Below are 143,015 nucleotides of genomic sequence, written 5' to 3'. Positions count from 1 at the left end.
ACAAATAGATGAGTTATTTCCTTTAATAATTTCAGAGTTAGATTTAGGCTAGTTTTAGATCTACGCTAATTAGGTGAAGTGCTCGTGAAAGAACAGGCCAATGCCCTAACGGCCTGGTCTGTTCCGGCCGGCAGCTATAGATTTGCAGGGCTCATTTGTGAGTTAACTAATTAAGACAGGTGGTTAGTAGTTCTTTTCTAGGTGATCGGCTTTCGCGGTAGGCAGAATTTTTTGTTGAGCATGTGGTTGCAAGTGGGTTTTTTTTTCTAGCATTTTGTGGTAGTAATATTAGAGTGCTGCTAAGATGGTCAAGCAACTGAAGGTTAAGTGCAAAGTATATGAGGCGTCGGTGAATTTGCAACAAAAAAAAACGCGGTTCGAATCTGTAGAGGAGGCCGAAGGCGCGGATTTTATGTGCAAATGTTGCGTATTAAGTGCACGCCTGGACAGGGCTGACGAAGCGAACACCTGCCTAGCGCTACGTATAGATGCCCTAGAAAAAGAGCTGCGGGTAGAGAGGACAGAGAAGCCCAAACTCCAAGAGCAGCTTAGTGAATTTTTTGACGCAAAAATGGCTGGCTACGCCATGCGAAGTCACAATAGCGGACATACCAGCGCCAGCCACGTGGATGGGGCCTGCATTGGCGTGGGCAGCGATAAGGAAGTAGGTCAGGCAGGTTCAGACAGGAACAGCTACGCACACGTGGCAGCTAGGAAGTCTAGAGGTGGAGAGGAGGGGAAAAAGCTAACCCCAAGGAATGAGGTCACAGTCAATGATAAGAGGCAGCATTATCCGGAAGTTAGGAGGGAGGAAGGGAATACCTTAGAGCTTATCGGTGGTGACTCTATTACGAGTAGGTGCAAACGAACTATAATGGAGCGTGTAAAGGGTGATAAGCGGGTAGCAGTCCGGCATTCCCATGCAGAACAATGCACGCAGAAATGAGAGATACAAAAAGCGAACTTTCTAAGAATGTTGCAAAGCGCAATTTGACAGCGGCGGGGCTAAATAATGTCCTGAATGGAGAAGCCGCAAAAGTAGTGGAAAAGTTAGCGGAGGGAGTTAACGATTTAAGGGCGATAGCACAGCAAGTCCAGATCGTAGTGTGCACAGTGCCGGAGGTGCAAGGACGGAACGTAGAAATTGCCAAGGGCGTTGTCGCTGTTAATCGAGACATAAGGAAGTTAAGCCATGAGAAAGGCTTTGAAGTGGCAGACATAAACAGGGAAGTGCATAGAGCAGGCTTTGGCGGAGGCTTTAAACGAGATGGCATCCACTTTAATGGAAGGCTAGGAGCCGAGTTCAGCTGGCGCCTAGCAGGCAGGGCAGTAGCTTTTTAAGGAGGTCCACTGCGGCTCAGGGCGTAGGGGTAGGTAGTAGCAAAATAGAAAGTGTAACAATGGCGGCTGACGCAATAAAATGACCACTAGGAGGTCCAGGAAGAAAACTACAACAAATAATAAACCTAACATCAGGATAAGGTACATAAACATGCAAGGCGGTAGAAAGAAAGGGAAGTGGTCAGAAATAGAACAGTAGTTAAATGACGAAGAAGTAGGCGTATGCGCGCTATGCGAGACACATCTCAGGGATCTAGAAGGCCCACCGTTTATTGATGGCTACATCTGGGAAGGGAGCAACAGAACAAAAACGCAGAGGAAGGGAGAAGGAGTAGGTATGCTGATACATCAAGGAAGAAATAGGCAAAGAATGAAGTCAACTTGCAACTAACCTCTCTGGATATCAGGTACAACTGCCGCTAAAAGGGCATGGCTAGGAGTAGTTTAATTAGGGACAGGGGACGAATGCATGCAAGAGAACAAGGATCCAGTTAAATGTCTGAATGACAATATAAAGCAGTTTAGAGAAGGCGCCGATATTATTCTGCTGGGTGACATGAACGGCCACATCGAGGATCTGGGTGGATATAGATATTGTAACGGGAAGCTGATGCTAGACTTTTGTGAGTGACACAACCTAGTTATTGTAAATAGAGAAAATAAGTGTGAGGGACAAATCACGTGAGAATCCCGTAACAGGCAAACGACCATTGACTACGGCTTTATGTCGCAGGGGATGTATAGCAAGCTCGCAATAATGGAAATACACGAAGAGGGGAAGTACAGCCTCGGAAGTGATCATAAGCGTATTAGTCTACAGTTGGGAGCCCTGCTCAAAAGAGAAATGAAGGGGAGTCAAAAAGAGTGTGGAAAATTAAATGACGAACAAATAGCGCCAATAGCGGCCGGCATGGAGGAAGCAATAGAGAAACATTCCATGGAAAAGTAGGATTATAATGACTTAGAAGTACTCATTAGTAAAAAAATAAAATAAGTAAAAGGAGTAAACCGCTGGAGAGGAAAGAGGAAGCCACGAAGTTGGTGGAATAAGGAAATTAGAGAGGTCATCAAACAACGACGGTTGGCATCACGGGAACACAGAGAAGCAAAGAGGGTGCAGTTATCTGTAGAGGAAATAGGCCAAAAATGGGAATCTTATCGACAAAAGAAACAACAAGTGCAGGTCCTCGTCCAGACTAAAATGAAGCAGTCCTCTGATCGCTGGCTGGCGGAAGTTCGCAATGCAACTAAAGAGGGGTCAAGAAAATTCTGGAGTCATATAAGCTGGCTGGGAAAAGCGAATCACGAAAAGCAGGAACAGATTCACGATGCCGAGGGAAAACGTTGAGAAAGAGATGACGCTGTGAACTACATTGCGTCAGTTATAGCTGAGTCATTTAGGAAAGACGATACAGTAATCGCCCCAAATGAGGGAGCAACACAGGATAGCACAATAGAAAACAGTTTGGAACTGATCAATCTTCACTGGAAAAAGGCGCAACCAAATATTCCAAAATGCACGTCTGCAGGGATAGAAGAAATTCTAATCAAGGTAATTAATGAACTTGGCCCAAGCGGCAAGGAAACGCCGATAAAAGCATTGGAGGCTATCAAAACAAATAAGCGAATTCCGCACAGCTGGAAACACAGTAAGAAGAATTTGATTTATAAAAGGGAAGGCGGTAAGACGAACATAAAATCCTTCCGACCGATTACGATAACATCAGTTATATACAGGCTGGCGATGCAGGTGGTGAAATTAAAGATGCAGTCATGGGTACAAAGTAATAGAATACTCGGAGAACTTCAGAACGGGTTCAGAAGTGGTAGGCGCTTAGATGATAGCCTGTTCGTGCTTACCGAGTGCATAGAAATAGCTAAGGCGGAAAGCAGACCTCTGTATTTGACCTTCCTGGACATAAGCGGTGCATATGACAACGTGAACAGTGAACTCCTGTGGAAGGAAGAACTGTGTCCCTGCTAAAGTGGCTGCACATCGCTCTTCAGAAAAACCTCGCCATTCACGTAAATACGTGCCCTATTTGAAGACGACTGCATCCTCGCCTTCTGAAGAAGCTCCGGACGTCCTCCCACCGTCTGAGGCCTCCTGGGAACCATGCATGAGTGCCGCTGAGCTGGGCGCTGACGCTAGGCTCAGTGCCTCAGCTGCCACGCTGGCGCAGATAGCTCTGCCGGCGTCTCTCGTGGCAGCACCTGCCACGCAGTCGACACCTGATCAGCGGCGCCAGGTCCAGCTTTGTGCTCCCGGCTCATGCATGCGGTTCATGCTGATGCACCCTCCTGCCTTCTCGAAATGCCGTAATGCTCGTGAGTGACCTGCCACCAGGGCAAATGGCCATACACTCTACACCACCGGATGGACCTCGAACCGCACAGTATGATGAACCGGGCATTCCAATGGACCTATCAGCACCTCTACCCGTGCAGAAGTGTCCTCGTGCAACTCACAAGCGTCCCTCAAACGACAGCCAACCGATTCCATCTTCGGCAAGTCATGGCTGCCAAGGTAAGCGCACTTGTCTTACGATCGAGAACTCGGTGAAGCCTGCACCCGGATCGTCTTCTTACAAAGTGTCTATTAAATCACTGGCCAACAAAAGCCTCAAGGATATACCGAACAAGATTTTACAAGCTAACTTGGACGCGTGCCTCGGAACCAAAGGTTTTCGGAGCTTCACAGCCAGGACAAAGTCCAACACCATTGCAGTGTGGCTTCCGACTCTGACTGCCGTAGAACGGCTGCAAACGCTCACCAGTATTTCACTGACAAACGAAATATCAGTGCCAGTACAAGTGTATTTAGTTGAAGGCTCCTACTTCCAGCGCTGCGTCGTCTACAACGTCGATATCACTGAGGATAAAACTGCACTCCAGCGTGAGCTGTACTGTCCCACGCACGGTGTCATTAAGGCCCAACGCATGGAAAAGGGGCGCTCCTGCATAGTCACCTTGCAAGGCCCTCTGACACTACCAGCCCATCTGTACTATTATGGCTGTATTTTACGGCTTCGGCCATATAAACCGAGTGCTGTATATTGCTATAACAGTGCTGTATATTGCTGCTTCCGTACTGGATATATGCGCAAATCCTGCCCCTTCACTGCTGCCGGTGAAAGTACATCGGAAGGGAAAGTGGCTTATCGATGCGGCCGATGTAAATCCGACGACCACGAAATACCATCTCCAAGCTGTCCGACCAAACAAAAGGCAGCACAACAGGCTCGTCGTCGAATGACTAAGCATTGGCCAATACAAGACAGTATAACTTCATTGCAAACATCCAATCGGTTTGCAGCTCTCCAGTGGGATGACGACGAGTTGCCGGAGCTCCCCTCGCATGATCCTTCAGCTCAGGAGCCTTCTAACGGTACTGCGCGAAAAGAACGCCTCCGAAAACAGCAAACAAAGCAGCGCAGTGTGCCTGAACTACCGCAGGACGATATGGCCGCAGTCGACGAACAAATCGAACGTCTTTTAGCGGAGGTCGCCAAGCTCCGGCAACACCGTGAACTGCTCGCTCGACGTAGACGGGCAGCGGAATCATCCGCCACATCTATCAATGGCGCAGCAACATCGCCTTCCTGTCGCCCACCAGTGTCATCTCCTGCCGTCTCTTACCAGATTACCGCAATGCCACTGGACAACTCTGCGACTTCTTTGCTCCGGTTTATGGTCAACCAGTTGTCCAACCTGACATCCGTGATTCTACAGCGCTTGGGCTAGTAACTAGAAATGGCAAGTTCCAGTCGTGCTGGTGTGCTGCAGTGGAACTGCAGAGGCATTTCCACGAAGGTGGGAGAGCTCAAGACCCGACTACAAATTCGCAAGCTCCAGGTATAGAACATGTTGCTACAGGAAACAAACGCCTTGCCATCGATTCCAGGCCTCAGTGCCTACATGTCTCCTTCAATGGTAGACCGTCGTGTACAAACTGCTGCTCCCCCGGGAAAGGCGGCGGTGTATGTGGACTCACGTTTTCCGCATGTACGCCTTGCTCTCGAAAACTGGTGCACGTCGTATCAAGAGGTAGTGGCAGTGGTGGTGGTGGTGAAAAACTTTATAAAGTAGAGCAAGCCTTAATTGCTACATCCTAGTGATGGGATTGCTCTTGGATGCGTGCCGTGACCGGAAGGTGATGCTTCTCAGCGACTTCCAATGCCCAGTCCACTAGCTGCCATTGGTCAGCCAGGTCAGAACTGGACACCGCAGCCTCCCATCGCTCGAGGTCTGTGAGTTGCCAATCGGCTGGTGGAAGGAGCTCAGAGCAAGAATAAAGAATGTGTGCAAAATCCGCTTTCGGAACGCCGCAGAGGATGCATACTGGCGTGAACAGTCCCGGTTAAACTAGGGCTAAGTGGGCAGGGGAGAGGAAGGCGCGGGATTGTAGCTGTCGCCACGTCGCCTGCTGCAATTTAGTGAGAGACTTGTGCGGAGGGGGATACGTTAGCCGTTGCTCACGGTAGTGTAGAGTGATCTCGTGATACGCGACCATTCGATCTCGAGCGTCTCTCCGGGCGTCGGCGGCTCCTGCTCGGCTGACGAAACCTCGAGCTAAAGAATGAGCCGCCTCGTTATCTGGGTGGCCGGCGTGGGCCGGGACCCAGAGAAGCTGAATAGGTCGGGTAGGGGCGGGAGACCGGCTTAGAAGCCGGAAAGCGGGTTCGGAGATGGGGCCTTTCGCAAAGTTACGGACCGCGGTCTTTGAGTCGCTGAAAATGTGGGTCGCCGATGTAGTAGCGATGGCTAAGGCTACGGCTGCCTCCTCCGCTTCCGCAGGAGTGGAGGCAATGACAGTGCCTGCCGTAATAGGGGTGTGCGAATTGGACACTACTGCCAGGGCAAAGGCGGAAGAGGAGGTGTAAGAGGCTGCGTCGACGTAGACGCTCTCCGGCTGTGCGCCATAGTGTTTGTGTAGGGCTGCAGCCCGAGCAGCACGAAGAGCCGCGTGATGCTCGGGATGCATGTTCTTGGGGAGGGGGTGAATGGTGATGAGGTCCCGTGTGCGGTGCGGGATGGAGAAGGTGTGGGTGTAATAGCCAGGGGGGTGCAGGCCAATGGCGTCAAGAATGTGACGGCCGGCTAGGGTGGAGGAGAGCCGATCAAGTTGGGCAGACCGATGGGCCTCGGTGAGCTCGGCGAGGGTGTTGTGCACGCCCATCTTGAGAAGGCGTTTATTCGACGTGTGCGGGGGAGGTTGAGGGCCGTCTTGTACGCCTGACAGATGAGGCAGTTGACTTTGTTCTCCTCTACTCGGGAGAGGAAGAGATAGGGCAGGGAGTATACTACCCGGCTAAGGACGAAATCCTGGATCAGGCGGCGGAGGTCGTGTTCCCGCTCGGTGTTTGTTAGCGATTCGTCTGATGAGGCGAACGGTTTGTTGAACGGTAGCAGTGAGCTTGGTGATTGTGGAAGTGTTCTTGCCATTGTTCTGGAGAACCATTCCCAGGATGCGAACTTTGTCTACCTCTGGTATGCGGGTGGCATCAATGGTGACATCGATGCCAGGTGGGGGAATTTTGTCCAGTCTTCCCCGAGGAGGGCGAAGGACCAGAAGTTCCGATTTTGTAGGAGAGCATGCAAGGCCGACCTGATGGGCATAGGAGGTCACCACATCTGCCCCCGCTTGTAGTGTCTCTTCAATGGTGCCGACATTACCCGTGGAGGTACACAGGGTTATGTCGTCGGCATATAAAGAGTGCGAGAGGGCGGGAATGGCTGAAAGAGCCTTTGCCATGGGGATGAGAGTTATATTAAATAGAAGCGGGGAGAGTACCGATCCCTGAGGGGTACCTCGGCTACCGAGGGTGTAAACAGGGGAGGAGAGTGAGCCAAATGTGATTTCAGCTGTGCGGTGGCGGAGGAAGGCTGAGATGTACTGATGGGTACGAGTGCCGACGTGTAGGGACGACAGGGCGTCCAAGATGGCCGAATGATGTACATTGTCGAATGCCTGTTTTAGATCCAGGGCCAGGACCACGCGCGTGCGCCTCGTGTTTCGGGGGTGGAGGACGTCTCCTGAGAGCTGAAGCATGATATCTTGGGTGGAGAGGTGGGGACGGAAACCAACCATCGTTGGGGGGAAGAGGAGGTTGTCGTCCATGTGTTCCTGGAGGCGACCAAGGACGACGTGCTCAAAGAGCTTGCCGATGCAAGATGTAAGGGAAATGGGACGGAGATTCCTTATCTCAAGAGGCTTTCCTGGCTTGGGGATGAAAGTTATGCGGGCATGAGTCCACTGCGAAGGGAGGGTTCCCGTTCACCAGCAGTGATTGAACTAGTCTGCAGCAGCCTCCACGGACTGGCCGTCGAGATTGCGGAGCGCCTTGTTGGTGACTCTGTCAGCGCCGGGGGCGGTCGGGGTCCGAAATTTGTGCATGGCCGCCCGAACCTCCGACGGAGAGATGTCCGCGTCGAGTTCCGGGTTGGGGTCTCCCGTGTACGGAGGGAGGGGGGTGGGAGGGGTGGTGGTGAGATATTGATCTTTGAGGGCTTGGAGGAGTGCACCGTCTGAGAGGGGGAGCTGGTGCAAGATGCGTGTGACATGCTTGCGTTGTGTGGCCTTCGTATGACCCGGGTCCAGGAGATATCTGAGGAGGGACCAGGAGTCTTTGAGGCCTAAATTGCCACTCATGCGATCGCAGACCTGTCCCCATTGTTGATGGGTCAGATCGCGTGCATGTGTTTCAATCTCGCGTACGAGATGAGCGATATGGCGTTTGAGGGGCCGATTGTGCTTTTGATTGAGCCAGCGCCTTTGCAGGCTGGCATGTGCTTCCCACATGTGGAGGAGCCGGCTGTCAGCAGCCGACGTGTCCTCAGGTTCGGGAATGGTGGAGGTAGCGCGGGCGACATCGCGGTTGAGACTGGCGGTCCATTCGGAGAGGTCCGTGATGGTGTTCGGGGTTAGGCGCCGAAGTTGGCGGAATTTTTCCCAATCCACCACCTGTGTCCCTCGTCGTTTTGGCGAGATAATGGAAGAGATATTGACCTCTGTGGAAATGATATAATGGTCGCTGCCAAAGGAGTGTGTCGTGTGTATCCATCGGCTGTCGCGAATGTGTTTGCTAATTGTGAGGTCCGGGCTGGTGTTGTGCTGAACACTGGAACCAATACGGGTGGGGATCGTGGTGTCATTGAAAAGGAAGAGGCCTTCGTCCTGAATGAATGCCCACAGGGAGGTGCCTTTGCGACAGTTCTTGCGGTACCCCCAACTGATGTGATTGGCGTTAAAGGCGCCCACTACCAACAGGGAGTTGTTCGAACAGATCAAGAGCGTCTTGCGGAAAGCGGCAAGAAGAGGGGCAGGAGGACCTTTTGGGGGCTATAGAGATTGAGGGTGATGAAGAGGCTAAGTGACTTGCGTGTGGGAGAGAGAAGCTCCAGCAGGAGACCGTCTATGTCGTCTACCTCTAATGGGTGCTCTATCGCAGTGAGATTGCGATGTACGAGCGTAGCGACCATGGTCTGTGGCTGGGTAGAAGGTTCGTATGCGGTGTAGTTTCGGAGCTTGACTGACGTCAGAGTTTCCTGAAGCGCAATGACCGCGGGGGCGTCGCAGCTAGAGAGGGTTTGTAAGTAAAGCTGCAGGTTATCACGCTTTGAGCGAAAACCCCTGCAGTTTCACCGGCACACCTTAATGCGTTGGGGTGTCGCAGCCATGTTGGGCATTGACGGAGAGAGCGGAAGATGCAGGGGGTGGCGTATGACCTCTTGGGAGAGGCTCGTGAATCTTAGTTTGGAATTGCGCGACATTGGCCTCCAGATTTCTCTGGCAGGTTTCGAGCGCCGCCACGCGGTCAGAAATGTTCTTTATCCACGTTTGAGTTTCGGAGCTGAACGTGTTTAGCGTCGCCATCATGCGTTTCTCAAAATCTTGCATGAAAGACGTCACCTGGTGTACAAGGTTGTCAGTGACTGATTGGGAGGGAGAATTGGCGTCATCGGCGGACTTGCGTTTAGCGGGGAGCCCACGTGCCGTTGACGTGGCGCGCGAGGAGGAGGCGGAGAGGGAAGAGACGGAGGAGGAACGGGGCACGTTTGGATGTGTCGGGGTTTGCACCACTGGGGGCAATGTCGGTGGGGAGTTTCACGCCTTAAAAGGTTTTGCAGTTGCTCTTTTATAGCAGCAATTTTGCGACTCTGGGAGGACAATTGTGCTTTTAGCTCCGTGTTTTCCTTCTCGAGCGAGGAAGACTGCGGCCCCCAGCTCACCTGTTTCGAAGAGTCTTGGACCCTTTGGCCTGGAAGTGGTGGGAAGGACACGGAACGGCTGCGAGTGCAACCAGTTCTTGGGCGGGAGGTGGAGCGTTGGCGGCTTCGCGACGCCCTGGGAATTTTGGGTGACGAAGACGGTGGGGGACTCGCCGGGGGCGTTGTCCTTAGAGTGGAGACCGGCGTGCTGTTGCCGGAGCGTTCGAAGCGTACTATGCACTTGAGCGTCCCTGTGAAGTGCGTTCCATTACACAGGATACATTTGGGAGTGCAATCCGGCGTTTCTTTGATGGGATGAGACGCACCGCATCGAGGACAAAGGTCGGTGCACTCATTCGGACACACATCAGCACGATGGCCTGGCTTGCGGCAGTTGAAACATGCTTCAACTTTCGCCTTGAAGGGATGACACGTGTAGAGGGTGCCGTAGAAGACGAGCTGTCTTGGAACTTCCGTGGTGTCAATAAAGGTGACCAAGATGGACTTGGTGCGGCCTAGCTGGCAGGCGTCGGTGATCGTGAACTGGCGGCTGGGGTTCAGCCCCACGAGGTCGGAGAAAATATCTTCTTGAGTCTGGTTATATACCGCGTTGTAGAGTATCCCTTTGACGGCGTTACGGGGGCCGCGACGTATGTCTTCATCGGATACTGTTGGTCGTGGAGCATGAGTTCTTGAAGTTGGACGTATCGTTTCATTCGGGCTTCCGAAGGCGTACTCACGGTGAACGAGTTATTGTAAGGGTTGATTCGGAGCTTGTCCTGGCTCCGCGCTTGCGCGTGGTCGATCTCTGCACCAGTGCAGAGAAGCTGGAGAAGCGCTCCGCCGTTCACGGGCCACAGGTCGAGACCACCGCCCGGGCGGAACACAATCTCGAGGTATGAAGCTGGTAGACGAGGAAGTGGAGCGTGCTTCTTGATTTTCGGTGGAGTAGACTTGCCTTGCGGCGGTTGAGCGGGCTTGCCTGGACCTGCCCGGGAACTGGAAGCTGGTGACGCGTCATTGGACGATGGCGGCTTCATGGTGGGGTAGAGCTTGTTGTGGGCCCGGACGGCGCGGGACCACCGTGGATCATTTTCGAATTCTTCTGGGGAAATCGCTTCGCCATCGACGCGGTACTCCATCTGTGACGATGTAGACCCGGAGACGAACAGGGCGATGAGCAGCCGGGGGCTTTAGGCCTAACCGGTGACGGCGTTCCACGCCTGGCGCAACAGGAAAATCTTCCAAAATCGGTTCCAATGAGCGAAAAGGGCCGAAAAATGGTGCGTAGAGGTGCACAACACCTTCCCTGACTGTGTCCGATGGAAAGCAGGCCCCTTCAGGTCGATATTCCGCCACCACGAGCAAACGTTGACGGAGCCCATGTGATGCACGGCCTCATGCCTCAGAGAGCGGGATTTGAACCCCTTAGTGGCAGTGGCTGCGAAACTTAAGAAGGGAACCGTTGTGGTCGTTTTATTTTACGTTAGACAAGCCGGTGGTGCTTCCTCCCGTATTAATCTTGGCTGGTTAACAAGTGTCCGTCGGCAGTATCCCGGGTTTCCGATTTTAGCCGGAGGCGACTTTAATGCCCCTCATCAGGATTGGGGGTACCCCACTTCAAGCCCTCGTGGCAGGCGTGTGCGGGACGCCTTTACGGAGGCCCAATTTGTGCTGCTCAACCATCCTGGGACGCCAACACGGCCAATGCGTCAAACTCGCAGTGCTTCCTATGCTCCAGACTTGACGTGGTGGTCGGGTCCGGGTACTCCCTCCTGGCACATGGAGCCAGACTGCTGGGGAAGTGATCATCACCCTATGATCATCGGTCTTCACACCTCACATTTCCGTCCTTTACGCTACAAATGTTCTGTGAGCAACTGGGACAGTTTTCGCTCCTGTATGGACAATCTCTCCTCAGATTCTTCGCCAATCCTTGTTGAATGCATACAAACAGCGCTCAACAGTGTTACAACTACCAACTGGACTGATGTTGGTCAACCGGCACCAGACCTCGGCCTTATTAACTTGTCGGCGGCACGCCATCAACCCGAGCTGGCTGCTACGCGAGACCCTACTTCGTCGCAGGAACGTACGCGGATCCACTATCTTACAGTTAAGGCACGCAAATATGAACGCGACCTCTCTCGGCGACAGTGGCATACGTGGCGCGAACAATTTTCTGCAAAATCCTCGAATGCCTCTCTCTGGCGAAAATTCCGTACAATGGAACGCGGTCGCCGTTCGACTGACGCCGCGGCAACCGCGTGCTTCGCGGCTAACTTGTCACCAGATGATTTCGCCAAAGACGCAGCGCGAAAGTTTTTCCCAAAATACGATGCTGTGCCTTCTTCATCCGCTAGTTTAAATATGGCAGGTAACCCTGCGCATGTATATCAAAGGCCGTCTGATGTCGACGTAGATGGAATTGCGTGTCCCTTCTCTATGCCTGAGTTGCTGGCTGCTATAGATGATGCGAAACGGAAAAGAGCGCCCGGCCCGGATAATTTACAGCACGAGGTGTACAAGAACCTCAGTGGCTGCACTCCCGCAACTACTTGACAGCATAAACAAAGTATGGTTGGATGGCGTAGTGCCCGAGAGCTGGAAATCCGCTGTCGTGATTCCTATACCGAAACCAGGAAAGCCTCCGACGGACTTTGCCAACTTGCGACCTATGTCCTTAACTCCTACGCTGTGCAAGCTGGCGGAGAAAATGCTAGCCACACAATTGTCATGGTGGCTAGAGCAACACGGGTTTTTATCACCCAGCACAAATCGGCTTTCGTTCATATATTGATACAGAGGACGGGTTGGCTGCCTTAGCATCTGCAGTTTTGTCATCTACCAGCAGCCGCAATATGCGCCCTGTTTTAGCAATGGACGTTGAAAAGGCATATGACAACATCAGTCATGCAGCCATTCTGAACTCCATTGACATGATTCATCTCCCTCTGAGAGTGCGTAGTTTTGTCCAATCATTTTTGGAAGGCAGAAAATTTACAGTGAGCCTCAGCGGCGAAGCGGTCGGATCATTTGTTCCTCTCTGCGGCGTGCCCCAGGGATCAGTATTGTCGCCGAAGTTATTTAATATTGCTTTCATCCCGCTTTCTTGGCGCTTACATAACATTCGTGACAAAATTTCTTCAGTACGCTAACGACATCACGGTGTGGAGTACTCACCAAGATCTCCGTACTCAGCAGGCTGCCCTTCAATCTCCCTTGGATGTTACCAGTAATTACGCATCATCCATCAGACTTCAGCTATCGGTGCATAAAACAACATACACGTCAGTCGCCAACCACTGGGGATGCCGTAAACTTGCTGCAAGTCCAATCCGTCTTTGTCTATCAGGCACCCCACTACAGGAAAGTCCGAGTGTAAAAATGCCTGGCTTAATGATTCACCAATCATGATCAGCTACTGCATGGCTTTGTAAGGCAAAAATGCAAGCTATTGACACTTTGGGTTTGATTAGAAAAATTGCCCCTAAAACTGGTGGCGCAGGCTCGTACGTTGCACGGCAGTTGGTGAGGGCAGTTCTCCAGCCACGTATTGTTTATCAAGCCCAGTTTCAACATCTTACAAGAACCCAATGGAATCGCCTTGAAGCCGTGAACCGAGAGGCTATGAGGACCATTACGTGCCTTCCACGCATCACACCGGTCATAGCTTTACAAGAGAATGCGCAGCTCAATACCATTGATGAGCTGGTGCAGCAGCGCCGTGAAGCGCGCTGCCTTAAGGACAGTCTATCGCACTCCACGCATGCACTGAGGACTTATGCAACGGCACACTCTATTCTTCAGCCGCCAACGGCAGTTCTTCCCCCATGGAAGTTTGTACAGCTCAACGACAACAAGCCAACAGATAATCGCCTGCCAACATCTGCTAATTCGGCATCGTTGCTTCGCCAGAAATTTGAGGAACAAGATGCTTGCCTGCCTGATGGATCCATTGTTGTCCACGTAGACGCAAGCATACAAGACTGCAAAGTAACAACAGCTCTCTACTGCCCGTGCAGACCTGCCCGGAATCAAATCTCTTGGTTTACGCTTACAGAACCCCCTTCGTCCTTTTGTGCTGAGCTCGTTGCAGTTCAAGAAGCACTCTGCTCCGTGACCGACATAACTATGCTTCCTGCGGCCCGCGTTGTCATCCGCACTGACGCCCTTCAAGTTGTACGCTTGCTACGACGTGTTAGCCGCTGTCCAACGATATGTCAGGACATCCACCATCTCGCGGAACGCACCCCGCAGCCAGTACGTATTGAGTGGGTCCCACGGGATCTGCTGACCTATCAAAGCCAGGCAGATTTAGCGACCCGCCATGCGAATACAAACTCATCACCGCCTCGGCTCCTTCATTTGGACAATTTTACCCTCCTTTCATCAAGAAAGGTGCAGCCCTTACGCCACGTACAGCAATCTTGACACTCGCATCCATGCCGGTGCTAGACCGCACGCCGACAAGCACGCCCGCAAGCACGGACACTCAGTACACCGCGATAGAGCTCAGCTCACCCGGGCACACACATGGCCTCACTATTCTTAACATATACAGCAATCCCAAAGATAAAGGCAGAGTTATTCCGGGCATTCTCGGCTCCTTTCGTTCTTCAAAGCTGCTTGTGGTGGCCGATTTTAATGCCCGTCACACGCACTGGGAATACACCTCGGATACCCCCAAAGGTAAACTCATTTCTACCGCAATGGCTGATCACAACCTTAGCCTGATAACAAACCCCACCGTACTCACTCGCATTGGCACAAGTGTCACCCGCGACACCACACCTGATCTCACATGGGCCACACCAAACATAATCGTTAAATCTCACACGGTGCTCCAAGACAGCCTTGGGAGTGACCACTTTCCAGTCTCCACTACTATTGCTTACTATTCCAAGATTTTCAGCCCTCGTTCACAGCTCCTCACTGACTGGGATAAATTGCACTCATACTTGGCAGCTGATTCTACCGAACCCCGTACTGTCACCGACTGGACAGACCGTCTGGTGGAGGCTATCCAGGCGAACAGCAAACGCATTAAAAACACTCCTGCGGCACCGCAGGTTGATCCGCATCTGGCTCATCTATGGGAGGCCCGACAGGGACTTTTCAAGCGCTGGCGTCACCGGCGACACAATCGTAAATTCAGACCCCGCATAGCCGCTCTCGCTCGTGAGGCAGAAGAATACGCGACCACCTTAGCCCGCGCAAACTGCGCAACCTTTTGTAACGACCTCAAGGGTACATTAAGCACTAAACGCACGTGGTTCCTCCTACGCGCTCTCTTAGATCAAAAAACCACTAAATATGAGACACAAACAAGCACACAACGTCTAATACAACTAGAGCTTCAAAAGGGCACAGACGTAATTGACCAACTACGGGACACTTATATACCCCCATCCCTTCAGTCAGCAGATCCACCCAATCTACCTCCACCTAAGCAGGAAGTTGATGCCGACATTACCTTAACCGAAGTCCGCCGAGCACTCTGTAGTATTCACCGCTCTACGGCGCAGGGGCCGGATGGCATAACGTACAAGGCACTACTCAATCTGAACGATGTCTCGCTTCAGCAACTCACGGAGCTCTTTAATAACCACTGGCACGCTGGGACGCTCCCGTCAGCCTGGACCCACGCCAGAATGCGATTTATACCCAAACCGTCCAAACCCCTCCCCCTTCAAAATTTGCGCCCCATCTCCTTAACGAGCTGTGTCGGCAAGCTCTTCGAGTATGTCATTCTCAATCGTCTGTAACCGTTCCTAGAAACAGCAGGCTTCCTCTTCAACGTTCAATATGGCGTCCGTCCAAACATCTCGGCGCAAGACGCACTTCTCGCCCTCAGTCTCTCTTTTACACTAAGCGCCGTACAGCAGCTACGCGAGCCATACTGGCCCTGGATATTCATAATGCTTTCGACACTATAAGCCGTGACCATATCCTGACGACATTAGCCACCACCGGCTGTGGCACCCGCATATGGCAATATGTTCGGGCCTTTCTTCAGGGACGCACGGCAAAACTCTATCTTGGGGATGTCGCCTCCCAGCCTTTCCCCCTGCCTAACCGTGGAACCCCACAAGGGGCGGTCCTATCACCTTTATTCTTTAACATTGCCCTAGCGCCACTGGCAAAGACCCTTGCTGCTATCCCAGGGCTCCACACGGCCATATACGCAGATCATATAACCCTCTGGACAACGGGAGGATCCATTGGAACAGCCAGGATATCCTGCAATCTGTCACCACTCAATTAGCAAACACAGGTTTCCGTTGCTCTCCAAATAAATCGGAACTCTTGCAGCTGAAACCCCTGCCCAGTGACCCCCCCCCCCCCCCCCATTGAACTGCATATGTACCGGAATCCAGTGCCCATTGTGTCTCAGGTGAAGATTCTCGGCCTTCTCATTAACAACACACTCGATGATACCCCCACCCTTCAGCTCTTGGAAAGGCAGACCAAACAGGTGGCTGCAGTAATCAAGCGGGTGGCAGCACGCAATCATGGGCTGTCTGAACGCGAGACCCTCAATATGACAAATGCATTAATCATCAGCCGCATTACATACCACCTCCCATACCACATACTCACTCTGCGCCAAACACAACAGGCAGACATCCTAATACGCTCGGCTGTCATCTCCGCCCTACGTCTTCCACGGACGGTTAGCACGAAACGCCTCCTGGCCACTGGACCCACAATACCGTGATCGAATTAATAGAGGCTCAACGCACCAACCAATTAGTCCGCCTGAGTCGCAGGGAAACAGGACAATGCCTACTGCGACAGCTCCGTCTCAATCCACTCATTCCAACCCCAACAAGTCCTACACCTTACATGATTTCTCTGCGCATGCAGGACCACATATATCAGAAGCCCCTACCGCGCAATATGAGCGCTAGCCTCCATCAGAGTAGGCGGCAGGCTCGAGTGAGCTTTTACACCAAAACATACAGCAACCGCTCCGATATACTTCATGTCGACGTGGCAGAAAATTCTAAAGTAGGATTCTTCACGACAGTCGCAGCCTATGAAGACGGCACTGTGGGGGCCGCCGCCACTATCCGAACGAATTCACCTGCAGAGGCGGAAGGAGCCGCCATCGCACTTGCGCTGGCCCACTCCACGATTGACAAAAACATAACTGAAAGTTGCACAAATTCCCAGGCCGCATACCGCCGCTACCTAAAAGGCGTGGCGACGCCGGACACACCGTATTCTTGCCACAGCCACCTCTCTCGACAGAACGGTTACTCTGTCGTGGATCCTTGGGAATGCCTCGATCCCGGGTAATGAGCGCGTTCATGCGCTTGCCCGAGAACTCTCCTCGCGGACCCCGGACGATCAGGCACCAAACCCTACGTAAGAGTCCCCATCGGTCCTTTATACATATCATCAAATCACCACATTCTACAAACTCAGCCGCATGACATTACCATAACCCCAAAGTACTTTGTCGCCCTTATCCAGAGCGACATGGCGACAATTACAGACGGGCTGCTTTATTTCACCCTACCGTCTCTGATGCTTTCACCCCACCTTTCCTCCTCATTGTAACGCCTGTGGCATGCCCAGATCTACCCCTTTCCACTACCTTTGGGAATATCCTTCCCCACAGGCAGTACACCCATCCCCAATCCCACTTATTCATCCTGGGAGGCTGCTTTACGGACCGCTCAGCCCGCCAGCCAGAAAAGGCTGGTGGATCGGGCCATATGCGAGGCACAAGCCCGTGGACTCCTGGACCTGTAGGAGACCACCATGGAAGATTTTTTTCTTTACTTTTTTTCTAATAAAAGTTGTTTCCACCCATCTACCCATCAAGAAAGGATCTCCTCCGGCGCCGAACACGTGCTCTCATCCCTCCGTGTGCGGTAACCCTCCCTCGCGGTCTCACCCGTGCAGAGGAGGTTGCACTTAGGAGGATCCGGGTCGGGGTTGCTCTCACACCAGCAATCACTCGGAAGTGGCCTCAGTACCGAGAATTTGTTTCCTCGGCCAGGGTGTCCGATATGTAAACACGAGGGCATTGAGGCCGACATTCATCACTTACTGTGGCACTACCCAGCTCTCAAGCCTACAAGTATCCGGCACCAGATGGTAGAGGGTCTTTCACCAAGCAACCCTGTTTCATACATTGCCTGGACGCAGGGACCGTACCATCGTTCTCTACTGGACTTCATCAAATCAGCTAACCTTTTCCATTCGTTTAATCTCTACTTCATAATTCATGACACCTTCACCCATCATTGATGCCCTGGGACATAAAAAAACCCTGTGGGACATATTAAAAGATGAAGGTATCGGTCATGAGGTAACTGATTTTCTACAGGAAATATATCGAGAAAATAAAGTTGACATAAAATGGGAAGGAATTAAGAGTACGACAACTGTCGAGGTACACAAAGGATTAAGGCAAGGTTGTCCTCTGTCATCGCTGCTGATCATGCTTTATATTGTAAGCATGGGAAGAAGGCTACAAAGAAGCAATCTAGGTTATAATCAGTCGTACAGATCAGGCAGAAATGTTTTTGAGCAACGACTACCTGGTTTTAATGTATGCGGACGATATTGTACTGTTAGCTGATAGCCAGGAAGATTTTCAAACTCTGGTTAATTGCTGTTTAGATGACGGAGACAGTCTAGGTTTCAGTTTTAGCGCAGCTAAGTCCGGTGTAATGATTTTCAATGATGCAACTGATCAGGAGCTTACAATACAAGGCCATGATATACCCCGAGTGACCGAATACAAATATCTCGGGGTATGGGTAAACGAAGGGCAGATGTACACGGAAAAGCACGAGCAGTCTCTCATAGCAAAAGGGCGAAGAGATGCCGGAATAATGAAACATAGGGCATCGTGGGGGTACAACAGGTATGCAGTACTGAGAGGTATTTGGAAAGGAATAATGGTGCCGGGGCTTACTTTTGGCAATGCGGCTCTGTGCTTAAGGGCAGAAATTCAGTCGAGATTAAAAGTAAATCAGAGAGCTGTTAGAAGATTGGCACTAGGTGCCCACGGGAAAACCACAAATGAGGCAGCACAGGGGGATATGGGCTGGGCATCGTTCGAAGCACGGGACGCTCAGAGTAAAATACTATACAAAGAACGCCTGAGGAAATTGGACGATAACAGGTGGGCTGCTAAGGTATTTAAATACCTACACAGAAAGAGCGTTGACTAACAATGGCGGAAAAGAAGTAGGAGGCTAACCAGTAAGTATGCCAGATACGAGGCCGGAGAAAGAGCATTAAACGAGAGGTTAAAAACGCGGAAGTTGAAAATTGGATAAATTCAATGGAAAAGAAGCATGGTGTAGAACTATATCGATACTGGAAACAGCGATGTCAGTGCACGTTAAAGATCCCCAGGTGGTCGAAATTATTCCGGAGCCCTCCACTACGGGACCTCATTCTTCCTTTCTTCTTTCACTCCCTCCTTTATCCCTTCCCTTACGGCGCGGTTCAGGTGTCCAACGATATATGAGACAGATACTGCGCCATTTCCTTTCCCCAAAAACCAATTATTATTATTATTATAGATTAGGAAGGAAACGTTTTATGATAACTCAAGAGGCAGTGCCCTACTGTTTGAAATTAGGTCAGAATGTCTTAGAACACGCAGCTATAAAAAATTACTGTGGATTAGCTCATTTAATCTAGGATATACAAAGCGAAAGATGTCGGCGTTCACTGTGTTCTTTGGCGTAGGTGTTGATAATGCTCTGGACGACGATGGCTTTGAGGAAAGGAAGGGCGCATAACTGGCGCCCTAGATATGCGGACTCCTCATTCGTGCTTTGATACATGTGGCGGTGGTGAGAGAGAGAGAGATGTGGCCTGAATGCATTAGCGCGGACAGCGTTGTAGCTGGCATGCGCGGCACTGCAGCAATAGCTAGGCCGCAGCGTTCATTTGGTGATCAATATCTCGCGACCAACGATGAACTGCTTGACACCTGCCAGGGTCGCAGAGAGGGCGTCCTGCCTATCCAGTAAAGCAGGCTTTTGCAGTTAGACACCAACGCCACACAAATGAAAGCGAAATTGTGGTCTTCACTGACCCACGGAGCCGGTTGTGCGCCTTTCTTTTCGTGAAAATGAACGGCCTTTGAAAAGTTGTCAACGCCAATGAACTCTATGAACACCGTCGGCTCACTTGTTTTGTTTGGTATTGGAGGAAAGAAAATGGCACAGTAACCGTCTCACAATCTCGGTGGACACCCGAACCGCGCCGTAGAGGAAGGAATAAAGGAGGGAGGGAAAGAAGAAAGAGAAAATTGAAAGTTGGATTTTGAGGAAAGGCGCGGCGCTGCACAGCGGTGGAACACCTCGGGCTCGGTGCTACCAGTGGCGCATGCGCAGTATAGTGACTAGGGAGCGGGAGAGAAAGAAATATCCGCAGCGAGGCGCGCGTTGTGACGTCACCTGCCTCCTCGGAGCGCCGCCACGGCCTGCCTCCTCGGAGCACCGCCACGGCAAAATCACAAGGTCGCGGGCAGTAACGCTTTAAAAGAAATTTAACCAAGAAGATGGCACATGTGCTGTGTGTGGTAAATCGGAAAAAATAGAACACCTCATACTAAAATGCGATGGTATCCATACCGATGTCGATGCTGGCACAGTCACTCTTCCCGAGGCCCTATGGTTTAGAGATAACAATAGTAATGTAAATAACTCTGCGGTGGAAATTAGCAAAAAGCGATTGGAAGATTGGTGGCTCAACAGCAGAGTGGTGACATAAGGTTAAAAGTGTAGAAAGACGTATTTAAAGAAAATGGCGAATTTTAATAACTTACAACACAGTTAAACAAAAATAAATTAAAAAACCTGAGCATGGTGGCAATTGCCATCACCCCGCTTTAAAGGGGACGCTGCTACCTTCCATCCATCCATCGGTTGGTTTTCGGTGAAAGGAAATGGCGCAGTATCTGTCTCACTTATCGGCGGACACCTGAGCCGAGCCTAAGAGAAGGGAAAAGGAAAGGGAAGGATATTGCACTAGCTTCCCCAACTCTGAACTTTATTGTGCTGCACGTTGTCCCCCATGTTGTACCAGCAATATGGGATAAATTTAAGAAAGAACATGTGCAAATGAACCTTCACCAGACGGCCCCCTTATGCAGTGACCACTTTACTGAATAATGCTTCGATCGAGCCGGAGCGAGGGCTCGGCTACTATCTGGCGAGGTGCCGACGGTGTTTTCGTTCACGTATCAGCGCCTCCGAAAAGTATATTACTGCTGCACAACGTAGTGCGTCGAGTGTTTTATCGTATTGTGCCAAATTATGCCTCGATTGGCATTTATTCGCGGTACATTTAAGCAGTAGGTATCTGGTCCACAATTCCTCACGCGCTGTGCGCTTCGATAAAGGCACGAGCTGCAGCATTCGCCTTTAATTCTTGTCAGTCGTTTTTCTCGCGATGAGCACCGCTAATTATGCTAATGGCTATCCCGAAAATTGTTTCGCGAGCTTTTTGTAGGGCCCGGGTTCGAACCCGACCGCGGCGGCTGCGTTTTTATGGAGGAAAAACACTAAAGCGCCCGGGTGCTGTGCGATGTCAGTGCACGTTAAAGATCCTCAGATGGTCGAAATTATTCCGGAGCCCTCCACTACGGCACCTCTCTCTTCCTTTCTTCTTTCACTCCCTCCTTTACCCTTCCCTTACGGCGCGGTTCAGGTGTCCAGCGATATATGAGACAGATACTGCGCCATTTCCTTTCCCCCAAAAACCAATTAATATTATTTTTGTAGGGGAGCTGTACAAACGTGGCTGTGCTATGTGGATAGACAAAAAACCCGCCTGGAATGTGAATTATGTCCTAAAGCGATAAACATCACCCGCCATCGATGGGAAGAGACATCCGCTGCCTGCAACACGAAACTGAAACTACAGCAGCTGTATATAACGAGCGGAGGCTCTTCGGTTTTAAGATGACCGTAGCCTCATCGCCATTACATTATAGTGCTCCAAATTTATGGTCGGAACACAAGAACAAGACACGAACGTAGTGTATTATGTACGTACCCCTTTGCCGCTGCAGGGTGAACCTTGCATGTCTGTTTTTTTCGCTTTCTCCGATATTGCACGCTTCTCCAAACGATGCTCACATTTTCCGCGTTCGGCTTGCCTACCAGTTTGATATAAAAGCAGATATTACACGATAAAAACGCAAAAAACTACCAACGAAAGGACGAAAAACGCGACTTTTTGCATTCAAATACACAGCCGACACACACACACACATTCCACAATAGGCCGTCCAAATAGCGGGTGGCTTCACTCGCGGTCCTCTCGGGAGGCAGGAGTGTGGCATGCAGCCACCCAATGGAGATCAGTGGGAAAAACCACCTGAGATTTTCTCTCCAAGATAGACGACCCGTATGCCGAGTTTCGTCGATTCCGATACCGCCCTTTTCAGCCACACGCGATTGGTCAAAACGGCGGAACAGGATGCCATTTCGATTGCGACTGTAAGCAGCGGCAGGACGTCACTGTCACTCCGTTCAATGGCGGCAGCCAGACACCCAAGAGCACTGTTGCTCTTTGCTGCTGACAGAAAAATTCAGCCACTTTTTTAGTTGCGCATGAGATGGCACATTGAAAAAGTTACCAATAGCTGCTTCATTCACCCAGTGGAGTTCAGTTTCTTTAATGGATGCTCCAATGGATGATCCAGCGTGTAGAGGCATCCCTTGTGTTCAATAGACGAGAAAAATATATGAAAATCGAAAATTAGTTTTTAGGTAAGGAAATGGCGCAGTAATTTTCTCAATATCGGTGGGCACCCCAACAGCTCCGCAAGGTAAGGGAGGAAGGTGGGCGTGAAAGAAGAAAGGAAGGAAGAGGTGCCGTAGTGGAGGTCTCCGGAATAATTTCGACCACTTGGGAAAAAAAGAAATATTTCCGATACTGTTTTTTTCAGATGCGCTATTTCAGATATTTCACATCGATTGTCCGGACCCCGTAGAGTATCTGTTACGGGTCCAATTGGGCTTATTTTTGGAAATGTGGCGGAGAGTTTGAAGGATGCTTCACTCCCGCCACCGGTTGGCCCGGTATTGCACTGCCTCCGGTATCGGCCTTGTCTTTAGCGCGTCTTTACTATCCTGTCTTTCTATCCCATCTTTCAACTCTCCTACTATCTGCACGTTGTAGCAATTGTGGCTCGGCTTGAGCCAGTGGGCAGGCCTGTGCACTTTTCTTTCTTTTTGGCAACAACTTCTCTCTCTCTCTCAGATGCGCTATTTCAGATATTTCACATACGCTAAGGCGCCCGTGTGCTGTGCGATGTCAGCGCACGTTAAAGATCCCCAGGTGGTCGAAATTATTCCGGAGTCATCCACTACAGCACCTCTCTCTTCTTTTCTTCCTTCTCTCCCTCATTTATTCCTTCCTTACGGCGTGGTTCAGGTGTCCCCTGACATATGTGACAGATACTGTGCCATTTCCATTCCCCAAATATCAACTAATTTTATTATTATTATTATTATTATTATTATTATTATTATTATTATTATTATTATTATTATTATTATTATTATTATTATTATTATTATTATTATTATTATTATTATTATTATTATTATTATTATTATTATTATTATTATAGATAATCTTTTCTGCATCATAAAGGCCCGAGGTGTACTTAAAAAAGAAAATATTTAAGCAACTACGCACGGCTCGCTACCGTGCTGAACCTGCAATTCACCTTGACGACTTGCTATTCGCAACATCGCTAAAGGTAAGTTTCTGCTGTAATAAGACCAATGGGCAGACGGTAATTTAAGTTTTTCATTCCTTTTCAGCAGGACTGCAAGAACCGCGAGATGCCGCTGTTAGAATTTTCATGTTTTTTAGTAAATAAATAAAAGGGATGAGCTATAAAAACTTCTTGTTTTTTTCTTTATGTCTTCATGTATGCTTTGGCAGTCTGAAATTGAAAATTGAAAACAGATTTTGAGGAAAGGAAATGGTGCAGTAACTGTCTCGCATATCTCGGTGGACACCCGAAGCGCGCAGTACAGGAAGGGATAAAGGAGGGAGTGAAATAAGGGAAGGAAGAAAGATATGCCGTAGTGGTGGAATAACTTCGACCAACTGGGGATCTTTAACGTGCACTGACATCGCTCAGCACACGGGCGAATTTTGAGTTTCGCCTCCATCGACACGCGGCCGCCGCGATCGGGTTCGGATCCGGGTACTTCGGCTCAGTTGACGAGCTCCTTAACCAGTGAGCCACCGCGCCGGGTGGCAGTCCGCGCAGACGGAGTTTTCAGAGGTCCACCTTGGCCCGTATGCATGCCCATTGGCGCCTGAAAACGGACTCGTGAGCTAACTCGCGAGCTCAGCGCAGAGCCACAGCACCGCGGCTATCGAGAACCATCTCCGGCAAGTCTGGTTCTTGAGGTTCTTGTCTGGTTCTTGTGTTCCGACCACAAATTTGGAGCACTATAATGTAACGACGATGAGGCTACGGTCATCTTAAAACCGAAGAGCCGCTCGTTATATACAGCTGGTGTAGTTTCAGTTTCGATTTGCAGGTAGCGGATGTCACTTCCCATCGATGGTGGTGGTGGTGGTAGTGGTTTATTTAAATACCATAAAAGGAAGGTAAAAGATTTTTGCTAGCCCCGGCATCTGCCATCACGTGCGGCGGCACCTGAGCTGGGGCAGCGGAAAGAAGGATCGCAGGCAGGTGGGAGAAATGAAATAAAAGAGGTGAGGGGACAGAAGAAAGACATGGGGGGAGGTAAATAGTACACTACATAAAATAGATATACACTGCATAAAAACATTAAAAGTGAACACTATAAATGCAAAATAAATATACTATATACATTATTTACACAAACAGTCAAAAAGTCAGTTGTCTTCGCGGCGCGCGTGTGCTGATGACGGGAAACTCGGCAGTCAATGGTCACACGCGCGCCGCACTTTGCACACAACAGCTGGTGTGGGGCGCCCAGCTGTTAGAGCGTCCGAGGTAGCACACACGAAGCGTTCAGTCACAGCACTGTACTACCTGGCGCAGAACAGGCGGGACGTCAAGCCCGCCTGTTCGAGAAATACACACAGGCTCACCAAGGTTCGCTCGCGGGTGCGCGCACTGCCTTGCGGCCACAGGAGCGTCTCGAGCGAGTCCGGGAAGATGCCCAGCGCTCTGTAGGCCGCGAGCATATCGCGACGAGCGTCAGCGAACGCGGTGCAGCGTAGGAGTAGGTGCTCCATTGTCTCCACTGCACCGCATCCATCACACACGTCACTCGTCGCGATTCCGTGTCGCACCCGTCGTACCCCGGGCCACACGCAACCAACGCGCGCGCGGAGGATCATTGCGCGTTGCTGCCGCGAAAGGGCACGGCAGCCGTTAAGGCTGGGTATGCGCTCACCTCCGGCGATGCGCGGGTCCGGGTGCTGCTGTCGGAGATGTTCCTGGATCACCGCACGCACATCCTCCAGCGAGAGGGGGTGGTCACTGGCTGGCAGCTGGTGTGCGGCGGTCGCGAGACTGTCGGCCTCTTCGTTGCCCGCAATGCCGCAGTGGCCTGGCACCCACTGGGCCCGCACAACGCATCCTTGTTGCGCGAGCCGCGCGATGCCGGAGCGGATGGCTCGCACGAGTGGTGTGCCACGGTCGTTGCACTGCAGGCGGGTGAGGGCGGAGCGGGAGTCACACAGCAGAGCACTCCTGGGTGGCGGGGGGGAGATTGTGAGCAACAGGTCCACCCCGAGCTGCAGTCCGAGCAGTTCTGCGGTGGTGGACGAGCCCAGGAATGCTGCGTGCGTCTGGCTGTGCAGCCGCAGGGCGGGGATGGTGGCCGCCGCTGCGAGGGAACAGCTGTCTCTGACCACTGAGCCGTCTGTATACACGAGGAGGTAGTCCCGGAGTTCCTCGTGTATGACGGCTCTGGTCAGCTGCTGCACAGCGCAGAGGGGTGTGCTCCGCTTTCCCGCGATGCCGACGATGTCTCGCTGTATCTCCGAGGCAGCTGGCCAGGGCGGGCACGGTCCGTAGGGGGGGGGGGGGGGGGGGGCGGCATCAGTTAGGCGCTCGTACTCCTGCAGCGCCGCGCCCATTCTTGAGTGGGGATGCGAGCGCAGACGCTGCAGAAGCGAGGCGCCGTCCGGTGCGCGGTGCAGGCGATCGATGTGATACAGTGCCCTGCGCGTTGCTTGGAGCTGAAGCGGCCAAGCTCCTGCCTCGGCCAGCGTTGCGGCGCTCTGAGAGTTCTTGGGCAGGCCGAGGCACACGCGCAGGGACTTGCGATGTTGCGTCTCCAACTTTCGCCAGCACGGTTTGCGCACCGTGACGAGTGGCAGCGCGTAGAGTGCCACCCCCAGCGCTGCGGCGTTGTAGAGTCGCAGCGCGGCGTGCTGGCTGATGCCCTGGCCTCGAGCGGTGAGCCTGTGCACGGCGGCGGTGGTCCTCTTCAGCTGCAAACAGGCCTTGGTCGCCGCGGGGCGGAAGGAGAGGCGCCAGTCGATGTCCAAGCCCAGGTACCGCACCGACTCTCGCCAAGGAATCGGAGTCCCGTCCAGTGACAGTGGCGCTGGGTGGGCGCGCGAGCGCGAAACGCAAGCCATGGCGACCAATTTGCTCGCGCTCAGCGACAGACCCAGGCCGCGCAAGCGGGCGTCAATTGCCGTCAGCGCCTCCTGAAGGCACCCACGCACGCGGAGCGCCTCGCCCGGTGGCCCACGGCACCACAGGGCAATGTCGTCCGCATATATGGACATGTACACATGGTGTCGGCCGCCCGCGGGGAGGCAGGCCGGCACCACCGACATGGCCACATTGAAAAGAAAAGGCGACAAAACAGAGCCCTGCGGCACGCCCTGTTCCACCGGACGAGGCTCGGAGAGCTTGCCCCCTACTCGTACGCGCATGGTGCGCCCGGTCAGGAAACCGCGAACATAATGCAACAGGTGCCCGCTCACGCCTGCCCCCTCCAGTATCGCGAGAATTGGTGCACGGAGGACGTTGTCAAAGGCGCTGGAGACGTCCAGTAGCAGCAGAAGCGCTACGTGCCGCGCCGCTCTAGCGTGCTCCAGCGCCGTGACAACATCCGAAATCTAATCGGCCGTGCACCGCATCGCGCGAAAACCAGTCTGCCGCTCGCTTTAGGACGTAATTTACATTCCAGGCGGGTTTTTTGTCTATCCACATAGCACAGCCACGTTTGTACAGCTCCCCTACAAAAATCTCGCGAAACAATTTTCGGGCTAGCCATTAGCATAATTAGCGGTGCTCATCGCAAGAGAAACGACTGATGAGAATTAAAGGCGAATGCTGCAGCGCGTGCCTTTATCGAAGCGCACAGCGCATGAGGTATTGTGGACCAGAAAGATGAACGGAGGACAACCTCTGCTAGAAGTCAAGTACACCAGAGCGTTACGAATGAAAGCCAATTAAGGCATAATTTGGTACAATACGATATAGCACTCGACGCACTATTGTACAGCAATAATATACCTTTCGGAGGCGCTGCTACGTGAACGAAAACGCCGTCGGCACCTCGCCAGATAGTAGCCGAGCCCTCGCTCCGGCTCGATCGAAACATAATTCAGTAAAGTGGTCACTGCATAAGGGGGCGGTCTGGTGAAGGATAATTTCCACCTTGCTTTCTTAAATTTATCCCACATTGATGGTACAAAATTGGCGCCAACGTGCACCACAATAAAGTTCAGAGTTTGGGACGCTAGCGCAGTGGGACGACGCAGAGCTTTGTAGACGAGGCTCCGTACGCGCTGTGTGTAGCGACGTCCTGTTGTCTGCTAGTGTCGTCCCGTTGCGATACAAAGGATCCTTCTACTTGAAACGCCTTTCCAGAAGACTCCGCTGGCCTCCTCATGCAGTTGACGGCGCAACAGGCAGGCATAGTCGTGGAGAAAGAGGAGAATGACAATCCAAGGTGAAAGCGAAAACCGTAACTGAAAAACCGTGCTGATGACCGCTTTTTTCCGGTGGCTCCACTTTCTGTCGCCCGTTCCGCATGCAGACCCCTAGTGTGGATCAGTGGCTTTTCCTTCTTTCTATTTTAGTTGTGGAGTTATGCGGTGTGAATTACAGGGTGAGCGAAATCGAACGGAGTTCAAGGGAACAGACGGACTGCAGCGGTGGCCAAGTGGTTGAGCATCCGCCTCGTATGCGGGAGGTGCGGGGTTCGATCCCCAGTGCCGCCGGGTACCCACCGGTAATACACTGGGTACAAGCTTTCCCCTGGGCTGGTGTTCGGCTTAATTAGGGTGAAATATTTGAGAAATTGGTCTTTGACCCCACCTTGAGAAAAAAAGGGCCACAAATGGGCTTCTGCCGCACGAGGCGGATTTAACGTTGTTGACGGCGGATCTTATCGCTGATCCATCAGAGCAACTGTGAAGAAGTTTTTGGTCTGCCACAAGAGTTCCCCCCAGCCATACACGGAGTAGGCCAGGGCCAGACCACTTCCCAAGAAGCAAGGCCCATACGTTGGAGCAAAGCTCGACAACTGGTGGACCCCCAGACCAGAGACTGCTCTTGTACCAATATAGGTTTGGTCATCCTCGGGCGCGAAAGCCCTCCCATCGAGCGTGGCGGGCTGGTCCTCTACTGCCACCTCGTTGGTCGTGTCTGGGTCAACCCAGGAGCTTCGAATAGGCGGGGTCGCTACTCCCCGTGGTGCGCTTCCGTGCTGCGCACCCCTGCCAGACGCCGAAGCGCCCTCGACTTCGGGTAATCTCTTCGTGCCGCACTCCAAGCGAGAGCCCGATTCTACCAAATTTTATTAAGCGTCTTGGCTTTGACGCCGGCCCTGGTGTACTAAGTCAGGACCTACCGCCTACGTACCGGCAAGTGCGAGTGTGGGCTTCATCCCACACCCCTATGGTTTCACAGCAGTACTACTCACAGGCTCTCAAGGGATGCAAGCGCCAGTCCTGCTTTCGCTTCGCCCTCGGTCCCTTCGCCTACTGAGACGCCCGCAGGCCTCAGCGTTTCCCAGAGATGGCCCGGGTTGCCCGGAGGGGGACCGAGAACAGACCCAAGCAGCGCTCCCGAGTGATGGTAGGGCTCGGGTTACACAGGGACGCCCCTACCTCTGATGACTTTAGCCTGCAGCGTAATCGCTTGAGACAGCCACAGCAGCCTATCCCTAAGCTGCCGTGGCGTATGAACTCTCTCGCTTTCGGTGAGAGGGAGAGGGTCACCACAGCCCTTCCCAGGTTCATCAATGACAGTCGCCCCCAATAGACTGGGTTACAGGAGCACGCAACTGCTCCCGGCGTTACGCCTAGGGCCTTCATCGCCGAGGCCCGCCGCCCGCTGGGTTACAGGAGGACGCTACCCCTCCCATGGTTACCCGGCCTGGGAGCATCTCACATACTCCACAGCCCCGGTCGCAGACTTAGACTACGTCCAGGGAGCCAAACCCTCCGGTTCGGCCACCGAGAACAGACGGCCCAGTCAATCCAGCCCATCATCAGCGAAACTGCCAATGTTCTGATTGGGGCCGCGGATCACCACCTTCCAAAAACCGTCGGCCCCGAGGCGCCGTACCCCCTTTAAGGAGCACGAATTAGCCCTATTTTCAGTAGGGCCGCCTCGGGTGAGAGCTCACCCATGTTACTGAGAACTCAACCTCTGCCAGCCTTCGGCTTGCTTTACAGGCTCACTCCAACCGAGCCCGGCTAATGAGACGGAGAACTTATGCAACACAATCTCCATCTCTCTTGGACTACTCTTAGCGTTACTCAGGGCGCACCACGAGGAGGTAGTAGTCCGTCGAGCCCCTACTGACTGACTGACTGACTGACTGACTGACTGACTGACTGACTGACTGACTGACTGACTGACTGACTGACTGACTGACTGACTGACTGGCTGACTGACTGACTGACTGACTGACTGACTGACTGACTGACTGACTGACTGACTGACTGACTGACTGACTGACTGACTGACTGACTGACTGACTGACTGACTGACTGACTGACTGACTGACTGACTGACTGACTGACTGACTGACTGACTAAGCTTTCGATTCTAATCCTCAAACGGTCTGTTGTCCTCTCTTTACTCATGCACTTTTCTTCTTTTCTTCTCTCACTGATGTTTAATCGCGTCGCCATTTTTTACTTCTCACTCTATTTCGCCTTCATTCTTCACCGCAAGAAAAACTTATATCTGTTGGTCTGGAAGCGCAAAAAAGCTAAATCCTCGTGTAATGAAGCAAAATCCAGATGAAAGAATTTTATGAACTTAGCGTACATCGTTGTCTGACAGTAATATGAAACCGAAGAACAACTATAACAAAGCTCGGCAGAAATAACTGCATCACCCGTTCTTTTTTTGCCGTCCACGGCACCGAATATGGCCGTAGTGACTCCATAATTTTCTTTTGTATTACGTCACTCGCTTCTTTCGCCTTAGATTACTCGTATATTTTGATATGCAGTAGCTTCACGAGTCAGATTTGAAAGGGAATACAACGGGCCTCTGATAAATTCCGTAGACCTTCCTATGGAACGCTGGCGCTCCATAGAAAAGCTGTGGTGTTATGTTATCAAATCTTGAATACTATTATTAGATAAAACGCTAGTCTTTTCTAATTAATAATGTACAACCAACTAGCCCAGCTTTCAGCCTTGATTGAATACTATCGTTCGCTACTTCTCTACAAACAGTATCCTGGGGGTTAAATTAGAAAACAAAAGCAGGCAAAAAGATCGACAAGTACACCATAACCTTCGATTCACTGATGGGACTGCCCTGTTAGGTAACTCGGTTATTTACACTTGGTTGAGTACCTAGTTAAAGCACAGCAGTAAGCTTAAAAGTACAGTTCAACAGCCTCGCAAAGGGAGAACAGATTGCGATACGGGATGAAGTACCAGTGCGTTTATTTAGGCCAAGCAGTGTCGGGAAATCCTGTCCATGCTAAAAAAAATGGTGGGAGAGAGTAAGAATGCGTTAAGATTAACTCGACAGGCACTCTCAAGTTACGGACAGCAGCCTACTGATATTCCTAGACGGGCAGGAATGTCCCTGCACGGGCATGTGTTGTCTTCTTCGTGTCTGTCCGCTTCTCAAGCGCTACGAACTTCGTCATATAGCAGAAGCTCAGTTTTACGAACAAATTTTATGCCTCGATTGCATGAAAATTTTACACCTTTCAATCTTTTGACTCCAGCGACCTACAAACTCGACGTTACGAACAATTTTCATGAACTACGCGGAAGAAAAGTTTAAAGGCTATCGCAGAGGTTAATTCGGGCGCACAGCAAGCCAAAAACGCTACAAACCCCAAGCACAACTCAAAATCGCGCACGCGAGCTCGTCGGGAGTGGGGAAGGTTTCCTTAGGCTGTGTCTCCGAAAGGCGCAAAGGTCACTAACATCAAGATAAGCTCGGGGGGAATGTTACTCTTTTTTTATTATGCTTACATTGGTACCAGTGACTGTTGGCTTCTTTCATACGCGCACGCTGCGTTGGATTAAATGAACCATCAAATAATATGTATGCTTAGGTCTGGAAAAGCGCACGACCAATCGGTATTCCATCACTCATCACCACACCACAGAAATTTTTAAGCTAGTTTCATTAACACCGAAGATATCGGCGATTAAAAATGATGCTCCCCCTCGTCCCCCTCAACTCATTCACACCGACGGGACCGAAGGAAAAATAAATAAATCAGGTCGGGACTGCATTGCTCCCGCGCCCCATCTAGCCTCGTCCTGCCCCCGCCACCTTGGCAGGCCTAATGAGAAGGCTTGCCCAGACTGCCCACTGACGTCATCGGGGTAGGGGCGCCTTAGAACGCACTGTGCGGTGTCGCCTAACCGGTCGCGAGCTATTACGAGCAGCAATTTTTAAAAGTTACTTGTAAATTATAGCGTCCACGCAGAACTTTTAAATTTGACCAGAATACTCACAAGGAACACCTCTACGGACCCATTGCACTAGAATATGACCCTTAAAATCATTTAGCCGCCGCGGTGGCTACGTGGTTATCGTGCTCGGCCGCTGACCCGAAAGACACGGGCTTGATCCCGGCCGGCGGCGGTCACGTGATCGAAATTATCCGGAGCTCTCCTCTATGGCGTTCCTCATAGTGTGAGTCGCTTTAGGACGGTATACCCCCTAAAATAAACTAAACCAAAATCCTTTCAGAGTCCCTTTAAGAAGTTCTGGACACCAGCGCGACTAGCCCAACTCAGCTCTTGGCAAAATCTTTGCGAGCCTGGTGAGGTAGCTCCGCACATCAACTTTAGAGATTTTGTGAGCGCCGATGCTAAAGCGGACGCGGGCGTCAAGAGAAATTCTTGACAACGAGCGTACAGTGAACATCGTTGCCAGCGATGACGAGATGGTGTTATATGCCTCAGGAAGTCCTGGAGATACTGTTGCGGGAAAGAATATATTTACAGCTACTACACCAAAGAAGGAACAGCTACGAGCGACACTCAGAACACAGTCAGAACTCGTTCTCATGTTCTTCGTCCACCCGTTCACTCGCTCAGTCTCGTCGTCGTCTTCCCGCTTCAGGACCCCCGGCTGATGAGACGCCGTCTCGGCGTTAGAGTGGCGACATGTGAACGTCGTGATAAGGTTTTAGGTGGCAGACATGGACGACGTCGGTGCAGGGGTCAGAGGACAATGGCGAGCACGCAATGGGTGCAATTTCATAGTTCACGTCGGTGACACGGTGCACCACACGGTAAGGGCCCCGGTAGTGACAAAGGAGCTTCTCGGCGAGACAGACGCTGCGTGACGGCGTCCAGAGAAGGACGAGTGATCCGGGTTCATATTCGACCGCCCGGTGATGGCGGTCGTAAGCGGACTTCTGGGAAGCTTGTGAGGCACGGAGCCGACTACGGGCTATTTGGCGCGTCAGCGAGGCCTGGGCGATGGCGTCCTGAGCGTAAGCAGTGGTGGCGACTGAAGAAGACGGCATGAGTGTGTCCAAAGGCAAGATGGGGTGCCGACCAAACAAAAGGTAGAAAGGGGAATAGCCGGTTGTGTCAGGCCGTGAAAAGTTATACGCAAAAGTCACACAAGGCAAGGCAGCGTCCCAATCTCGGTGGTCTGGCGAGACGTACATTGCTAACATGCGTGCGGTTGAACCGTTCCGTAAGCCCATTGGTTTGTGGATGGTAAGCTGTCGCGAGCTGGTGCTGTGTGGCACACGAACAAAGAATGTCATTAATCACTCGGCACAGAAAATAACGACCACGGTCGGTGAGCAGTTGACGAGGGGCGCCATGGTGAAGAATAACGTTTTGGAGAAGAAAATCGGCGACATCGGTAGCGCAGCTGGTAGGCAAAGCACGCGTGATGGCGTACCGAGTCGTATAATCAGTTGCGACAACGATCCACTTGTTGCCGGAGAGGGACGTGGGAAAAGGGCCAAGAAGGTCGAGGCCAACACGGTGAAAGGGTTCCGGAGGTACGTCGATGGGTTGTAGGAGACCGGCAGGCAAAGTGGAGGGCCTTTTCCGACGTTGGCACAAGTTGCAAGCGGCAACGTAACGCTTGACGGAACGATACAGGCTAGGCCAAAAGAAGCGGTGCCGCACTCGAGCATGCATGCGGGACACGCCAAGGTGGCCGGCTGTCGGCAGATCGTGCAATTCTTCAAGGACAGAAGAGCGTAGATGTTGGGGTATGACGAGCTGCAATGGAGGACCATCGGAGCGTAGATTGCGGCGATATAAAATGCCATTCTGGAGCACATAAAGTTGCAGAGACGGAGATCGGTTTGCAGAGTGGAGGCCATCAGATAGAGATGAGTTGTGGCGCTGTTCGTTGGCGATATCGGTGAGAGCAGTGATAACTGAGAGGCAGGGCAGGGTCTCAGCGTCTTCTAGGTCAGGTGGCTCCACAGGGTACCGGGATAAACAGTAAGCGTCCTGGTGGCGACGACCGGGCTTGTACACTACAGAGTATGAATATTCTTGGAGGCGCAAAGCCCAGCGACCAAAGCGACCGGTGGGATCTTTTAGTGAAGACAGCCAACAGAGAACGTGGTGATCAGTGACAACAGCGAATGAGGGGTCGAACAGGTATGGGCGGAATTTAGCTACAGCCCAGACAAGGGCGATACACTCGCGCTCAGTAATAGAGTAATTCTGCTCGGCGGCGGAAAGTAGGCGGCTGGCATAAGCGATGACGCGATCTTGTCCCTGTTGCCGTTGGGCTAGCACGGCACCGATCCCATATCCGGAGGCGTCGGTGTGAACCTCTGTGGGAGACGACGGGTCAAAATGGACTAAGATGGGCGGAGAGGTTAGAAATTGAACGAGGGAGGAAAATGAGTGCTCTTGAGCAGGGCCCCAGTTAAAGGGGTGTCGTTCTTAAGAAGGTCGGCGAGGGGGCGAGCGATGCCGGCGAAATCTTTGGTAAAACGGCAAAAATGCGAGCACAAGCCGACAAAGCTGCGCACATCTTTCGACGACCTAAGAAGAGGAAAGTCCTTGAAGGCTCGAATTTTGACTGGATCTGGGCGGACACCAGAAGCATCAACCAGGTGTCCGAGAATAGTGAGTTGGCGGCGACCGAATTTGCATTTCGATGAGTTCAGCTGGAGTCCGGCGTTACGGAACACTGTCAGAATGCTGGAGAGGTGTTCGAGGTGCGTGGCAAAAGTAGGCGAGAAAATCATGACATCGTCAAGGTAGCAGAGGCAGGTCGACCACTTAAAGCCGCGAAGAAGGGAGTCCATCATTCGTTCAAAGGTAGCCGGCGCGTTACAGAGCCCGAATGGCATGACTTTAAATTGGTATAAGCCATCAGGCGTCACGAAGGCGGCCTTTTCGCGGTCCTTTTCATCAACGGCAATTTGCCAGTACCCCAATCGAAGATCAATTGAAGAGAAATATTTGGCGCCGTGCAGGCAATCAAATGCATCATCGATCCTCGGGACAGGATATACGTCCTTTTTGGTAATGCAGTTTAGGTGCCGGTATTCAACGCAGAAGTGCCAGCTGCCGTCCTTCTTTTTTGCCAGGACAACTGGTGAAGCCCAAGGGCTTGACGAGAGCTCTATGATGTCTTTTGCGAGCATCTTGTCCACCTCTTGATTGATGACGGTGCGTTCAGCGCTGGAACGTGGTACGGACGTCTGTGGATAGGAACGGCATCACCAGTGTTTATGCGATGCGTCACTACAGAGGTACGAGCCAAAACACGGGCATCAAAGTCAAAGATGTCGCGAAAAGATGACAAAAGGCACCTAAGATCGTGAGCTTGCATCGGCGGTAGGTCAGAAGATGTCATGTCGGCGTAGTCGTCCGTTGGTTTCTCGGTTGATGTGGCCGCAGGCAACAGGCTTTGATGAGTAGAAGGTAAGCAGATGTCCACGACTGATATGACACATTCGGCAGCCGGGCAGAGCGTGGCGAGTGAGATGCCTTGCGGGAGCGGTTGGATAGACGGGACAAAGTTCAGAACCGGAAGGTACGCTCGGTTCGCCGGCATTGTACAGACAGTGTGCGCAAGCGCAATACTTCGCGAGAGGGCGACGTCAAGGTCCGGAGTGACTACGTAGGGACCATCAGGGACAGGAGCAACAATTGAGAAAGAAATGTAAGTGGCGGCTTTAGGCGTTAGACGGACAAAGTCGACAGCACAGAGGCGAGGTACAACTGGGGACGGTGGCTCAGCAGAAAGGGGAAGGTCAAGCTGGACAACACTGGTGGCGCAGTTGATGAGGGCTGAATGCTCAGACAGGAAGTCGAGGCCAAGAATGACGTCATGAGGGCACTGGTCCAGAACAGAGGACAGAACGGATGTATGGCGGCCGGAAATGGTCACACGGGCTGTGCATAGTCCAACCACAGGACGCGTTCCACTGTCGGCAACGCAGAGAACGGCTGTGGGTGCAGGGGTAAGTACTTTTCTGCGGCGGCGTCGGAGGGTTGAACTCATGACGGACACGTGCGCGCCCGTATCGATCAGGGCTCTCACAGGGACTCCATTGACATGAATAGCGAGCCTATTTTGGTGTGCGCGGAGAGCTAAGCGATGATTTTGGGACTGGGGCTGTACTGCAGCATCACCTCCAGACACTGCAGTGTCTAGTTTTCCGCTTGCGAGCGTACGTAGGAGCCAGGAGAGGAGCGACGGCGTAGGGGCGATCGAGACTGCCGACGCAGGGGGGACGGGGAGCGGCTGGGGCGGGGAAATTTGCCGTTGACTGAAGCACTCTGCCGGGCTGGAGGGGGCGTGAAGTGGCTGGGCTGTTCGTCGTTGCGGTGAGAGCTGAGGGGATTGTATGCGCTACGACGGGACCAATAACTGCGACAGTGACGGGAGATGTAGCCAATACGGTGGCAGAGGAAACAAATGGGCCTGTCGTCGGGTGTCCGCCAGTCGTTAGGGTTACGTCGACGTGGAGCGAAGTAGGAAGGTCGGTCAGGAGCAATCGCAGTGATGTTGGGTGGGGATGAAGGACGTACGGGGCTGACGGGTTGGAAGCCAAGATTTGCAAGCTCTTGACGGACGACGGCTTGTACCATAGAGATGGTGGGCAAGTGGTTGTCGCCATCACGTATGTGCAGGGAGGCAGGGGACATGGCTTCGAGTTCGCGTCGAATGATGCGGGTCACATTTTCTGGAGGCGCAGGAGTTTGCCGGTGCAGCAGGTCTTCACATGAGGAAGTTGCAGCCGTGTTAAGAAGGCGTGTGTACGGCTGGCTAATACGCCTGCTTTTAGCTTCCTCGAAGCGGCGACATTCCTAATAATGTCGTCGACTGTAGTGCAATTCTTGTAGACGAGCAGGTTGAAGGCATCGTCGGCGATCCCCTTCAACACGTCACCCACTTTGTCAGATTCGGGAATGTTATTGTCGACTTCGTTGCAGAGGGCCAACACGTCCTGAATGTACGAAACATAGGATTCCGTAGAAGTTTGAGGTCGGGATGCAAGGTCCCTCTTAGCGGCGAGTGTTCGGCCGAGCGGCCGTCCAAACAGGTCGCGCAGTTTTTGCTTGCAGACGTCCCATCTGGTCAAGTCATCTTCGTGAGTCTCGTACCAGACTCGGGCGGTGTCTTTTGGGTAGAAAATGACATTGGCGAGCATAAGGGTTGGATCCCAGCGGTTGTATGTACTCACACGTTCATACATCTGGATCCAGTCGTCGACGTCAACATTGTCGGTGCCAGAAAATGTCCCAGAGTCACGAGGAGCAGAAAGAACGAGTGATTGCATGGCCGATGGTGATGTTTGCTGGCAGGCGTCCTGGGTCATGATGAGCGAAGGCAGCTGTCGGCCGCTGCGGAGCTCTGTCGTTGGTAGATGTAGGGGAAAGGCGCACCTCCAACAAATATGTTGCGGGAAAGAACATATTTACAGCTATGTACACCAGCGAAGGAACAGCTACGAGCGGCACTCAGAACACAGTCAGAACTTCGTTGTCGTCTTCGTCTTCGTCCACCCGTTCACTCGCTAAGTCTCGTCGTCGTCTTCCCGCTTCAATACTAAACCGATGTTAAGTAAGCGATCGACGCGATCTGCGCCTCCCGCAAGGGAGCAGTGTAAGAAGTACGATTTTCCGGGTCTTCGCTTTGCCAGGCCGATGTGTGCAGGCCCTGGCTTGGAGGATTGCTTTTTGAGCAGCGCAGCGGTAAGGAACATCGAGGACAAGAATATAAAGCACGGGTTTATTCGAGATATTTGCAAGCGGGGTAAGACGAGAAGCACAAGACGCAGATATGCATCCACCCTTTTCAAGAAGATCCCGGTCAATATGCTCTAACTTGGGGCGTCTATTTAGATGGTGCCCAATAAGAACATTCTTTAGGTGAGCGAATCAAGAGAAAATGAAAATAAAATTGCTCTGCCAGTGAGCCGCAACATTGATCACCACTCACGTCGCCAGACGTCACCAGGCGCATCCTCACAACTCCTCTGTGAAGAGGGTGCGGTCGGCTTTGGAATTCTACGCTTCACTCGAAGGCCGGACTCCCGCCCAGGAGTAGAAGGAGGGGAGGGGGGGTGTCGCTCTTTCGTCCCGGGCGGCCATTGTTTCTGTAGCAGCTCTTGTGGACTCCGGCAAAAGGAAAAAAAGGCGATCCGCCACATTGCATGGAACGGCGCCATGTGTCGCCTCATCCCTCCATTGTTAGTCCCTTACCAAAGGGATTAGTCCAGCGCGCTAACTTTAATCTGTTGCCTGTTAGAAACGCTTACGGTGGAAGGCTTTTGTAGTTCGATGGTAATAAAGCCTGTAACAGTGTCCCACATGAACTTAAGCTGTAAACTGGCTCCATTAATCATATGCAGTTGCATTTCACTAGTTTGACATGATTTTTTCGCAGTATTATTCTGCCTTTTACTTGTGCAGCTTGTATTATGTTCTTGTGCTGATTTCTTGCACTCATGTAATTGTCTTTTGTTGTTGACATATTTCTGGAAGCTTTATAAAATTCAACGCCATTTTAGCTGTGCCGATTTCGTTATTATCTGTACATTCTATGTCTTTCCTGATATTTTTTTTAGAATAAGAAATTTGTCTCTTGGATGTTGAGCCATAATTGGTCTCGTACTATAATTTTTTTTGTGGTTGAAATTTTTTTGTATTCTGCGAATTGCCATGTTTCAGTTTGCCTTATTTAATCGTACGTTACTTCATAATTTTATTTTAAACGACCTGGCATGTCGTGGCCTGCATGCACTTTCATGTTTAGGGAGCTAAACTAGCCGGTGGCTAGGTGTCCAAACAGTTTCTGAAATTCTGAAAAGAAAAGAAGATAATAAAAGCCACCACCAGCAACACGCTTTGTTGAGCTTGCCGGCTGTGGCTGCCCGTTTGGTGAATAAGAAAGGACATTATGTTTTCCCCGCGAATGGAAGCGAACGGGTGCCGCTGAACACTTGCCGAGTCAAAAATCGGCGCCTGCCTATCGGCTCTAGTTGTCCACCCGCTGGCTTTGATCGTCAAAGAAGCCAACTCATGCCTTCACGTAGACAGCGGGACTGCGATATTGTCGGTATGCAGTGGATGGCGTCGTGCGAGAAGCAAGTAATGTCATGGTTGGAAAGCGGCGTTCAAAAAAATTCGTTTTTTCGAAGGGAGGTGAATTTTCTACCCATACTCGACTCAGCAGTCAGTATTGTGTATCTCTAGTGTACAAAATTCTAGATTTTACCAAGTTTGCGTACAAGCGGTATTCTGTTGCGGGGGGGTCCAAGCGGAGGTAAGCGTAGCCTGGGGAGTCAGGTCAGGCGATGAGATTGGGGATTTTTATGCGCTGGCCGCGGCAGGCGCATGTCAGGTCTCATTGCAGATCAGTGGCAGAGGCCCAGCGGTTGCTTCGACCTGTCTGAAAAATATGATTGAGTACGTACAGCGGGCAGCTTGTACTAAGGCGATGGGAAGAAAAGCGAACATCGCGGCGCCTTCGCGCCCCGTTGTTCAAATTTCTTTGATCGCAATTTTACCTGGGTGGCAAAAAAAAGACTTTAGAGACGTCCTATATGCGTCACGGACGGCTCTAGCCTCATTTTGCTGGTTTAAGGGGGTTTAACGTCCCAAAGCGACTCTGGCTATGAGAAATGCCTCCGGAGATTTTCACCACCTGGGGTTCTTTCACGTGCACTGACATCGCACAGTACACGGGCCTCTAGAATTTCGCCTCCATAAAAATCGAGCGCCATGGCCGGAACCGAACCCGCGTCTTTCGGGCCAGCAGCCGAGATCTCTAACCACTGAGCCACCGCGGCGGCTCCTGTTTTGCTGCCACCGAAATAAAAGCGTGATGAAAAGAAATGCGAACAGCGGAGCATATAGGCTCCGCTTTGTTCGCGTTCCTTTCCATCGCCCCTGTACGTTGTCTTAGGGCTGAAGCTTGTTCTCTGCGTGAAGCAAAGATAACTATAGTACTAAGCAAACAACGTTTCACGTTGGTTTCATTTATTCGATTTCGAACGCAAGTATGCTGGCAAAGTGACTTCACTTTCGAAGAGCACTGTCTCGCGGCAGTAACGGCAATCAGACTTGCTGGAAGGCAGCGTACTTCTAACGGGACTGTTTATCTGGCCGAACTTAGGTCCACTAACAGACAACTCGGCGGCGGCGATAGCAACAAATAGTCTCAGCGGTCTTTGGGTTGAGATTTAAAGTTTGCAGTGAAATTTCAGGATAAGGCTCCTAAAACACCGACAACCGTCCGGAAGGTCGCGGAAGCCGACGCGCGCAGTCTGGATAGTTCCAGATCAATCTGGGTGCGCACGTGTGCCAAACAAACCGATAAGGAACAGTCCCGGTGCCGATGGATCACACACATGAAGGAACAAACATAACAAAAGCCCCTTCTTAGAGAAGCATTGAACCAATGCTCAGGAGGAAGGGAACCGAAAAATTAAAGTGGGTACGCACTGCATGAACGCACGAAATTAGCGTGCATCACACGGTTTTACACGCATGACACACACCTACTTCCGCCCGTCGCTCTGAGTGAGTCGATACGTCCGGAACGGCTTCCTATAGTAAGTCTGCCGAGTAGTCGCAGGATCATGCGGGCTCGGTAGTAAAAGTGCAACAAATAATTTTTCACTAGGTCCTCGCTGGCGAATCGGCGTGCACAATCACACACAGTCACGTGTTTTGTGTTTCGCATCGCGTCGTCGTATACATTGCGGCTTTGCAGCGTCGGTGGACGGCTGGTCTTTACTCGCAATCGGACAAGCCGCCTAGCATCTTCTGCGCGTTGTAGGAGTGCGGTGGGGTCGGCGCTGTATCTGTCGTAACGGTCGGCAGCATTGCTTCAAGCATGGTCGTAGAAACGCTGCAGTGCACGAGCTCTAATGGAGTCGTCTGGCTTGTATGCTGCAGAGCGGTGTTGTAGACGAAGGCTGCCAGGGCAGGATGACGTCCTAGGTCTACAGAGCTCGCCGTCGATGTATGTACATGGCAAGTATGCCTGCAATGGTATTGCTCAGGAGCTCCGTTAAGCCGTCGGGCTGCGGGTGGTACTCAATTATCATCCAATGGCTTGCGTAACTGTAGTGAGGGATGGATTGCGTCGGCTCAGCCGTGAACTCTGCTCCCCTGTCCGTGACGAGCCCTTCATAAGGGCCGTAGAGCCGAATGACGCATTCCACGAAAAATTTCGTGACTTGAGCTGCAGTGTCGTTCAACAGGGCTTTTGCTTCGGCGTAACGGGTCAGGTAATTGGTCGCCACTATTGTAGGCCTGTTTCCGGGTGTCGACAATCTGTTCGAAAGATTTTGTCGGTGTTGCTGTGAGTTCCAGTAGTCCTGCTGGCAGAGTCGGTGGCGTCTTCCACCATTGATACTCTCAGTAGGCCAACGTGCAACGTTGGCGAGTGTTGCTGCGACCAGTAATATACAGGATAATTTTTTTGTAACCTTTACAGATTTCTATTTCAGAAACTGTGAGAGATATGTTAGTATGGTCTTTTGAGATGGATTGTACAGCGAGACGGACAGTATTTACTTGATATTGATAAATAATTAGGCGATTAATTAACTGCAACCAACTAATAAACTTTTTGTTTTTTTTTATTTTAGGGGGCAAGGTTACACTGTCAAATTGACGGCTGCCAACATCAAAGGTGAGCGCTGTTTTTAAGTTTTCTTAATCAGCAAGGTGGCTCGAAATATCGAATAATGCGCATTTGAAAGCTTCTGTGTTGGCTCTCCTGCATTACCTAATTAAAAAATGGCGTCGCTGGACGTGAGATCGTCGCCGAAGTTAACTTCCACATAACTAAGTTCACCAACTGCGCCTTAATTTGATGCATAAGAACTGCGAGAGACGACATTTTATAAATATGCAATGCGGGAAAGCCAAGTCCGCGAGCTTTCGAGTGATTATTTTTTACTTTGGATATTTCGGAACACTCTGCCGATTAAGAAGAATTAAAAACACAGCTCGCCTGCGATGTTGGCGGGCATCAATTTCGCCTTATCACCCTGCCCCCTAAAATCAAAAATGAAAAGTTTATTACTTAATTCCAGTTAATTAATCGTCTGATTATTCATCCGTATCAGGTTTATCAGGTCCACCTTGCTGTAGAATCCAGCTTAACACACCGAATGCTTGCAGACTCAACTAGAAGGTACGCGGCCTTATTAGGCGCGAAGCTCATTTTCATGAAGGCGTTGTTTATCAGCAGAGGAAACTCAATTCGCGCTTGAACGCTCGTCGGGTGAAATAGTCTTGCGTTCCGCGTGGTAATCGGTGAGGAACTGTAGCTCAGTTGAAATTGAAATCTTTGAAATTGTGCAAAGGTGCTGGCGCTGACGATCCTCAGTAAGGCCGGGACTCGTGACAGGCAGTCTACGTTGGAGGACACGGTGACGTCGAGAACTTAAAGTCGCAAGCTCCATCGAGCGAAGCAGCCGATGGGGTCTTCCTAAGTGGGAAGCCAGCAGTACACGTAATAACCGCTGACAAAACTGAATGATGTTCCGTGCAGCGTTTATATGCATTGTTTCATGAACATCTATTAATCTGTCAAGGAGTGCATGTAGCGACTTCATCCTTGTTTGCATGTTTTGAAGCAGTATGTTGGAAAAATTATCCCGTTTACTTACCTCATTCCGTCCGCTCAACGGGGAACCATTTCTTCAGTAAATGCCTACGCCCCAGTTCACTTTGGGCTGACATAAAGAGTGAAATAAAATTAGCCCTGTGCCGGGGTCATATTTATAATGGAGCAATAATGAAAAACGCCTATTGGCGGCATATTTTAGAAGCAACGAGCGTCATAAAAGTATGGCTTCAAAACAAACGCTGCAGAATCAGAAAGCGATGCGACGCCAGTCTTACTAGTGTGGTTGCGAGTTCCTTTACAGAATTTCGCTGGAAAGTGATAACTAGCATAACGGGACAGAGTGCTTGGGATCGCATCGATGACGATCCGATTCGGGAAAGAGGGGAGACGAGGATGAGGCGTCGGCCGGGGCGGTGCTCGACGCGGCGGCGACCGCCAAGTGATCATTCAGTTCCTTGATCTTTGCAAACAAACACGGGGCGCGCGGTTCTCGCGTCGGCGACACTTATCGACCGCGAGTTTGTTTCTCAGTTCCCGCGTTGGGCCGCCTGGCGTGCGGACCCCCAACGCAGAAAGGGGGGGGGGGGGGGGGGGGGGGTTCTGTCGGAACCAGCAAGCAGCGCTGAGAAACGAAGCCCGCGCCGCGGTCAAGTGCGGGGCAATTTACGGCGGCCACGTGACACCATTGGGCGCCGCTCATTGGCCGCAGGCTCTCGCTGGGGGCCTCTGATGGGCGGGTTTCTCGAGCGCCATCTTGGAAGTCGGCTGCGGTTGCCGCTCTCTTCCACTGCACCGGCGGCGCGTCACGTGAGCTCCGAAGCGGCGGCCGAGAGGGAGCAAAAGGCGCAAGCGCCGCGCTGCGGACGGCGCAGTCCACGCTGCCTGGGGCCGGAGCGCCGAGCGCGAGAGCTGCGCCAAGCGGGTTGCGCTGCGAGTCCGGCCTGCCGCTGCAGCAGCTTTCCCCCGGGGCCGGCGGCCGTGCGGGCGGCCCATCGCAGCAGCCTCGCCCGAGCCGGCCACACTGCCTCTGCTGCTGCCCTCGTCTCCGGGGGACGCCTCACTGTCCTCTACCAAGTTAGCGGTCCTCGTTGGTGGAGGCAGATAAGCACAGTAAGCTACCTACGGCGTACCACATGCATGCTGCGCTTATCCTACGGGAGCGCTTCGCGCGTGACGCCCGGGCTCACTCTTATCTCCGCACGCGGTGCACATGGCAGAAATACCGCTTTTTCTGTATTTCTGTCATAAGAAACATGCCGGGCTTTTTGGCTGGGCTTTTTCCCCCCATAAATTATTTGCGAGAAGGGACACCTATTCGCATTTCCATGCAGTAAGCTGCTTCCGGTCGAGGTGTTTTCTATATTGAAGGACACAAAAACTTGACAACTGTCACTGACCGCTCGGTCATTAGGTCTGCGGTCACAAAGTGAAGGCGTATTTAACTGATCGCGTTACTCTTTGGTAATCCACTCCGGCCTTGTGGTTCGATACGAAATCAGCTCTATGTTTCATATCATGTTCACGTGTGCGTTATTCTCAACGCACTGCCGGGCTCTCAGGGTTAAGAGCCATGCGATCTCGGGCCTGTGGTCATCCGAGAGAACGTGCACAAACAGCACGCAAAGGAAGAGCTTCCGCGTCGAAGCAAAAACAGTAGCAAACGCTGCGCCCCGTCTGCTTTCGCGTTAATTAAACGAGCCCCCGCCGACTGCCCTCTCTGCATTCCTGCCGCTCCTCAAGTCGGAATGATTACCAACAATGTGTCCAATTATGCCAGCGGTGCTTCCAAGGGGATTTGCAAAGACGGCGATCCGGAGAAAATCTCGTGAACGCTGACAACTTTCTATATATCGTACGCTGGTCGTGCTCTTTTGTTGAGGTATTCTAGAGCCGTGCTAGCCACGCTGGACGGGAATCAGCGCTGCTTTCATTTGCTCTATCACCTCGTCGTCGTTCACGGCTCAAATGAGGGCATTGATTAGCTGACCTCGCGAGCACACGGGGCCTGAAGCGAGGACCCGGTTGCTTCGCGGATTGAAGATAATGAACATGGGGCCCCCGATTAGCGTAACCACAGTCGTCGATAATCCTGCTCCACGGAATACAAAAAGTGAGTGCCCATTCTCTGCGGAAGTCGTTGCAGTCTTCGCAGGGACAGAGGCCTCGCGGTTTTCCCAAACGTCATTTCGTCGAACACGCTTTTGACCACGAGGCCTCTAATGAAGCAGACTTCAAACTTCTTCAGCGCACGCGCTACAAAATACGTTGCCGTGAGAAATTACTGGCCATGAGTATGCAGACAACAAATGATGGCCATGCATTCAGTCATGTATGGACAAGCGAACCAGCTTTTGAACGAGGCGTTTTAAATGAATTATGCGTAAACCGTGATGTATTCCTTCCTTAGTAGTAAGTGTACATGAATTTTTAAAATTATAGTTCCGAGATTTGAGAAGAATAGCTCACGATAGGGAATATATTTTTAATGCACTATCTTGTTCACATTTACCCGCTGACGCGCTCAAGTGTCGCTTGTGATGTTTATTCAGGGTATAGAGAACTGACCTGAGAAAAAACCGCTGGGTGCCACAAAGCTCGAATATGGAGGATTAAAGGAGCGCCTTTAGCTGCACAGTGATTAGAAGAAGAAAACGCACTTTCGCGGACAGAAACAGCAACAACGACATGGACCACGCTTCCGCATTCAAACTCTTCTGTCACATTGTATAACGTAAATAGGAATGCTTGCAGCCTTGATGTGCAAAGGCAAAAGTAAATTCTTTGAGCAGATGCACAAAACACACACTGCTTATCGCTATTTAACGGGTCAGAAGACTTTGATCAGCAAAGCGTGGTCCATTTACTTCTGTCCGCGACTGTACCTGTGGAACAAGTACATGGATGCTGATGTGGTCAACTGATGTATACAGGAACCAATCCGAGAGAGACGATATAAGTAACGAAACAGCCGCTGAAGTAGACAATGCGTCACCAAAAGTACGGTACCAGTACTATATACTGGCAGCGAAGCCGACTTGTGTTATCTATACTCAAGAATTATCAGCCAACACCATGGACAGCATTTGTAAATTCATAATTTTCCTCGGGCTGAAAGTCCCTCCAGCTTCTTGGGCGCAGATTTTTCTCGCTTCATGCATAAGTCATGGCACAATTCTCGTGTTAGAGTCTTCGCTGTGCGGTATGCTATGTTGCGGCATAAGTTGAATGGATGGCTATTGTGCGAAGAGAAAATGTGCGACTCTTAGCAGCGCTCAGGGCCGGCATTTTGTAACCCGGTTCATTATTTTGACCCTTTACTTCATTGGTCGCTGCCGCCTCTGGTGCCAGGAGCTATCGGTCATTGTATCATGTCACTCTGCTATCACCGATGGCAAAGGGGCGAAATAAGGCATCGCCCAATTTATATACGGCCCCAAGATGAAGTAATCCAAAACATTTTTCGTTCCACCCCCTACGCATGACGCGTAAGAAATTCGTACAGGTTCCATTAACGAATCGTTTGTTTCGCAAGCTGGCATTGTTTTCGAGAAATTGCCTACGACGGCATGCGTTGCGCAGGACGACTGCTGCAGAGCCATGCACTGCAGTGGCCGTCACTGATAGCAGCCCAACATACAGCCGAGTGATATCAGCTGAATTAATGTATAACGACCTGACCTTCAATCTCCATTTTATCTGCTGAATCTCCGCTCACTTCAACTCCACTCCTCGAATGCACTTGTAAAGTAAAACGGCGTGAAAGCAATATTCTAGATAATATGCGGCCTGTGTTCTTTGGTTATCAGTAGCTAGGAAAGGTATTTTTCTGAGCCAGTAAGTGTTTTTAAAGCGTAGAGTCACACATGTAAAAAAATACAGTACAGATGACAGGGGCAGATTTGTGGGTTACTCTTGGAGAGTGCGGTTAGGAAAGGTGGTCTCATTTGAACCATGCATTTCTTACTTTTTTCTTACAACAATTGGGGTCCAGCATGGTTTAGCTATGTAAATTTCTCGGTTCGGGGGAGGGGGGGTGGTGGTGTTCGCCTCCCCCCTACCGCCCCCTCCCTCATCAATCCCTCCATGACACAGGAAGCGATCGCAGAGCGACCTAATTTACCGTATTCTCTGCACGTACTTATTGCATCCAAGAGTCTCTTTTGGCGAGCCGAACGCTCGCTTCATTCCACTCTTAGGAAACAATGAAAGGCCGGGCACCCTTTCCTCTCTTCCCCGATTTTTCGCTGCAGTCACGCCAGTTTTGCGCACTTATTTTGCTGGTTCTTCCCTTGCCGTGCAACTCCACGGCTCCTCCCAGGCGGCCCAGAGAGCCGGCGGGAGCGTGTGCGTGCGTTCATGTGCGCCGGGTCAGCTTCCCCGCCAAGCCCGGCGGTCGCCGATGGGGCCGAACGACGGGCTCCGCGGCGCTGCGCAGCTCCGTGCGCCGCTTGCATACGCGAGGCGCAATGAGCCGCGCGCATGGGTAGCCCTGGCGCTAATTGCCTGCAGCGAGGCGCGCAGATTAAATCCCGGTAAGTGCCGGCGGCCAAGTGCACGCCGATGCCTCCCCCCGTCTGCCTAATTTCGAGGGGAATTGATCCACGCCGAGGCGGCGAGCGGCAACTTCTCGAGTCCAAGGACGCGTTAATTATGTACTCGCATTCGCCGGCGGAAATAACTTCACGGTCACACCGCAGTTGTGGTGCAGCTTCCATCCGTCGAAGTGAGAGCTGACGAGCGCAGGCGCGCCATCTTGTACGTGCGAGCAGTTCGTGCGCGGGGATGCCCCGTCGGCACCGGGTGTTGCGATGGCTGGCGCGCCGCGCCCTGCAAGAGAATGAGTCCAGCGCGAATGTTCCTCAAAAAGGGCATGCGGAGGACGGAGAGAAACCGGCACGCGCACGCATTGTGATTGGGTTGCAGCCGAGTGATAAAGCCTAAGAGGTTGTCCTCCCCCATAAAGTGATGGCAGTAAACGCGAACGCAGAAGCGCTCGGATCGGTACGACTCGGCCAGCTGGAGAAGCAGCCATGGTGCGGACTGGGATAAGTATACGCACGCCATAGTCAGCTCCCAACGTCTGATATCTAATGCCCCTCGAGATGAAGCGGAAGCCTGCTGCATGCGTGTTGACAAGACGGAGATACCAGAAGCACACGAGTGCACAAAAATGTGTCAAAGTGGAACACCAAAGTGGGGCCTTATTTAATAGAGCAAGAGAGAAAAGATGTGAACAACAACGCGAAAAGTATAAAATTAAAATTATCACAGCTCGTGATATCCGGCAACTGTTAGGTTAAGAAATAACGAGTTAAAAGTGTACTACCCAGAGTATTACAGCATCACAGGCAAAGCACTACAAGATTCTCATAATCATATAGCAGTATTACAGTGATTAGTAAAGAACAAGCGGAGTGCGTATTTAATTTCACATGTCATTTAATTTGGATGCTAGACATCCTTGCGTTCAAACCTGAACCAGTTCGAAACGAAGATTCGAATACACGTGAAAAACAGCGACAGAGCTTCAAGCGGAAGAAATCGAAAATTTCCCGGATATTGCACAGCGTATTGTGCAGCGCATCTGAGTACCTGCGACGCATTTTCGCCTAACGATTCCTAGGATTCCAATGAAGCACCCGGTGCCTTGCTTGGAAGCTCGGCAGTTGACGCTCCCCGCGATCGCTTATGCAATGCTGCAGGCCAGCGGCCATTGAAATATCTGACTGGATACTTCAGCGGCCGCCCCTTCTCATTCGTCCCAATTAATGGTGGCAGATTAGCTGGCCCAAAAAGCGTTTTCCTCGCTTCGCCGTGCATGCTGTGTCCGCAAGATGCGACGAGTCTCGAACGGTGCAGAATTCGCTCATGAAATTGCGCTTCAGTTTCAAAGGGGGCGCTCGCCGCTAGGTATGGACGTTAGAATTCACGAACGAATGCCATTATTATGAGACGTTCGGGCCCGTTCCTGTGTAAATGCAAACTCCGTGGCTCCCATCCATTATCTCGTCGTCTCTGTGCCAATCTTATCGGAGCTTTTTGGGTCAAGATACCCGACGAATCGTGTTGTAGCCGCATCACCAGTTCACAGTTTAACTGTGGCTGAAATAGCAAGCGCAAACGACACTGTGGCGGTTGTCCGTGGCTGAGCCCGTTATCAATGTTGGTATTGTGTTAGCGCAGTAGATTATGCCTAATCCACATTATATTGTACAATTAATGCTCGACACATAACGGGCAAAATGCATTTTCACCGTTGATGAAGCGTCCCGTTCATAAATCAGATGCCAATGAAGCACCGAAAGCAGTCAGTCAAAGCTGATACGAGAGCGAGCTAATTTCTCACGTCAGCTGTCAATTCGATCAGCTAAACCCGATTCGCCAGGTTTTGGGCACCTTTGGATTTGAAGGACTGCGCCAGTACTGGCACAAAGACGAGACAGGTACCGAAGCGAAGGAACACGGCGTTACACAGGAACACGAAAAGCAGGTCACCTTTACGGAATATTGCGAATAGCAGCAACTCGCGTGAATTTTTCTGCGATCAGGCATTTTGCCTCGCCGCGAAGAATAAATAAACTTCGCGTACAATGGTTTTTCAAACGATCCCAGGCCGTAACCACTGAGCCACCAGGGCGGGTCGGCTACTGATCCGGAGTTCCTGGGTTCGAACCCGACCGCGGCGGCTGCGTTTTTATGGAGGCAGAACGCTAAGGCGCCCGTGAGCTGTGCGATGTCGGTGCACGTTACAGATCCCGAGGTAATCGGAATTATTTCGGAGCCCTCCACTACGGCACCTCTTTCTTCCTTTCGTCTTTCACTCCCTCATTTATCCCTTCCTTTACGGCGCGGTTCAGGTGTCCAACGATATATGAGACAGATACTGCGCCATTTACTTTCCCCAAAAACCAATTATTATCCCAGGCCGCCTCGTGTGTAATAGGTAACCTGGCGGCTCAGATGATTCAGGCAGCGGGGAGGGCAGTCTCGCTCTCTCCGGATCCAAAGCCCGTAGAGAGCGCCACGGGCGTAACAACCGAAGTGGCGTTCGGCGCACAAGTGTAATAGTCTGGGCACTTTTGAAAAAACACACATTACGAATGACCGGCCTGAACGATGGCCGTTAAAGGAACGTGACTGTGGACGCGTACCAAGCCGACACCTGCCTTCGGCCCTCGGGTTGCACACGCTTCTCGTTGTGTGCAGTACTTCGTCTTCTCCTTTACGTTGTTCTGTGAATTTTCTAAGCAGCGCACAAACTTCTTTGTGTAGGCTGTCGGCTAACCGCGCGGGCATATGCTGCAGTCCGAACGTCCCGCTGGTTAGTCGACACGGACTCGCCGAGAAGCGTCGTGCCAGAAACCGAGAACTTGCTGTTGTGTACCCTCCCACGAGCCTCACCGTTGCGGCTTTTCTCGTTCCTCGTGAATGGACGAGAGACGAATGCATACGTTTCGTAACAAGGCCAACAAAGACCTCGCGAACGAAACTCGAATGGTAAAGCGTATACTACGAGAGCAACCAGTGCTCGTACAGCTTAAATCCAAACTGCCGGCTGCAAAGCGACAATTGGGCGCGGTCGCTATCCTGTCGTTCCTCGCGCATAATGATAGTGCACAGTGCCGCGATGCCGATCGTGAGACCGGGGTAGTTGGTCGCAAAGGAAGAAGGCGGCGCGTCGGGGAACCACGCGGCCTGGGAAAGTTCAGAGCAGAAATAGAATTTGCTTTGCATTTGCCTACACTTTCTCGCAATTGTCAGAGTGCTGAGCACGGTGCTAAACCATCCGCTCTTGAGCCCTACAAGGTCCATGCATCCTTAGATAAAGAACGCTTTGTATTCGAGTGCGGACCAGTAGACCTCTCCCTCTTTTCAACCAGTGTGACGTCAGGGTAGCGCGTGGGTAAGTGGGTGCGCCGAAAGAAAACGGTCTTCATAGGCAAAAACGACCTTTTCGGTCCGGTCTCCCAGCTGTGTGGAGCGTGTGCAATTTCTGCCTGAAATTGTGCATTAGCGATATTTAGATAAGGCGCAAGTGAACGGCACTCCAGTACCCGGACCCGCAGGCGATCGGCAACCGGAAAAAAATATCTCAAGTGTGCGGCAAACGTGCACTTCGGAGGCACTTTAGTGCACCTGGAACAAGCCTGGCCCACACAGTGCGCAGGCACTGACATCCTACCGACCGCTTAAAACGCATAGGGCATCGCGATGGAAAGGCGTGTTGGTAAAGGGGTCATTTAAAACCTCGGCACCCACCGGCTACTGCTTTACAGAGACCGTTCACAAAGGCGACTGCCGAGCGCTACGAAGTGTGAGCGCTCGTAAGCGAAGACAGCAGGGTAAGCAGGAGCGCCTTGCTTGGCTGGGAGATTTCTCGTCAAGTACAGACATTTCTAGTTTGTATCGTTTAGATTAGTTCTGCCTGAAGAACGCAGGATATCGTTGCCAGAGTGCGTACCATCCAGGCTGGTGAAGCGCGAAACAGCGAATGCGGCTGTACTTGAGAGACCATGCTGCTGGCATAAAGTTGCAATATGCCTGCGATATTATAGAACGCCGCTTCACGAATATCCTCAATGAAGAATTTTTTTAAGGCGTTTGTTAGAAGCTTGGTTATCTGTAGACAAAGTCTCAATTTCAGAGCCACCGCGCCCTTCCCTTTCTTCTCGTCCCTTTTTGCACCCCACCCACTCGGCCCACCGTCGGCTGCCGACGCGTGCCGAAATTACTCGGGGGGAATTTCGGAGCAACGCCGGAGCAACGCTGCTGACTGGCCGCAGCCATGGTAGCTGCGTGACGTCTGAATAATCTAACCAATAGCCGACATACGCAGCAGCGTGAAACGAAGGAGGGCGCGAGTATGAAAAGGTCGTCGGAAAGGGCTCGCCAACTTTTGTGCGCCATTGTGGGTTCTCTGATACGTGTAAAATTGTATTATTTGGCTGATGCGTTCATGACAGCACAACGTAGTAATTAAGCAAGCGTACTCTTCTCAAAAGGGGTTTCAGGTCCCCTTTAAGATCGTTTCTGTGATTTCCGCATTATCTACCTGTCTTGCGTGCGCGTCAGCCTGCCATGACAAAACAGTGCGCGTATGGGATCACTGTTTGCGGCCATCTTCACATTACGCGCATGTGTTCAGGCCACGTGGGGCCATGGCACTGGCTCTGAGCCCTTCAAGGGTCCAAACTCGCTCGCTCAATAAAGTTTTTCCATCTGTCCATCCGGGAATCTATGCTCACTTTGGTGGGTCTCCGATGCAAGCGACTGAATTTTCAACGCGGATGTTTTCCTGTTCGCCGCCGCAATGGCACTGCGTGGTTGCAGTCTTCAGAAGTCGCACACGCACCACGATAGCAATGGGCGGTCTGTCTGTCATAACCATTACATACCACTGAAATGAACAAGAGTAGACAAGAGCCCTTTCCGCTCAATAAGGCACACGATTTCATTTTCCAAGAGTGAGAATTTCGCATCCCAGCTGCTGTAGGTGTGGACTTCGGCATTTAGACAACCTGGTAAGCGTGAAGCACATTTTAACTGGCCTTTTGTTTGTCCCGTTCGTTTCGCATTTGTTTTTCTTGTGATTATTTTTGTTTCACGAACAGGACGGTGGATCAAATATCGCGTTCTGGTATAGTTATATGCGGCTCTCAGCGCTAATCCGGGTGTAGAAGCCGACACTGCACGAAGGGCTTGCTCGACATTTGCCGTCTCGAAACCTGAGAGTGACAGTGATAGGCGAGAAACTGGCAACGGAAGCATCGATCGCATATTTTGTCTGAGCGAACTTGAGTCCAAGTAATGATGATGACTGCCATCGATACGCTCGGTGTATAGGCGATGCGTGGCCTGTTTCCGACGCCACCCGGCCGCTCCACTTCTTTCTGGATTCATGCGCCGTGCACCGCCCACGTGCAAACTAGGACGCACAGGTTGAGCTTCATTTCTGCCGCCCACTGACAGCGGCAGCGCCGGCGCGCAGGTCACGCCAGGGTGTCGTTACCGGGAAAGGCCTCGCACTGCTTGGGTCCCTTGTGCGTGTGTCGCCAGTGCGGTGCCAACAGCTCGCTTGGTGCGAGGCTGACAGGAGCCGTTGGATGAATGGTACGCACCGAAGAACGAGACGTGTTTTGAGCCCATCGTGAAACAGCCACGCACGGGCCTGTTTTCTTCCTCGCTGTCCAGTGCTTCGAGCCACTCTAGTGCGTATCGAGTTGTGGATCCAGGCGGGCGCTAATGAAAGGCCTGAAGCTTACGCTGAACAAATGGGTAAAGCGGCAAATCGGCGGCTGGAGGCCCACCCACCGCGCCGGCGATGAGTCATAATGGCATGCTGGGAAGCCGTGTTTAGTCGACTTCGAGCCCATATCCATTCCGCATTTCGCTAAATGTTCTTTCGGCGCCATCTGATAACACGTCTAGCACGGTGCGCAACCTGCTGAGGTGGTACTTACAAAAGAAAGAGAGAGAAAAAAAAAGCTCTTCGCTGAGTTTCTTGATTCACATAGTTTTGTTTTTCTTTACTGTGGATGTTCATGACAGAAATTATCTAGGAGAGAGAGCTCGCACGCTGCAGAAATAAAAGAACTAAATATCAATACTGTAAGAGCAAATAAAGCTACTAATCTCCAGTTCAATACGTTTCTACATATGTTAAGGGCATACCGCTTGCTGACAACATTGCAATAAAGAAGAGTGTCAAGTGAACACACTGTGAATTTCCTGCAAAGTTGAATTATAACAGACTCATCTATTACAGGACATCCTTCAAGAACGCGACATGTTGATTCAGTACTCGTCAGGGAGTGCGGGCAGAACCGAAAAGCACGCAAGGAGGCGCAATCGCCAGCTATGCGTCTGTGGCGTTCACACAAGCGGAAACGAAACGGGCAGTAGCTCCTTTCTACTTCTACAAATTACCACTCGTTCCACGCGTGCGCACATTGTAGCGTCACTCCTACGTACACGCCCCAAGTTTGCCTTTTTTTTAAACTTGGAGAGACGTCTGTGGTTACGTGTCATTGTTACCTCGCCGTAATCAGTCATTGGCTGCGGGAGCAATACGGGATCTCCGAGTGCACTTTGTTCAGATGTATGCTTCTCATAATGCGGGTATCGTGGAGCACTTTCGCGTAATGAAGGCAGCGAAATAAATGATAGAAACCGGACCTTCTCGCGTCCCTCGGCTGGGCCGTCGGCGAGATAAAACGGCCGAGTGCATGCTTTCGCAAGCGTCTCCGCATCCATCGTAATTTCCTTGCGGCCAGGGCGCGTGCCAGGGGTATCGTGTGTTAGCTGACGTCCTCCGGCGCGACGCCTCCGCGGAGCCAAGAGCGAGTGGCAGCGCCGTGCAGCGCTTGCTCGTGAAAGCACCGCAAAAGCGAGACCCGCGTGCTCCGCGCGTTGTTTCATCCCAGCACCGTCCATTTCAGAGGCTCGATATCAAAACTTATGGCCAGCAAGGTCCGCGATCTCTTGGCGATGGCACTTGGCTGCCGCTGTGTGTCGTCGTGTTGGTGCGCTGGCTAAGATGGTCACACTTTTTAACCTCTTCAGATCGCATATGAAAAGTCGCAAAGTGACAGATTGTGCGTGCAAGGATGTGCTTTCAGGAACCGTAAAGTGTCCTCTCGAATTTTTTTGTCTTTGTCTTCATTAAGAAGAAACTCCGAGTGCTAGCGTTTTGGGCTGTAGTTGGTGCAACACAAGGGTGCACAGCGCGGCCTCCTGATTCGCGGTTCTCTCGCGCTGTGTAGGGGATCAGAGACTTTACGCCATGTTTGTCCGCTAGTACATTTTCTGCGCAGGCGGATATAGCGGTGGGTGAAAAGCTCACCGTCCCGAACCCGAACGGTGTACACTATTCGGCAGCCAAAGAGAGAACACGGCAGCAGCGGATAGGCGGCAAATTCGTCGTCGACTGCTTCGCTCGTTCGTCTGCGGACCTACAGCGAAGCGCTTGCAAAGTGTTTAGGTGTCTCACGTTTATGCGCTTCAGACGTGCTGCCCGTCTCTTCACTCTTCTCGACTCTTCACAATTCGGTTCACTGCCGCCACGCTCGCCTTGATAAACTCTCCTGATCCTTTGCATTTGCTACGAGATAAACTACACTTGCAGGTTATCAGCTACTCATTAAATAAATCTGACATATATAATTTTTTTTATTTCTGGGAAACTTTCTACGTCGTGTCGTTATGACGATTTTTCCTAAATTCGTCAAACAATGATAATTCAGCGCATACTGGAGCACGTTGTTATGTCCACTCACTATTTTTTTTTTTGCACCGCTGTAACTGCGCTCAAAAGTTTTGTTCTGCTTGAGAATATTTCGTAGTTCAGCACTGGTTTTTCTTAGTCCGGCGAAGTTCGGAGCATATTTGTATAAAGCGTACGCGGCAATTTTTTTTTTTTTCGCCTCAAGAGAAGCGAGTTAGCTGGTACAAGCCGTGACGGGTTCTAACCCGGCCTCGTCGACCGCGTTTCGATTGAGGCGAAATTCTAGAGGCCCGTGTGCTGTGCGATGTCAGTGCACGTTGAAGATCCTCAGGTGATAAAAATTATTCAGGAGCTCTTCTCCACTATGGCACCCCTTTCTTCCTTTCTTCTCTCACTCCCTCCTGCATCCATTCCTTCACTTTTTTTTCCACTGATTTGGTGAACATTCCTGAATTAACCAAATATGTAAATTTCCCCAGTATGAAACGCGCATTGGTGTAGTAGCCTCACGAATGCGTGTGGACCTTTTCTGGTTTTAAAGTACAAACCAAGCCGGTGCACATCATCGCCTCTCAGTACACGTACAAGCGCCCGTACAAGTTTTTGGCGCACGAAATCCACGAAAATGCTTCATTACTGTGAGGCATAAGCATGCAGCCACGAACTGAAAGGTGTGTCCTGTCGTTCCCTGCGAGACCTGCACATTGCACCCACCAAGGACGTCAGGCCACACCCAAGGCAGCGAGAAAATTCAGTCTTTTTTTTCTGTCGCTCCCCGCGCTCGGAATACTTCTAGGGAATCTGTGCTCAACTCATCCTTGATCTATTCTCTCGCATCTGCATTTCATCAGTCATTAAGCTCCTGAAAGGTGCCTTAAAGCATGACCAAAATAGCAGAACACAAGTCAGCTCAACTGGAGTATGAAGAGGAAGAACCTATACAGAAGAGATGTTAAATTTTCAGAAATTTCGGATCCTGAAATAAAAATATTATGAAAAAGAAACGTTTTTTAAATACTGGAAACATTGGGAAGGTTCTAAAACAAAAAAATGTTCAAATAATTTATATCTCCATGCGCCCGAAATTTGACACCGAAAATTCTTCTCATGGATTCTTTTTCAAATATATGCTCTATTGCCTGGTGCTTTGGGTTCCCGAAGACTCCAACTCGCTGGCCACTGATGTCGATGGTGGTTACTTTTGTTTGCACTCTCAGCCATGGTAAAGTAAAGAAGCCGCAAACGGAGCAACACTTGAAAGGTGCGATCTAGATGTGGGTACCGGAGGGTATACAATCTGGTCAGGGTGTACACGACGGTGCTTCAAGGGTCCCTCCCGTTCAGTTGCAGTCTCTTCAGAAGCCAATCCAGCAGATTGTGAGATCCGGGAGTATGGCGTCGAAAGCTGATTGCGCCAAGGAAGAAAGGAAGCCGACATGCAGACAAGCCGATCAGTGCACCTTCTCGTAACGTCTGTTGAACAAATTCCTCCTAACTGCCAGAAGATGCTTCACGAGGCGCTGACACAAACGATACACATCTGTAGGACAGCATTGTTGGTAAGAACCGTTACTGGCTTGAAGCCTTCGAGCTTCGAAGGCTCGCATTACAGCGGCCGTCAATAGCACTCATTAAGTGGGCGTCTCTCGGCGGTGGAATATGGCAAGGTGATAAGTCAAGCAGTAGAAAAAATTGCAAAATATTATGGACTCTCACGTAGTGTCCGAAAACGTTCCAAAGCAGCGGAGTATTGTGATTAACCACACTTCGTTTCTCTATCACCACCACGCTTGGCATTTAGCAGCTGTGTTTTTTTTTTTCAGAAATGAGAAGTAATAAGTGTTGTAATGTTGCCAAGACGAAAAAAGACTAGCGTTTGATTTTTTTTTTACTCTTGAGGAAGGTTTTTTTTTTAGGCATAGATGTGCGGTAGCGAAGAACTAGCAGCTGATTAAAAAATCCAGTCTTAAAATTATCACCACATGCAGCCGCATTCTCATCTAGAAAAGAATTGCGCGGCATTTGTCGTTCACTCCTTCCTTACCAACTGAGAGGTAAGCATGATGTGATGGCTCAATCCAGAATTACTTTAGCACTGAGACATAATACTAAATAAACCGCACATTCTTGCATTTTAAATAGCTTTTTTTTTATGCAGCCGTCCATGACAGTTTGGTTGGTTTAGTTTCTGAGGGTTTAACGTTACAAAGTGACTCAGACTATGAGGGACGCCGTAGTGAAGAGCTTCGGAAATTTCCACCACCTGGGATTCTTTAAGGTGCACTGATGTCACGGGCTTCCAGAATTTCGCCTCCATCGAAATTCGACCGCCGCGGCCGGGATCGAATCCGCGTCTTTCGGGTCAGCAGCCGAGCGCCATAACCACTGAGCCACCGCAGCGGTTCCATCACAGTTTGAATATTCACTAGAATAATTGCTCTACACCTTATTTACTAGCCCTCTAGGCCACGTCCTGTTTTTTTTTCCCACCTAACATTCTTAACCTATGTCAAAGGACACAGTGGGAATACTGGCAATGATCAGTTAGCGAAAGAAGCGCCAGATACAGGAGAGGAAGAAAAGCCTACACTGTTCATAAAAAAGCAACAGACAACGGAAATTGCAAATAAATGGAATAGCATATGGCAGAACGCAGGAAAAAAATACATTTGCGTTTGATTGGGTTGGGAGTACTAAGCAAATACCACAAAAATTTGCCACCAATCACCACCTATCACAAGCCATCACTGGACACGGACGATTTCCATTTTACTTCCAGCGATTCAACATCAAGACAGAGAGTAATTTTGCATGCGGTTCTGAAGCGCAAGACTTCGATCATTGCCTGCCGAACTGTGTCTTAACGAAACATGAAAGAAAAATATTGACAGGAAAGCTTGAAAAAAATATATAAAAGAGAAAATCAGAGAGTGAAAGATGAAAAGCTAGTTGAAATATTACAGGACATGGTGAAAAATATAATGGAGAAAACATACGACTAACAGCATGCCTGCGTTGCCCCCCGAAGTCACTCATGTGGCCGCAAGGCAAGGGGTTAGCGTACTTCCACGGGGCAACGCAGCATAACAACGTAATCAGTCAACACAGCACGGCACCTGCGGACTAAGACGCATAAACGACGATATGCCCGTGCAAGAGGACGAACAAGGAGGAAGAGAAAGGAAAAACAAGACTACATTGGACGCCCACGTAGTGAAAAGGCTAACATTACTCTCTTTCCTGCTTTCATCTTCTTAACCTTTTCCCCCTTTCATCTTTATCAAAACTTATCTATTTTCTTGGCACTATGCCTGTTTCTTTTATTGTTAATTAGATTTTCTTCATCACCCGCGATACATTAGTGGTGCGGGCGTGGTCTTCTTCTGTCGACCTCAACCTATAGTAAGTACGTAAGTTTTCCTCCCTGCGGAAAAAAATAACTGAACAAAGCAGTTTTTTTTCTTTCAAAAACGTGATTTTTTTCCGAGCCCTCCGATCACTACTTTAGGGGCTTTGTGAGCTCTGTTTTAGGCACCCGTTTTGCACTTCGGGAGCTCTTTGTCCTCACTCTCGCATCCAGCAGCAGCCGTGCAGGGAGGCGTCTGTGCTGTCTCGGACATCGCCTTCCCTTGCACCATATACAATACCGGTTGCCCGTCGCGGGGGTGCACCGAGTGTAGAGCGTTCGGCTTCTGAGCATGAGTTCGAAGGCGCGATCCTATAACCACCGCAGCCGCATTTCTCTGGAAGTTATGCGCAAAAACGTCCCTGCGCTGAGACATCGGTGCACGCTAAACAACCCCAAATGATCGCTGTTGATCCAGAGCACCTCAAAACGGCGCACTCCAAAACCACTCTGTCGACTTTGGCGTGTAAATATTTGCTGTAGGGCCGCCGTGACGGCTCAGTGGTTACGGCGCTCGGCTGCTAGCCCGAAAGACGCGGGTTCGATCCCGGCCGCGGCGGTCGAATTTCGATGGAGCCGAAATTCTAGAGGCCTGTGTACTGTGCGGTGTCAGTGGACGTTAAAGAACCCCAGGTGGTCGAAATTTCCGGAGCCCTTCACTACGGCGTCCCTCATAGCCTGAGTTGCTTTGGGTCGTTAAACCCCCATAAACCAAATATTTGCTGTAGTCACAGGTTTCTGTAATTTTCAATGCCTCCGTGCTTCCCGGCTGTCTTTTCTAGTCGCCGCTGTTATCTCCGCTATGACAACTATAGTCTGGACAGGTGTATGTAACACACCAGCAACACTGAGCTTATAGTTGAAGCTGATAAATCGGTCCATCTTATCTTCTGCTTCGAAACGCTCGCTGCTAGTGAAGGAGATAAGAACGAGAGCCCGCGAAAAAAGGCCCAGAATGTTTTCCTTTTTGAGCAACGATGATGATGGTCGTCCTCTGAAATCGCTCGGAGGTAACCGCACCAGCTGCCTGTGTACAAGCGTTTTTCCCCGAACAAGGCGGTGCGTGGTCTCGAAACCGAGGAGGAACAACGTAAACCCCTTCCGAAACTGCAATACTATACGTCTTAGGCCTACAACAAGGTCTTCGATAACGGTGCTTCCTCTAACTGCGTAAATCCAGATGACTGCGTGCTGCAAATGACCTCGTAAGGACCGCGTTTATTGCGCCGCTGTTGGTGTGGTGTTCAGATCGCGGTTTCATATGAAACACGTTTCTAGAGCCGCTGGAGCCGTGCCATTGCCACGTTTTATTGTTTTATCGCGAATCAATACAATGCGCTAGCATTTGATTTGACCTTTAAAGTGCAATAATTGTGCAGCAGACTGTTTGATCAAGGAACAGACGATTATCTCCTGTGGGCACTGCGGCGCGGCGTAGCTCATGCTTCGGAATCTACAGCTCATGAGAATTGAATAGCGCTGCTTATTTCACCGAATCTAACAGTAAAAGTTCAGTTTCGTGAGTTGAAAAAGAAAGCGACAGAGGAGCGCAGTGAATGCATGAACACGAAATGGATGAAGATTAGAGGCAGGTAGAAGCAGCACGTGAGCAAAGGTGGAAGGAAGAGCAGATCTATGTTGCAGATACACTGCTCTCAGACGCAAGTACCGGCAAGGATCATTATAATATTTGTTTCAGTGAACTGGGTCACATTCGAGATTCAAAACACGTGTCCTTTTTTTGATACGCAGTTTACGTGTAGTAAAGCAGATAAAACGCACACTTAAGGAGCAACATTGAACAGCACACTGCGAGCGACAAAGCTCCTCCTTCTACGGTTCATTGGAGTACATCTCAGCACAAAACGACGTCTCCGCCTAACCATTTCGCAGCGCTCGATGTTAAAGCTCAACTGCAACAAAGACGGTAGTGAACAGAAAACAGGCAGCCACCTCTCTTAAATCTTGATCTTAACGGACCATGTTGTCGCGTTCATTTTGTTAGAAAATGTAGCTGAAAGTGCCTTGCTGTACGCTGAAAACAGCACAGCTGGCACGCAGTCGTGGAAGTGGAAGTATATCGTGACCCGGCAGGCCATAGTAAACTGAACAGTAAATTGGCGATGGAAGCAGCGGCGTCTTTATATATGGCTTACCACGCCAGACTGGGCACAAACGTCCATCGGCAAAATAAGCCTTCACGAGACGAAGCACTACACAAGCTGTCGCAAGTGCTCAAATAGTGTTTCATTTAAAAGCGAGAGAGGGAAACAGATGGGACCTCTCCCTGGTCGGCGGAACGTTTACGAGATTGAACCTAAGCACACTCCCAAGTCACTGAGCTTAAAGCACATTGAAAAGTGAAGAGCCCGCGAAACCTCTCTGCAGTCAATAAAGATGAAATTACAAAGCAATCGCCAGCCCTGAGAACAACGTGTTTTATTGTCTCAAGCCAACATAGACAACACGTATGTCGTATTGCAGTGAAGCAGCCACCGATCATAGGATATTTTTCTTCGAGTACAATTATATAGGAGGACGTTGCCCCGGCGCGAGGAGAAAAATCTGCTGTCGTCTTCTGGAGTGGGCTTAAGGATGAAATCCAATGAAGGGATAGCTTATTTTTGGAGCGATCATAGATGGCACTAGTCGCACTCTCTGAATGGTTCTAGGATGATTGACGTGCCGCCGCCTTCGCGCGATGCTATTCATTGAGCTGGGCTCTGCCTTCCTGGCTGCTTTCGCAGCTTGACATGCTGCCAACATGAGCTTCTCATCTTCCAGCTGGGCAGCGCACTCGGCGTCTGTCGACGCTTTCGCTGCCTGACGAGCGCCCTTTATCTTTTTCGAGCTGGACAACGTTCTTGACGCCTCGGGTAGCGACAAAAGCACGACGTTGTGTTCCTCTTCCAGCGTCCTGTTTTTGTAGCGCCATTCCTTCCCGTGCACCAGCCTGCAAAAGTAGCTACTCTGTAGTGTCCCTTGCTGCTTTCGCTGCTTCACGCACCGCCGCATTCACCTGCTTTAGTCAGCATTCAGTGTCATTTGCCGCCTTCTTGCCTTCTTTTTGTGGTAGCATAAAGTTGGTGACAGGGTAGAGCCGTTTTCACTACCGGCCTCAAGCCCGCGTAGCGTCTCCTGTTCTCTTCCCTCAAAGGGCGCGACACGTTTCTCTACAAGACGTGTTTTACCCACATGCAAACCGGACAGTTAACAGGGAGGCTTCCCGCCCTATCCTGCAATTCGTTCAGGATACTGAACCGGACTGCAAATAGTAACAGCGGCATTTTCACTCTTGTGCATGCGCTTAGCTGTGTTTCAGAACTGCGCCACAAACTTTTGGTTTTAATTATTAATTGATGCGTGTGGAGCAAATGCCGACCGATTTAACGCGAGGCTAACCCCACCTGTAGCCAACAACCTCTGCCTAAAAGTAAGCGTCAATACGAACTCGTTTCGCTCCATTCCTACTGCTTCAGCACTATACTTTCACCCAGCACGTGGAAGCGCAGAACGAACACCCAAGACATGAACGGTGCTCTCTCTCTCTCTCTCTCTTTGGGTTGGTGTGTTAGACTGCGCGCGGCAGAGAACAAGGATGGCGACGAGGATAATGATGATGCTCTACGCCCTGGCCCATCGTGTCACTGTGGCAGGCTACGCGTCCTATGCTTTCGCGCAGCAATTACCAGCGTACTGAAAGTGGCGCCATACATTACAAGCATGCCACACTTAAAAATACATCCGAACGGGAGTAAATGGCTTGTCCTCTAGCGCCCACCCAAGGGGAGGTTTTATTTACTCCCTATATAAGAAATATTTCATTTACTCCTCTATCCAAGGCAGGTATTTAGGAGTTGCAGGGAGTAAAATTTTTACTTCTGATAGAAATGGAACACAAAAATGGCGACATGTTTATTCATCCTCTCTCGGGCCCATTCTTACAGCATGTGTCAGGGCAGCCGGCAACCCATCCTGGGCAACTGCGCCGTTTCTTATGTGACCACGCGTCAGGCATTCTTTCCGCTGTCTGCAAACCCAGCGGTGGCCAAGGCGGAGGCGGCAGGAGTCGTCTGCCTGTGTTTTGTGAACTCGTTTGGTTGCGTGTTAACGCAGATAAAGCGATGTTACCTTAGAATCAATAATTTGGAGGTAAAAAGGGGTCTCATGATAGTTTTCATGGTCGTGCACCACCATATAGTTAACTAAAAACCAGAGCAGGTCAAGTTGAAAATGAGATCACCACCGAAGACAATCTGGCATGTCAGTGTCTGCTTTCATTTTCATGTCTTTAGACCTCGATTTTTTAATTTCATTGAGGAACAATGTAGCCTCATCAGATCAATCAAGAGCCCGGCGTTGAAACTCAGTTCCATCGCAGTTCCATGTTGATGCAGCAACTACAGTGTGCTGCAACGCACCGTGCGAATAACACCGAGAAATGCTGCGAGAATCAGGCCTAAGCGGAGGCTCTCAAATTGTCGCTACGCTAACAAAGGAACATCACGTATGGCTGGAGCTCGGTGGAGGCTTCAGAAGAGCAGTTTAATGCGGCTTACTGTTGCGGAAAAACGGCTCCAGGCTGACATCTTGTACCGCTGCATGAGCCTTTGAAGCAGCACAAGCGAGCACCAGTCCATCGGCGATGGTAACCAAGCGGACGTCGCTCACTGCCATTATCACACGACTGGCCAGAAGCAGACGAGACGCTAAACTCTGAACAGAAAAGAGTAAAAAGGGGAGTAAGCTGTACTCTAGCGCACTCCCTTTTATGAAAGCAAATGCGCTATAGGGCAGCTTACTCTGTGTTTACTCCCATGCAGGCCTAAATGCGTGTTTAGAGTGTAGGTGCAGGGACTCCCGGTGCAAAGTGATGTTTTTTTACTGCACTGTGGCGCTTGGGTAGCACTGAGACCAGAAACTTCATGTTAAAATGGAAGCTAAAAAAAGAGAAGAATCCTTCTTTATGCCCTATTATTGGGTGAAGGGAGTAAAATGGGTCATTTACCACATTTTTGCACCATATTGACGGAGTAAATGTTTCCAGTTATAGAGTTTAAAGGGCAACGCCAACCATTTAAACTCCCGTTTGGTTTGATCTTTGTTTACCGAGCAGTTTGCTCTGTAGCCGGCGGCACCGTCTCTCCTAGAAAAACCAAACACAGCACAATGGGTTCCAGTGCTGCGTTTTTTTTTTCTTTCCATCGGTCCAGTTACTACTTTTGATGTCTTGCTTTTCTTTGCCTTCCTTCCAGATGCGCAGATCGTGAGCGGGCTCTTTTAGGTTCCAAATGCGCCGCCTGTGCGCCCGACATTCCGTAATGGCAGTGTACGTGCAGTAGGCCGGTTGATCACTTAGCCTCGGCAAGGGGTATTCATTTAAAGCGTTTATGTACAGTAACTGAGCCTATGTATGAAAACAAGGAGTTGCGGAAAAGGGTTAGGAAGATGGCGGCAAAACCAAATGTTAAATAATTCTTTTTCAAACTTTATACCTAACCTGGCTAAATAATATGACCTTTTTGTACCCTGGAAAGTCAGTTGTACAGTCAGTAAGAAACAGGGAACTATATAACATGTCCTGATTGGCTGTTGATATCCTCCTTTTTTTTAAATTTCGACATCCTGCAAAGAACCTTGAAAAGTTAACTGTCTGTATTTCCGTACGCCATCCGTTTTCTATCCATAGAAAACGAGAAAGTTCCGTACGATATGCTCATTAATTCTGGGCCTCTACAGTATTTGGAAGATGCGAACGCCAGTAACGCACGCCGAAATAAATCCCCACTCGGTCAGAGAAAACTTCATTTAAAGCGTAAAATTTATTCAAGATGCTCCATGCAACAAACCTGAGCCACCTGAAATGACTGACAAATCTATTGCTTTCAGTAGTTTTTAATTATGTGCTTGAATCCCGGGCTGGCTGGGGCACTTCAGCATTTTTTGGTGTGTTTTCTAGCGCTGCAGATCTGCCCAAATAGAGTGAAAAAAAGGGGGATGCATGAGCGGTCTGAGGCGCCAGTACATGGGTTTGCTCAATTTCAGCTGGTCTCGGTTCGACTCCCTTTCGGAGCGTAGGGGAGAAAAATTTGATCTTTCTCTCCTTCGCTATGATGCATGCAATTTGGGCGGCAGTTTCTGCTTTTAATACCGCTGCTTTCGGCGTCAATTTCACCACGGTTTTAGTGCGGTGTTCGAGTGAGTTTGCCGAGAATAGACGCCTAAAGGATTTTGTGCTTAACAGTGCTGGCAACGGAAGCGTGGGCGTGTCACTGGCCTCGACACGTTCTCGCTAGTGGCTCACGATATGCGCCAACCGGACGCCAAGAGACACGGAGTGGGCGGCACCCAAGATTGCCGAGTTGTTGAGAGCTCTGAAGATTCCTCGCGGGTTATTCTTGCCCCGGAAACAATGCAAGCAGTTTGATGAAGAGGATGTGACTACGGCAGGAGCTAGGCCTCAAGTGAACTGCACCGAAAAAGAAACGCGATAATCTGCATATCAAAGTGTCTTGCACAAGTCTAGAGAACAATGGAGCCACCAAATACGAGGCCATGAAGGACAATAACTTAAAGAAAACGCAAAGAATAGGAAAATAACACTCTTGCGGGGGGGGGGGGGGGGGGGGGGTTTCAGAACAAAATCGAAGGCTTCAAGAGATATTTATTTACATTCAAGCGAAGAGAACAGCTAGTGAAACAAAGACCGTACGCATTAGAATCAATGCAACTGACAACAGCGCACTTCTAAAGGCAGCATAGGAAAGAATGAATGACGCGGTCAGATATCTTCGGGAAGTCTGTTTGAAGCTGGTCGAGCTGCAAAAGACAATGGGAAGCAGACTGTAAAATGCTTCGTGCGGACAATACGAAAGCTTTTTTTTTTCTTGGGAGAGGGGGAAGTGGAGTGATAATTGAGTGGGAACTTACAGTTGTGGTGACGAAGCACAACTGTATTGTGGACCTCAACCAGCAAGCGAGCACGGTGGTAAATGTATGATCACTTGTATTTAGAAGCATCAAGTCGAGCAAGGCATAAGAGAGAGGCGTTACAGCACTAATATGAAGTTCAACCTGTACAAGACGCTTACACTTTAAAAATTCTCAAGTAATTAATGGCAAATTTTTTTATCTTCGCCATTGGTAAAATATAACTGATGATGAAAGAGGCACCTTGCTATATGTCTCTTGTAACAAGCTGAACAGTCTCCATTGCCGATATATTCGGCATGTGTAATAAATGAAGGGAATTAAATATCTGCCCAACGTGTAGTGGGTGCGTCGGCCCGCGAGAATCGTGCCTATCTCTTGTCTCAGTGGAGCCGTACCAGAAAATGAAACGGCTCTACACCTTGTTACTGTACTCGTTGCACTTTCTTGCCTCAAGCAGCTTATATCTGTGCAGAGCATGCACCAACATGCCAGCAGCAATATACACGCGTTGAACGTAGCGCAAGAAGCTGCTTTCTTTAATTCTGCGGTGAATTGGGAACAATACGAGAAGGGAGATTTATTTCTTGCCGCAGGAGGCGAAGGCAGTTGGTAAAAAATTGGGGGCCTCCTTAAGCACTTGATTAATGAAGTAATGCGATAGCATTGCCCTATAGACACTATGCGTTGTAACTAAGTAATGGTCTTAATTAGAACGCTCCTCAGTGGTACAGAGGCAACGCACCAGGCTTGCAACCATAAAGGCTGGGGTTCGATTCCCGTTTGAGCCCACAGCGCGGTACCCTATGCTCCTATTTGCCCCCGCCTCATATCTGGGGTGCGCGCTCGCGCCTATGCCGCGCCGCAGGTTCGGCAGACGAAGGCGCACCGAAGGTGGCGCCCCTCGACGGCCGTACGCCCGGTGCGCAGCGGCGCAGATGTCCTTGGAGTCGGGGCTCAATTCTAGACTGGATCTTGCTCCCTGTGGGTGGTGCTCTGTGATATTGGTCCTTTGTGGTCACGTGACCTCTATGACGTCATCGCCTGCCTCGAACAATCAGCGAAGTTCGTGACACCCGTGGACGTCAGCTTAAATGCTATCTCCTTTTCTAAAAAAAAAATTAACGCAAAAATGTTGCGAATTGAAGCCTGCGCGGCAAACAGGAAACGAGGTCGTAGATAGCACACTTCGCTCTACCAATGAATGCCATTCTCAATAACCCCGCTGTGTCGCCGCCGGTAGTGAACTGCGCAGAAGATAATCCAGGCCAGGAACTCGGTCGTATACCAAAGGTTTCCCTTTGTGCCTTTGCGCCAACACTTCGTATCGGCTGGTCATCTCCGCACCGGTCTCGTGCGGGGCAATTGCAGAGGGCGGCCCGCGTCCGGAATTGGCGCGCAGGCTGAAGCCTCCGGCGCGTTACCTTCGATCGACCCGGATCGCTTCGATACTCGAGCAAAGCCCATGGACCGCGGCTGGCTTTAGACCTTTTCACTGAACTCGGCGGCGGCTTAGACGAAGGACGGAACTCGCACCGTCTCGAGCACCGCAGGCTTCGCGGAGCCGTGGCAGCGAGTGCAAATGATGATGGACTGCGGCTGGCTGAGCTCCGGACCGAGCCGTAGGGAATCCCGCGTTCGCTCACGCGGTCATCTCTAGATTAATTATTTATTTATTTATTTATTTATTGTACCCTCAGGGCCCGAAGGCATTACAGAGGGGAGTGGGAATACATAAAAATTCAGCCTAAACAGCAACAACAAGGAGGGAAAACAAAAATAAATCAGGAATACATAAAAAGTGAAAACACAGGAAGGCAATAAGATTAGAATGCAGTGGGGATATATTAAAACAGTGTGTAGACAGTAAAAAGGCAATTTTTATACAGTAATAAACGACACCTACTCAGAAAGAAGCATTAAGGACTTTACGAAATGCATTGTTATCGGAAATACCTGCGATGTCGTGGGGAAGGTGATTCCAGCTGACACAAGTTCGGGGTATGAATGAGTCATGAAAACATTTGGTGTGACAAGATGGGATTCCAACTTTATGACGGTGATCAACGCGTGCTGATATGTAACATGGTCTAGACAGTAGCTTAGGATTGAGAAAGCTGTTGTGGTAAATTTTATGAAAGAGACACAATGAGGCTATTGATCTGCGGTGGGAAAGAAGTGGTAGGGACAAACTTGATTTCATGGCGGTTACACTGCTTGTTCGGTGATAATTAGAAAGAATGAAACGGCATGCGCGGTTCTGTACAGCTTCCCAATCTGAAACGAGTGAATCGATGCCAGGGCTCCAGACAGATGCAGCATATTCTAACTTGGACCGAACCAATGTTTTATAAAGTAATAATTTTATTGAAGTAGATGAACGTGAGAAATTTCTGCGAAGGTACCCAAGCATGCGATTAGCGTTATTTATTATGTATTCAACGTGAGTTTTCCAAGACAGGTTACAAGAAACGTAAACACCCAGATATTTATAACATGACACGGTTTCGAGAGACACGTTGTTAATGTGATAAGAAGAAGGGGCATTAGAGAGACGAGAAATGCGTACATGTTTACACTTATTAATGTTTAGTTGCATGTTCCAAGTAAAACACCAGTCAAGAACCTTGTTAATATCGGATTGAAGACAAGAGACATCATTACCATGTTTAATTTCGCGGTAAATAACACAATCATCGGCAAAAAGATTAATTGAAGAAATGTTAGCCGGTAAGTCATTTATATAGATGAGAAAAAGGAGGGGCCCAAGAACTGACCCCTGAGGCACGCCGGAACGGACAGGCAAAGAATGAGAGTTTATATTGTTCGCTGTTACGAATTGTGAACGGTTAGAAAGAAAGCATTGTAGCCATGCAAGGACATTAGGGTCTATGTTAAGATTGCTTAATTTAAGAAAGAGAAGCTCATGTGAAACAGTGTCAAACGCTTTCGAGAAGTCCAAAAATATGCAATCTGCCTGTGCTCGCTTCCTGAGCTGCACGAATTGGGGAAAAAGGAAAGTCACTGCTGCAGACGATGAGTTTCTACAAGTTCATTGTGGAGCTGCGCAGATATTGTATACGGGAAAAAAATAAAGAAAATGGTTGGACGGCCCCTTCGAGCCGCTGTTTGCACTATACCGGGGCAATTATTGTCCCTTGGATTTTCACACGTTGAGCGGATGTTGGCTTAAGCGGAGAGGTTATACTCCTCTGGCACCTCATGCACAAACATAGCGAGATTATAGGTTAAGGCGCACTCTAGAAATTGCCACAGTGCAGTTTTACGGGGCGCTAGACTTCTATCATCAGTGTTCAGACACGTAGCGTGAGAATAGAACATTCTTTTTTTCGCACATGTACAAGCCACTGAAAGTCGTCTCCTGTTTGGCTAATTCGTATTGCACTGCTGGTTCCGGCAGCGCACAAAGACACCGCCGTGTCCGTTTCCACCTCTGTCAGTCCTTGTCCTTTGCGCTGCCGGAACCAGCACTGCAAGCCACATGTGCTTAGCACGTGTTCGCCCGATAAATGGCACATATGAAACCAGTCGTTTCTTCACAGAGAGGGGATAAAAGCGCCGTCAACGTGCTTGCGATGCTTGCGATAACAAAGGACGATGTACCGAGGATTAAATTCCTAGCGGAAGCAACTTAGCTCATTAAATACCAACGTCTCCGTCCTTTTGGATGCATGATTAATTGGGTTCACGTCTTATTACTCGCAGCTTTTGATTAGAAACATTGTTAGCGGCTTAATTTCGATGGCGACAGCCTCGAAGAATGCAGAGTGTGCGCCGCGAGCAGAAATTGTGCCCTAACCTTCTGCCGTTTTTGCTGCCGGTTCAGAAGAGCGAGAGGGGTAAGAGCCATTACTTTAGCCTCCGTAGCTGAACCTGTTTGCCTTGTGCAATCCAAAAGTTTGTTGTTGGAGGTGTAGCGTGCTTTAACGCTTCGGCTTCGAAACCACGTAGGGCGTATATACCGGCGGTGCGCGTAGCTGTTGCCCCGCATCGACTGCAGCGTGCATTAGCGCGGCATTGCGTTCAGTCCTCGGCCCAGCAGAGCAGCCCCGCGGGCATAAAAGAGCCGCAGCTCGGCTCTTACGCGCTGGATCAATTCCACGGCCGCTCCAATGGCGCGCGCCCGTTCTGCACGACCAAGTCTGCCGCGCGTCAGAGTGCACCGAAGATCCCTCAGCATCGGAACGGAAACGGCTGCATATTGTTACTCCCTCCGGGAGCGACGCTCCTACACCGTGGCTGACTTCTATAACAAAGGTTTCGTCTTAGACGCCGCGCTCGCGTTTCTCTCCTCCTTTCTTTCTTTCTTTTTAAGAGAACATCACGACCAGCCAAGTCCGGGCTGCGCGCGTATTCCACGGAGGAGAAGGGGAAATAAAATAAGGAAATCAGCCAGGCGGGGAAGGGAAGGGGTCGAACTCAAGTGGAGTATCGGAGCACGATTCATCACGGCCCCGTGCACAGCGCAGCAGGCGCCTATCGAGCGGGCAAAGCTAAATATAGAGAAAGAGCCGCCATTGAAATGCGCGCTCGCCGCGGCAGCGCCTTCACACTGCGCCCCGGAGAGGCAGTCGCGCTTTTATTCCTCCGAGTGGGCACAATATTGCCGGAGAGAACGAGCAGCGCAGCCACCAACCGACTAAATCTCCCTCCCCCCCCCCCCCCTTTTCCTGACTCTTTTGTGTGCCAAACTTCTGGATTCCGTCGAGCGCCAGGGCAGGTTGATTGAACGCTAGGGACGCGTTTTTAATCACAAGAGGCCCGGAGAACCCGAGAAGAGCAAATTGCGCATAGCTGAACCGAATGGGCGACACTTTGTCGTCTGGAGTGGTGCCTAATTCGAGCACTTCGCGTGCCTCGCAGAGTCGAGGGGGCTTCTCGCTCGTCAGCCTCCCTAAATTGCCGCGCTTCCTTCTTCCAGTCGAGCGAGCGCCGCGTTCGCCTCTCTGCTTCCCACTTTGGCGCTAGGTTTCTCGAGAAACCCGGCTAGCCGTCTTGCGTGGCAGTGCCCTTGAGGCGAATGCCGCAGTCGCTTCCGCCGAGTGTGGGAAGCGAGCGGGAAGCGCGAACAAGGAAAGCTGGCAATTTTCTGTCTCCAACGGCCGTGAATTTGCTGCTCGGGCAGCGGATGCGTGCTATACTGCAAAACAAGACAACGTGTTCATCGTACCCGCACGGCTCTTTATAAATGATAAGATCTAGGACTTACTATCAGGAAAGCCAGAAGCAACGACCTGTCGTTGTTACCGAACATCACTGCTCTTTACATCACTGCTCTTTATCCCAATGCGTCCCATTGGGATAATAGGCTTCTCGACATAACACTGATGGGCCAGCCTGTTGTTGCTTTGCGCATGCTTGAAGCGTCGATATGCGGCGGCTGCCGCCGCCGCCTGGAGTATCGACCGCACGATCTCGTGCTGCTCGAGACCCCAGGACGCCGAAGCATCTGGGCAGACCACGGCGAGTCGGTTTGTGCTTAGCATGCCGTAGCTTACCCTCGCTACGCTTGCTCGGTGTATACTTCCCGAGTAAGCCACACGGGTTTCTGTGGGACGCTTATACGCTCAAAGATCGAAGGAGGCCTTTTCTCGAAATGACCTTTCTGCATTCACGAAGAACGCATAGCACGTAAACACGCATGAAAATCACGAAGCTCCGAGTTCAAACGGCGCAGAAAACGAGAACAGTCGCTCCGAGGAGTTTCGTAGTAACAGATTTTTCTTTCCTCGCCCTCGATGCCCGGCTTTCTCTATTCGCAAAAAAAAAAAAGAACGCCTGCGCCGTCGTGTCCCCCTTTCCACACCAAACAACAAGAACCTCAGCTCGCAAGCAGCGCGGTCATCACGCCAGAATGTCGTCAGAAAGCGCGGATATGGCGCCGCGATATTGACGGATGCGGCAACGCGCGTTTTCGGCCTTTCTTCTCCGCTGCCAAAAATGCCAGCGGCGGCAGAGAAGTCGCGCCTGGCGAAGGCGAAAGCGCGCGTCGTCGACGACAGGCGCACGGAGTCGGCTCCTCCTCCTCCGCGCTCACCCTCGGAGCACGCTCGGTGCAGTGAACCGCGACGTCTTCGCGCGAGGAATATTGGACGAGCGCCCCGCTCGGCTCCATTGCGCAGTCCCTTGCGGTTTGGAAAGCGACGAGCGTGATTCCGTCGTTCTGAAGAACAACAGAGAATAAAAAAACAATTAAGAAAGTCTCGCCGCGGGTTCAACACACGGCGCGGTCGCCGACGTCTCCGGCTGCAGCCTTCGTGAAAGCGCAGTCGCTGCTGCCTTGCGAAACGCGCCTCGTGGCCGCCGCCGGGAAGAGACGCATTCGAGAAATGCGCGCCCCCTCCCTCTCTAGAAGTGTGGCCCCAACTGACAGCCTGCGCTCGCCAATGTGGGTACGAGCCGGTACGCTCCAGGTGAAACAACTCATGCGGGCTCTCAGCTGGAGTGGATTTTTGTCGCTGTTGTTGGCTGCACGGATCAAACTTTCAGAACTGCACATTTTTCTGTCATTGCTAGCTTTAAGTCATTGGACGTGCTTAGTGGGCTGTCTCTGTCTTTAGCGAACGATGGTGATAACCATGGCAATAATCCCTACCTCTACTGTTTCAGCTACATAACGCCTCTAGATTGTCTAATTCGCTGCCTTGATTTTAATTAAGAAAAATAATATAAACCAACACGAATTCTCAACCCGCCCCCCCCCCCCCCCCCCGGCTTTCCAGACAAGGAACCATACTCAGGAAGGCATAGTATTGCATTTCTATACAGCGCAATGGTGAAAGATTTTTAATACCATATAAAAATTGGACAATACCGACTCGTGCAAATGGCATTACACAACAAAACCAAGGAGCACAAAAAGCATTTGGCGAAATGGGTAAGCATTTCTGAATTGTCATTGTTGAATGCGTCGCAGTGAATTTCTCGTAGTGCTTCGCCTACGAGAACGCCTCGGTATGCTTGTCAAAATTTCTTCGCGGATTTGAGAACCGTTGCGAAACTGATGGCGCTCAGTACGTCCGCCCACTGTACGAGGATGCAATGCATAAAACGAACAAAACAAATAGAACAAAAGTATATGTCGGCTTTCAGTTGCCTGCGGCTCGACGATTAGAACACAGGCGTGGCCGTTGCGTAAGAGACAGACGATGCCGTTTATGCAGAGGAATGTTTTTGTGCCTAGTTTCACTGGTGCTTTTTCCCTGCACCCTGCCGATTTCATTGTTCGTTCAAGTAACACGAGTTGTGCAACGTGGCCGAGGCGTATTTCAACAGCTTCAGGCTGAGGGCAGTTACAGAATTCCAGGAACACGGCCGTCACTCTTCGCATTCCTCGGCTACTCGCTGTGGCCACGGTGCTTCGCGCGCGGCTTGTAGTGCAGTTCGTGCTGGCCAGGAGTCTGGGGAACAAGTCAGGGGACTTCGAGGAGTAAGTCCATGCAGTAACAGAAGCGACCTTAATCCGTCTTGCGCGCGTATGGCACAAATGGGGCGTTTCTAACAGTCCCTCGCTTGCTCTTCAGTCAGGCACGACTTATTACGCCACGAAGGAACATCCTGTCTGCACTGTAAAATTCGCCTCAGTACAGTACTTGGCATAGATCACCAGGGGCTCTTGAATATGAGCAGAAATTTATGTGCGCTGACGCCTTTTGAGCCGTCTTTTTATCTCATTGTTGCTACTGCGGGCAGCAGCTATTAAGACCGCGCTGTTTCTGAATCAAAAGAGGCTGTAGCTGCTGGCTCTAAGGCTTCAGCTAGCTGGTTAAGCTTGTAAGATGTGCTCTGCGGCTCTGTCAATTAGTACATCTACTTTCCGGTTGAATCAGTGAATTGAGTGGAGAATTCTGCTCTAAGGAATTTGCTGTGAAAACACGTACGCTAAGTATAAGCGGTATTTATAGGATAGCACGTCGAAAATGCAACACACAATCTAATCCGGCATGTTATCGCGCTTTCAATTACCTTCAATCGGTTAAAGGCGCGTCGACTAAACGAATTTCGCAGCACTTTACAGTAGTACGGTGTCATTGACTAAACGTGACATCTTTGTACAAAGGCAGTAATTATGGTGCTATTTCCGCTTGGAGCTTAATGAACAAGAGCGGTATTCGTTACGAAAACGGGTTGGTCTGTTTTTTTGTAATTTCGACTGATTGTGACATTTAGTTATTCCAAATGAGTGCTGGATATTATTTTCATTACAAAAAAGCCCGTTACAGTTAGGAGAAAGTACCCGATGTTTCTGCATTCGGCTAAGAATACTTCCTTCAGATGTGTTGGTGTTTTTCCCCGGCTTTTCTTCTTCAAAAAGCTATGAGACTACGAGGCATAGTGACCAAGCAACGGCTGTTTCAAGGCTGCGGTCAAGATTTCAATACAGTCTGCTGAGTCCCATCGATGTGCAGAATTGCTTTGATTGTGATGTGGTGTCATTTCATGCGAGGTTCATCACCGCTATCGAAGAGAGACATGACATATCGCCTTAATGTTAGTGTTTTTCTCTCTCCTGTGTGCGCTTACGCGCTTATTTGGATAAATGTATGCGAAGGGCGCCTATCAGTTGAAGTCAGCGCTTTGTGTTGTCCGTTCTGTTCGTCCCTGCTCATTTTTTGTGCGTTGTGTTGAAGTCAAGCATGTGGAACCAACTAGCCCGGCATTTTGTCTTCAGCACTACATTCCTAATCAGAACTGAGCTCAAGAGTGGCGAGTGTATATAGACGAACGACATGTATAGGATTGTCTTAAGTGGCGGTGCTCGGCTTGATGTGTGCGTCATACGGCCGCTTGGTGACGTAACCCTATTTTTCTTGACATCGCTGGGATTTCCTGTGCCATCTGCGAGGTGCGCGCACACACACACACACACACACACACACACACACACACACACACACACACACACACACATGTACAGAGTTGCTCACGCGCACGCACGCACACGCACGAATTTCTTAGGTTAGGTCACTGTGCCACGAAGTTTGCTTGCGTTGCGGAAAGTCCTATATAGGTCAGAAGTGCTGTTTGCATAAACAACCGGCTGAGTGGTCATGCGCGTAATTTAAACAGAAATGATTGACGCACGCTTAACTTCGTATTTCAAAACGTGATCGCATGAACATTAAGATTGTTTTTTTGTGTGTGTGGATGAATCTTACAAGTAAAACGACGAACTTTTAAAGCAAGAGCTTTCTGTATTAACCGCAGAGAACACGTTCCTGTGAGAGAAACTTCGATGATTCTCATTAACACGCAGATAGGCCTCCTCTAAGATCAGATCTGGAAAACTTTTTTCGTTAATATCGAGACATGTACTTACAGGGCACGTGCTTGGGAAGCAAATGAGACGACTGTTTTTCCAAGCTGTCAGAGGTTCGCGAGTAGCGCACGTGCTGCTACCAAGTTTATTTAAATCTGCCCACCTGAGAAAGTCCGTAGCTGCTTGGCGCACAAGTTGATTGCATTGAACACAATAGTTGCGTCTTTCTAACGCTCCGCCTCTTCCTCTCTATCCGACATTCAACGTCCGTACGTGCGTGCGTTTGTGTGTGTGTGTGTGTGTGGGGGGGGGGACGTAAGTTTAGTGTTTAGTTCAGGACTAACTTCTCCAGAGACAGGGCCTAATATGCATTAATTAGCTTTCACTAGAGGACGTTAGGGGGGGGGGGGGGGGCATGTGTTTATGCACGGGAGCCTTACGCAAATATTTATAATGAGTGATCCGTACTGTTAAGACCAGATGCACTATCGAGATTATTCAGGCTCCGGTTCAAGCCACGCCTGAAACCGGCGTGAGCGCACTTATGGCCCGCTGGGAATGGTCGAAACCATTGTGCCGGCGGCGGGACGAGATAATGGAGGAGCCAGTGGCGCATCCTGGGGCTCCTCCGGCGGCGAGAAAACTCGTCGGGAGGAGTGTCGGCACTCGATAAGGGCATCTCGCGATGCTTGGCTGGTTGAATCGTGCGGCTCCTTGGGAGCCGGCGCGCCCTCGGAGAGAGGCCATGCAGCGAGGCGCGGCAAGAACGGCGTCAGTGCTTTACGCCAGGCGCAGGCCGTTGACGATCGATGCAAGGGTGCCGACTGACGGGGCGCCACTACTACGGGTACGGGGCGGTACGAGTTCTAAAACCTTTCAAGACGTGGCTCGGTCCTTCAGCGGCGCGAACGACTGGCTGTTTCGACTGGCCCCAGGCAAACGTTCAATACCGGCTGCGTAGGCCGCGCCGCACAGGCAGAATCCAGGGGTGCGCGGTGGCCAACAGAATCCCGGATTTCCGCCCATGGACGAGCGACCGAACCGAACCGCTGTCGGCGTCGGTCGTGACAGCTGCTTCGCTTCCCCCCTCCCCTGAATTCGGGATTGTCTCGCGGCTATTATTTGATAGCCACCCGCCGTTAAAGAATAGAAATCTGTTCATTTTATCAGTTTGTGAACACACAGACACCTCTCAAAGCACTGTACTCCCGGACAACCTTTTGCGACTCGGCAGCCAAGGCTAGGCAGGGAAGGGAAGGAGACCGTCTTTTGTCCCAGTCCTCAGCTATAGCTTCCCCGCACCGTATTTCCCACTCTCCCCTTTCACTCCTCCGCACCTGTAGCCCGAAAAACGAACGAACCACTCCCCATGGCATGGGAGCAAAGGCCTGTCTCCCTTCCTTACCGCCCTACCCTTTGCTGTAGATCCACAGGAAGTTGACCGGGAGAATACACCGCTTCAAGGACTAGAGGTGGCATTTCCTCGGTAAGTGTCATTGTGAGGCAGAGCACGCTTTACAGGGGCAGCGATGTTTTAGAGTGGTGGGTGGCGAGCAACGCCCTTCGTATTCTTCAAAGAATAACGTTGTTTTAAGAAAGAGTGTGTTCTTCGTCACGTCTGGATGTCGCTGTCAGATCGACCGCAAAAAAAAAAGAACAGGCAGCTAAACAATAGGTATCTCCCAGCTTTGTTCAAGCGAACGATAATCAGCGACAGCTGAATGCATTTTAGCTAATTCAAATGTGGGGCTGAGATGACCAGTGGCGAGGAGCCATAGAGCGGCAGACCGGTCTCTACACGACATGAACCACAACATTCCTGGTGCCACATTCATATAAATTACTGCTGCTTAAGTAAGTGGCGGATTAGAGTAAGCCGCTGATAACGGCGGTAGCCGAGTCATGACTGGTTTTTTTTCTCAATCGGTTTCTGCATACCGGTGCTGCACCCGGGCCACGATGCATGCGGCAGTGGAGACTCCGGACGTGGCGTTGGTTCATTAACGTGCACCGGAGTCTCAGCGCAGGATGCAGTCACGATGTACGAGGAGAGAGGCAATCGCCAGACGCGAACCGCACTCGCATATTTTAAGTTTCGTGAGTAAGGCCCTAGCCGGAAAAGCTTCGTTAATTTAAGTGGCCATCGCAAGCAATTGTACCGCTGACAAAGAAATCAGTGCAGCCCGAGCAGTTTGTGAATATTTATTGCTGTTTTCCTGTACCCTTTCAATTCAGAAATGACGCCTCGTCAAAAATAAGCGGTGAACGTCGCTAACTTTACACCCAGTCAGCGCTAACGGCCGACAGTGCAGGACATTTCGCGTTAGGTACGCTTAAACTTGAAGACGAACTGGTTTTGGTAACTTAAGTTAAATAAAGCACTGTTATCTTTTAATATTTCCCTCTTTTTGTTTTACTTGCGCTCCAGTGATAACTGCAATTATGTGATCGCTGACCATAAGTAAGTACCTTAATTACTGAAACGCCGGTTTCACTATTACGCATTTTTACGAATTTTTGTGTATGTGTGTGCGTGCGTGCACCTCATTTCAGCACGGCTTGGTTGGAGGAGCATACAATATACCCAAGTGCGAACAGTCGCGTTTAGTGTCAGCGCATTGAAACATGTCGCGCGTTGCTCCGACGTTTTGCGCGCATCTCTTGGAAGTGAAAAATCGCCTCACGAGCGTCACGCAGTGTACATCGCGAGCGGCAGCTAGTAGGCGCTGATTCTGACGCGTTGCAAATTTAAAAGAAATTTGCTGCTTAATTTAAGTCGTATAAGATTATTTAGGTACGTCCTACAGTTCTACTGGTGGTCTTCATGTTCAAAGTGTGTTTAAGTGCAATTTGATGGAAACTGCGATCTGGCAAAAACAAAGTCCCTTTTTGTTCAGTAACTCTTCAAAAATGCTAAACGTGGCATATCATATGCCTCGCATTATATCCGTCGCATAAATGCCCCACAAAGATGCTGACATATGATTGTGCGCTTAAGCTCCCATCCCTAAGAGGAGTTGCGCGGGGGAAGTTAGTAAGACCTCCACGATCAGTGTCTGCTGCTGCGAGACGGCCGATCAGGAGAGGAAAATTAAGTTTCGCGGCTTGAAATTAACCCCCTGTCCGTTTTGTGAAGCGGGAGGTCGCAACCGGGGTTTCACTGGGCCTCGGGACCATTGCGGTTTGCGGTTGTTGCGATTAGTGAAGCAGGACCATTTTCACGCACCGTACAACGACACCTTAGCCGACGTAGAACCGCAGAAGAGCGCCGCAGCCCCTGACTACTGGTGAGAGCGGTGTGCACGTCGAGGCACACACGTCACCGAGGGTGGCGCTGTGAACGGCTCGCCCGTAGAGACGGTTTTAAAGCAAAAGAGCCTCCCATACCAAGAGCCTTCTGCGCGATGCTACCACTACAACGAGGGGGTGACATCATTTGCGGAAATGCAACATGTTCCTTTTTGGTTACATTAACCAAAGCGGTGGCTGTGGAGAAGGCGCAGTCAGTTCCAAGAAACTTATATCAGTAACTCCTGTTAACACACAGCACTTGCATGCACTTTTGAATTGCCTTTTAGGGGCCTATGTTTCACCAACAGAAATGAGGGCGGCCGTAAGAATAAGGCAACCCCGGCATTTTCACTGTATTAATCTGATCTAGCAATACTTAATGTCAATCGCAATAGCATGTCTGATCAGAGAAGCAGGCAGAGCCTGCGATGGTGATGAAGCTTTCCGATAGAAAGCAAAGATACACGACCAGCCGCTTGAAGGTTGAAATTGATCATGCCTTACGCATACGCGGTGCCACGCAGGAAGAGTTCAGATGTGTGGTACTCGACTCCCTCTTTTGGCAAATAGAGCTGATCCAAGATTTTACATCACACAAAGTGTAGCAAAATATATGTCTAAAACGTGGATGCATATTGTCCCCAACACTGTTTAATATATACATCACACAACTCCTCCAAACACTACACAATTAGGGACCAGGCCTCCGATTCTCCACTATAACTACAGATAAGCAAGAATAATGCACCGAAATCTCATGACTAGCATTTCCCGACGATATCGTCCTTCTAGCCGAATAATCAGTTCGCCTCCAACAACAGCTCGATATCTGCCCCCGAGTTTCAGGAAACAACCAGTCCAGGCTCAACTCCAAAAAACAAAATGTAGTGGATGGGAATAAACAAAACCAACAACGGCGACGAATTCACTCTGCAAGGAAGCATCACCAAAAAAACCAAAAAACAACGCAATACAAATATCTCGCCGCAACTCTCAGCGACAAACAAAATTTTCTGGACCGGCACCAGAACGCAGTGGTAAAAAAAAATATGGTCTCCTCAAAGGACGCATCTGGCACTTGGCCAGACATTCATACAACCCGTACTCTGTTGGACGCAGACTGGGAAAAGCAGTAGCCGTACCAGCGACAAAGTACACGCAGACGACGTGCTGGCCTACTCCAGTAGAACCACAGAATGCCTGGAGTGCCGCTAAAACGATGTTCGCTAGGAGCCAGCATGGCTACCGCAAATGCTGCAGTAAGCGGGGAAATGAGCTGGTCCTCGTACGAAGCAAGCGAGGCGAGGGCCAAATTACAGTACGCCGGCAGACCCAAATTCACGGCAAACACCAATTGGAGTCGCAGAATGTACCCACACCTAAAACGCAACATCAATACGGCTTGGATTCGGAGATGCACGTCCCTAGCCACGAAATGTAGTCGAAATTCAAAACACAGCGAAACTAAGATAGAGGCCGAGTGGAGCAAGGCAGTCTTCAAGGAAATAAGTGATGCTGAAAAAACCATATGGCGCGCGGTAGTATCAAAAAAAGCAAGGCCTGGCAGAGGCAGCGCCCACCTGTTTCAAGCCCGCACGGGCGCTCTCTACACAAACCAACGGCGCCACGAGCTATTCGACATGGGTCCGACGTGTCGCTTATGCGGTGCACCGGAATCCTCCACGTCCTTCAGCGATGCTCAAGACTTTTCGTTAAGCCCCGATCGTGCGCCCTGGCTGAGAGCCTAGCGCACATGACCGCACCGAGTCGCACATGTCGAGGCCACGAAGGCCAGGCTGTAGCAATGGCAACGACTGGGACAGGCGCGCCGAAAAATTGGCAGAAAACCTGAAGCGAACACCGCTCTGCTAGAGCTAACCCCAGCACAGCAAGAGCGAACACCGACTGCAACTGGCCGCCCTACGCCGGCGACCACGCCAACTACGCGGCTACAGTGACTACAGCCGCTCCAGCCTGCTACAGTTGAGTGCGGCTGGCCGGACCGCGCTGACGGGACACTGGCATGACTGGCGAATTGGATTGGCCTGGCTTGGTAAAATCTGAAGCTACTCGACCGCACTACAGCGTACAGGACGGCGTCTCAAAGAATGTGACAGTATTGTCTTTCTACTCTTTCTCGCTTTCCGTTCTACATTTCCTGCGGTGTTGAAAAACGTCTGCCGTGAGTGAAAAGGTATTCGGACATATATCACTTACTCACTGCCATACTGAAACCAGAGCTCGATTCGCAAAGAACTGTCTGTGATGGTCTGACTGAGCACCGGCCAACGTCTCACTTTTCACAGGCTGTTCAGTTGCGTATGGGCACCGGCTTGACAAGAACCATCCTGATGCGTGAATGGTTTCGGAAGCCCGACCCGGTTATTAGAGTCCCGAAAAAAAAAGAAAAAAAAGAAAGGCGCAGAACGGGACTCTCGCGGTCAGCTTCGAATTCGCCATTTCAAGATTAAATAAACAGAGAAAGCGGAACGGAATTATAAAGCTGTAATTATAGGTTTAATTTATGTCCCTGAAGTAGACGTTAGAGGAGCAGTCCGTCTTTATACTTTGATCTCGATAGTGGAAACAGAAAAGAAAACCTGCGCTTAACGCGTTGTTCAGGCTTCAAAGCTCAGGCTTCAAAATCCGCTGTTTCTGTCTAGCCCTTTTTGTGAAAAACGCCGGAGAGGGCCTTCGGAAATTCGCACTGAGAAGGAGGCACTTCAGACGCAACAACGACAGTGGTCGGAAAATAAAAACATGCTGTCTACTTGACAATAGCAGGAGGCTGCAAACGCGCATGGGAAATGCTCGCTGTCCGAATTGGCCCTGGCCTTAATGTCCGCACTCGCAGGGTCAGCATCGGGGCTTCTTCCATTCTTTCGTTTTATTCATGCGAAAGCATTACTAGTCCCAGTAAATCAGGTGGTGTGTGTGTGTGTGTGTGGGGGGGGGGGGGGGCGCTCGCAGATGGCACAGAAAAATAGGGTCACTTCGTCAAGCGGCGGCCGTATGGCGCACACATCAAGCCGAGCACCGCCACTTCAGGATATCCTATACATGTCGTAATATATACTATACTCGCCACTGGCCGACCTCCATGTGGAGCCAGTTTTGCCAGACTTTCGTATAAAAAACTGATGCAACCGTTCGTCGTGCAGCGTTCCGGGTGGTGTAATAGGCGCGCGTGCGTGTGGGCTTCCGACACAACCAAACGTCTCCGTTTTGCGTCCACGACATGCAAACTCGGCCCACCTCATCGCTGTGCAGCGAGACGGTCCGAACGTTTGCGACCTGGCGCGAAAGCAATGCGCAAACTCATACACTCGCAGAACAGAACTTTAATGCATGTAGAAGCATTACGCGTAAACAGTGCGCCCCGGGGCCGTTATGGTTTCGCATTCCCACACGTAAGCAGCCTGAGGTGTATCTGCTGAATCTTTTCACTTCCTCCGCACACAGTGCTACCGCGTCGTTGGCCATTCCTCTGTGCCGGCCCGTGCCAGCGAAGCGCATTCCTCTTTCCAGGCCGGGCGCTGCTCCTCCCAAGAGAAGGCCGCCGACGGATTGATTCTGCAAAATGTCCGGCCAGCGTGCCGAGAGGGCGCTTGCGAAAGAGTCGCCGAGGAGGCCTTCCTTCCCACGGACGACCGCCTCGGGACACCCGAGCGCGCTGCTCACGGCCGCGTTCATTTGTTGTGATGGTTTTGCAATCGGCCGCCGGTGCAGGCAACGGCAGAGCCGCTCGGGGATCGCAGCCGGGGCTTGGCAGCGGCGGCGGAAGAGCGGGGCCACGGTGTTTCTCTTATACCCGGCTCTATATTTCCCGGCTCCATTTTTCCTTCCTTCTCTCTTCTTTTCTATCCGGTGTGGTGCGGATTCCGCCTTTTCCTTATATTTCGCCTGTACGCGGACGATCCATTTTGCTTTTGAAACGGGGGCGCATGGTGGAGATTGCGCCGAGTTATCGGTTGCCAGGCGGGCTGATTTAATTAACTTGCGCAAACTTTGTCTGTTACTGGCTGTCATTTTGATCGTTCCAGCAGGCCTCCGGTGAAGTAAGAAAGACATGTTCAGCACGAGACTAATAGGCTGCCGCCGTTAGGTTCTGCGAAATATTGTGAAAAGAAGCAAGCCGCAACGGCCGTCAGCCTGTTATGTTAAGGGGCCCAGCGGACAGCTGCGGACCTACCGTACAACAGGCGCCTGTCAGCCCAGCGCCTGTGCCACGCTGTTATGGGTTCGAGCGTGCGTAATAATGCTCTAAGGTTACGGTTCGTGTGAAAACCCCTATTAACGCGCAAATATTTCTTTCTTTCTTGTTTATTTTAATCTGCTGTCAGTAGGCTTGTGTGCGGCAGCTTGTGCGACGCAACGTTTTTGTCTTTAGAGAACGACTACTTCCTTCAAGCTGCTCCAAGCCACATTGTCAGGTCTGCTAAGGTAATCTGGGTGAAAAAAAAAAGAAATAATTGTATAATCTTTTTCCTTACTGGTTGCTAGGAATCAACGCAGTAGGTGATAATGATAAAGTGGAGTCTGAGGTCATAGAGCTTTGGTCAGATATTTTAACTCACTAGCACTTCAGCCTTCCATTTCCATCGAATCGCCGTTTCTTGAGCCGAGAACTCAACCAGCCAACATGTGTTCAACTGAAAATCCCCTCTGGCCTAGCACAATATTTTCTGGACAATGACAGCAGCAGCTCATAGAATTCTGTTAGGCCGATAAATGAAAGGCAAGGAGAGAAGAAACGGGGGGGGGGGGGGGGGGGGGGGGGGGGGGGGACTCTGCTTCCGTGACTTTGTCGTAGCTAGAGATGTCACGGTTTGAAATGTGATGCCTTCTTATTTATAATGTCACACATCGCTTATAAATTTAACCCGCCAAGAAAAGTATCCCTAAGTCTTTTTAATTTTTTTGCATCGCAAAACGCTACATTATAACTTGCTGTTACAATGCAGTGGTTTGCAGCATCGCAGAGGAGGATAATCTTGGCGGATTGAATGCCTGAGGCAAGCGCGTAATATCTTTCTGCTCTTTAAACGTCTAAAAATTACGTGCTATGAATGCGAAAGCATGCACGAGGGTTGTTCGGCTGCGGCGATGCCGTACTACCCTAATGCAGTGGCCAGCGAAACTGATCTGTTCGCGCCCGAATGGGAATTGATGAAGTGATGGCACAGTGCTCTTTGTAAGACGTCCTTGTCTTCCCACCCACAGTGTAAAGAACGGCAAACAGGAACCAAGCGAGTCCTTTCTGAGTTGTTTCGGGCCACAAAACTTAGGTATTCTACTGAGAACCTAACCTTTAATATATTAAAAGCCTCCAAAACTTCGCGCAAAAATCCGCTCACCCTTCTGCATTGGATGCCTCTATGCGACACCAAAAATCTTCTACTTTTACATAGCGGTACATTGCCTGTTAAACCATGGTTAAGAGTAAAAGCTTATTTGTTCCATAGTCTCTTGAATGGCTAATATGCCGTAAACTAAAAACCATAGACCAAAATTTTCTGGACTGCTAGGACGCAGTATTTCTTTGGGACGTCTTGCAGCGGACATTAAGAAAGGACCTGCCTGTCACGCCATATTGTATAAGGTTTCTACCTGTAAAATATGAAGTGGGTGTCCCCTACGACTTATTGATGCTGCTCTGCCTCAACAGCGTATTTGAAACGAGAATGGTCATAATACACGCTGATGCTCACTCAGAGAGGGAGTATTTCATCGCAAGTGTGTGTGTTTTTTTTTCAAAATAATCTGAACAATCCTCAGAGCGAGCAACCTGAGAAGATGGCAGTGTTTAGTGACCTGGCAAACTTGAAACGTTTTTAAGTCACAGCGCAGCCTGAACGGTGGCTGCCACTTTTAATATTATTGTATTGTCGTTTTTAAGGCGAAAGTCTTTGATGGCTCAAACTCCCGGTCGATATCCTGTCCGCCCGTTACATCGCCAACCGGAAGTCAGGACAACGGAAATGACGTCATACCGTCCGTCCGTCCTTTACGCTGTTCAACTCGATAAGAAAAAAAATCTCTGTGCACGATTGGATTCGAACCACCATCCTTCCGTTCCGCAGCCGAGCGTGCTAACGACTACGGCAACGCATATGTAGTTCTACTTGGCTACGACGCTAGAGAGTGTTCGCACAAAGGCGTCGAATCAGACGGATGCCTCCCAAACGCCCTCCAGTGTCTCCAGCTTTTAAGATTCACAAACAATTCTGTACTTAATTAACATCTTAACCACACATCAGTGACAAAAGCAGCAACACCGCACTGAAGGCTTTCGCCTCACCGCACTTTAGCTTAACAAAGTTCCCCCCTGAATTTTTTATTTCGTTCTGCTACTGCTGTATCCTTTTTTATAGTGAACAGGAAATAAAGAGAAAAAAACTGTGATGGCGCAGTGCTCTAATGAAGTGGCCAGCGAAGCTGATCTTTTCGCGCCGACCTGAGTTCGAAAGCCACTTCGGGAGAAATTTTATTTAACAAATTTTCTTTTTCTCCCTTTCCTGAAGACGTAGGCATTGCCATTGAGGTCATGTGGTCACGTCAGTTTCTCGGACCTTCTGGCGTGGACAACGACAGCGCCGGATTTTCCGCCACGTGAGCCATATAATGCTTTCGCATTAAAACACAGCTTTGTGTTCAAAAGGCATGAAGATACGGTAACGCTGCCAATGTACCAGAATTGCTCTTGGGAAAAGGCGCGCAGCTCCGTGATAGCAGTCAAGAACACAGATAAGATTGCTCCTCACCGGAGCGTCGTTCGCGAGGTTAGGGAGTAGAACAAAATAGCAGACGCCGACCGGGGGATGAGCCGCGCGAAGTAATTAGTTAAATGCATTGTTCCTTGTTAACCATGCTTCACATGACTGAAGGCAGGGATCGGTCATCAGCTCTCCTACTGCATGCATACGTGCTGGTTGACGGTAATCAGGGCTACAGTGGCGGCGATCAAGACTGCAGAGCAGGAGCGTTCACATTCAACAGATACAGCTTTGCGTCGCTAAAAACATGTGGCAGAAACCGATTTTGTCCCATTCGATTCGGTGACAAACATCTCTCGCAAAATCGATGGCACGTTCAACGGCGCGGTGGGTGCACTGTTAGTTCGTGTCTTGGGTATGAAGCGGCAGCAGTTAGTACATGAAATGCCTACCGTCCGTTCATGCATGCTTTTACACTCGTGTTCCACCCGTTACTGCCTTCGTTATTGTACTATGTTTGGCTTTCATCGCTGCCGCTCTAAAACAGCCATTGTTCTAATAACATGGGAGGCCAAGCAGTGTTCTAAATAAACGCCTCTGATGCACTGCGAAATAACCATAGCTGAAACGTTCAATGTCGCCTATATCACCCACGTTATTTCTTATGTAGCACGTAACTTCTTGGTTTGGCTGTCACTTTTTTTTTCGTTCGTCACCTTATGCTGTGCTTATGTGCCATCACTCTATCTTCATGTGCCATCGCTCTATCTTCGCTGAGAGTTGATTTATAGTTGCACGCTACATTGAACAGGCGCAAATCCACCATAGAAAAAAGGCCGTAAATGTAGAGGATTGCGAGGAGTAGAATATCTACCAATGCGCAAGGTGCGCAATGTATTATGCCTAACATGTAACACTGCCGCATGTGCTGCTTTCTGTTAGCGAGAGTAGTTCAGCGCGTTTTGTAACCTGCATGTGTCGGCGTCATATATCGCTGAGCGCATTAAGGATATAAATAATAAAAATCGGCGGCTATCGTCGACGTGGGGACCAACTACCTTGTGATTTCTGATTGGCCGCTGTGATTGGCTTCGTCTGACGCTGCCGTCACGTGACTTCGCTCAAAATGAAATGGGTTTACGGGTTTATGGGGGTCTAACGTCCCAAAGCGACTCAGGCTACGGGGGACATCGTTGTGAAAGGCTATGGAAATTTCGACCACCAGGGGTTCTTTAACATGCACTGACATCGCACAGTACACAGGCCTCTAGCATTTCGCCTCCATCGAAATTCGACCGCCGCGGCCGGGATCGAATCCGCGCTTTTCCGGTCAGCAGCCGAGCGCCATAACCACTGAGCCACCGAGGCGGCAAGCGAGAAAGGCCATTTCAAACGGATCCTTATAGAATACGGCCCCAGGAGAATTCAAATTACTCTCCCCCCCCGCAAGTAGGCCGAATCCAAGTTCTTAACGGTACGAGCCATTGCAAAAAATATGTTTGAAATATAGGAGTAAAATCACGACTGGAGATATGACTGCAGATATGACTGCATAAGCTCGAATAAACTTACCCTCTCTAGCCTCTCGCCGTAGGATAGCACGTCTTAGCCTTTTCCGTATATTTTTTTCATTATTTGCCTTCTGATAACCAGTGCGTAAAAAGAGCCGACCTCATCGCCCGCTCCAGCCACCGTAATGCAGTGTATCCCCCACGAGCCCACACCACAACTTTTCAGCAGTGATTTTTCCTGCGCACAGCACGAGACTGGAATGGCCTGCCCACCGAATTTGCCACCATCATCGACCCAGTAACATTCAAGCGGCTCATCGATAACAATTCATTGTGATTTCTACTGAATTTTTTGTCTTGTAGCGCCCATTCTCTCATGTAATGTCTCAACATGAGACGATTGATAGCATTTACCACTCGTCGCACGAATCGGTTAACCATTGGCTGCGATATGTAGCGAATGGCGAGGCCCGGTTGCCAGTGAGCCAATTGTCCGTTCGCTTCCCGCAGGCGCTTGAAAGCCGGCGGCTACGTCACTGAACATCACAGGTCAATACCAGAGGACCAAATGGATCCGAAATGAAATACGGTTCCTGATCTCCGCCTCCTGTACGCCTTAGCCTAACTAATGGCCTATACTACTCGCTGCCTTTCTTCTTTTTCAAGACTCACCGGCTGGCAGGGGCGTAACCGTGCACCGCCGTCGAGTCTCGCTCTTCTCTCAGAGTCAAGCCCACGAAGTTAGCTGCATACCAGCCGATTTCTTCGCAGCGGCTCTCAAATGGCCCTTGTAGATTCCTCTAACTTTCAGCGTTTTCCGAAAACTCGTGTCTGTCCACATCCTCTTTTTGAGGTCACGTCAAGTCGCCTTTCACTGCCACGTGGGTGCTTTGTACTTGGCTCTTACACGCCCGCTCGAATCGCCCGTAGGAGACCGAGCGGCCGTGGCTCTAACAACGTGCTGTGAAGTAATTAGATTCAGGAAGCCTGCGTCGAACGCTTTTTTTCTCTTCTGCTGTCCAACAGATCTGCTTGGACTGGCCGCTTTGTTTCCTACTTTCTAGAGTCGTCTACCAGGCGCTTTTGACATTCCGGGCCGCCACGCGCAATCTTCGTTTTCCCATTCACCCGATGTCAGTGCACGTCAAAGAACCCCAGGTGGTCGAAATTATTCCGGGGCCCTCCACTACGGCACCTCTTCTTCCTTTCTTCTTTCACTCCCTCCTTTATCCCTTCACTTACGGCGCGGTTCAGGTGTCCAACGATATATGCGACAGATACTGCGCCATTTCCTTTCCCCAAAAACCAATTATTAATTATTATTCATTCACCCGAAACGTACCGCAGCAAGCGGCCCAGTGGCGAAGATGCGCACCGACGGGGCGCTTCAGAACAGCTTGCGGCTTGCGCTTGGACATAATAATAATAATTGGTTTTTGGTGGAAAGGAAATGGCGCAGTATCTGTCTCATATATCGTTGGACACCTGAACCGCGCCGTAAGGGAAGGGATAAAGGAGGGAGTGAAAGAGGAAAGGAAGGAAGAGGTGCCGTAGTGGAGGGCTCCGGAATAATTTCGACCACCTGGGGATCTTTAACGTGCACTGACATCGCACAGCACACGGGCGCCTTAGCGTTTTTCCTCCATAAAAACGCAGCCGCCGCAGTCGGGTTCGAACCCGGGAACTCCGGATCAGTAGTCGAGCGCCCTAACCACTGAGCCACCGCGGCGGGGCAATTGCGCTTGGACCAGTTTTCAGAATCGCGTCGCGCAGTTAATTCGAAATGCGAGGGTAATTTATCCAGAAAACGGGCATCGCACGGGCCTCACGCGATGCAGCTCTGGCGCACCACGTGGAATGTCCTGGCGAAAACCAGCGGCGGCCAGCCGAGCAAATGCCTTGTTTCTAAGAGCACGACTGGGCAGCCGCAGCAGTGCGAGGTGCGTTGCGATGGGGTAAGAATAAATGACCCGATCCGCGCCCCCGTAGCGCAGCAAGGCATCCCCAAAGGAGAGCAAATACAGAGAAAGCACCGGCAATGGGAGCCCTGCTGACGGAGCACCGTCTCCAGGCAACGACATCGTAGCGCAGGAAAGAAACGCAGCCCCCGCTGTTGTTTCTGCACCCGCGACAACGGCACGTATATCAGCGAAAGGGATGGGGCGGGGCCGGAGGTCTGTCGCCGCACTGAGGGGCTTCTTCCTTCCGCTCACCGCTTCGTCCGCTACCAGAACGGCTCCTTGGAACATCCTCTGCCTAGAATGACACGCACAAATGTATTCGTCACATTTTATTTCTAACTTCAACTATATTGCAGGGAACAATCCAAGTTCGAAATTTTTAAGTGTCAATTACTTTTACTCAGATAGCGTAATGAAGCGTTAAACGGTTAGATGTCTATATAACGACACTTGGACACTAACGGGCCATCATGTCACACCTTTGCAGAAGTTGCCAGGCTATCGGGTCAGCATCGCCACACTGCAGTGCAGCTTATTTGCAGCATTAACAGCGTTGCACATCTCATGAGAGTGAATACGAGTTCCGTCCACACCGGTTCTGAGCTTTGAAGTGCCTGGTCTGCTATTAGTTAGCTATTACTACTCTACAGCACCACCCAAGAGTAAATCCGACCAACTGGCAACTTTGTAAAAGAGCGGTATGCATGGCAAAACCACGCAATTGAGACAGATGCGCGAGTTCATGTAAATCACGAAGAGGAATACGCTGGCCACTCACGAGCCGCACTTAGATAGGAGAAATTTCGCGCGAATCGTATTAGTTCGTTTTATTATTAGTAGTAAATGTCTGCGCTGTACTTTGCCGCGTCCTCCTCTTCTCGCTACTCGGCATCTGCGGGGTGGTAGTGGCTGCGACGCGCAACAAACAGTCTTTCAATGAAGTTCTCACGCGCTGCAGACGCTAACCGCGTTGCGGTGAAACGCGGAAATCAAATGCATTTATTGCTCACGACTCACCGGCGTTCCGCTCGGCGCATTCAAATGCAGATTGGGCTTGAACACCGATAATTGGTGTTGAACGCATTTCTAACAGTGTATAATATTAAATTAAATATAAGATAGAAATATTTTAGATCTATAATTTATTCGTCGAAATAGTTTGTTTTGCTAGCATGTTCATATTAATATGAATTTCTGCGAGTGGTTAGTTTCGCGGTGGCCGCAAGGGGTGCCCACAGGCGGAGCCCGTAGCACGCGCGCACCCGGCGAATCACGCGTGCCTTCACTCGCGACACGAGACTCCTGAGCTTGGCTTCCCGGTGGCGATCGCTGCCGAGCTGCAAGCGCCGAAGGACCCGAGGCCAGGAAACCATGGTCAACACCGACGCTCCTCCCGCAGCGGATGCCGCAGAGACTGCGGCGGGCGAGCCCGCCGTCGCCGCTGGGGCCACACGCGATGAGGACGCCCCCGAGGTGCCGGTCGCGCAGGGCGACAGCTCGGAAGAGGTGGTCGCCGACGGTGCACAGGCAAGTAGCGCAGTCGGGCTCTCCTCCCGTCTTCCGAGGTGCCCTGCTTTCTGAAGCGCCGTCGTGGCCCCTTCTCGTGCTCGGGTATGGAGAGCACTGGCGTCGCCTTGTCGCGCACTTCTTGCGAGGCGTCCACCGCCCCTCTTTCGCAACATGGCGTCGTGGCCGACGGATCTTTCCGCGTATTGTAGGCATCGTTTCGGAAGCGTTCGCAGAGCGCCTGGTCTTGAGGAGAGGCGTCTATGATACGCGAGAGGCCAGCTGTTTTAATGAGAACCTCACAAGATCTGCCATGTGCAACCGCATGCAGTCGCGCGGGCTGTAAGGAATTGCTGGAGACATTTCGACACGAGTAAATCGTGTGCACGCAGTAAAGCACTGCGGCTGTATATATAGCGCCTTGGTGCGACGGCTCCACTACCGTTACGCAGCTGCTTCGGGAGCCACCTGGGTGTTACGAGACGGCGGCGGTGACGATGTTGGTAGCGTTAGCGAAACGTGGCGCGTTCCTACATGTGTTTCGAACGCGGGGCGTTGCTGACGCGAACGCTTCCCCTCGGAGTGGCCTATATAATAATTATAATTGGTTTTTGGGGAAAGGAAAGGGCGCAGTATCTGTCTCATATATCGTTGGACACCTGAACCGCGCCGTAAGGGAAGGGGTAAAGGAGGGAGTGAAAGAAGAAGAAAGGAAGATGTGCCGTAGTGGAGGGCTCCGGAATAATTTCGACCACCTGGGGATCATCGCACAGCACACGGGCGTCTTAGCGTTCTTCCTCCATAAAAACGCAGCCGCCGCGGTCGGAGTGGCCTACGCTGTTCCCCGATTAGTGTGTAGTGAACGATCGGGCGACGCTTTGAAAACCGGAGTTGTCTGACCCTCGTATAAAGGAGGGAACCGACGTTTCCAAGTCGATGACTTTCCGAAAAAAACGTTACACACATTCCCTAGGCAATGTCCAGTTTATTCGCCTAAATGTTTTATCCAGCCACGGCAGTCTTCTTAAGCCCAATTGGATTAAGCCGGCGACCCAGCTCTACAGATTGCATGCTTGTGGCGGACACCTTCGGCTTCCTTTCCAGTATGAACGTCAAATTTCTTCTATTCCTGTCGCTACTTGCCTTTCGTTCGCGGCAGAAAACTATGCAGTATTAAAAATATGTTACTGTTAATAAGCGTTCTCATGTTCGTTACCATACTCAGAACTTCATCAATACTTGTTGCGAGAGAGGCGAAAAGTTCTGCGAAAGCAGTTGGATTTACCCTCGATGATTACTGGGACGGAGGATGAAGGTGGGCGTGGGTGCGTGGGTGGCGGGTGCCGCTTCTGACGAGTGGTGTGGGGAGGTGTGTCGAGGGCGGTGATGGGTTTCGCAAGCTGAGCCGCACCAGTGCTTCCGATGAACTGCCCCTGATGCGAAACCAGGTGGTTTCTCAAACTCCGCACAAAAGAGCGCGCTGTAGAGAGCCTCCAAGAAACATTCCACAGCTGCATGCACGCTCGTTGCGAAGTGTTACGCAGCTGCGCGAGCATCGTGCACAAAAGCCGAGCCCAGACTGCTCGCGCTGAGCCCAGCAAATTGCCTCTCGAAGAACGGCTCCCTCTCGGCGACCAACTGGATCTATAGGCGGCGTAATGAGGCAGGCTGCGAGCTACGCGTTAAGAAGCTTTCCAACAAAAGATGGAGCATGGGGATGCTGGGCAGCTTGCACGGAACTTGACTGTCATGCACGCCCTTTGCGAAACATATATCGTACATCTAGCGTCACCCAAATGAAAAAGTCTTTAAACCTCCTGCCCCTAGCTACCCGCCGTAAGCACTTCCGCATCTGCCTATTCCATAAGATTTTCTACTCCAATTTTCAACTTCGCTCTCGATGGATTCAACCAGCACCGTTCATTTCTCACCGTCGTGATCATCAACACAAGGTCACAGTGCCTCATTGTAACACAGTGACATGTGCGCAATCATATTTTCCGCTAACTTCTAAAGAATGGAATTCCCTACCCGCATCATTAACTAGCATCACTGATTCAACTCAATTTAGAAGAATACTTACCACTCTGATTACATAATGATCGCTTTTATATTTTATTGGAGTGTTGTGTTCTCCACGTATTAGTATTGTTCTTAAACTATTTTATTAATCTGTTCCGTGTTCATTTTGCTCACTTCTTTTTATCCTGCCTCCGTTGTTCTATACTTTTGTATGAATTGTGCTTTGTTTATTTTTCTTGTTAACAACTGCCCTTCCCCTCTGAAATGTACTTTGTACCTTGAGGGTATCACAAATAAATAAATAAATAAATACGCCCGCGCGGCCACGCTTGTGAGCCCGAAACATGTGGGACAAGGACGAGAGAAGAAAAGCTCGTACGACGGGCTCGAGCGTGTAGCGTGTACCCCGAATGTATGAGCCTTAGCTGTGGTGCCAAAGCATAGAATTTTGCAGGAACTCGTCCTGCCGCTGATCGCCCCGCAAGGTATTGACGCGCTTCAGGTTCGCTGGCCGAGCCATTGTAATTGCGCCGCAGCGTCTTGGCATCGTATACCAAGTTCGCTGGGCGCGTCATCACAGTCAGTCCAGCCAGCGCTCTTGCCAAGCAGTGCCGTTGCTGGCGCACAGCGTGCTGGCGCGCTACCGAGGTCTGTGCGGCGGACAGCACCGCCGCCACCGACGGCGCGAAGCTGGGGAACGAGCTTAGAAGAGCTAGCGCTCTAAAACGCAGGACCGAGCGGCGTGGTAGCGGCAAGAGCAGAACACGAGCGCTGACTCCCAGCTGACGGGGCTCTGATCCCGTTATTGTCGCGCCAGCCAGCCCACCTCGCCTTGCTGCTGCTACGCTTCTGGTCCGCTCAGCTGCGTTTCGAGGCAGCGTCGCACTGTCGGCGCTCCGAACGAAAGCTGCCCATCTTGTTTTCGTCAGCTGCAGCGCCGCAGATCCTTTCCGGGCAAATCGGCCGCCTGTTTTGGACAAAGACGCAGCTGATTGTTCAGCACCGCGTTCCGTCGGTATTGACCCTCCGGTGGCACACGAGCTGCACCGCGAAACGCGCCCGTACCGGCCAGCGATCGAAGCCGAGGGAGACGTCGGCCGAACCCGTTAATGGCGTCATTTGTGACGCTCCGTGCGGAGAATGTTGAACACTGCGTTGGGTATGAGAAACGCCGGTGGGCTGTTTGGGACGGTGCGCTGTGCGACGCGCGGCGCCCCGTTGCAAAACGCCTGACGGATTACGTCTAGCGACACCAACACCCCCCCCCCCCCCCCGCCTTCTTCGCCTTCCTTTCTGGGCCCTGTGGCGACTGCTCTGCGATCACAGCCACGTGTCCGCGCTCTATGCTGCTTATTTTCCCTTTCTAACGCTCACTGAACGCGGGATAAGGAACGTTCATACAACCGACTTTGCGAGTGATGACCAAAGCAGCTTGGCGCTATACCATAACTGCCGGAAAGGCGGTTTTATGACGGGCTGAAAACATATGCATAATTTTAAAAAAAAAACGGGCAAGTCTCTGCGCTCGTAACACATTCTGAAGCCTCATACACACCGAGGTACAGTCGTGAGCAATATCGGAGAACAAAGTTTGAACCTTTATTTACTGGTTATTCCATAACATGTGTGACAATTTCTTTTCTAATTAGTTTTCCTGTCGTCGTGTAACATACAAAAACCATTCTCGAATTTATTGGAGAAATAAGTCGACAAATCGCAATTTTATGCGAAATGTTTGTTCCCTCTCATACTACTCGCGACTGTACGTCAATTTTTCCCCCTTTTTTTCAAAAATAGCTTTCCTTTTCTCGAAAGCCGTCGTAACGAGTTTCCAAATTCCAAATTCTGTATTATTTGAAAGCCTTCTTTAAGCGACTGAAAATTTCTGCGGCGATTTACTGCTTTTTTATATTCATGCTCCTCTCCCTTCAACTGCGACGCGGCGACGGCAGCGCAAATAATCAGTGCTGGAGCTCGCCACAAATCGATTGTAACATGAAATCCGAGGTCCCGCCGTTCTGCTCCGGGCTCACGCGTTCGTGCAACCTCGCCACTTCTGCCTCCCGCTTCCTCCCCGGCTAATGAAAACTGCGAGCATAATCCCGCGCTAACTTCGCGCGTTGTGTGTGTAGTATCCCATTTCGATGGGTACGAAGTGCAGAGATGGTCTTGTGCAGAAATGCAATCCGCGCATGGTGGTATTGGGCTTGCTTCCGTCGAGGAACGCAAAGCACAGTAGAATCTAGTTAATTTGAATTTTCGGTTTATTTGAACCGAGACTTTGGCCTCAGCGGCGAGCTTAATAATAATAATTGGTTTTTGGGGAAAGGAAATGGCGCAGTATCTGTCTCATATATCGTTGGACACCTGAACCGCGCCGTATGGGAAGGGATAAGGGAGGGAGCGAAAGAAGAAAGGAAGAAAGAGGTGCCGTAGTGGAGGGCTGCGGAATAATTTCGACCACCTGGGGATCTTTAACGTGCACTGATATCGCACAGCACACGAGCGCCTTAGCGTTTTTCCTCCATAAGAACGCAGCAGCCGCGGTCGGGTTCGAACCCGGGAACTCCGGCTCACTAGTCGAGCGCCCTAACCACTGAGCCACCGCGGCGGGTCTCTTTAATTTGAATTTTCGGTTTATTTGATCGACCGCGGCGGCTGCGTTTTTATAGAGGAAAAACGGTAAGGCGCCCGTGTGCTGTGCGATGTCAGTGCACGTTAAAGATCCCCAGGTGGTCGAAATTACTCCGGAGCCCTCCACTACGGCACCTCCCTCTTTCTTCTTTCACTCCCTCCTTTATCCCTTCCCTTACGGCGCGGTTCGGGTGTCCAACGATATATGAGACAGATACTGCGCCAGTTCCTTTCCCAAAAAACCAATTATTATTATTATTATTATTATTATTATTATTATTATTATTATTATTATTATTATTATTATTATTATTATTATTATTATTATTACTTGAACCGAGACTTTGGCCTCAGCGGCGAGCTTCGCTTAATTCGAATTCCGCATAATTCGAACACTAAACGATCGACAGTGGACCGCGTGGCTCGAGGAAAGGCTCTCTCAGAAGCGCACCCCCCTGACGGGTCCCGCTGCTTGGGCGCAGGGCGATGCTGCGGTGACGGCCCACCGTTCGAAGCGCTGGTCCGTCCGTGGGCGCGACAAGCAGAAAGGCCGGGAGCGCGGCGCGCCTAAGCCCCCAGCGGCCATGGCGGCGGCTGCTCTGCGAAAGCTGTTCCGCGGCGAGCGCCACCGCCTCAGCACCGGCGCCAACCACAACGAGCCCAAGAAGAAGAAAGAGAGCGCCGAGGGCAACAGCAGCAGCAGCAGCCGCCTGCTCAGCCTGTGCGCCGGGAAGGCGTCCTCCGGTGAGTGTGCACGGCCGCCGCAAGGACGCCTGCGTTCCAGAGCAATTAAGCGCGTTCCTAGCTGACGCACACATATATACGGGGTGTTTCGCGTAACTTGAACCACGGCTTCGAAGAAAAACGGCGCACCGGAGCTGGATGAGACCAACGGCATATTGTTTCCCGTTGTATGGCACTCCTTAGATTATTCTTTAATTGGGCTTAATTATTAAATTAGCTATGATTGATTATGCGATTTTTGTAAGTATTCACTAGGGTCACATGCGTTTCTTTAAGCTGTAGAGGTAGTTCCGGAACAACCGATCCAGTTTTTCGTGGCAACGTAATTTCTACGTGGTCCTTCTTTTCCAGCATTTAATGAAGGTCTACGAAATAAGAAAAAAAATTGTGATAGCGTTTAGAGCTCGCAAACGCGTTCTGAAAGAACAAAGCGTCCGCTCTCGCCATCTGGGAAGTGAGCGGCCGACGCCGCTCTCAGCATAGCCAGGATAGCCTTGAAAGTGCGTCGGCACATTCTCCCGAAACATTTAAAGCGCGCCGTTACCTGCAATAAGTGACAGGCAGTTCACCGACAAAAGTGAAGTGTACTTCAAGGCAGCCTCCGTTTTTTTTTGTGTTTGTTTTTTCATCATTTGGCAGCCCATCGAACTGAGCGGCAGCCGCTCACTTGGGCACGGTCAGTGCGCATGTTTCGTTCGTTCAGAACACGGTTGGGACACACAAAAACTAAGAAACCAATTATTATTGTTATTTCTTAACCCCCTCTACAACATAACCAAACGCACGTGGCCCTAAAGCGAATATTTTAAAGAGTGCGTAATTAATCTTAGCTAATTAACTAATTAAACGGATTTCAAAAATACTCTGAGGAGCGCCACACGACGGAAAATAGTATGTCGTTCGTATCGTCCAGCTGCTTTGTTTAAATGCTTGCTTCAAGTTACGTGAAACGGCCTTTATACCACATCCGCTTCAAGTTTACGAGGATTTTAATGTGCCCGTTAGCTGGTTCTTATACAACGCGCTTGTTTTCAGGAGAGACGCGGGTCTTAAAGTGATCAAAAAATGCGAAAATTCCGATCTTGCAAAGATAGTATATTCGGGATCAATACACTCTCCAGTTCCTGCCTAAAAAGTTCCAAGGTCTAAATTCGACCTCCAGTACTAATAAAATATCTATATAATTTCGCGCCTATGAAGCCCGGAAATGGCGATTTCGGAGCGAAATGCGGCAGGAGTTCGCACCCGTCGCTTCCCACGACCGCGTCTTCGATCGCCGCCATCTTGGTTTTGTTTGAAAGCTGGGCCCCTTCCCCACCACCTGGCGTTACTCACTACTGTTTTGAAACGTCCGCATTTCGCTGTTTTTTGAGGCCTCTACAACGACCTCCGAGTGGGCTGACGCGCGCACTTCGAAGGCAATTCTCTCAGCTTCGTGTTTTTGCCAACATGACTAGCCTTGCTGAAGTTTTATTACGTTTTTATGATGAAATTTCAATTATTCTTATACTGTTGAATTCAGAAAGGACTAAAGAAGCGACTGTCCGTGTCGTGAGTGTTTTTCTGCCGTTGTGTTCGATTTTTTTTCCGCGCTGCAGTTATGTCGAAGCTAAACAACCAACTTGCTCAAAAACTCGTCTTGCAAAACTGTGGAACTAAGCTGTCTTTATTTCGCTGAGTCAAACATTTCAAATTTTGTGAACCATAATGTCACCTAACTATACTTCATAATTATGGTGCTTAGACAAGATTTATTATTTTTATATGATGGTGTACAACAACAATATATTTAGCATAGATCCAGATGGCAGGTCTTTGGCTACAGCCCCATTTCAATCGAAATCAAAAAGTGTAGAAAGAAAGTGTCTTAACGACCCATAATAATGTAACTAATTAGGCTTCAGTTATTTTCCTGTAATATGGGGACTAATACTAAAAACAATTTTCTTCTGAAAACAGAAAGAAGAAACACATATGCACACCAAATTTTATTACGATGTCTTTGATGATAAAAATGTTCATTTCAAGACCCGTGTCTCCCCTTATCTTTATGCGCGTCTCACATGCATACAAATGGTAAAATTGAATTAGGAATCTCTTTAGAAAATGTATATCACTTTTGAAGTCGTTTCGTCTATTGGTTTGTTTAAAAAAAAATAAACGTTTCCGTACCTCAGCCTTTAGACACATAAGAAAACTTGTAATTGAAAATTGCTTCAATAAGCTGACGGAAGTAAAAGGCACGAATGCTCAACAAAGTTTGAAAATTTATTTTTTCCTCCAAACTGGGGCGCCTCGAACTGCTCACTGGCCCTTGTAACAACAAAAAACGCCAAGGAGGCTGATTAGCTAAACACAAAAACACGCTGAATGGTTTGTTTGTTTGTTTGTTTGTTTGTTTGTTTGTTTGTTTGTTTGTTTGTTTGTTTGTTTGTTTGTTTGTTTGTTTGATTGATTGTTTGTTTGTTTGTGTTCAGCTCACAAAAACACGGTATAGGTGCACCGTTGACCGTTTTTCGACAGTTCAAGCAAGTGCGGATCACATGCGTGCCGCAGCTCTGAAAAGGGTTAAACATATTAATTCAAAAATTGCACGAGAACTGTACAGCTGTTTCTAAAACATGACCGAGAATTTGGCGCCTCAGAGTATGAAAAAACGCTCGGAACGCCCATGGCGGCCAGCTAGACAATGATCAATCAGAGCACAACATACACTGCCAGCGATGTCTCAGGTGTATATGTTATTGCAACAAATAAGACATACGCTGCAAGCGCCTCACGGCTCAGGTATTTTGCCTGAAAAGCATAATTAATCAGCTATTATGCAGATGCAACAAAGTGATTGCACGAGCTGTTTCATCAGGAACCCGCGCTGTCGTCTACTAACTGTATATTACGCACAGCGACTAACCCGGTTCCTGATCACAACGTGGTAGCCAATTCTAAATTCTCACCTCTTTCTGAGCGGCAGCCTCACTGAACAACCTAAAATCTCTGCAGCGTTACGCTGGCGCCAGACCTCTTGAGGTAAGTTGAAACTGCAGACGCCATCGCGAGCAACCTCGCTGCACAGTTGCACGGAACTATGGCGAGTGCTACAGCCTGCAGACGGGGACACTATTCCTAGGAGGAGGTTGTAGCTTGCGAAATGCGCAAAGCGTCCGCCCCTTGTGTCACCCTGGCTAGCGCGTCCCTTTAGCTAATCCCTTCACGTGGACGAGCCTTCCGCGCTGCGCGATAACAGCTGCACGATAAAAATCCGCGGAGAAGCCCACGGGCGCAAACACTAGAGGAGTGCAGGAAAGAACGCTGGACAGAGCGGCCCTGCACCCGTCGTCCTGTCCAGAGTCCGCAATTACAAGCCTTCGTCCCCCCCCCCCTCCCCCCCCCCCTCCGCGCAATCTGGCCAACAGGCAGGAGTTCCCTCTCTTCGGCAAGAGCGAACTGCATGCCAGACGAGGAAGGGCGGCCGACTGACGAAGGGGAGCGAATAGCGGGGCCTCTCCTTCGTCCCCTTTCGTCGCGGCTGCCATTGGCAGTGGCGCGAGCGTCGCCGTCGCAGGAAAGAAAGGCCAAGAGGTTGAATGGTCAAACGCATCTTTGTTTCCCTAGGAAGAAAAGCAGCGCTTGTGGGCAGGCAGCACGGCGTGTCTTGACCCAGTCGCATTCGAACCGCACGACTTTGGACATCGCGTCACTGCAGGGGGCCGTGCTCAGGAAGGTAGCGCGTCTGTTCATGGCACACGAATGATACCATTAAAGGCGCCTGTCATTCTTTCATCTCATGGAAATGGCGGTTTCTCGCTGTTTGTCTGCAGCGCTTGCCGTGCTTATTAACCGTTCACTGGATGAGTATCCCATTTTGAACACGCCCGCACAATGAGCGGCGAAACGTACTTCTCCGTATGACGGAAGCCAACAGTCAGCGAAAACAAGGAGCATAGGGGATATTTTTATTTGTTTTAATTTGAGGTGTTCGTCAAGGAGAGATTAATGTGGTATTTATTTTTAAGATAATTTTTTTTATAAAGCAGAACCGCATGCCATCCGTACCTACGGCTTCAAACGGGGGCCTCGATTATGGCAGTCTTGACGCCATAGGCAGCATAGGAGGGTTCTCGCACATCTTCCGCCCTCACCGTTCGATCACGTTCCTACATGGCACTCGCGGTAATACAGGACGTACTGCATCCGCCGCTATGGACGAGTGTGGCGCTGGTGAGCACTCTAAAGTTTCGGTTACACTACTCATAAATACCCCCGAAAGCAGAAGACTGAACAGCCGTCGCCATAGCTCAGTTGGTAGAGCACCGGAAGCGAAAGTCGGAGGTCATGGGTTTGGATCCCATCGGCGGCATGTGGTTGTTCTTTCTTCTGCTTTATAATCAATTATCTTTCAAAAAACAACTATCACATTAATCTTCCTTTGATGAACACCACAAATTAAAAACAAAAATATCTCCTACGCTCCTTGGTTTCGGTGACTGTTGTCTTGTGTCATACCGAGCCCCTCTTTTCCCTTTCCTTGACTACTTCGCAGTATGCAAGGTGCATGTATTAGTTTCTTAACGGCGCTTGTAATGTTTGCTTAACCACGGCAGTTTTCACCAGATGTGTTCAACGACCCGTTGGGCTAAAAAACTGTGGCGCAGCTGCTGTGTCTCTATTAAAATGCGATAAAGCTTCCTTCATTAATGCGGTAACATTAAAAGCCCCGTCGGGGAAAAGGATGTGTCGTCGGTCATAAAATTCACCCGTTGGTTGGAGGCAAGTGACGTCATCAGATCAAAACTGACGTCAATTCCGGCAAAGGTGTTCACGTCTCCTAGTGCTGTCGCATTGTCGACGCCTAAGGTAATTCGGTGTCCCTGCGAATTTTCGCCATTAATTCTGGAGCTGTGCGAAACAAAGGTGCGGCGCCTCGCAGAGCGCGCGCAGGGCAAGGCGGCGGCGGCTCGCAAGCCCTCCGCCGACGGCGCGTCGTCCGGCAGCCCAGACGAGGCGGCGGCGGCGGCGGCGCCCGTGTCGCGGCCGGCGCGCAGCCCCCGGCACCGGGTGGCCCCCTGCTCGCAACAGGCGGCCGTGCGTGCGCGGCGCCTGATGCGCGAGCTGCACGAGATCCGGCGGCAGCAGGCGCGCAGCCAGCCGCCGTCCTTCACCGTGGACCTGGTCGAAGACAACCTGTACGAGTGGCACGTGCGCCTCTACCAAGTGGACCCGGAGAGCCCCCTGTGGCGCGACATGCAGGAGGCGGGCGTCTCGTGCGTCCAGCTGAGCGTCTCCTTCCCGGAGAACTTTCCCTTCGCGCCGCCCTTCGTGCGCGTGCTGTCTCCGCACATCGAGCGCGGCTTCGTCATGGAGGGCGGTGCCATTTGCATGGAGCTGCTCACGCCGCGCGGGTGGGCCTCCGCCTACACCGTCGAGGCCATCCTGGTGCAGGCGAGCCTCATCCCCAAACTCCTCTGCCGACACAGTGGGGAGGGATTGTGGCGGAAAGGAGAGGGCTTTCCTACGCTTACGGACACGTCTCTTATGCTACCATTTCCCCGTGGAAAGGCCGATCTCATTTTTTCCCGAGTTGGCGTCTACTTGTTCTGGGGATTGAAATGATGTTTGGGGACAAAGAAAGGAAACGCTTAATTTTGCGTCCACAGTGGGGAACAGGCATGGAGTTCAGCGTGTTACAATGAACTGTGTGTCTAAAGATACGTCCGACGGACCCATTCGATTATGATCAAATGCGCGGCGGACGTCGCTGTAGTCCCATGGTTATAGTCACGTCCAAAGTATGCCCATCATGCAGCTCGTTACGCGCACTTTCCCGCAACGCTATATTTGCCACTTTCGAGGAGCCGCAAAAATATAAGTTCGATCGCCCATTCTGGCTTATCCGCACTCCCACAAATGACACAGGTCGGCGTCTTCGTATGCACGCCCAGCTGTGCGCGGCGAGCACCGCAGTCACTCGCCCGTGCAAGCGGCGGCAGAGATGTCTATTCGCTCTATGAGTTAGCACTCCGGCTTTTTAAACAGTTTCGTAATCTGTCACCCCCTTCTGCTCGTAATTTAGTCAAGCATCACAAGTATTTCCCGTACCCGGCATAACACACTCATCTCGCGCTGCAGGGCACCCATCCGTAATACGTAAGAAATATCTTACTAGCTCTTCTTTATTGGAAAATCGAATGTTCGTCTTTCACATTTTTTTACTTATACTTCACAGCAATGGCAAAATCAATAATGTGTCCAAGTTATCAGACGCCTACGCGTCAGCCCAGCGGCGATGACCAGGCCAACGCACCTGCCGAGGCGAAGACATGCTCCACCACAATACACGGAGGTGGTGCCGCAAAGCCGGAAGCGTGTACGAGCCAATTCCGGACAAAGGCCAACTTTTGTGGGGGGGACGAGGAAAGCGCCCTGTGCGCAGCTTAAAAAAGACGTCAGAGTTTGCGCACATTGAGTTCAGACCCCCGTAGGTTCGAGCTTAGCGCGATGCTCAGCCATCTCCACCTCTGTACACTCGACTTCGACTGGAAGGCAGCGGCCCGCCGCAAGGAAATAACCAGCTTCGAAGTTCACGAAGCGGACTTCGGCACACGTAGAAAAGCGCATGTGTCCAATCTTGACATGAGTAATTTTGCCAGGAGTAATTTTGCGCTTCGCACTGGAGCCAAGCGACGTGCGGCAAACGGGGCAACCGGAGGGCATGCGCGTAGACTATGCAGTTCATTGCTGGCTCTCGAAGTACGCGCACCGAACGCCGATCACACCATTTCGGGCAGCGAGTGAACATTCTTGATGGCAGCCCAAACTAGCGCAAAGAACGAAACCGGGCAGGCCGCCGAGAGAGAATCAAATGGCCCGACTTCGAAAAAAACTTGTCAGATCCGCCCGACGTACTCGTGAAAAAAATTCTCCGGTCCGCGCGACGTGCCTTTAGCCGCACCTTAAAAAAAAAACACTAGTCGGATCCGTCCGACGTACTCGTGAAAAAAATGAACAGGGTCCGTCCAGCGTACCTTTAGCCACAGCTAAGAATAAAATGTTGCGTGCAGTCAATGTTTTTGGCAGAGAGCCTGGAATGGTCGGCATGTTTAGAACTCTGTAGGGACGAAGCCCTGTCGCATCGAAGGTGAACATTTTGTCATCAATGTACTGTGCCACGTGAACAGAACCATCTTGCGCTGTGGCGGTAGTGTTTCACCACAGGGGCGGAATTTTCAGCCCTTATACTGTCATTCTAAAGGCAGAACGTTGGCCTCGCCTGGAGGGTAGTATATACCTGTACAGATTTCGAAAGTTATCGGACAGCTTTGCAGTGAGAAAGTTTGCCACACAGTTACAGTGTGAGCTGTATATGAGCGGTCAAAAGCCACCACTACCTCTTACAAATCTGTGGGTTTCGCGGCTCACAGACATAACTTCCATTTATATGAAGTACGTAATTAAGCTAATGACGCCGGAAGAAGTTAAGTTTAAATGCGTGCTGAGGTACAGATAGTACTTTCACTTGTGTTCACTTTACAATGCAGGAAGAAGTGCTTTCTGACTGAATCGCTCTTTTTTCTCCTGTCATCAGGCTTGTCAGTTAGCGGATGTGAATTTTTGCAGAAATGAAAAATAGAAGTGCCGTATTGTTTCCAGGCTCAGAACAGACTAGAGGTTTTTTTTTTTTTTAGCAAGCAGACTTTTGTGCATACGTAAGTGCTACCTAGGAAATAGCAGCAGATTTAATTAAAAATTGAGTTTAAAATGTTTCACCACGTGTAGCCGCGTTCTCATGCAGAACAGCACAGCACCACATTTGATATCGGCCGCGACAGTCGCATTTCGATGGAGGCGAAATGCTTGAGACCCATATACTGTGCTATGTCAGTGCACGTTAAAGAACCCCCCAGATGGTCAAAGTTATCTGGAGCCCTCACCCTTATACTGTCATTCTAAAACCAGAGCGGTAGCCTCACCTCGAGGCCGACTCCTAACCTCAGAGCAGCTAAAGTGACTCATAGCAAGAGTCGCTTTAGGATGTTAAATTCCATATAACCAAACATTTCATATTGCCTTAACTCCAGCTAGGTTAAAACGCAAAAGCAAAAGGCACGATGCGAGAATACAGCAGGCCAATACTTCGTGCCAGAGTCGTTTAAGCATCGCTCATGGACTGACAAGCAAGCATGCTGTCAAAGCAAATGCTGAATTAATTTACAGCTTGTAAATAACACTGAGATAAGTACACTTTCTGTTCTTTTTTCAAACAGCCGTTCATCGCACCTTGAGAATGTTCTCCAGAATAATTCTTTGTATTATTTTTAAGAACCCCGAGACCGTCCCCATTTCTTTTTTTTTTTGTTAACCTCCCATACCTAGCGAAGAAACGAGAACACGCTTTTCTTCCAACGTTCTCTCGATCGCTGCAGGTGGCCGCGTCGCTGTCCAAGGGCCAGGCGCGCATCGCCACCAAGCCGGGCAAGCAGTTCAATCGGAAGCTGGCCGAGTCCTCGTTCCGCAGCCTGGTGAAGACCCACGACAAGTACGGCTGGGTGACGCCGCCGCTTGCCGATGGCTGAAGAGAAGGCCACCTCACCCCGGGAGCCGCAGGTGGGCGCCCTTCGCCATCCGCACCGGGAAAGCCGGGCGCGCGCATGCGCCGAGCACGTAACGCGTCGCGTGGGTTGGGTGCAGGTGCCACTACGTTGCATGCCTTTATGTCGTCGTAGTTTTCCCCTCGGTCCGGAGTGTCACACCTGTGATGGCAAAGGCGCTAAAGAGTCATGGTTAGAAATGAATGAGACGAAAGGGAAGACCTCGACTCCGATAGGCCGTGTCGTGTTGCCAAGTTTCATTGTCCGACAAGAAAAGTATACGACAGCTGTATTTTACCGGTGCTCACCAATGGGGCAAATACGTGGAGGCTAACGAAAAGGGTTCAACCTAAGTTAAAGACAACGCAGCGAGCCATGGAAAGAAAAAATGATAGGTGTAACGTTAAGAGACTGGAAGCGAGAACAGTAGGTGAGGGAACAAACGCGGGTTGATGACATCCGAGTCGAAACCGGGAGGAATAAATGGGCTTGGGCAGGGCATGTAATGCGAAGGGACGATAACCGCTGGTCCTTAAGGGTAACGGAGTGTATTCTAAGAGAAGGCAAGCGTAGCAGGGGGCGGCAGAAAGTAAGGTGGGCGGATGAGGTTAAAAAATTTGCAGGCATAGGGTGGGCGCAGCTGGCAAAACACAGGGTTAATGAAGAGACATGGGAGAGACCTTTGCCCTGCAGTGGACGTAGACAGGCTGCTGCTGATGATGATGTGTGAGAAGAAACTGCAATTACGAAACGCAAATTAGGCACTTTTTAACAACCAACACCTACCTGTACAGTCGTCCACAGACTTGTCTAGAGCGCTCTAACTCGGTGCCGTTTGCGCTCCGCAGCGCGCAGAGCGACGTCTAGTGGCAGCGCCTGGTTCGAGATAGCACATCTTTGAGTATAGTCTGAGCATCAGACCAGCGCTATCTCGAACCAGGCGCTGCCGCTAGACGTCGCTCTGCGCGCTGCGGAGCACAGACGGCACCGAGTTCGAGCGCTCTAGGCAGGTCTGTGGACGACTGTAATACTCATGAGAGATTGTACCAATACCGCTAATGACGTGCCACACTCGTCCGGCTCGATGTTGCATTGCTCCCACTGCAAAAAGACGAGTTACGGTCGGTAACTGCGTTGGTTGCAATTTTCAACCGTAGAAGGAGGTAGTTGTTCATGAAATGCATTTTGCGCCTTTAGCGCGCGTTTTAAGTGTGACCAGTCATTTTTGTCAAAAAATCACAAAAAAACTCGGCGATTATGGCACATTTTTTGTTAATCAATTTGACGACTAAAGGGTTAATTAACTCTGTTCTCACCTGGCCTCCCCGCGCCCACCCTTTCCCGACAAAGAACCAGCTAGTCGGTAGAATTTATCTTCGTAAAGTTGCAATTTAGGAAAATGTCTCTCTCAAACAAGGTCACACGAAAGAAAAAGACGCGGCCACCCTTGCACGTTCGCACCCCTCTTTTCCGCCGAGACCATCACCTTTTCGCCCTCCTTGCCCATGACCTGAGCACCCTGTGACGTCGTCGTCGCTTGGTTCGCGTTTTGATTATTATTAGTGGCTCCTTATGAATTAACTAACAATGGAAAGGTGTGTGGCGTGTTTTTCGCCCCGCTCTATTGTCTCCTGTGACGTCGTAACAAAACTTTGTGACTAATCAGCACCAGCTCTCAACACTCTTTTAGACTTCAATCGTGCCCATGCGGAGCATAATAACTTAATTTCACGGTACATGCGAATCGATTGCCCTCACCCTTGGGAACGCAGCTGCTTTCACCGTTAAGTTTCCAACATCCAAACATTAACGTAGTCGGCTCGCGGTGGAAACGCATTCATGCGCATTTATGGTATATGGTTCCTTAGGGAAATGAAAAAGTGCTGCCGACGCTAATACTGTTTTTTCTCTCTCTCTTCTTTCCAGGTGGTTGACGATGGGTGCTAGTCAGACATTGCCAATGAGGTGTTGTTTGTTGTCTTCTTTTTTTTTTCTTCGTCCCCGTGAGAGCTCCGCCCCGGGCGGATCGGTTGTAACGCGTCTTCTTTGTTCATGAAAAAGAAAACAAGTGTCCCTGTCACGAACTGTTATTCTATTTTTCTTTGTGCTGAAAAGCCAAGAGTGTTTTTTTCCCTTCTTTCCCGCCGGCGTGTTCCGACGACGGCCCGCTAAAAGTGGCGGCATGCAGTGCGGCTGCCCTTGGGCGACTGCTTCGGAGAAGGTAGAAGCGTCGCGGCTGTTGCTCCTCGGCTTCGCTCAATATTTGTACACTATCTCAGCTAAGGCTATCTTCACCGCGACGCCAATCGCTCTCCTCCTTGACTACTCATCCCTCGATCCTGAGTGTAACGGGTAGAAAAAGCAGACTATCTTTTGTGTTTTTCAAACGTGAGCCATTCTTCGCGTCACTATAGCTCGAAGTTCGACCTCCTTTCAGTACTGCGACTTGTTATGAATTTGTCTGAATGTGATGTCTAGAAAGCGTGAAAAGTAAACGGCAGAAGCAAACGAAGGGACGTTTCCACTGCTTCTCGTAGGGGTGTTTCGAATATAGCCCATATGGTTTGGGGTATAGCATTACCCGCGATGAGACTCTACCTGAAGATATCGTCTAAGGCGCCTTGACTAAACGTTTCGCCGGGCAATGTCCCGATAGGCATTTTCGCGCTGGCAAATCGTATAGTCGCAAGAAATGGCTGGGAGGCCCCGAGATCTCATCATTCCAGCTCTGCTTCCGCTACCTGTACAGCGCTTGACTACTTACGAAGGTTTACGAAGGTTCGCGCACGAAAACAGTGAAGGGGCAGCTTCGAGAAAGTTCTTAGCTCAGGCCTCACGTCAAGGCGTGTTTTCTCGAAGCATCGTGGAAATTGGGCGTCCACAAGCGTGTCGCAACTCCGATGCACTCGTGATGTCGCATTGTGAAGGGCTCATGTAGGTTGCATTTGAGGCGGTGCGTGCGTACGTTGCGAGCTGCGCGTGTTCCCCAGCCAACGCGACTCGTTCGCGTCACTCCTCCACGTGGGAAGCATCTGCGCGCTCGGAAGGGTTTATGCCAGCGAATGTCTGTGGGCGTTCTGGTGCAACAGAGTTGCCCGACACTCGAATGGACTCCTATCGCGCGTCAGTCTCGACAGGCGTTCAGGTATTGGTATTGCAAGGGTGAGTGCTTGCCCCCTGTTAACTTCGCTTTTGCGCTAAGCGGGGCATGTACAAAGAGTGTAGCCGGTCGTGCTTGTGTGTTTTAGTCTGTTCGAATGCGGTGCGCTCGGAGCTAAGCGAGGAGCGGCAGGCCGACGGTCGCACAAAACGGACGGAGCGCTGTGACCCGTTCGCGCCAATCGCGGGCTGTGCCCGGCTGTAGGCCGACAGCGACACTCGCGGGATGGCCGGGCACATCTCGGTCCGCACTGCAGCGCGTCCCCGAGGGCCCTTCGATCGCGGGCAGCGGTCTTGCCTCGGTCGCGCGTAGCCCGGTGCGCCGTCCTCTGTGTCGAGAAATTTCGGACAGAAGAGCGAGTACTCTCCACGTAGAAGACATAACGAGGAACTGAATGGCATGCTGAAGTGTGTCACGAGTGCTTGAATAAAGACCATTTGTTGAATGACTCTCGGTGCTCTTTCAGCCGACACCCGCACGCTCAATGCTGGTCGCGCGTCCGCGCGAAAATACGTGGACCCGCGAGGAAGAGGTATGCCTATGAAAGAGGAAGATTCCTCTCTAGAATTGCAGTTTTCGAGCAGAGATTTTTAAAAGTTCCCTCACTTTCAGCCCTTCTAAGAAATGTATCTCGGGGGGAAGGGGGGGGGGGGGGGGGTCATAAATTTAATCTCTATAAAGTTTCATCTCATCACAATCTAAAGCAATTCCAGTATCTAAAAGTCTAATAACACGGTTACTTTGTTGAGCTTGTTAACACAAGCGGTAACTGCAAAAATGCCCTTTAAAACAATGATCTATCGCAAACATCTCGTCGGTCATCATCATCGGCCGTCAGCACCCCATCATCATCACAATCACCATCGCAGCTGGCGACTCTCCTGAGCGAAGTGCATTCTGCAGCAGACTAAATATGCATCTGCGAATCACTTAAGGATAATGGCGGCTTTGAAATGAAATGACTTCGTTCGTTGTTGCATGCAGTGATACCAGGATCGTTCTTTATATAAATGACGCAAAGCGACGGCTGGCAATCGCTGTTACTGACAATGGGTTACCACCTATCGACCTATCGACTATAAGGTATCAGTCCTGGCACTCTAATACAGACCAGTGCAGCTCTTCAGCCATAGAATGCAGTGCTGCAGCTCTGTTCCATTCCACGTCTAAATGGAGCCGAGAGTTGAAAATGGAAGACGTATAGAAGTGTTCGGCGCACGAAACCCAGTCACGAGCTGTATTTCTTTGAGGTCTGCACGGCCAGTCCGGAATTGAAAGTGCGCAGGACGTTCAGATGTACAGTGGTTTCCGTGTTCAAGTAGCTTAGACAGGCAGGCAACGATAGTCGGTAACGCGAAAGTTGAGCGCAACTCTAAGTATTTTCACGCAACCTGCCACTGCCAGTTGTCCATTCCTCCGCTCTCGCCGTGGCAGGTTGCCTTTCGCTCTGCTACCGCCTGACAACGCGCCACCTGTCACACGTGGCGTGTTGCGACGACTATAGGCCAGGACGATGACTACAACGCGGAACGCAATAACGGGCGACTAAGAACTGCGCTCTAAAACACGAACATTTTACCTCCTAGAGAGGAAATGTAAGCCAGGTTGATAAATAGTTCTCAGGGGCAGACTTCGCGGCTTCGAAGTGAAATTGCCCTCCGCTAGTACTGAGCTTCCCACGGCTAAGAGCTTCTTATTAATGTGAAAACATTAAATGGCTCACCAGTCAGAAAATCCCTCGTTGACCGACCGCCCGCCAGAAACGGTCCGAAACCCCCACGTGACCTCATGACGTCATCGGCAGTTCCTACATCATCAGGAAAGGAAGGAGAATAAAATTTCCTCCGACGTGGGTATATAATCCAGGCCGGCGCGAACAGACCAGCTTCGCTGGCCACTTCATTATAGCACTGCGCCACCACCGCAGCACAGCACCCCGGCGCCAAACTGCCGAGTCGTTGTTGTTGTTGTTGTTAGCCTATCAAAAGATGGCACATACCCACACTGGGCGATCGGCCAAGAATCGGGTGGCTATTCACCTAAACGCAGTTAATAAAAAGGAAAAGCACGTGGGAGCGCAACACCGGTGAATTCTTCGTAATGAACAGAAAAGGGATGAGAGTTTTGATTTCAAAATTATAAGATTAATAATAAAGAGGGGGATTAAATAACAATGATTAAGTCAAAATGTAATAATTGATAGAAAAGAAAAGTTTGGAACACTTAGCAAGGCAGTCGGTGAGATTCTATCAGAAAATTTAGAACAGCGGTACAAACAGATCTGTGGCTGAACCCAAATGGAGTGGCGCCAAATGATAGCAAGAGCGGGCTGCTCAAACTAAGGCCAAGATGCTGCAAGGGCTCCTCCAGCAACCTTTTTCTCAGAGAGTTGAATCGGCGACAATACAGCCAAAGATGTTCTATAGATTCAGGCTCACGGCAAAATGCACAAAGGGGAGAGAGCGCCAAACCCGACTTGTGTGTCTCTCCCGCTGGATTTGGGCGTCGTCGCCTCCATCAATTCTCATTCGGGCGACGCGAACAGATCAGCTTCGCTGGCCAATGCATTAGAGTAGAACGTCATCGCCGCAGCCGAACACTCTGCGTACCGCAAGCTTTCGCATTCACAGCACGTAAGTACTCCGCAGTGCCCTCCGTAATTGTTTTTTTTTTATTTTTTGCTGTTCGTGGTTTTAGTTCACTTGTTCGCGTTTTATTTTTACTGGTATTACATCTCTTGTACTTGCCCTGGCGGAATTATTTGCATCGTTTGATGCGAAAATCCCACGACCAGTGAGCCCGTCGTCGCAACCGGAGTGCAGGTGGTACGTGTCTCTAGACTAAACTGTTCTCAAGATCTGCTGGAGAGCGAAATTCGTCCTCGCCATCTGCGATCGAAGAACCGGCGATGGCGAACAACCGAGACCCCTTGCTCACTTCGGACTCAGGCGCGAATGAAATGAAAATTGGTTTTTAAGGAAAGGGAATGCCGCAGTAATTGTCTCACATATCTCGGTGGACACCCGAACCGCGGCGTAACTGAAGGGAGGAAGTGAAAGAAGAGAGAGCCTGGGAAGTTTTGCGACAAACGCCACATGCTGCTGCTGTCGTGTCCGCAGACTGTCACAGATCTCTAACCGCCACTTCTGACCTACGCAGTTTTTATTTACAGCAGTGTTCCCGACACAAAGGCCGTGTTTGCTCCCTCGTTTTTTGCCTATTCCCAGCGCCACGTTGTCGTTGCTTGGAAGCCATGCTAAAAAAAACTGCTCTCGACGTAATGCCGGGCCAGGGACTTCTGAACTTTAAGGGGGGGGGGGGGGGGGGCAAGACTCAAATTCATTTTTATTTTTGTTTATTCAATGTTATGTTTCAATAAATTTTTTACATATGTTTGCTTATTTTGTACAGTTCAAGGATGTATTTGTTTAATTCGTATAAAACGTCTATACTGACATCGGCAATATAAATGTGCATACGCTAGAAGCAATCCACTGCATTACAAAAGTGTGCGCCCTGTCTGTTTCAGTTCAGCTAATCATGCTCATGAACAGGGTCAGTCAGTCAATGACTTCTGTAGCGACATGATTGGTTTAGGTTACTGATACGAAAACCTTTAAGGCCGACTATATGAAGCCAACTTGCTCAGCCACACTATGCTTGGGTTGTGGTCTCCTTTAGTCCCATGTGTCTACGTGTTTTCATGCGCTGTTGTTTACACAAGCTACACTTGGTTCTTCTTATTCCCGCGATTATTTCATTCGGTGCTTTGGTCTCGGATTATCCAACGAGAGATGTTATCTGGCAAAAGATATTAACATAACACTGTTTCGCTATATTTTGGGGCCTAAACAGGCACGTTCTCAAGGTCAGTTTTGTGAGGGGTGGTAGAGTATACATTTGTATTTTTTCGCTGCTCTTTCCTTTCTTCTGTGGCGTAGAGAGGTTCACACATAGCCCCCTGGCTAATCTAACATCGAATGCGAAGGGAAGAAGGAAGCAAAATAACCATCAAAGAAGGCGCACTCTGGCCTCGCTCCGGGAACACCGCAGGCGGTATTTGTTCACGCCTCGCTTTCTAAGCTACAGTCCTGTTTAGTTCCATCCCGTGTGCAGATTTTAGTTCGGATCTCGGTTATATAAGTCACTGTGCGTGAGAAGCCTGGCTGGCCCTCCGCAAGATCAATTACTTCAGCTTCCACTCCACAGTTTCTTTGCTACTGGTACAGCTACTGGTACAGCGGAATGCGAGGAAAAACTAAGCATAGGCAAGTTTTCACATCAGCTTAACTGCCATTTTCCCTTCCGCTTAACTAGCTATACAACACTTTTTAGACCGCAGTTTCTGTCCCTCGTTCTGGCCATCAGTAGGTCGGGCCCTGAGCACAATAACGTTACCACTGCGACTGCTATTTTTTCTCTTCTTACGCCCTCAACTTCTACTGTGCGGTCTGCTGTCTGCGATTGTACATAGACACTTTGGCCAAGTCTAACTTGTGCGGGTCCCGGGTCCCTCCGGAATATACATGCCAATGGACTTTCTCACGTCGTAGTCCTTCCGTGAACCGGTTCTGAATTTTCTCCGATCCATTTTCGTCGTCTTCAGGCAGTTGTTATTTCTGAGGCGCACCGGGTCATCATCTCTGCTGTTGTCTAATGATTTCCGACATTCGAACCTCTCGTACGCGGAATGCGGGCACTCATTTTTCCGACATTGCGAAGTGGCCCTGACAAATTTTCGCTACTGGATTTTTCCTCTAAATTTATATACCCTCCCACAGCACTCCGCAACCAACCTGAACGGAAATTTTCATATCCTGCTTTCTTGTCGCCGCTTTGCGTCTCTACGCAATTTTTTTCACATTCGGGTTGACTCTGTGAGTTTAAAATTCACTGTCTTTAGGCGCTGTTGAGTTCATTGATGCTTCAGGAAGGATACGCAGCTAACTGGGGGTTCATGCTAAGGTCTTTTCTTTTCGCTGCTAGGTTTTTCCTTCTCCAATAAAAAATAATAATAATAATAATAATTGGTTTTTTGGGGAAAGGAAATGGCGCAGTATCTGTCTCATATATCTTTGGACACCTGAACCGCGCCGTAAGGGAAGGGATATAGGAGGGAGTGAAAGAAGAAAGGAAGAATAGGTGCCGTAGTGGAGGGCTCCGGAATAATTTCGACCACCTGGGGATCTTTAACGTGCACTGGCATCGCACAGCACACGGGCGCCTTAGCGTTTTTCCTCCATAAAAACGCAGCCGCCGCGGTCGGGTTCGAACCCGGGAACTCCGGATCAGTAGTCGAGCGCCCTAACCACTGAGCCACCGCGGAGGGGCTCCAATAAAAAATAGCGAAACGGTTCTTTGAGACAGATACTGCGCCATTTCCTTTCCACCAAAAACCAATTATTATTATTATTATTATTATTATTATTATTATTATTATTATTATTATTATTATTATTATTATTATTATTATTATTATTATTATTATTATTATTATTATTATTATTATTATTATTATTATTATTATTATTATTTTCTTTCGCTAATTCATGCTTCTATCTTTCCTTCATGCTTTTCTTTTTACTCTTCAGCAAAAATCTCTGCATAGCTTTAGAATCTATACTTTTCACTGTGTGGCCAGTCCCCCTTGCGATTAGAGGCGCCATTTTTCTACCCCACCGAGAAGGCAGTAACAACAACGAGTAGAAGCTGAGAGGAAAGCCAATTCAGAACACGCGCGGTCACGACGTGGCGGCGAGCACAAAAAGGAGAGCACCTCGCTCCTTTTGACGCCCAGCTTAGACGCCATGTTAATCGTCTTCGCAGCGCAAGAGGGAGGAGGACAGGTCTTGTACCCAGGTGAGTGAGCTCGTTGATTGCGCACAAGCGGCGTCAACCTTTCAGGGCAACGCCGGCACTGGACCCGTATGCGGCGCAGGCTTTCCGCCAGAGAGCGCCACTTGGTTCGAGCGTGCGCGGATGCCGTGAGATGCACTGCTCTGATTGCCGCGTGCTGTTGCCGAGAACGGTGCTCTTGCTCAGAAGCCAAACGCCACAGCCGCTAAGCATGCACCACGGCCTCGTGGATGGAGATGTGATAAACACCCCTCGTACGAAAATGCTAGGGACTTCGTACTCACGCGCACCGCGAGACGCAGCGAAAAACCGCGCCTACTCCTGCGTCTGTAATCTTTCGCAGATGGCAGCAGGGGCGAGACGTGTGATTTTTGTTTCCGTTCATCACTCGTTGCGACAACTGACCCATGCCGGGGTGGTTACGATGGCGTCTGCACTGCACGACTCAATCGCGACCTCGTTTGGCAGAAAAGTACTACATCTGAAGCGGGAAAGATCGTTCGACTCGGACCCGCCGCGGTGGCTCAGTGGTTACGGCGCTCGACTACTGATCCGGAGTTCCCGGGTTTGAACCCGACAGCGGCGGCAGCGTTTTTATGGAGGAAAAACGCTAAGGCGCTCGTGTGCTGTGCGATGTCAGTGCACGTTAAAGATCCCCAGGTGGTCGAAATTATTCCGGAGCCCTCCACTACGACACCTCTTCCTTTCTTCTTTCACTCCCTCCTTTATCCCTTCCCTTACGGCGCGGTTCAGGTGTCCAACGATATATGAGACAGATACTGCGCCATTTCCTTTCCCCAAAAACCAATTATTATTATTATCAATCAGTCGAAACACGATTTCGGTGGCCCGCGACAGAACCTGGGACCTATCGCTCAGCAGTACAGCTGCATGAATCGCGGACAGAATCGATGTGCTTTTGTGCAGCGCGTGCAACTACACAAAGAGCGCTTAAACAAGCACTGCGAAGCAGGAATACAAGGAATTAACTAAATATTTACTGAGAAGTAAATTACTGAGCAGAGAAAGATTTACTGAGCAGAGAGAAAGAGAGAGTACTGTTTCTCTCTATTACCTTCTCGTCCATGTTTGTTTTGCTCAGTTTCTTCATGACAAATTGAAGTTGGCGTGTATCGACAGCTTACCGCGTTCTAATCACAAGAGACCGCTATCACCAAAAACTGATCTTTATAAGCTAGAAGAAACGAAAAATGATCAAAACAAGGTACGAATGTCACCTCCATCGGTAATTTTGGAGTGGGCAGCGGATAGCGGAGGCTATAGGCGACACCCCAATTCATTTCAAAACAGTGGTCGCAGAGTCATTTCGGGGTAGAGACGTCACGTGTTTATCGAGTGACGAGAAAATTTTGAAATTCTATTTTTTTTTCAGCAGCAAATGCGTCTTTTTCTGTCGGAAAATGTCAATATACCCATAAAGAGCCATAAAATTTATCTTTTTGCGGAAACAATTAAATAATATGACGGAGTTGCCGTCAGTGTCCTTATAACGTCTGAATGCGGAAGCACCGAGTCAAGAGTAGTCGACTGCATTATGGTGCTACCGTTGAACCTCGTTATAAAAAAATCGAAGAGGCCTCGCAGTTTCTTCGTTATCCCCGTTGCTTCGTTATGGCGGTATGCAACCATGGCCGGGACTGTCGCACGCCAACGGGTTTCCTTGACACTGTGTACACGCAGGACAACGTAGCTGCCGTTTAGTGTGCCGCAGACGGGCGTTGTGGAAGCTTTCAAGTCGCGCACCGAGCGCCCAACACGTGCTGGAATATACGTGCACAAATCGGGTATGTCAGTTTTGTCATTCGAACCCGACCGCGGCGGCTGCGTTTTTATGGAGGAAAAACGCTAAGGCGCCCGTGTGCTGTGCGATGTCAGTGCACGTTAAAGATCCCCAGGTGGTCGAAAGTATTCCGGAGCCCTCCACTACGGACCTATTTGTTCCTCTCTTCTTTCACTCCCTCCTTTATCCCTTCCCTTACGGCGCGGTTCAGGTGTCCAACGATATATGAGACAGATACTGCGCCATTTCCTTTCCACCAAAAACCAATTATTATTATTATTTTTTGTCAGTACGCGCCCGTTTCTTCCGCAGTCCGCTTGGGCTTAGGCACCTAGAAAATGGGTTTTGGAGGATTAATGTTGTAGAGGGCAGAAAGAGACCCATTTAGAATACTTATTTTCTAGATGCTGAACCTGATACAGGCCGCTGTAAAAAGAAAAATTTGGAGGACGCTTAAGCTTCGTCTTTAAGAGTGAGACGCGACAGCGTGTTGAGCCGTTGCCAAGAAGTGCACTTAATGCCATCGCCCGTTCGGCGCGACGCGTGGCCCGTTAGAGAATTTAAGGAAAGGACGCCTGTCTCATATATCGTTGCACACCTGAACCGCGCCGTAAGAGAAGGGACAAAGGAGAGAGTGAAAGGAAGAAAGAGATGCCGTAGTGGAGGGCTCCGGAATAATTTCGACCACCTGGGGATCTTTAACGTGCACTGACATCGCACAGCATACGGGCGCCTTAGCGTTTTTCCTTCATGAAAACGCAGCCGCCACGGTCGGGGCAAAATTAAATGAAAATTGCTTTTAAGGAAAGGAAATGACGATTGTCTCACAATTCTCGCTGGACGCCCGTACCGCGCCGTAAGGGAAGGAAAAGGAGGAGGCGGAGGAGTGCGGGGAGGAGGATTTTTCGCGGACGGCCAACGCCGCCGACGCCGACACTGTCTTTTCTGCGACATGAGCTCCTTAACGCTGTCGCGTTAAAAGTAGCGCGGCGACGATTTCGTAGCGAGTACCCGTTTTGATTTGGCTTCTCCGCACAGCTCACAACCAAGCCGGCGAAAGCACTTCGCAGCATGACAGGAACTGATTGCGGAGATTGCGTAGGCCAGCGGTACGTAGATATCGTGAAGCAAACCAAGCAACCTACCTAATGGTTTTAACCATGCGATCATGATGCGAAAGCGGAAACTGAACTGTAAATGGAACAAGGGAAGCAGAGCGTGCTGTGATTGAGTCGTTCGGAGCGAGGAGGTTGGACATCGGTTTTAATGACTGGAAAATCTGCTGTGGCGCAGCGGACTGTGTGAACCTGTGCAGGTGTCATCGTTCAGCAGGTCGCGTATGCGCAATTTTCGGCGAAGGGGGCGCCAATGTCATACAACGCGCCGCAGGTGATTGTCCAGACAAACGCTCCACGCAGGCCCCGCTTGATGAGAGATTACTTTTCCACTTTTTTTTGCGGTGTTTGGCAGAGCAGTTTATGAGCGGTAATTTGAGTTTGCCGCGTCGAATCGGTACGAAAGTGTTGGACACCGTTAAAAATCGACAGACTCAAAGCGAAATGGCCATTTGGGTTCATGGGAGGTTCATTACATCCCGACGCGGGAAAATGTTACTGCGTAAAAACGAGGTATCAAGTACCTGAGCTTATATGGGAGCTTTCAAGGGAAACAGCTATTCTTTGGTTATATAGATTATTCTATTATAACCGTTTCGTTATAACAATGTTTCACTTTACTTCGCAGGAGCGAAGGAGGGCGAGATGGTCAGTTTTTCTTCACTCTGGTTGGAAAGCCTGAATACCTCTGTCGCCAACAAGCAACAATTGCCATGGGACACTGGACAAGACAGAAGCACAGGAAGGGCAAGTTGTGTCGTTTTGTTCTGGGCCCCGTCACTCCTGAAAACTTTGCACACCCCCACAGGTAGCATCCGTGCTGTATGGACGCTAGCTAGTTGCCCCAACCTCTATCTTATATGGCTGGGAGCAGCGAAGTAGGGTATTGGTGCAGGACCTCATACAACCCCCAATCCTTTCTATGCGCATGTGAAGCATTTCGACCTCTTAGCTGTTGGCACATATCCCCTTGTGCCCCGCATAGAGGACACCTTCTCGCCTGTCATGTCACTGCCTACTTTAAATATCATTCCATACCCCAACTCACACAATAGCAAAGCAACAAAGCGTCATCAGTAATAAGCACCCTCTACAAAGAATTTCTCAACCACCCTTTCCGCACATTCACCCACGGGTCTAAAACACGGTCCTTCTTCGTCCTTTTACAGGCAGGCAGCTTGCTCGAGGGTCCAGTACCGTACAAGGTCTCTGGAGCGAGAGAGCTCCTATCCACCTCCCTATCCACGAGTCCACCCCATAAATTCCCCCCAACCTTCGCTTCGCCCCACTGCCCTCCGGTCACATGGCCCCTGGCGTGAATAACAGGCAGGCGCAGGCAGCATATCACATCCTTACCCTATCCAACATACATCGATGTCATCAGATCGCACATGGGCTCGGTGGCACACGCGATCTTCACGCCTTTGAGAATCAGAATCATGTTTATTTATACAAGAAGTAAATACAGCCTGGATAAATGTATACACAAGGAGGTCCCGTAGTCAGCGACTGTACTGGGACCTCCTTTGCAGCAGGACTTGTCCGTTCAGACATGTAGCCCATACAGCAATCCTGCATCATCGCTACTTTAGAGATTACAAGAGGTAGAGGTGCTAGAATTCCCTCTTTCTAGAATTTCGAAGCCGAACACTGTCTCTTATGAATCCTTCAGCGCGTACAACAAACGGAATAATGGCATAAAGCTCACCAAAGTTATCTTCTACTTGAGAGACGATGCCAACCTGCAGTTTTGAAACACGAAGCCGATATCTTCACCTCGGCGGTTCTGAAAACCAGCCTTACCGAAGTATTCGACCGTCTAGCAGTCCGTCCGTAAGTTTCGTGACCTGTACCGGTAAAGCAGTTGGGCGCAGGAAGGAGGCGAAAATTTCAACAGATATACGCTGCAGACGCCGTGTACCTTTACAGGCATATGAACCCGTCCATGAGCGAGGCCGACAAAATCAAGAACATCATAAAAGTAATGGGGGATGATGCATTTCACATGCTCGTCGCAAAAAATCCCCAAACTGTGTCAGACGACATCGGTCACTGCCAAGGTTTTGACTAGCTGCGCAAATAGCGCCTTTCCACACGGCCAGCCGGCTTCCAAGACGCAACCATTTCTGGCGTGGCTCTTGCAAGGAATTGTGCTCTCGATCAACAGCCCCTCTTCCGGCATATCTAGAAGTTCGTTCGAGAGAAGGTCGCCCGACAGCTCTTCATGGCTCTTGATCGCCTGCGCCATCGCTGACTGCCACCCTGCAGCGCGTCATCCAGAAACAGGGCGCTGAGATGCTGCCTCCTACCCTCCGGCAACCGCTTACCACCGCTCCCCTGACACGCCGACGCCGTCGCACTCGCCAGGCCCATAGCTCTCGCCAGTCGTCCCGGCCTACAGAACTCCCCGCTGCATCTTTGAGCTCCGGCGCCCTGCACCCGTGACTCCTCTAGGAGCCTGTCGGCCGTTTCGGCCACAGCCCATAACTCATGGCGCACGCAGTACAACCGTCCCATTTGCTATGCCTACGGTGTCGCTGGCCAGGTGACTTGATGGCGCCGCAGTAGTGGTCCTCGTTCATAGGAATGTTAGCGTGAACTGGCTCACTGTATTCCGTCGTCCTCACCACCCACGAAACAAAATGGCCTTCGAAACTGCGAAGAGTGCAGCAAGACCCGCACGGATACGACGGGAACCGCTACCTGCGCTCGCTTTCTTAGGAGCCATCACTCATTTTGGCACCGTGGATCATTAAGAGCGCATCGAACTTTGTTCAAACCTTGACAATTGTGAATGCGACATTTTAATACTAACCGAAACGTGGCTCCATAAAGATATTAGGAACGATGAAGTCTTGCCTGATATGGACAGTTTCACTATCTACAGAAACGATAGGAGCGACAGAAGGGGAGGAGGGGTGTTGATTGCTGCTAAAAAGCATATAACTTCTTTTCCCGTTGATATTCCTAGTAAATTAGAAATTTTGTGGGTTTGCATCACATCGCCATCTTCCAAGCATCTTCTTGGAGTTTGTTACAGACCACCAGATAGTCCGCAATCATTCGTCTCTGATCTACATGATAACCTAACTGAAGCAAAAGCTAAATTTCCAAAAGCAAGTATTTGTCTACTTGGTGACTTCAACTTTCCCGAAATTGACTGGCCGAGCTTAAGTTCGAGAACACGTGATGGCACTAATTTTGTTCAACTAACTCTCGATTTCTCTTTGGTCCAATTAGTCGAAAAACCTACCCGAGGAAACAATAAGCTTGACCTCGTCTTCTCGTCAGTCCCAGACAATATAAGCCCTATCTCTTATTCTGATGGCTTCAGTGATCACGAACTGCTTAATTTCACGATTTCCATGCCTTCATGCGCACGTGCACAAACACATAAACGTATTTTTGATTATAACCGCGCTGACTACAATGCCATTAATATCGGGTTACAATCCTTTTGTGACACATATCTTCCGACTTTTTCTCAGCGTTCGGCCAACGATAACTGGGTTTTGTTCAAAAATAGTTTACTGGAATTAGTACACCGTCATATACCACTGCTCACCCTCCGCACGAACGCGTCTAAACCATGGTTCAACAGGATGTTACATGCATTAAAAAACAAGAAAAAGCGACTATTCAAAGCTGCCAAACGCCTTGGCACTCCGGCTTCATGGCAGAAACACAAAACCGCCGAAAAAACATATTGTAGTGCCATCCGCAAAGCAAAGCTTAAATATTATTCCCATGACCTTAAATCCCTTATGACACACAACCCTAAAAAATTTTGGAAAACGATATCACCTATTGACACTCCGGTTCTTGTTTCGTTGTTGGATAACACTGGTGCTCCAGTTATAGAAGAAGAATGCCCACTTATATTTAATAATTATTTTTCTTCAGTGTTCACACAGGAAGACCATTCCACTACTCCACCATTAGTAGATGCCGATTACCAGTACATGAGTCCCATAGAAATAAGTGTCTCCGGTATTGCAGCATTAATAAACAATCTTAAGATTTCGACTTCTGCTGGCATTGATGATATTAATACAAAAATTCTCAAAAGCACAGTGATCCATTCAAGCAATATTCTCTTCCATATATTTCGTCAGTCGCTATCAACTGGTGAAACTCCAAGGGATTGGAAAATTGGTAAAATTATCCCCATCTTCAAATCAGGTGATAAAACGAACGTGCAAAATTATCGCCCCATATCATTGACATCTGTCCCATGTAAGATCCTCGAACACATCATCGTATCAGCAGTGGCGCAGCATCTAGATAGTAATAATTTCTTTTTTTCTAACCAGCACGGGTTCAGGAAAGGCTTCTCTTGTGAGACTCAACTACTGGAATTTACTAACGAGCTACTACACAACATGGACGAGAACTTCCAAACAGACTGCATATTCTTAGATTTCTCAAAAGCATTCGACCGCGTTGCGCACTCACGCTTAATAGGTAAAATTACTTCCCTCAACCTAGACTCACTAACAACCTCATGGCTTAGGAATTTCTTGTCTTTTCGTAAACAGTTCACGGTTGTTAACGGCCACTCATCTCCGTTTAGCGATGTTCTATCTGGTGTTCCTCAAGGAAGCGTCCTGGGCCCGTTGCTGTTCCTGATTTACATTAATGATCTGCCATCTAACATTACATCAACCATTCGCTTGTTCGCAGATGACTGCATAATTTACCGCAAAATCCGATCACCTGCAGACCTTCTTGCACTTCAAAGGGACCTCGATCATGTAACCGCTTGGTGTTCATCATGGCAAATGTCACTTAACACTGAAAAATGCAAGTTAATGACATTCAGCCGCAAAAAATCTAACTCTTCGTTCAATTACATGCTCGATAACAGCTTAGTCTCTCAGGTGTCTTCTTACAAATACCTCGGTGTCCATTTTTCATGTAACTTGTCCTGGTCCACTCATATACAGAAAATAACAGCTAAAGCATCCCGGACCTTAGGATACCTAAAACGGAATCTTCATGGAACTCCTGCTACTACCCGTAAGCTCGCCTATCAAACATTTGTTCGTCCGCAACTCGAGTATGCATCATCCATTTGGTCACCTCACCAGGCTTATTTAATTAACTCCCTTGAATCAGTCCAAAATCGTGCTGCGCGTTTCATCTCCAGAAACTATGACCGTCACTCAAGCGTCACAAACATTAAATTATCGCTCTCTCTTTGTACCTTGCAATCACGAAGATTAATTGCCCTAATCTGCTTATTTCACAAGATAGTCTATAGCACTAATCTTTCGACTCTCCCTCTTGCCCAACCTCACCGCACCTCGCGCCGTTTAAACAACCATCTCAGCTTCAAACGCCTTTCAGGTAAAACCGTTGCATTCAATTCATCCGCTTTGCCGCAGGCTATTGTTCACTGGAATGGTCTTCCGGAACACATCGTCAATATTCGTGATCCAGCTTCTTTTAGGACCGAAATAACAGCCATTTTTTCTAATTACTGACGCGTCAATAACTATTGTATAATGATGTTCTTACTGTTGAATGAGTACTAACAGTCAATCAGCATTATATAATCGTGTCATTCATGCTCCTGTTATTACCCCTATTTATGTAATCCCCCCCTCACACAATACTCCATGCTTGGAGCCTGTGAGGCAACGTGAATAAATAAATAAATAAATAAATAAATAAATTTAGTCACTGCTGTTGACGAAGCAGTCATCGGGTATGGTCCGCAGAAGAGTCGGTACATCGTGGGAACCTATTTTGCAACTGTGTGTTAACTTAATTCTGTTGGTGTCGCATATATCAGCATGGAGAGCGAAGGCCATTATGTGATAATGGTTTGCATGCACGCGTTTATATATAGATACTAAACGATTTTTTTTGCAATTATCTACGATTGCAAGGTACATCGTGCATGCATTAAATTGCGTGCACTCACTGTGCACAGACTGATGCCTTCTGTATTTCGTGACTGAAGTACGAAATGATGTACTGAAATTGTCAGCTGCGCCATTTGAGATAAACTTAACACCTCTGGAGCGTCAACACACATTATCTGTATTGTATTGAATGCTGAAACTTAGACATATAGTGTGTATGGAGAGATCTCTGTTTTAGGCTGAAAGTAACCAGAAGAATATATGTGTCAATAAAACCATGAAAAATATGTTGTCTGTTGTCTATACATTGGCCCAGCGCTGCTGTTAACATTGCTGACCAGCAACGCAATCAATTTTCACATGCCACAACAGCAAAGAAACGGCGTACGAAAACCCAAGTAAAGCGTTCACGCAGCCGCGCGCAGAGCAGACGGACAACGATAAATCCGTCCACCTCCCATACCGGACCGGATTTCGGACCAGTCCACGTGTGAAGCAGATGTCATGCGAACACCCACCGCGCCCGCGTGTTTCGGTCGTCCGTTGTCATGAAGATAACTCTTACACCATTCGCTATGAACGTAACTGAAGGAGGAATTGGCGCTGCGGTCTGCAATTCGCGGCGGCTGAGGGGTATACAGGAAGTTTCACTCCCCTGCTAGAAGAAAGAAAGCGTAGCCAATGATTTGTCTGGTTCCAGGACAAGGAAGAAAGAAAAGGCGAAAGTCATACTGAACGCACAGTCTCGACCTTCTTGCAAGAAACAGGGGGCGGGGAAGAGGTGGAGTGCGACGAAAAGTAGTCAGCGCTCCACAATTCCCCGGCTGCATGATCAACGGCCACACCGGATTAACATCGACCACATCGGCGCACGGGAATTCTCGCGGTCCAGCTCGATCGAAATAGAAGCGAGCCGCCTCTGCGACTCGGAATCGAGCCGGCGATCGACGGCAGCAGCAGCACGACGGCACATGACGCGCCGCGGCAGTGACGAAACCGAGCGAGGCAGGAAAGCAGCCTCTTAAGCTCTTAAGGAGCTTAAACAAGCATGCACTTGGGGACTCGATTCGATTAAGCGTTGTGCGATGAGCAGCAGCATGTGTGCTGACAGCGAGGCACGTCCACTGCGGAGAAGATTTCGACATCCGCATAGGCCACGACACGACTGTCAGCCAGGACTGCTTTAAGTGCAGGGTCAATGATCCGCGCTTACCTACGTTCGTTTATTTGCTGTTCAACGCGATCTAGCTGAGCCAACATGTCGAAACTCGCCTCGAGCACAGCTGAGCGTCCTTTTCTTCGTCTTTTTATGCGTGTGAGAAAAGCGGGGAACTGTGAAGCTACCGAAACGCCGCCGACCCGCGCGAAATTAGATTTCTCCGGGCGGACAGGCACAGCTGTGCACGCCTGGTGCGACAGCAATGACGCCCAGGCAACCACGCAACAATACCTGTCACAAATGCGCAATCAATAGCGCGACCACGCGTCGTTTATGCTGACCGGGTGTCCGATATATGCGTGGCCTGTCAGCGCTTGCGACTGTCATCGTTGCAAGCTCTCGCGCATGTGAAGGGCCGCAAATGTCACTGTTTACTCCGCTGTTAATCTGTCGCATATATTGCCCCCTCCAGTACGAGCACGAATCAATTGGTTCACATGGTTCATTGCACTCTAGAAGCTCGTCAACATAAAGCACCGATATAGGCGAACGCCCCCCCGCCTTTTTTTTTCTTTAAATCACACTTCAGCGAACGTTCGAAGGCGTCACAAATGTTTCACGCGACGAGAGCCGCAGAACAGCGTGGTGTCATCCCATGTAGCACCGAACATTAGAATAATTTTATAAAAAACGTTATGTAAGTTGCAGTAAAGTTGGGATGCAGTGTCTGTTGACATATCTAGAGTAAAAATAAACTTTCACACAAGAAATTTAAGCCTCTAAAATTAGAAAAACAAGGACTGTTTGGAACCTCAGTATGACCCTAGGAGTGCAACAAAGCCAGAGGGCTCAAAACAGACAAAACAGTCGTGAAATCCACTTCGCGAGGTGAGTATCTAGGCAGAAAACCAAACTGAGAAAAACGGCCATTGTTTGAGCGTTTATTCGCAATGCAGATACGCCGTGGTTCAAGAAACTTTTTTTTTTTAAGTACTCCCAGGTCGATTTCAGCAATGGAACTTCGAGACAGCTCAAGAAACAAGCGGATACAATAATTTTCAAAAACTCAATTATTTGGAACTTTGGGGGATTTCAAAACTACGCTCCCACTTAAATAATGTTGCGGAAAGATTGTTCTGGCGTTTATTCATGACATTAGACAAGCTTTAGAAAAAGGAATCAAAAGCGTTGAAATGACGTTTGACCAAAACAAAAAAGAAACAGCTAGTATTCTAATGTCTTGATGCTACCTGGGATGTTCTGATGTGCCCATCTGCCACATGCGCAGTTAGCTGGCCCGTATTCGCTCAGCACGACTAATGTAAAAAAAAATGGCCGCATAAACAAAATGACTCGAGTTGCGCCGCTGCACGATGCGCCCATGCAGGTGGGTCGGCATTCCACCAAAGCTTGACGCCCCGTAATTGTGAGAGTCTGCGTCTTTAAAATGCACGCATACTGCAGCCCATCCACTTCGAAACGAACTGGTGGAGCTAGTGCGAAAGCAGCAGCGCTTTCTTTTTTATTTTTACAATCAACTCTCATCGATCTGCAATGCATGGTCTTCGATAGAGAGAGTAAAGGCAGGGGGGTATACGCCTGAGCGATTAATACCTTGCCTGCTACTCTGTCTGTGCGTGCGTGCACCGAATAAAAGGGAACACCTGAATAGTACGCCTCACCAAGCTCTACAATTTAAGTACTGAAGGGGAACATCCCAAAAGTTGGCTGATTACTGTCGCATAACAATAAGGCACAAACAGAGAACACACGCCACTACTGCACATGATGCCAGACGTTAGAGCAATTGTTGCCCGGATGCCTCGCCGTGAGATGGGGCGGGGTCTTCGGGCTGGACGAGAGACGTTGGCTCGTTCGTCGAGATGCGAGAGAATTCCGAATAAAGATGCGACGATGAGGTGATCCACGGGTGAAAACTCGATATATTTACAAACATCTGCAAGCAAGCCACGAAGAATAACGAAAATAGGCCGCGATGTACAGTCTTTGCCAAAAGTAAGTGGGCAACGGGGTTTGCTGCTCAGTCACACAACAGAGCCCTTAAGGCACTTTTGGCGAGGACTGTACATGTGGTGGCTGCGCACGACATACCCAGCCCAAGGAGGAAGGCTAGTGTCTCGTGCAGGGACGTTGGCAAAGCGCGGGATCAGCGCGTCCCTTTCCCAGCGCGTCTACGTGCCCTCCTGTGGAAGTACATCGCGCTGCCCTGCCACCGACCGGCTTTCCGGCAGAACGGGGTCACTGATCGATGCTTGTGGTCTCGTGGCAGGCGTGACTGTCGCCAACGGCCGCGCCGTGACTCGGCTAGCGCTGGAATTATGGTTGCTCTCGTGCCGATATTACTACGCCTAATTCAGGTGGCTCAATTTGTCTACTGTCATATGCATTTGTCTTTTGCGCCTCCCGGCTGGCACAGGCTGTATAGCTACCGAGTATAGACTACAGGACTGCATAAACACGTTGCTGGACTAGTCGGCACGTGTTGCTGAAATTCATCAGCGCGAACTGAAGACACCGCAGAATACACGGTAGACTGCACAGTAGAGCTAGAAGAGCGTGGTGAAGGACTAGTTGGTACATTATAAAAAAAAGAACTCCGCGAAAAGGACGGGACAAGAGAGAAGAGGCACACGGGACGAGCGCAGGCTAACAACCGGTTCATTGCCCCACCGCCTACTTGCTTCACCAAAGCGCATGCGCACAAACCACGTACACAAAGCCAAAAAAAAATGGCCGGGGTTCAACTCGGCTTGAACCTAGTTACACGAGCGAAAGCTCTGTGAAGCATGGTTTCCACTGTCTCAAATCAAATGTCAAGGTCAACGGTCAGGTACCCAATGGCCATAGTCATGTGATCATGTGGTCATTCTACCACAGCTTGGGCCATACCACCATGCAGTTAAGACTATTACTTGGCGGGCGAGTTGGTGATACATGCTCAAAAATAACAGCGCGGAAAACAAAGACGAAAGGGGAGAAAAACACAGGACAAGCGCTGGTCCTGTGTCCACCACGCAGTTAAGTTTGGTTTGACCTTGTGAGGCATCGAGGGTCATTTTCACATACACATCAAAATAGGAAGTTGTGCCTCGAGGAGTAGAGCTCTCGCTCTAAAAAACGTAATCATCTCGTCAACCCGAGACATTCCAACTCCTTGCGGTACAAGTGAATGGACGCCTCGCTAACACGTTTGTATGGCCCTAATCTCGCGATTTCCAAGACTTAAAGAATCGCTCGTTCTTTCTTTTCCCTCGCGCGTCCGATAACCTTAGTGCGGCCGAAAAGCAGAGTGCATTCCTGGTCATCATGCTTGCAGGACTTCTTAGGTAAATGCTGCCCACTTGTATCATCTAAGGAATTCGAAGCTCTGATAATCTTATGTTAATGCAGCGGCCCATTTGCCCCGACATCTTGCCACAGCTGAGCGGAATCTCATAGATTACATCACCCCGAATTTACCGCCGACCCTTTTCAGGCCGTGCGAGACCCTGTGAGGATAGGGCATAACTTCATACCTCCGCCTCTCGTGTGTATCCGCCTCCAGAGGCTTTGAGTTGGGGTGTAAGAACATCAGCAGGGACTCAGCGACTGCCTGAAGAAGAGCAAACGGAAAACCAGCAGACCGAAGGCGATAAACTTGAGCATCAAAGCTAACCTGAACCTTATGCGGACAGGACTTGCCTAGCGAAGTCCTGAGGTAAGTTGACGCAATGCCCCTATTAACCAGCTTCGAATAGCACGAGTAAAAGGGCAGGAGTGCCTTTTTTTTTTGCCTAGGCATGTACGCCCAGCAGAGTTGGTCAGGATCGTTAAAAAAACAATTTTAAATCTAACAATTGTAAACAAGACCGAATTATCAGGAAGTTCAATGGTAAATTAAAACTGGCAAAGGTAGACTTAAAAGATGCTAAAACCTCCCTCTCCACCTGTGCCAAGTTATCGTTGTGGTCAATATTTACAGGGATTAAAAAGTCGTCGACGTATCTGGACACCCGAACAATACGGTCGTCGTAGTACCCGCAAGAGCGAGCAGTCAATTTCTGCCAAAAGGATCTCAAATAAAACAGGACCTACACACGACCCGATACAGATGCCACGTTTGTGCGCGTAAAATTTATCCTGATAACTCACAATAGTCGAGGTAAGATACACCTTAAGCAATTCAAAAAAAATTGGCAGTACCTTAACTTGGCTAACCATGGAATTCAGCGAAAAGCAAGGACGCTTGCTAAGGGTCTGAGGCTCGTCCATAGCAGCTCCGCTACAGGCTCGAGACAGCCGTTCTATATATACCAACAGGACCACGCGTGACTATGACGTGGTATCGCATGGTCTTAGGACACCCCATCGGTTGTCATCACGTGGCTTCACATCACCTCATCGGTTGTTCTTAAGGTCAAAGGTCAACCCAAAGGTAACCCAACGTCATAGGTCAACAAAAGGTCAGGGGTCAAGGGTTCGACACCATAACTGCACCACATATGGTCATACATGGCTAACGTGGTTGGGCTGAAGGTCTTTCAGGGTCACTATCCTGCCTACACGACGACTTCTTTACCCAGCGTAGCGAAGCTTTTCGCTTCAAAAACCTTCTACAGAAATACCGCACGCATTCTGAAAAGAAACAGCACCCGAACTTTCGGTGCAGTTCCGGACAGCTCGGAACAAGTCGTCGTGTGGAAGGGAGTAGAACAACTCATCGATGTCAGCCCGGAAGCCTTAACAGCAGAAAAGCTATCCCTTAACAGTTCTGACACTCGGTCCAAGCTGCTGACCTTGTATGGATCGTCAGGTGCCTGTCTCCCCAGATGGCGCTGAAGGTACTGACTGACCACATCTTGCCAGGAACCACTTTCCGTTACAATGGCTCTAAAAGCTGGCACTCCATCTTGTGGCTAATGGCGCTGAAGAACACAGCGAACACAAGGAGCTTGTTCTTCACCACTTCACTTTTTAGCCGGTCGAGTTTCAGATCCTTCAAAGGGGCAACCACAGTAGAGCTACAGTACACACTGCACAGGAGAATACGCACCGACCGCCTCGTCTATACTGGGTAGTCTGGTGCATCTTCATTTTGCGCCGCTGGATTTTACATGCAACACCCCTGCTAGTCAGACGCCATACACAGACAGGCTTTAATAAACAAATGCACCAGGCTCTCACACGCAACTCCTTCGGTATGAGCACCGCCCGCCGTCATATGTAAAATATTCGTACAGGCAGCTGCTGGACACGCAGGTACAAGCTCTGCGGCCAAAACTTGGAGGCCAACGAAAAGGCTCCAAATCAAATCGCGGACAGCCCAAAGAACATTTGAAAGGTAAATGAAAGGGATAGGGTGGTGGTGACGGAAACAGCTTTATTTTGGTAACTTTTATTGTGTGACGTCGCAACTGCCTTTCGACTGCTGAAACCGAAACTACATGGAAGAATAAATTTAATTATAAGTTATGTGCTGAGCGTAGACAAATTGCACAGTGGTAATCCAGGTTTGCTAATGTATTACGGTGTATCTTGGTATTTTGGTGTATCTGTACCCCTTTAGGCATTTAAAGCGGACAACTGGGCTAGTTGGTTATCTTTAGATTCAATGCACATGGTAACTAGCGCTAAAGACAAGGACAGGAGAAAGAAAGGTGAACACCACGAACGCTAGACACCAACTGGTTTTATTCCAGACAGACACATTCAAGATATAGGCAAATATGTACTACGGATCACAACCTAAAGCGCATGTGCAACGGCACCTTCTCGTTCAGGAAATGCAATTCTTTGGATGACAAAGATAACGTTGGCATGCTTACGCACGGCTGTCGTTCCAAGTGAATGAGGAATGCTTCCAGTATTTCGCGTTCCTTCTGGTCTGAAATTACAAAAATGACCCTAGTCTGATTATAAATCGGAGCACATTTATCCTTGCAACGTTTAGGCCTGTGAGACCCTCACCAAAAGAACTACCTGACGCTATCTCAGTTTGCTAGTAAAAACGGCCCATGACGATGATTATATTTTAGTCTTTTCTCAGTTATCAAAGCTCCGTTTTCAGTGACTGACTGCAGTCTATTTGTCGCCAGAACGCGGCACCCTATCGATACAGGCTGATTTCAATTTGTCTTCATAAGAGACAGAAATATAGAGCAGATGCGAAAGCTGTGCACTGCTCTTACTCGTGAGTGTGGTAAATTCGGTAATGTAACGCATCGCGCGCTTGCTCTCGCGAGATCTGTCGCTAACCCCGGTTACTCGCAGTGAGCGCGTCCTGCTTCGGCTTCTGGCTACCCGCGTGGACCATAGACCTTTTTTTACGAACGCAGGAGTCGATGGCAACTTTCCCATGGCGTCCGCCTCCCATCGCCCGACGGACCACAGCGTTCTCCTCGTGCCGATAGCTCAATGGCTCTCGAACTTGCCTCGCACTGACCGGCGTTGGCGTCGCACAACGCAGCGTTTATTTACCGTGCTCTATACTGGTCGGCCGCCCCCAGGGCACGTTCGAGAGCACCGTCAACACCACTGCGCAGTTATCACTGTTTGTCTTCGGGGCGACACAGCAGCGTTATCAGTTAGCATGCAGCGCTGTTTGCTCGGCTAGCACCCCACATGAAAAACTGCTGAGTGAGAATGTGTACGCGTCGCGATAGGTCTGCCAGATGTAAACTCGGCACAAACGTTTTCTTCAGCGATTACGATAGGAGCGGAGGCTCCTACGCCGGCAAAAGGTGGCGGCTGATGCATCGCAATTTGTAACGCACTTCTTTTTGGCAGGACTCCGCTTTGCTGTCCCGACGTAAATGAATAAACCGGGGACAACGACGGCGGAAATTCACGTTGCAAGCGAGGGCTCACCGTGGTCTGCTCGTATTTGGGTTCAAACAAGGGAACCGAATTCAAATACGAAGGAATCAGGGAAAGAATGGTGCTTCGGTTATTTGACGCTTAAGGCTAAACCTGCATTAAAAGTGGCGCATCGTTGTGGCACTTTTGTGCGGCACACTTCTTTTGAAGAGGCGTCACGCGTGTCATACTTTATTCGGTCGCAATGCCAGTTAGGTGCATCCAGAGGCAGATTAGTAGGTAAAGCTTGAGAAGGAAGGAAGCAGGGAGGCCTCTTTGAACAAAAAAGCGAAATATCCCTTCGAGCGTCAAAGGACCTCACGGAAATGCTCAAATGAAAGTTTGCCCAAATGAAATGAGCGCGCAGCGGCTCATTTTTATGAACATAAATATATTTTAGGCATTCAAATGATTCCCAAAGGCATTGTATTTCACAGTACTGAAAATTCCACGCATTTTCTGTGTACTTCGTACTTCTGATAACTGCAGCGACTTTCTGTTGAACTTTGCCGTTCAATATATATGAAAGAATTCACAGTGAAGCACACGGGACAGGAAAAGAACAGACGGAACGACGGAAATATGTACCGATTTGCCCAAGCATCTGCCCTAATTCAACATATCTTCACGGTTAACTGAGCGAGTTCGTTCGCTTTGATCACCATTATTTGGTACGAACGCGTGCAGGGCGGTAAAGAATTTCAACCAAGGTGCCGAACCAGAACTGAACCCGTAGTTTTGTTTAGAACCGGAACCGAACCGAACACACAATTTTTTCGCCACTTTGGAACTGAACCCGAACCGGACAGATTCGAAGCAACTGGCAACCGTTCCGAACCGGTTCGGGACTCGGTTCAGCCCCACTGTTTTTGCAACTCGGCATAGTTTTTTTTTTAAAGACAAAATGAGCGCGTGCATTTACCCTCCGAAAGCCATATAATATACTAACTCTAGAGGGAAAGCTGTGCATTGGGCCCATACAAGCCAGTGAGCATGCCAGCGGGCAACGCATGAACGCCGCCATGATCCAACGGTTCGTGTGTTTCCAGCTGTTAAGCACTTGCTAAATTTGGCGAAAGAACAGAGTTGGAACCTGGCAGCGTAGTTGGTGGGAAGATGGCGGCAAAGCTCTCGACTGCTGTAAACATGGTGTAAACAAGAGGAAAATCATCGCGTTTGGAGCATTTCTGATGATAAGCAACACCGCATACCTATCTTAACTTAATGATGGGTGCCTTGTTTCTTGCCAATTGTTATTTGAAGGCAAGTACCGCGATTGTGACGCTCTTGGAGTGCATCTCGTCCGTCGAGCACACGGAATTATGAATGCACTTTGTCGCCAACTGCAAACACACGTCGCAAATTTGCTTTGGCCCCAAGAGGACAAACACAATTCTCAGAGGAAACGAATTCGCAAAGTAAATGGAGCAATTGCTGTGCCAGGTTTATTTTCCATGGTCGACGTTTTGCAAATGTCTAAGATTTGTTAAATTAAACTGCTGCGGGCGAGCTTCATGAATTTTCTTTTCCTTTCTCCTTCGTCGAGGACGACGATGCCGTGCCTTTTCGGGCGTGGGTTGAGCTCATAATGGGATTTTTCGTCCACAGCAATGCTCACAGCTTCATCACGAACGATTGAAACAGCAGTTTGCCAGTATGCATGAGTAGCAGCTAGGTGAAGGCTGAAATGCACGAAACAGTGTCACATTTACTTACAGACGAAGACATGTCCTCTCGCCGAAACATTTCCAAGCTGCCTTACTGCATGCATTAGTGCTGCAAAACGTAGTACGAAACGCATTTAAGCAAGAACATTTATATCCTTTATAAGTCGCACCAATGTAGTCGCCGCGGTGGCTCAGTGATTATGGTGCTCGGCTGATGACCCGAAAGACGCGGGTTCGATCCCGGCCGCCGCGGTCGAATTTCGATGGAGGCGAACTTCTAGAGGCCTGTGCGATGTCAGTGCACATGAAAGAACCCCAGGTGGTCAAAATTTCCATAACCCTTCACTACGACGTCCCTCATAGCCTGAGTCGCTTTGGGACGCTAAACCCCAATCAACCAACCAACCAACCAGTCGCCCCAATATGTAGTGTCAAGCAGATGGCAGAAAGCCAAATGCCGTCAACAAATAAAGAGCAGCAAGGTCGAATCGCTTGGTGTCATCCGCCTTTAAAAAGAGTTGCGAGTGCAAGAGATTCTCCTTCACGCGCTTTGCAGCACACATAGTTGTCGTGAAATGTACATATGTGTGCTTTGGAACGTTTACTCATTGCTGTTGCGACATGTCCGATCCTTTTGGAGCTTTTGCCTTGTATACAGCGCAAAAGTGACATCGCGGTGCATGAGAGCACGTGTAGCTCTTAGTCGTATGCGGCTCCTTGCTTTAATTGCCTTATCCCATACCTTAATCCCCTTAAGCAACCCGAAACAGGACTCTCAAGCAGAAGTTTCAAGCCGAAATTCCAAGAGCGCTTACTTGGTTTACTAGTGAACATAGTTCACAATCGTCCGATATTAAAACGAAGGACCACAATCAGTATGCTAAATATTACAAAATATGTTTTAAACAGAAGACACCCGTAAGAGTGGCTTATAATTATTTTCTCTACCACAGTTTTCTGGATTAGTTGAAACTTTACCCATCCTTGACTTTGCGAGAAAAAAAAACTGTGGTGGCCACAGTAATGTGCTGTAAGATGGCGTCCAAGATGGGTCCAAGATGTGGACCTCTTTGCTGGCTCAGCTTAACTCCCCTGGCGAAAGCTGTCTGCGCTAGAAAGTGCGCACCCATTCTACGCTGCAACAAAACTGGGGGAAGTCTGGTGTCTAAAAGAAACCTAATTGGCGTTTCCGTAATGTGCTGTCGGCAATTCTAAAGCATTGTGCGCCAGATTGGTGTGAAATCTTGAGTTTATAAGAGTGTCCCCCTTTCACATGTTTGTGCATGGTTTTAGTCAAATTGTTGGCACTGCTCTAACTCATCATGCACCGAGTGGGAATAGCTTCCATCTCTTTGTGTCATGCACGATAAATATGTGAACCAATATAGCGCAACGGCCCAATCAAGTTGTGCAGTTACTTCCGGAGTCATTCGTTGTCTCAGATAGAGGTGCTAAATGAAACCCCTCACACGTACGGTGTCCCAGTGCTGCAATAAAGGGAAGGAAAAAACACGTCGGAATAGTGCGTTCTCACTAAAAGAAGAAATAGGACGGGTGCTAAAACGGCACCCTGTGGGACGCCAGACAACACATCGCCGCTAATCCGAAGAGTGGTTTTTGTAGGGTACTTACTGACGTCGGCCTCTAAGGTAGCTTTTCAACCACTTGGTGCTGGTGTTGTCGCCGATGTAAAGGATAAGTTTCTGAAGAAGCTTAGCATTGAATACCCGATCGAACGCTTTGGACAGGTCTAGGAATATCATATCGAAATGACCACATACGTCCGTTGTAAGCGCCAAGTCATGAATTGTCTCAATCAGTTGAGTGCTCGTAGACAAACCTTTTCGAAATTCATGCTGTTTAGGGACAATTAAGGTATTTTTTTCTACAAATGATACAATGTGTTTAAAGGTTAAATGTTCGAGGATTTTGCAGGCCGTACAAATAAGCGAGATTGTTCGATAATTTGTTGCGTTGGTAGGGTCACCTGATTTATATATAGGAATAACGAGTGGCACAAGAGGTTCGTTTTGGGGAGAATGTCGGTGGAAGACGACATAAGGGAGGGGCGCCATTCAACCTCACGGAATGAAAACAACGCGGCTCGGATCAGGAAAATCGTACAGCAAGACTGCACCATTACAGCCCGCATGCTATCAGATGCCACCAATTTTTGCGTGAGGACTTGGGGAAACGAAAGCTGAATGCCATACTTGTGCCGCACTCCCTCACAGAGGACCAGAAGAACACGCGGGCATCAGCGAGCGCTGATTTGCTCTCTGAGGCAGAGAAGGATGCTGCATTCGTCGACAGCATCATTGCTGAAGACGAAACATGGTGTTTTCAATACGATCCTCAAATAGGCGAGCGCCGAATGGCGGTCCACAAGCTCTCCGGCGTCGAGAAAGGTGCGGCGACAGAAGACCAAAACAAAGACGATGCTGATAGTTTTTTTTCGATTTTTCGATGACAGAGGTGTCATACACCACGAGTTCGTCCCACAACAGCAGGCGGTGAATCAGGAGTTTTATATCCGCGTGCCCCAACACATGCGTGATGCACTGCGACGCCGTCGCCTTGACTTATGGGCATCTGGACAATGGAGCCTTCTCCGCGATAACGCAAGGCCGCACACTGCCCTCAGCGTGAAAAAATTTCTCACCAAGCACAGCATTACAGTACTTCTCCATTCGCCATACTTGCTTGACCTCTCCCCATGCGATTTTTTCCTGTTTCCTCGTGTGAAGAGAGCCCTAAAAGGTCGCTGTATGGGGAGCGTGGAGGCAATTCAAGACACCACGACAAAGGAGTTTACAGCCCTGCCAAAAGAAGCATTTTCCAACTGTTTCCAAGACCTCAGGAAGCGTTGAAAGCTTTTTATAGACCGCTAGGGAGACTATTTCGAAAGGGTGCAGTACAAATTATTTCAATGTTAAACGTTTTTTTTTTTTTACTGGACTCAGTCTCGGAACTTAACGGACAAAAGTTGTGGATTTTAAGCGGGTAGAAGTAACCAAGCGAAGGTTATCTGATTGGAGGCTAAAATCAAGACAAGAGTAAAATTTCACGAGTCATGGCTAGGTGGCTCCACGACTAGGTTGCACAGTTTTTTTTGTATGTTACGTACACGTTGTTCGGGATTGCGCTTCAATCCCACCGCTTCCATTAGTGTTGGGGACGGAAGGGCCCTTTGGTTGGTGAGCACCGCAGGTCCCGGCTTTGGTTAGCTCTTGGTTAACAATTAGCCTTGTATAGGACTCCTTATAGCACCGTCTTATGCCCTTAAGCAAAACATTTCCAATATTTGCATGCTCTAAGACCGCAAACAAGAAATCGTGACGATCTTTTTTCAAAGGCCTTGGCAAGGTCAATCTGAATTAGAGCTACTTGTCCGATCTCGTCTGAGACTGTGTCCACTAGAGAACGTGCAATATGAATATGAGTTTGGATGCTGCGGCCTCTGATACCGCAGACTTGATGCGTTCCTCTTAAGTGAACGACAACTAGCTGCAGACGATTGCAAAGAACCTTAGAAAAAAGTTTGCAATCTACATTACAGAGGGAAATTGGACGATATCCCTCAACTGTTTTCAATTTATTTGAATCTTTGCTTTTTGGAATTAATGTTGATACGTGCCGCTGTAGAAGAAGTAGAAGCGCCTGAATTTGTAGAGAAAGAAGATGGTTCCCGTTTAATTTCGTTGTTTCTTTTTGTTTACCTCTTCCGCCCTTACCATTCATTTTAATTTCGTCCAGGCAATATTTACCTCAAAAACTCTCTGTGCCCCCCAATTCTTGGCCAATCCACCTATGTGGTCATGTGCCATAGTATGTGGACAACAACCACAACAGAGATGCTCCGCTGCTCTGCTCTGCTGCTCTGCTCTGCTGGGAACGAGAGGCTAAGTTTCAGGTGGCTTCTCGTTCTGTGGGCTTTAAGCACGCGGTAAGGCGGTAAGCCTGGGCTATGTCTACCCAGTCTCCCGGCCAGGGGAGCTCCCCCTGGTCGGCTTCTCTATCCCCTGATGTCCTGCCTTTGGAAGCTTTTTTGCGCAGCGGCGTCGGCAGTATCCCTGTTGCGCTGGTGCCCCAAATTGGCGGTGCAATCAAGATGACCAACCCTGGAGCTGTTCGGGCTGCTCCCCAGTCAGCCACTTTTTTATGAGTCAATCTCAGAGGTACGCCAGTTTGGACGCGGAGGGATTCTGTATAAATCACCAAACCTCGACTGTGTCAGAGATTTACTATAAAGGTCTCATCCTTTGCTTCGCTTCGGGTGAGTTCCTTTATCCCTTCACATCTGGCTTGCACGAAAGGTATCGTTCGAGGCGTGGACTCTTCCCTGTCTCCAGCAGACTCTTGAGCTTCTGTCTGCTGCAGGTGTTGTTGCTGTGCACCGCTGTAGCCGGGATGTAAACAACATGCGGGTGCCTACCGAATCTGTGATTGCCACCTTTGTCGGAACTTCCTGCCCTTCTGAAATCAAGGCATGGCCTCTAATTTTTCGGGTAGACCCTTTGTCATCTAGGCCTCTGCAATGCAACAACTGCTGGCGCTATGGCCATAGCGCCGACGGTTGCAAATCCAACTTGCGGTGTTTCAACTGTGGGGATGGTCATGCAACGAGCACCTGCACTGAGCAGAACGAGAAGTGTTGCCTGTGCTGTGGGGCCCACTCTGCAAACTACTCAAATTGTCCCTCTCGAGCGCAGGAAATCCAAATTCTAGAGATAACTGACCGAAAACGCTGTTCGCGCAGTAACGCTATTATAGGGGTGAAAGAACGTGCCCACGGTTACGCAGGTGTGACCGCTCCTCAAGGAGTCATGTTAGACTCGATGCTGTCTCAGGCAATTCCGGCTGCTGTGGAGGCTTCAATGTCTAAAATGGTAGAAAGGATTGCCGCAAGTGTATCGGAGTGCCTTAAAAACGTTCTAGCGACTCAGCTTACACATGCTGTGCAGGCCGGTTTGGCCCCTCTCTCTACAGCAATTCCCTCTACTCTTACCCGGTCTACGATTCCTGAAGCATCTCAGCCCCACGAACGTACTACAGCCCCTTCCGCGGTACTTACCTCGGGTACTTCGAGTGATGATGGTATTATTTATGATTCCGAGATGATGGAGCCTGATGGGCGGGTTCTCAAGCGCAGCAGGTCCCCCGTGTCTCATTAGTACTGTTCTCCGCGTACCCAGCCCAAATCAAATAATAATAGTTGGCTTTTGGGAAAAGGAAATGGCGCAGTATCTGTCTCATATATCGTTGGACACCTGAACCGCGCCATAAGGAAAGGGGGAAAGGGGGAGTGAAAGAAGAAAGGAAGAAAGAGGTGCCGTAGTGGAGGGCTGCGGAAAAATTTCGACGACCTGGGGAACTTTAACGTGCACTGACATCGCACAGTACACGGGCGCCTTGGCGTTTTTCCTCCATAAAAACGCAGCCGCCGCGGTTTTTATGGAGGAAAAACGTTCAAATCAAAGAAGCAACAGCTTGGCACCAAGCCCAAGGGTACCATTTTGGGGCAGGCAGTTGCTGCTGCTAGGCTTTCGCAACCATGGCGTCGTTGCGAGTTCTACAGTGGAACAGTCGCTCTATTCTTTCAGCTTCCACAGATTTACTCTGAATTTCTACAGAAATCAATCCGGATGTCATAATTCAGCAAGAAACCTGGCTTTCAACCGACAAACATTTTCAGTTCAAAAATTACCATTCATTTCGCCTAGATCGCCAGTCAAGAGGAGGTGGTTTACTAACTTTAGTCTCTTCAAAATTTTGCCACAGGGCTAAGGTATCTTTTAAACAAATCTCTCCTGACTGTGAGATTTCGGCATTAGACTTTGTACTTCCTGGGTGCTCTCCATTTTCCATAGCAAATTGTTATTTCCCCTCTGGCGTACAGAATATTAGACCTCTGGACTTGTTACTCGCTAACTGAAAAAACCCAGTTCTCGTGGCTGCCGATTTCAATTCTCACCATGTGTCGTGGGGCTTTAGTGCTAACCTATGCGGCAAGCGCCTTTGGGACTGGGTTTCTGATGGTTTCGAATGGGAATTGCTGGAGGCGACGACGCCCAATTCCAGCGGGAGAGACACACAGGTCGGGTTTGGCGCTCTCTCCCCTTTGTGCATTTTGCCGTGAGCCTGAATCTATTGAGCATTTTTTGCTCTATTGTCGCCGATACACCTCTTTGAGAAGAAGGTTGCTGGAGGAGCCCTTGCGGCCCCTTGGCCTTAGTTTAAGCAGCCCGCTCTTGCTATCATTTGGTTCCACCACATTTGGGTTCAGCCACAGATCTGTTTGCACCGCTGTTCTAAATTTCTTTCAAGAATCTCATTGACTGCCATGCTAAGTGTTACAAAATTTTCTTTCCTGTCAATTATTACATTTTGACTTAATAATTATGTTTCAGTCCTTCTCTTTATTATTATTATTATTATTATTATTATTATTATTATTAATATTATTATTATTATTATTATTATTATTATTATTATTATTATTATTATTATTATTATTATTATTATTATTATTATTATTATTATTATTATTATTATTATTATTATTATTATTATTATTATTATTATTATTATTATTATTATTATTATTATTATTATTATTATTATTATTATAAAGAATTTTGAAATCAAAACTTTTATCCCTTTTCTGTTCATGAGGAACAATCCTCCGGTGTTGCTTTTCCGCGTGCTTTTCATTTTAATTACCTGAGTACAGGTTAATAGCCACCCGATTCTTGGCGGATCCCCCAGTGTGGGTATGTGCCATCTTTTGATAGGCTAACAACAACAACAACTATCTCTTGCGGTCGTTCACCGTTCTGAGGACAAGGTGCGTCGGGACGGAAACCGCGAAGACCCACTTGGCGGTACGGACAGGTTCGGTAGAGATGACCGGGCTCCCCACAGTGGTAGCACAGAGGCATACAGTCGGGGTACGCCACAAATCCGACTTCCGAGGACGTGGCTCAGCTGTAGCAAGTGCAGTTGCATAATATGTGGCGGTGCTACTGACGGGAGATGTCGAGGTGATACCGTAGCCAAGTGCGGTTGCGTGACATGTGCCGATACTGCTCATGGCAGGCGTCGGAGTAGCGGAACCGTAGCCAGCCGTGCGACGTACAACGGATGCGTATGTGGGTCTGGGATCGAACTGGGGCGGCGCTTCGGGAACAGGAGGTGCCTGCGCAACCTGCCGCACTTCGTCCCTGACGACTTCTGTCAGCGCTGCCAGCGGCGCAGGCGCAGCCTGGGGCAGACGGAATCGTTGGAGTTCCTCCTGGACAATTGACCGAATAAGTTCCTGCAAGGTGTCTGCACTGCCGCCGAGGCGCGACGAAAAGGTTTCGGGCACAATGCTGTTGATGTCCAGATTGTACTGGCGGGCCCGTTGTCGGAGCGTCGTCTGCATGGTGGTCGCCTCGGTGAGAAATTCCGCTACAGTGCGGGGTGGGCTGCGTACGAGGCCTGCGAAAAGCTCCTGCTTGCGAAGAGCTCCTCCCCTCGCATGAGATGGCGAAGCTTCTTCTCCTCCGTCATGTTGGGGTCGGCACGCTTGAACAGACGGGCCATGTCCTCGATGTGCATGCACACACTTTCTTTCGTGCGCTGATTTCGGGAGTGCAGCGCAGCTTCGGCCTTCTCCCGGCAGTCGGCGTTGGGGAATGTAGCCAGGAGAAACCGGCAAAACATCTCCCGGGTGGGAAGGGTAGTCTCGTGGTTTTCAAACCACGTCCGGGCAGACTCTATGCCCAGAATAGAAAGCAGGGGGCAAAGAACCAACATCGTAAGAAGCCTGGAAAACCTCCATCAAGACAGGCGCCAGGCAAGCGGAAAATGTTTTATAGAATTCGCTAGTAATGTCATCTGGCCCAGGAGATTTTTGAGCCGTCAGGTCAGAAATGGCAGATTTAATTTCGTCCAAAGTGATAGGCCCATCCACTACAGCATGCTGCTAATATGCAAGTCAGGGCAAGGCTTCGAATAAGTGACTGCAATCTGATGTCACATTTTTGCCCGCACAACCACCAAACAGCTTCCGATAATAGTCAAAGAAAGCCTCGATAATACCAGGACCATCGCAGTATGTACAACCACCATACTGAATTTCCAGTATTTCTTTAGCTAGAGCAGTGTGCCTTTCATCACTCAGGGCACGACGAAATGGTTGCTCATCCAGGTACCGACGGGTCCTATATCTTATCAAGGCCCCTTTGTATCTTTAAGTTTCAAACTGCTGAAGCTCTGCTTTTACGACAGTGATATCTTCAACATATGCACCTGGGCAAAACCTCTCTAACTCATGTAGCTCAACCAAAGTACGGCCGAGCTCTCGAAGGTGATGTCTCTTCAAACACGCGATTCTTGCTGAGGCTTCAATAGCTAAGTCCCATTTTTGCAAAACTGCGAGATCACCGCATGACCACGTGTCCTTCAAGCAAGTAGATACAGCACGTTTGAAGATTTCATCTAAGAGCAGGCAGCTATTCAGCTTCCACAGCTCTCATCGAGGATGGAGTATGCGCCGACGGTACCTAACTATCTGAAGGGGCACCATGCAGTGACCACTGAAGAATATGGGCCGCACCCAGTAACCAAAAACGCTGCATAACATGTCTGCTGAAACGGAAATCCTGTCAAGCCGAGGGCTAGAGGAGAAATGAAAATGAGTGAAATGAATGTTATGTCCCTTACCTTGCCCAACGTCCACCAGGTTGTATTCGCATGCCAAATCAGTCAGTAAAGTAGCACTAGGGTCATATCGCTTACTAAACACTGCTCGGTCTTCATCCCTACGAACACAACTGAAATCACCGAAATCACCCAACAGCATAATTTTACGATCAGTGGACAAATGCTTGACTACAGTGACAGGAAAAATAGCCTTCTATCGCGCTGCTTTACAGGGGCATAAAGACAAACAATTCGCCACTGTACGCCCAAAATTGCGAGGTCACAGCAGATAAGTCGCCTGTCATCATCTGTGCTATACGACACGGCAGTAATCCCAAGTGTGTTGGCCAAGAATAGCATGCACCCACCTGATAAGCCTCTCGAGTGACTGTCAATAACATTGAATTCTGACAGAAAAGGCTCGAGAGCAGCTTCAGTCCCCTCATCAGAGGACAGCTTGGTATCCTGGATGGCTGCCACACTCACACCCCATCTGTTTAAAAGATTCCTTAACTGATGTTGCCTAATGTTAAGGCAAACCCCTAATGTTAAGGGTAGCGACCTGAAATGCTGTGACGCCCGCCATTTTTGGTGCTTGTCTTATTGAAGGCTATCCCCTGAAATGGGGTGGCCGGCCTGCAAATCGGCGGCCTGTAGGGTAGACATCGCCCTTCGTTTTGAGGTGACCCTTCCCAATGACACCACACCAGGTGCCTTCTGCACTGTAACAAAAGTAAAAACAGCGCTAATTTTTACACAAACCACACAGAAAGACCAGACAGGACGGGCGATGATGAGGTATGTGTCATCGCCATCGACACATACCTCATCTGCAGGACGCTTCAAAGGTGCGCTGTTGTCCATCGCCTCTTCTGAGACAGCCAAGGCTTCGGCCCATGAAGCCGAGTGGACCACGCCGGCGCAGAAGGCATGTCGCACATTCATTGGCTGTAGCGCCTCCACTGACTCTACAGCATGGGTGCTCTGCTCTCGTGATCGTTGGGTGACAGGTGGCTCCTGAGCAGAAAGCACATGACTCAAAGTAGCTGACCCGGGCAGACCCGGGTCCGGTGGCTTTGGGTCTGGAGTCGGGGAATCCTGTTTGTCCGTACTTGCAGGCGGACCCTTGCCGTTATTCGGTGCAGAAGCATTTGGTCCATCTTCTGTTTGAAGCTCATGACCCAGTTCACACGACGCTTCCACAACATCCGACCCAAGGGTCCTCAAGGGACGCCCATACCGTGCTCCCAACTTCCGAGACGTGCTCGAGCAGATTGTGGACCTCCGTGAGATCCTGTGTATTGGCCAGTACCAAATTAGCCACGTTTGGATGGTCACCTGCGAGAGCAGTTCCTCAAAACAGAAGCTTATTGACAAAGCAGAGTTCCACGTCAAAGGTCTAAAATGTATCGTGTTTGGCCCGGACACCAAAAACGTAAAGCTTAAGCTTCCTTGGCTCCCGCGCAATATGGAGCACCGGAGGATTGTGGAAGCTTTAGAGCCTTTTGGAACTGTACAACTATCTAGCGTGAAAAGTGGCGGGGCCCCGGAATGGAGCAAGTAGAATTTCAACGGTCCTTAGTTTCTTCGAGGAAGGTTTACGAACCCTTCCTCTACGGTCGTTCGGCTTGGAAGATTGACAGGAGGCGAGCTTGTAGATGATTACAGCAGAGCATATATTTACAGCATACATATACAGAGAGTTAAACTGGAAAAAGCAGAACTGAATTTACAAAAGAACAAACTTTGCGTTACTTTACTCATCGACCCGGCAGGTTAGAACCTAAGTAGCATCACGTTACATGCTAAGCATGGAGCCCCAGCTCAGACTGGGCTGGACTTCAACCGTTCACATGCGCTGTAAAGCACTTAACAAAGGACTAAGGGCATCAATTCTCCAATCAACAATAACATGCGAGATAGAGACTACCCCGTGGGTTGGGCTTAGCCTCGAACCCAGGGTCTCGTTAACGACACAAACTAAATCAAAAACAAATACGCCATCACTCTCTCTCAAGTGAGAGTATCCACACGCTCTCCCTTCGGAGCTAATCCGACTTGCCTCAGGCACACCGCCACCCATCATCGGTCCGCGTCGACCGTCAGCAACAGAAGAGGGAGCGAAAGGGCCACGATGCTGCCGCACTACCAACGGCGGGACACAGTTAATAAGCATGAAGGGGTTTGTCTGCCGCTCCGGGAAACCAGATAAAGGATCGTCCCTGTTTTTACACGGTCTTGGTGAGTACTGTCTGTCCGCCATGACAGGTGTCCGTCACGGCCCTTCTGGAAATACGTTTTCGTTCACGAGGCACGGCCGGACGCTGCGGGTGCCTCTCCGACGATAGCCCACGTCGTTAGGGGGGGGGGGGGGGGGGAGTCTGTGCGTCAAACGACCATTTTCGTTCCCCGTATGCACTCGGGGGCCCCCGCTGGTACTGGGGAGCCGCTTCCGCGTGTGCCGGCGTCCTGCAAAGGTACGCAGCTGGAAAAGAAGCTCATGGGAACAGCGAACCGTGAAATCTCGCTCACGCTTAAGGGCGGAGTGTGAGCAAGTACAATTCCTCACACGCTCAACGTTTTCGGGGTACAAGCTTTAGGTGTGATCCCAGGCAGGCCTCCGCTGTGTCTTCGTTGTAACCATGTGGGCCATGTACGGCGTCTATGTCGTACGCCTCAATGCACCCAGTGCCGACGCTTTGGGCACACAGTAGACAACTGTGTTATGAGTTACGCTGACAGGTTTCGCCATGGCAACTCGGCACGTGAGGATGAAGTGGTGTCAGAGCACATTATGGATGTGTAGGCTATCGCCACGACCAGTCACGCCTCGTATTAAACTGCAACACATTCTCGGGCTGTGCACTGCACATCGTCTTCTTCGTCGACTAATTACTACCATTAACTAATTACTGCTCATTACAACTAGTTACTACTAATTATTATACTATCAAACTACTATCCGCGCTTTGAGCTATGTGGCGTTAGTGACAGAAAGATGTGCGCTGCATGCGTTGGCGTGGACAATATTGTTAGGCAACGGGCGAACGTAATTCTAGCGCTGACGGGGGCGCCACTAGCGGCGGGGAGCGCAGCTGCTGCAGTGTAAGCTCGCTGCCGCGCGGGCTCCAACGGCTTCACTCCGATCGCGGCTACGAGTCCTGCTGCGTTCTCCGTTTGCCAAGACTGCTGGTTTCAAACATAAGCCGCTGAGTTGTAGCGTTATTGTCTATTGCGCAGGCGTGCACATGTGTTATTTCACGAGGAAGTCGGTTTAGCATCTCCAGTGGCTCGATCGCGCTTATCCCGCTGCAAACGTTGCATCGTGCACGCACACTAACGTTCGTCAGTTACCGGACAATGAAGCTATGAATGAAAACTGAGAGATTTGGCCCCCACCTCCCTCGAGAATATGTGGCAAGCTTTTTGTTGGCGGTGCGAAATCAAATGAGACCTATCCGGCTTACTACCACTGTTGTAAAAGCGACACTCGGACCCCAGGCTAGGGGACCGCTATATTAGTGCACATTTTTGGGGGAGAAGTGTTCCTTCGGAACTAATTTGTTTTGAGCACAAACTCTGTTGAACACTTGTCCCTTTTGAAACCAATATATGACATGATTTCAGAAAACAACGGCGAACTGGGAAGGCGCTTCTCGTGCTAAACATGTTTTTACGTAGATCACGCAACGGTACATGCACTGAGAAAGTTCGGGCACGCGCTGGAAAACTATGAAAATAAAAATAGCTTTAGGGGATTCTCTCATCATGCCGGAACGGTTTCTTTTGTCTTGCTTAAAATAGCATGATTATTTTAAAGCTGGTTGCAAAGACATGTCGCCTTCTTGTCGCAGAAGAAAATATCTTAAGTGGTCAAATTGGTTTAAGGAAGATTTTACCAGGTGGTGTCCGCTGGAATCAATTCTTTGATCACTTTACACCTTTGCACCTGAGCCAGATCTTCG

At 49.9% G+C, this 143,015-nt stretch overlaps 1 protein-coding gene across 2 annotated transcripts; it reads left to right on the top strand.

The window, feature by feature from the left end:
- Positions 1-42,911: 42,911 nt before the first annotated feature.
- LOC144113828 (ubiquitin-conjugating enzyme E2Q-like protein 1) lies at positions 42,912-106,488 on the top strand. Of its 2 annotated transcripts, none has more exons than XM_077647167.1 (5): positions 42,912-43,180; positions 94,033-94,294; positions 99,222-99,733; positions 102,715-102,895; positions 104,806-106,488. In XM_077647167.1, exons 2-4 carry the CDS (start codon positions 94,135-94,137, stop codon positions 102,862-102,864), a joined length of 822 nt encoding a protein of 273 aa, XP_077503293.1. In that variant the 5' UTR covers positions 42,912-43,180; positions 94,033-94,134; the 3' UTR covers positions 102,865-102,895; positions 104,806-106,488. The 2 variants fall into 2 exon arrangements, with proteins under 2 accessions (XP_077503293.1, XP_077503292.1); XM_077647166.1 differs by lacking the exon at positions 42,912-43,180 and adding an exon at positions 88,696-88,915.
- The last annotated feature ends 36,527 nt before the right edge of the window (positions 106,489-143,015 follow it).

Source organism: Amblyomma americanum, chromosome 1, assembly GCF_052857255.1.
Source record: "Amblyomma americanum isolate KBUSLIRL-KWMA chromosome 1, ASM5285725v1, whole genome shotgun sequence".
Lineage (NCBI taxonomy): Eukaryota > Metazoa > Arthropoda > Arachnida > Ixodida > Ixodidae > Amblyomma > Amblyomma americanum.
This window is presented reverse-complemented; position numbering and strand designations above follow the sequence as displayed.

Bases quoted from the DNA above. Each gene is read 5' to 3' on its own strand.
- LOC144113828 (XM_077647166.1), top strand. From the start codon at position 88,760: ATGGTCAACACCGACGCTCCTCCCGCAGCGGATGCCGCAGAGACTGCG. The intron at 94,295-99,221 runs GTGAGTGTGCAC...GGCGCCTCGCAG, and splicing joins CGCCGGGAAGGCGTCCTCCG to AGCGCGCGCAGGGCAAGGCG. The intron at 99,734-102,714 runs GCGAGCCTCATC...CGATCGCTGCAG, and splicing joins TCGAGGCCATCCTGGTGCAG to GTGGCCGCGTCGCTGTCCAA.